This window comes from Poeciliopsis prolifica, unplaced genomic scaffold, assembly GCF_027474105.1.
Source record: "Poeciliopsis prolifica strain line A6 unplaced genomic scaffold, Auburn_PproV2 SCAFFOLD037, whole genome shotgun sequence".
NCBI classification, from domain to species: domain Eukaryota; kingdom Metazoa; phylum Chordata; class Actinopteri; order Cyprinodontiformes; family Poeciliidae; genus Poeciliopsis; species Poeciliopsis prolifica.
Window position 1 is genome coordinate 3,887,765 of NW_026562412.1, and position 144,179 is coordinate 4,031,943.

Below are 144,179 nucleotides of genomic sequence, written 5' to 3' on the forward strand. Positions count from 1 at the left end.
GATATTAATAGACATAATTGCTGGTTACATTACAGCCACATAATGATCAGAGTGTGTGGTATCTGACAGCTGAGTGATTACAAATGAGCAAAACATGCAGCAATTAGCAATCAGTGAGAAATGTGTCCTGCTGAGGAAACACGATGGATTGACCAGCAACAAAACAAACAAGACAAAAGAAAAGCAGCTGTTAAAAAATATAAAGTAGAAAGCAAATAAATTAATTACTATTTCAATACTTAAATTATATTTGCTTCTTAACTGTAAAGGCAAAAGAGAGAAACACAAATAATAAAACTCAAACAAAATCCCGACATTTTTTGTAACTTGACCATCATACAGCTCAAAATTACCAATCAAGTTTGTTTTATATTTTTTATTTTGATGAGTTTAAACTTGACTGACAACAGGAAAACAGAACAAGCACAGAGAGAAGATTAGATGATGTAATCACTATCATATTCTACTTTCTGACGCAGACTTTCACAGAAATAAAAAGGTTTGGAGCGTGTCATGTTAATATCTTCGAATCTCTTCAACACGAATCAGTCAAAACCGTGGTCACAACCTTTTTCGCATCCTTAAACCTTTCCTCTCCTCATGTGAAGAGATGCAGTTTCTTTTGCCAGGTTCTCTTGTTGAAGGAGAAATGAAATAAATTCCCCGGAGGAGTCAGCAGATCCAAACTCGTCTGTTTGTGTATTTACTGTCAAGAAAAAAAAAACATCCTAAAGTGACATTCAACACATCACAAACTGACAACAAGAAGGTCGGAGACAGGAGGCAGAGAGGGAATTTATATGTTTTTATCTCTGAATACTACAGGTGCAGGAGGCGGAGAGGCTAAAGAACCAGTTTGAGCCAGTTCTTTAATTCAGAGTAAAGAGATGTAAACGGAGCAGAAACGCGGTGACCTCGGCTCCAGTTTAGACACGACTGCAAACCCCAGATGCTTCGACACCCACAATTTGATTTGGTGTTTGTTGGGGTTTTGTGTCTGGTTGCTTATTATTGTTAGAAAGACCTTAACAGATTCAGTTAATTTGACATATTTAGTGTTTTTTTTTATTATTCCTTTGTTTTTTAGTTAGACTATTTTCCTTTGGTTTGCAGATGCTTTCTATTTAGTCTAGCTCTCTCTGTGTTAACTAGTTGCTGCAAGTTATCAAGTTATCAGTAATGAGTTGATCGAACATTGATTGATCTCATTGATCGACTACGTATTAATTGATAAGCAGCCATTTTCTCTTGTATCAAGAGGGACGACTGTCTTTCCATAACACTGAAATACTGTCTGAATAAATAGAAAATTGTGGTTTTTCTGACATTATTAAATTTAGACATATTTATAAAATGTAAAGCAGTCCTGTGATTTTTCTTTGTCATGCTATTCGCTTCTCTGTCATATTATTCTCGCTGCTCTGCGGCTGAATGAGTGCTGTTAAGTTGAAACGGAAGAGGCTTGTTGAGTATTTCTATTTCATAATGAAACTGCATAAAGTGCATCTTGCACCCTAAATCGGACCCTGTTTGGAGTCCATCTCTATGTCCCGTTTTGAGATGATCTGACCGTCTTTGTTCTCTATCAACTGGCTCCGCTTAAGGATGACCTCTGCTGGATGGAGGCCAAACTGCAACACGAAAAGAAGGTCTAAGCGGACGTTAATCAACTGAAACTAATTTTCATCTCTTCTGCAGTTGGTTCCTCCAACACATACAGCGAGTTTCCTCCCTGCACTGACTCAGCTGTATGCTTACATAGATTCCCCTGTTCTCACTAAGGGTATGCCTCTTCAGAGCTGTGTGTAAGTACAGCAGCATGGTGCTATATCACAGCAGACTGTGGAGCTGATGTGGCTGTCAGTTTGAATTAGACACAATCCTCTTTGATCAGAGGTGAGCGGCCTGCCTGGAGAAGGTTCAGAAGAGGAGGAGGGGGTTAGAGCGAGGAAATGTTGGGGCTCGCAGTGAAGGGCAGCGATGGAAGACAGGTGGAGGGGTCAGAGGGCAATGGCCGGTGTGGTGGAGGTCAGGAGAAGAGATGTGGGTGACTGGACATTTACAGAACTGATTGGTTGATAGAAGCTGAGGTTAAGGGTCAGAGAACCGTAACATGTAACGCTGATGTTTGGACACCAAACTCAAAATATCGGTTCTGTGTCTGGATTGCTGGTGCAGCATTTCCAAATTCAGGTTTTTATAAGTCCAATTAATCTGCATCCAATCTCAACAACTACAAATAATTTATAACTTTACACTTCACCCATTCAACACCAGATACACGACCTTCTAGGCAAATATCATTATTTTATCATTTGAGATGCCAGGCCTCGTTTCCAAAAGTAAACTTCTTAGTTGAATGAAAATAATTTTAAATCTGATTCTGCAAGCGAAATGAAGAATATTATCAGTTAGTTACCAGTTTTGTCAGGTATCATTATGACTAAATGTTTAAAGTTCTCCAGAGTGTGAGAGGACGTTGCCTCATTTCTGAAGCCTTGAACTTGTAAACAGAATTAATGCTTTTCTCAGAAATGTTGCTAATAATTAAGCCATTGAACATATTTTTTACAATTTCTTTATCAAAACAGTCAAAAGGAAAAAGTTTGTTTTGCTGACAGAACCGGACGTGTCAGTTGTGCATTTTTGTGTTTATTCTTTACGGCGATGTTTGAAAAAGCTGTTTTGTTTGTTTCTTTAAAAGCTTAAATACTTGAGATAAAAGAAGCATTTTGACTACTTTCATATCAGGCTTTAATGGTTCTGACTCCTGAATCATTTTCTCTTTTTATATGTAAACATCTCCTCAATATTTAATTAACTGTCGTCAGCGTGTCTGTACCGGTTTACCCCATCCTTTCCCCTTACAGACACAGAGACAGCTGCTCTTAATAAAAGTCAAGCTTGGTTTTTAAAACCTCTAAGCCCCGCGGCTTTTCCTGCCGTCGGCCCCAAGGCTTCGCCTTCTCTGAGGCCGGGCATTAAAATGCTGCTGGCTGCTCTTCTCGGCCGCCAGAGCTGCAGAAGTCAGACGTTGTTAGTAAAGCCAGAAAAAAATTTGCTGGGAAGCATATTGTCCAGCTAACATCACTTCAAACAAAACGTATACTGTTTATGAAGGAGATATTGTGATACAAAGTAGCTTTGAAGGTAGAAAGTGTAAGACAATTGTTACCAAAGTGAGGCTCAGAGGCCTGTTGCGAACCATGTACTGGTTTTGTGCAGCACATGATTTCTGCAAAAGTGATAACAATTTAACTTTATATTTTTAATCAGGGGAAAATTATTACACACAAGAGTTGATTGACCAGGCTTTTTGGACCACGTCCATCCATCAGGCACTGAGCCACCCAGATGTGCTTTTAAGGAATTTATTAAGCTTTGCTCCTAAACAACCTAAATTATGCTTTTATTACCAAGATTTCACAGAAGCGATTACATTATTGAATTGTAAAAAAAAATAATTTTTACCTTTTGGATCTGGAAAAATTTACAGATCCCTTTACAAGAAATAAACGATTACTTATTTAATTAAATGATTACAGCTTAGTTTACTATTGAGCAGGTAAAATAAAAATACATGTTTTTGGCCTGCAAGTCCTTCTGATTTGACCACAAAAGGTTGTGGTGTAGGATGTTGGTGTTGAAGTCTGATGCATTCTGGTCTGATGATGTGAAAAATAAACGTGCATTCGGAGTTTGCACAGTCAGAGCAGCTCATGCCACGTTTATTGATTTTAAAACAGCTTCATTCGGTTCAAAATCAATAAAAAGTTCAGCTGAATTCAACCTGAGTCACAACAAAGAGCTCAGCTGTGATGCAAACAGTATTAAAGTACAATATGAAAACTTTATTGAGGCAAATATCATCACAAAGCTGAGAATATGTAAAAAAAAATGTTTTTTACATAAAGTCACATTGAGTATAGATCAAAAGGACGAGAGTTGCTTAATCTATGCATGATGCAACGTCTTTACACAGAGGATGCAATACGACCTGATGGAGTCTGTGCCCCAAAGTTTTTTACTTTAGTTTCTTAAATTATGGATATAAAAAGTGATTTATCAGTGAAAAGCGAAGAGAAAAGCACAAGAACTAAAGGCAGCAGTCAGAATGAAGAGCTCTGTTCCTTCAGTCCATCTCTGATTATTATAACGCTCTGATATTATTTTGACTCATAAGTGCAGCTGCAGCAGAGCAGAAAGAGTCAGAACGGACTGGAAACACTCTGTCTTTATTTTGTGAGTTAATGGCCTGTATTCATGAATACCTGCCGGGTCGGCGCTTTGCGATTTAGTGCCAGTCCAGAACTTACGAGAAGAGAAGAGAGAGAAAAGCCTTTTTAATGTTAACAGCAGATGCAGGCAGAATTAATTGCATCCACATGTCGGAAGCACAAATCCAGATACAAAGTCTTCATTTGTCTTATTGAAAACACACAAAAGGAAACAGTTTTCAGAGCTACTGTCTTCTGTAGGTAATTAGTCGCATTTGATTTTATATTTATTTTACTTATTAATTGGGGTTTGCTTTTTCTGAATGAAGTTTCTCCTCACACTTTCTTCAAATTAAACAAAATTGGTATCAAAATTTTGTGCTTATTGTTTTAAGGATATCAATAAATATTTCCAGAGGTCATCAAAGGTCAACCAGTCACCACATTCACAAAATCAAATCTGATAATTGTGAGAAGATGTTAAATATTATTTAAGTTTAAGAAGAATTGAACAACGTCTTAACAGTTTTTTTTTTTAACAGAACATTCGTGGTCATTATGTGGCCCAAAATGAAAAACAGTTTGACACTTCTGGCTCAGCGCAAACCATCTTCATGTGTTCAAATGGCCTAGTCAAAGTCCAGAGCACTTTTATTGAAATATCACATTGAAAAGCCAATAACAACATTGAAATGTGTGGTTTGGATGTAACACAAGGTGAAAAAGGTGAAGGGGGAGTAAATACATTTGCAATGCTGTGTTTAGCTGTGGCGACACTGAAGGGAAGTGAGGTTCATTTCCCCTCAGCGTAGGTCACTGAGCCGCACACCGGAACCTGAACGGCATGCTGGGAAATCAATCTGAGCAGGAAAACAGTCAGTATGGATTCACTTACACATAAACATCCTGAAACAAACAAATCCCACCCGGTTTCTGCTCCTGAGCAGAAACAGCCTCAGCTCTGTCGCTAAATATCTTCACAGCTTCAACCTGCAGATGATTACATCCTCACAGCTTCTCTTTGCGCAATTATCAGGAGCGGCAATCTGACTCAAAGGCATGCAGCTTGACTCCGGCGTCCCCTCACACCTGCAATCATTCGCAGAAAGAACAGAAAGAAATCTGTGACCAGGATGAAGTATTATTATTCCTCGCTTTTTGTGGCGGAGAATAAACGATTGTGTGTTTGAGTCGTCAGAGTTTATCTGCAGAGCAGAGCAGCAGGATAACGTGGTTTCTGAGAGCTGTGCTCCACTGCAGCTGGGTTAACATGTGTGTGTGTGCGCGTGTGCATGTGTGTGTTAGATTGAGTGCAGCGAGACACAGGTGTATTAAATTGGGTCAGCGTTTTCATTTCCCAGGGTGAGCACACAAACACACATTAACACCATTCACTGTGAACCCCTGACGTAAACACGCCTCCACACCTACACACACATACAATCCACATCAGCTCACACTCCGCTGATAAGTCGGATTAGGAGTTATTTTTTGCATCGAGACAAAGATTCCTCCTGAATCAGAGAGCAGAAGAGGAAAGGCGGTTGTTCCTCGGCCCAACATGTGTGTCTCTGTTTGTGTTGAGTGTGTGTGAGGAAGCTGTGTTCACACACAGTTCAAACCTCCGGAGAGCCAAAGTCAGAGAAAGGTCGCTTCCCATCAAAGACGCTCCGGCTTCCATCAAAAAAAGCCAGCGAAGTTTTCAGCTGTGCGCCCATTTTTATGGTGACCGCCCTTCCTCATGTTTACCTCCGCATGACTGAACTCCATCATGAAAGCCGCTCCATGACAGCAGCAGCAACAATGGAGGAAAGCAGCGGGAATGTACAGTACAGCGAAGCTGAACAAATATCAAAGAAGACAAAGAAAAATAGCCGAGAGAGACTCAAAGCGGCACAAAGTTGGATGTTGCCAGACAGTGGAAACCTGGTCGATTCACGCTGGCGACACTTCATCAGCCTGCAGTTTGATTCTGCATGAAAAAAATACAGCTTTGGAGTCTGTTTTGAATAAAAGAAACGGCGCAGACATGAGCATAAGGATCTAAAAGGACGTGAAGCTGTAGCTGCTGACATGCACACAATGCAGGCATAATTAGACTATTAGAAACATATAAATGCAGCTAATTAGCTGAATATATAATCATAATCTCTGTTTTTTTGTAGTAGATGGTTGCACAAGTCTGATTTATGTTTATTCATGCAAAGCAGTTCTTATGCAAATGAAAAGATTAAAATTCAAACGACACGTTTGTCAGTGAAGGAATAAAATGATGACGTTCCCTTTTATTGCTGTTTTGGTTTGATGCACTGAGTCACAGGTTTTCAGAGTCAGTGTGAGAATTTTCGACACATCAATCACCTCTAATACAGAAACATTCATCTGAGGTTCAGGATCAATCGATAATGATCTGCTACAGCACAAAAATGCTGAATTGACTTAAAGTGTTTCTTTTTTTTTACATAGATGTACTGAATTACAAATCCATTTGATAAAGCACACTTATAGCTTGACAAAACATGTAAAATCAACTCAGCTTTAATTTGTTCAATCAATTCAGTTAGGAGTTTAACAGTCAATGTAAAATAAATAATAAGGAAACTGAGAAAATCAGTAGATTCCCTACATTGGTCAAACATGTAAAATTAAAGTACTAAAGAAATGCAATTAGGAATTGTAAATATAATGCAAAATAAATGAGCGTTGGATCATCTTATAGTCCAGAAAATCAGACTAAAAATGATCCCGAACTATCCAATTTAGTTGTAAGAAGGTAGCAGGGTTTTTTTTTTTTTTTTTTTTTGCAGAAAAGTCACCGAAAGAAAAAAAAAGAGCAAGAAGTGCGTGATGTAAGAGCAGGAGTTTAACTGAAATATGTCGGTACAGGAAATAGAGCGGAGAGCGAATGGAGGTGGAAGTTATCATTAAAGAAATACTGGAGAGTTTCAGAGCGATGAAGACCAGAAACAAAATAATAAAATGGTGTAAAGTTGCTCCAGAGCAAAGAAAGCAGCTAATTTGACTTTCCAAATTCTGCAGATGAGATCCAGTTGTTTTCCAAGGAATCTGATTTCTATGCAGTTTACAAGAAAAAATTGACATAATATTAAAGTGCAGGTGCTTGCATGCTCCTAAATCTTATCTTTAGGAGGATCAAATCCATCAGTCTTTTTCTTCATTTTTGGTTTTCCTACTTTGAGGTCGTCACAGCGAATCATCTGTCTCCATTTAGCCCCGCCCTCTGGTCCTCCACCCTCACACCAACGAACTGCATGACCTAAAACTAATAGGACATTGATTTTCATGATGGCTGGATGTAAACACACGACTGTAGCTGAAGCTTAGCAAACCAAACTTGATTGATGTCCAGCTGAAAAGCTTTGGTTTCAGAGCTGCTAAACCTCTGGAGGAGATAAGGAAAAGATATTTCTACTTACTTGCATAAGAAAGGAAATGTGAGCACAAAGGCAGGAGGAAAAAACTATCTAGCAGCTGCAGCAGTAGTAACTGAAGCATGGTCAGTGAAGCTCTACAATGAGGATTTTATGAGCCTTTGTTCATTTGAGTAATATGTGCCACTTTGTCTTGTCTCTGATCTCTTCTTCTCCCTAGAAATCGATCCTAGTCGATCATCCTGAAGGATGTTTTCTGAGAGGAGATCTACTGAAGGAGCTGGAGCTCCAGAGTTTGTATGTTAAACATTTGTTTGACATCCGTGTCATTTTATTTTCATTTCTCTTCTCTCTCTTCATGTCTGCATCTAGAGGAGGAAAGGAGATTCTGGTCCAGGTCTTGGCCTGCTAAATGACCTTTGACATAAAGGTCAGTTTGATAGAGGAGACTGTCAGGTCAACATGACAGCTGCTTAAAGTTTCCTCCAGAATGGCTCACTTGATTAGCAAATCAGCTAACAGTAATAATAATGATTGTAATCCAGTTTGTGACATACATCCACCTTAATACAGCTACAAAATCACTTCATGTAGCGCAAAAATGTTACATCGAAAGGATTTTTTTATTTATTATTTTTTTGGGTTTAGTTTAATAAACTGAAATGTAGAGGTGTGTTGGTTTTGTATTTGTTTTTTACTTATTTATTTTATGATACTAAAAACTGAAAACTTGTGCACTGTATTGTATTTTTTAAATACAATTGTTTGTCAGTATTGTGAAGTGTGTCAGTAGGTGCATAGGTTCTATTATCTATTCATTATAATCTGTTTGAATGGCTGTAATAAACAACATTTTGGCATCAAAATGATTTGAACCAAAATCTTCTTATTGCACAGAAACCAACTGCTCCTCCATGCAACAGCTGAGAAAAATTATTTATGGCCAAAAATCTGACACCCATACTTTGTGAGACGCATAATTACAACAGTGAAATGCCGTTCTGTTCTGTTCTGTTCGTTCCTCAAATGCGTCACACTTACCTTATTCATCCATTTCTCGCTGCAGCGGGGTCACCTCATCCTGTTTGCTTTTTCTAGTTTGGCATCAAATCTGCCAATTAGAGTGAATTTACCTCGACAGGGAAGCAAAACGCTGTGCTGTTGTTGGAGGGGGATATGAAGACTGTAACACACACACATACACACCTGTTAGACGATGTCTGTCAGCATTCAGTGACACAGCAGGCCCGCAGTATTCACACCTGTCTGGATCACTCAACACAGAAACAGAGCAGAAGCTGCACTGGTGAGGAGGATTCATCATTTTGTCTAAACAGAAGCGGCGTGACGAACAGTTCAGGTTTGGCTTCGGTGTGTCTGTATGGGAACCGTCAGCTGAGCTGTCTGGGGTTTTTCTCCTCCACATGAAGACATTTGAGCCTGGAGATCTTATGACACATCTGCCAACAACTCATGTGTTTTCCAAGAGCTTTTCTTGGAACTGTGGATTCCCTTTAAAGGAAACCGTCACCTGTGCTCTTTGGTAGTTTGGTGATGAATTTCACAAAGTGTCAAAAGCGACTCCTACTTATTCCTCCTGCCTCCAAATAAACTAAAGTTGCTTTTTTTAAAAAATTTGTTTTCTTGCTGCATATTCTGAAAAAACAAAATCCAATAGCTTTTACTGTCACTTTCCACAGGTGTCCGAAAGAAAAAATAGAGATCATTCATCAACATGTGAGCCTGAGTCCTGCAACAACTGTGGCCTCTGAAGGCCTTTAAGTCTCGTATGGAGTGAGAGACAGAGAGAAACAGCTGCACGCTGATGAATGCCCCGTATTCTTTCCACAGGAAGCAGGTTCATCTGTCACCACTGATGCAACCCTTCCAGTCTCGCCATTCAAAACACACGCAGGCGCTAACGCCGCTTCTCTTTCTGCCATTATACTCCCAGCTGGTCTCTGCAACAAATGCTCCTTTGATGCATCTTCCCGGGGGCCAACGCCAGCATCACCACCCTCCTCCTCCTCTGCTCTTCCTCACTACTCGCTTCCTGCATAACATTAAAGTCACTTCCAGCAGCCCCTTCATAAGCTGTTGCTCCCCATCGACCCATTCAGAGGCGGCTCCGTCCTCCAGCAATGAGAGAGGAAGACATCCTGTCGTTCCTGCAGAGGAGCCAGCATGAGCCGCAATCAGATATCCATTTCCAACCATTTAGATTATTTGTCTTTACTAAATACGGATAAAATAAGTGCAAATGCAAAAGATCTGGATTTCCATGTTGATAAATTGTGCAATTTGGCTTCATGCAAGGGCAGCAACACATAGTGGTGCCACTCAAAAGTCTGTGAAAAAAACATATTGTTGTCACCCACAGGGTTTGTGAAAAAAAGAACACATCTTTTTACAACATCCATATGTTGTTTTATATTTTTCTTTATTTTTTATTTTAAAATTTTCTTATTGCTATATTTTCAAAAATTAAATCAATTCTATTTTATTTCAAAAAATGTAATTATTTTTTATTTAAAGAAATTTAACGGTTGAGATTGTAAAAACTTTAATAATTTAGAAAAAAAACCCATACAAATAAAATATTTTGATGGTGTTTTTGACATTGTGTAAAAATGGTCTGGATTAATTAATATCCAGAAAATCAATGATTTTCTGCCACGGTGTCTGGAATCCAGACACTTATTAATCTGGATCTCCTTTACTTCCTCAGGTGGATGTTCGTTTCCCTCAACTTTCCAGTAAAATCATCATTTTCACAAAGTGAAATATAAAATTACCCCCTAAAGAATATTTAGATGCAGTAAATCTCATTAACCCACAGTGGAGATTATATGTGTTTATCAGGGAAAATGAGAAACAACACTTCACATCCAGCTGGCGGATCCACAGGAGGAAAATCCACAGCCCAGATTAGAGTGAACATACATACCTTTACTCATTTCCCGATGATAGGATTAAGCTTCTGTTTTGGGTCTTTCGTCCTCGCAGGTTGTTTGGACGGCAGCAGCATTAGAGATTTTCAGGTTTTACACGTCTGTTCTTACCTTTCTGGAAGATTAGAGGCTGTCTCCTGCACCAGGCAGGATGCTATTTGGGTAACAAACCATGAAATCCAGTCATGATTATGGATGTCAAACATGTGCTATTGATCGCTACCTTCCCTTTTTAGCATAGGGGCCTCAGACAGAAAGGATTATATCAATATATTTCCGTTTGTTTCTTTGACCTTTTGAGGCCTGACCATGTAAAGTGTATTCAGTGTTTGATGAATGGGGCGACACAGAATTCAGCTTCAAGTATCTTTATTATTGACAGAATCACAATTTATTAAAAAGACTTGGAGAATGAATGAAATGATAAATCATCAGATTATTCAGAGGAATCTGAGCTTCTGTTTAAAATTTGATCAGGTTACAGATACTCTGAGATTCTTTCTGTTTCTGATGTTTGCATGCGCAGAGCCTTGCAGGCTTGAATTTTTTCCACAATCTGTCACTTTATAACCACAAACTTCAATGGATTTTATGCAAAATTCCAACATAAAGTATAGTTTTGTTTTGTGTGGTAAACTGACCCACATTTTTGCTATTTTTTTTTCAAGAAAATCCAACAAAAATAGATTAATCAATACTTGATAGAAGCACCTTAGTCTGCAAACACAGCTTCAAGCCTCAGATCCTGAGTCGGTTGGTTCTGCAGGAGGTTTCTTCCTATTGAAAGGTGTTTCTCTTTCACTGATTGCATTATGGTTGATGATTGAATAACTTTAAGGTTACAGAGTTAAAAAGTGAATCTGGCATCAGTGATTACAGAGCAGAAGTTTGTCATTTAGCACTTTTTATGTTGTTGTAATTTTATGAGTTTGTACAGTAAATGCAGGTTAAATGGGGACTTTCAATGTAATTTTTATGATAAGAGTTTTATTAGCTCACCTGTTCAAGGACTACAGATGGAAACTAGCTTAAGCAAAATCTTGTACAAAGCATCTTTTATTAAAGTTTTTAGCACATTGTCGCCCGTTTTAAATAAATGAAACTAAGTAATACAAAGGTCCACCATCTAAAACTGCTCATTTTCACCCTAACTGCAACAAAACCAACTTCAACCACTTTTATAAAAATGCTTTATGCTACTTAATACACACTCTTGTAAAATATTAACAAACATAATTCATTTTAGTCAAATTTGTAGTTTTTAGACTGAACATAAAGGCAAATAGGAGCTAATTTAGAAAGTTTCTTGCATTTTAATGAAAATTACACTCAGACTCATTAGGCCACTTCTGAAGACAGTTAGTTGCACTTCTTGTTTAAGGAAGTTATCCTAAAAAAACACTGTGGTCCAACACATAAATTTCAATAAAATACACTCAGGTTTGAGGTTGCAATGTGACAAAATGTGGAAAAGTTGGGTGAACAAGAACATGATTGCAGGGCTCTGCATAAACAGCATCCAGCTCATTCAGGCTGTTAGCGAGTGGCTGACCTCTGCTATGACTTTGCTGCATGCAGCAAAGATGAGATGACACCTTTGTCTCTTCAGCCTCATTTGAGCTGATCTTGCAGAGTGGTAACACTGCTCTGTTAACTTTGAGCCTGATATATGACTGCTAAAGGTACAAAACCAGAAAAATAGGAAGGAGAAAATCTTTATCAAGGCAAAAAGAAAAAGGCTCCATTTAATCTGAACTCTTAAGGTCAGCTTTTTGTTTTCCCTTTAATTCCCTGTTGAAGTGTTTCACCTACCTGAAATCTTAGAGCAAATTCAAAGACAGGATGTCACGGATAAAGAAGCAATCATCAGTCCAGGTAGAGCAGTCAGAGTGAAGCTTGAAAATATGTTTTTTTTATTGCACACTTCAGGTTTTTTTTGTTTGTTTGTTTGGAGGGAAAGTGGGCAACAAAAAGTGGCAATACATGTTGAACAACCTCTGAATTTAATACCTTCAATAACAAAAGAAAACACACACAAATAAAGGCTACTTCACATACAAACTCAAACATAATTCCCAGGTATTAGTGCACCACTACATGAATAGGAAACTAGCAGTTTACAGTCATGCTAGCATAGGTTTCTGAAAGGCTTTTAATACTTTTAACTGCATATTCATCACAGTTATAAAAACGAGACAAAGTAAAATCCAGTGGGGATAAACTTGTTTCCATTTTGAATCTTGTTAGCTTTCACTGTTTAACCACCCAGGAGGGTTCGCCTGCAGTCTGACTGAACAGAGGAATGTTTGTTAAACAGAAGAAAAGGTCAACGATTGTTGGTAGGTGAACACATTTAAATGCCCCGAAAATAACTGAGATCTGCACCAGAGTCGGCAGCAGTGTGCAAACCGCCGTTTCCTGCACACTGTGGTCCAGTCAGACAAGAAGAAGAAGAAACCGGTTCTCAGCGGTGCAAACAGAAACTAGAAATTCAACGTTTAATGGTGGAATTCCCTTCCAGTTTAAAATATATTTACACATTACCCTGAAACATTTTTGTGAGATAAAGGGAAAGACCAAAATTAGCTCATTAATAATAAAAAAGTACAAAAATATATATTTTCCAAATCTGAGAGAAAGAGGCACTTCTACAATCTAACTGAAACACCTTAGGCAGTTTTTAATTCAAAGCGCAATTAAAATATGATTGAAAGAATTATTTATTTCAGCAATTCATTTGAAAAGGGGGAAATTCACAAACTTTATAGATTAAAAACAGACCGACTTATTTCAAACTTTTATTCGTTCTAATTTTGTTGATTATGGATTACAGCAAATTCACAATGAAAGAATTAACATTAAAAATTAGAAATGCATTGGCTGACGAGAATGACTTATTGGAAGGTTGAGTGGAAGGAAAACCTGTACTCGATCACAGGCAACTGCACGCTGCAAAAATATAAAATCTTACCAAGTATTTTGGTTTAGTTTCTAGTGCAAAAGTCTTAGTAGAAGATAAACCTAATTTATAATTAACTCATCAGCAAGAAATAGGTTTTAAGTTGATAATTCCTTAAAGGATAAAAGCAGATTGTTTCACTCAAAAAAAAAAGTATTTTTATAAGTTAAATAATCTGCCAGAGGAAGTAGTAATTTTTCAAAAATATTAAGAAAGTATTGACTTAAAACACACTCCTACATCTGGCTGAAAAGTTTAGTTTTGTCTTATTTCAAGCGTGATAAGATATTTGCTTTAAAAACTAGACCAAAATAGTTGATAAAATTTTGTGTATTTGCAGTGCAGCTGCAGAATGAGCCACAAAAAAGCAGCTTCCAAAGATGATGGCTGAATACAGAGTGTGCTATCCAAGTATATGAATGGAAAATTTAGTGGAAGGAAGAACAGAGTCAGGTAAATTTCCATTCAAGAGTTTGGAGGATAATCACAAGGACTTTTGCTGAATTAGATTCTGGTTTTAATTGAAAACGTAACGTCTCAGCGTCTGAATGAGGAATCCAGTCATATTGGAGTCCACTGGGTTTTATCAAGTCAACACAGGAGTTCACTTTTCTCCAGCTGTAATCATCAACAGCAACACACTTAACTGGTTGACATGTATCCCTCTGTGTCTAATCTATATAAATATGAATTTCCCTTTAATTTAATTACTGAAATAATATTTTTTTCTATAATATTCTAATTTACTGAGATGCATCTGTATGTGCTTCACAAAAATCAGAAATTCTCTCTGATCTGAACAAAATGGACGGATTTGAGCTGAAGTCGCTTGGTGTCGTACGGAAGAGGAAAAACACTAAGAACCAACCAGAGACGAGTAAGTCTGACAACCCTACATCCATAAAAAAAATATTTAAAAAAAACAATTTTGCTGCCTGTAATCACATCCCTGCCTCTGCTCACAAGTTTTAAAGCAGCTGATCCGTCTTCAGATCAAAGCAACAATCTGAATGTTAATTCCAGAGAGGAGAGATGTTAGCTCTGATGTTTTTGTTTTGTTCTTGCTGAGACATAAAAGGAATCACCGCGTTTAATGGCGAGGTTATTGTTGCAGTGAAATGGGGAGAAAAAAAAATGGAGAAAAGAGTGTAAAACAAAATAACTCCGGAAGTGCCATTTGTTGTGTTAAGGAATCAGGATTAATATCGTTAATCGTTTGGTTGAGTCAGTGTCAATACCCCGAATTAGTGGAAAGAGGAAAAAAGCTGCGTGAACCCAGGGAGGAGAAATGAACAAGCAGTACTGGCGGCGCTTCAAATGGAGAAAAAAAAAAGAAGAATAAAACTACCAGAAAAACAATAAGTGGCGGCCAGCTGAAAGCCAAACATTTTCCACTGAAAGTCTGCAACACTGAGCTTGTTTTGATCCCAGAGTGCTTCATATTGGCACGGTGCACTGGTGTGTGTCTAAGCAGCATAGATGCTCCCAAATGGCCCAGCGGTAGTTGTTCCGTCAATAAGCTGAACGGGGAGAAGTGCTCGTCGAACAGACAACAGCTGGAGATAACTGTAACGCCGCCCTTCCCACGGGAACAACAAAAATGGCCGGCTTTAGACCGTCTTCCATAAATCTGCTCAGAGTGTCAGCTGTAAATAACTTTTTTTTTTTTTTTTTAATAAATGTGTGCTGATGTGGCTTTCTGCCCAACACGTTCACAGTAACTTTAATCCCTCTGAGATGACTAATGTGAAGTATTTTTTTGAACAGATTGTGATGAGTGCTGCAGTAACTAATGGCAGGAGAAAAGCTTTATCTTCGGGGATTAGAGCGGCTCTTAAAAGTGGACACGTCCCAGTTAGAAAGAGGCCGCTTTTATGGCGGAAAATAACAAGAGCCAGGAAAAGTTTTACTGCATTTAATAATATAAATAACCTGAACAACTTAGCTGAAAACAAACTATTCAATTTAAAAGGCGCATTCCGTCCTCGTTGGTAGGTGGCACAAAATTTATTTCTGGATTTTGGCTTTTAAAGTTCCGATTTTTAAACTAAACTAAAAACATGTTTTTAGTTTGGAGTCAATGTCAACCTGAAATATAAATTTCTTCTTTATCTTCAACTTTGTAGCAAACACCTGAAGGTTTTGGGTCAAAAATGACTTATTTGGAGCTCTATCAGAAGAAAATAAGACAAAAAGGAACCCCTGATCCTGATGCCACCACCACCATGCTTCACTGTGTGAATAACATTCATTTTGTGATGTTTAAATATTAGAAATGTGACCCACAGATTTAATTTTAGATCAATCAGATCATAAAATCAGCTTTTATTATTAATTTTAGTCATGTTGCAATGTTTTTGTCGGGGGGGAAAAGCAGTTTTAACGAAGGAAACAATCAGTTGTGGTTCTGCAGCTTCCTGTGTTGCTGTTGGCTTTCTCAGAGGCAGATTAGCCTATTTTCAGCTAAACTGCACAGGATATCGGTCACAGTGGAAGTAGAATACCCTCTGCAATGATTGAGAAAAGTCACAAAAATCAAGCAACTTGACACTTTTGAGATCCACATTGTGCAGCTTTTTAAGACTCAAAACTGCAAACCCTGACACAAGCATGTCGCTTTCACTCGCCTTCATTTCCTGCAGGGTTCAGTGACACAGAGGGACAGGAGGACTAAGATTTGTCCATAAAGGAGACGGCCGGACGCAGCAGCAGTGCTGGAACTGAGCAGGCAGCGTGACAGCAGCAGTGACCACCATCCCACCCGAACCGTGCTCTCTCCTCTCAGGTCAGGGGTGTCCAAACTTTTTGTCACAAAATCACAGAGTCAAAAGTAAAAAGCTCAGAACTGAACATTTTTCATGTTTGCTGTATTAAAGGAAAGGAATCTAGTTTTCAACTTGTTTTGGCTTCACTTCAACAAGTTTATTCCCAGCTTGAAGAACACTTGTTGATAGATTTCGCCAACTTTCATAAATAAAATAAAAGCTGATTTGGGCAGTAAAGTCAAAACAAACACTTTCAGTAATAGTCGAATTTGTTTAGTTATAAAAAAGCTTTGTTTTGAAAAAACTCATGTTTTGTGCCACATTTAACATTCTGCATCGTGAGAAAATTATACTTGGTATGATTTTGTTTTTTGCAGCATCGACAGATCAAATTTGTATTATTCTTGAACAAAATCAATTAAGAGCCACAAATGGCCCTGGAGCCGCACTTTGGACACCCCTGAGTTAGGTTGTGTGTGTGTGTGCATATACGTGTGTGTGTCCCCATGTGTTGGTGAGTAAAGGTCGTGGCCATACGCTGGTTTTAATCGTGTTAGTCCGTGAACCAGACCAGGGTAATAACATTCATGAAACAGGTTAAAAACACAAGACAAAATATCAGCAAGTTAGTAAAATTCTTACTAAGAATGTTTTATTAAAATAAATGCCAAGAGGTTAATAAGAAAAATAACAGCATACACCATGAAAACTAAATGCAAGCATGTAAAAATACTTATGACAAGGAAACTAATAAAGTCGCTAATGAGTTAAACAAGCTGGGAGTTGGCAAGAAAAAACAAAAATCTAACAGAGAAGAAGGCAAAACTCCCCACAGGAGACAGCTTGAGATGGAGAAGAGGTGATGGGAGGGCAGGGGGAGCTGTGGGTTTCATAAAAATTAAGAAAAAAAAACACTCAGAAACATGATTAATATACATATAAAATGAGATTAGAAAAATACATTATAAACCTGTAACAATGGCTGTTAATTACATTATCATACATGTAGTAGGCAGGCCAGAGAGAATACGGTAGGTATAGAGTCAACCTTTCACCTGATGGACTTATCCAGCCTTTCACAATGACACAGCATGGTGGAACATTGCAGAGGGGATTTTCTTAATACTGTCAGATGCTGATTTGCCATCTCTTTCTCCACTTTAATATTGCATTTCAATTTAAAATAATAACACTGAAGTAGAAAACAAAAAAAAGAAAGTAATAATAATTCATTGACCTTTTGGTGTAACAGCGAGAGAGAAAACAGACTGCCGACGGCTCTGTTGGATCCAAGAATTTCTCAATTTCATTTTTTTTTTTTTTTCACCTTTCAGCAATAAGCTGTCAGTCGTTTCAATAACTGGAAACTGTCTGACTGTGAAGCAGGTGCTTGTTTCATTACCCAGCGCTTCCTTTGTCCATTAGAAATCTCATTACTGTACTGATAGTTTGTTGTCAAATTGACACGGAGATATGTGGACCGGATGACGCTGTTAAAACAAACACTTTCCCGTTCGTTTCCCTGAACGCTGCGTATTTTTCTCAGCTCATCATCCGAGCGTCTCATGGCAGACTACTTGGTTGCTAATGGCAGTTCAATTTGTTCAACATACAAAGTAAAATAAAAAACTTTAAAAACACAATAAGTCATATCATCAATAAAATCTAAATTAGAAGAAAAGATCTGCTCGTACAGCAGAGTAAAGGGCCATCAAGTGAAGGAAAAGAAAAACTTAAAATCATTTTCAGGAAGACAAAAACCATGGCACATATTTTAGCTGGTCAGAACGACTGCTATTCTTTTTGCATAGAGTAACTTGGGCGGCGCCACGGCGTAGCGACGGAGGCCCAGCTCGACTTTTTCCGAGTGTGTAACACTTGCCGTTCCTCTCTGCGCCATCTTGGTGGGTGCTGGATATCCTTTTTTTGTTTTTTTTTTAAATTGGTTTTATTTTAAAACACAACTGGAATACTAAAAAACAGAAACCACTGTTGATAAGGCACTTTGATTTGATCCTGTCTCGCTCTGATCTCCCATGGTTCTGACTGCTTTAGTCTTTCCTTTTCCCAATTAGATTCCAGGCTCCTCACCCACTCGCGTTCAGTTTTCCTCTGTCGGAAAAAGTTTTTGTTAATTTTTTATCATTATTTTATAACTGCAAGTAAAGTATCAAAAGCTAAAATTGCCAAAAATAGATAGATTTTTTCTCATCTCCAGCACCCTGTAAAATTATCTATTTTTTGTTCTCATCTGTATTTTTATATGCATTGACAGATATCTACATTTTTATATATTTATATATATTTATAGATATATATATATAAGACGTATGTATAAAGCAATTTGAACAGGCAGGCATGGCTTTCACATCCTATTTTTTCTTGAGATTTAAACGAAGGATCGTGGGCTCAGAAGCTGGACTACCATCAGAGGGAGGTGTGACACATTGTGGATGCACTTATGGATGGTTTGGCATATGTTAGGTTTCATTAGTAAAATAATTAAAAGAATAATATGCAGAAAGGTCAGGATTACGTCGACCTCATGCCCCAACTTACACACACAAAACACAGAGGACAAAAATTAAAACTAAACGGAACAAAAGGAGAAAAAAAATCCACTGTAGTAGGAATAAATCTGCAAAAATTGGCCAAAAAAAACAACAAACAGAAACAATAAACCTCTTGCTTGTCATGAGTGTCTTTTCCCTTGGCACTTCACTATAATCGAGTAGCATGTAATTTTAGTGTTAATTGCCTGTTTTGACCTCAGGAAAATAAAACTGAGCAGGAAGGGGTAAAACTCCTGTTCCAGCTGAAGGCAGACACCCAAACTAAAAATCACAAAGAGAGCCCTCTGCCAAACAGCTGCATAACTGCAGATATATTAGTCACTGAAAACCCTTTGGCTAAATATGCACACAATACTTTTTTTTTTTTTTGTCTTAATCTTTGTGATCACAGCTCAGCTAACTCATCGAGATATTCTTCTAAATACATCAGGCACTGGATAGTGGACGTAGTGTGGATGGGGCCCACGTCCCCGAAGCCTCACCCCACTTTCGTTGTAGTATTAATCAAAAACACACACTCACACACACGCACACAGACCCATCAACCCAAACTAACCCCTCCCATCACGCCTTTTGTTTTCCTGCCTCAAACGCTAAAACTCTGTTCTGACTTCCAGAGATAACCACCTGCTTTGTTTCAGAGACTGAAGCTAATTAGTTCAATCTGAACTGAAAAATTTAAAACAATAAAAGTGAAAAAAAAGAAAAAAAAAGCATTAAATCAAGACAGAAAAAAAAAAACATAAATCATAAAAAAAGCTCTTTTTGCAATCATTTTAGCCATGCTTTAAAAAAAAAACAGACAGAAAGCCATTTAGAGGGGCACACCCAGAATGTGTCAGCTCATAATTACAAGCTCAACAACTGAAATACATGTTTGGGGGGGGTCGGTAAAAAAAAAAAAATGACAGAAATTAAACACGTTAATGCAAGTGAACGTTCCCGTTCCTTCTGTTTCTTTCTCCGCTGTGGCAGACGGGGGTCTGAGGGGCGGGCGGGGCAGGTAGGGTGTTGCTAAAGGAAGGTTCTGGGGCAATTTGTGGGGGACCCCTCCGAAACCAAAACGGTCTGCTTCTCAGACTGGAGATGGAGAGCGAGTGAGGTCACCTAATCAGAGTAATTAAAGGCGGGTGGGTTCGGGGTTCTTTATTGCTTTATAATTCAGTGCAGATTCATGAGTAATACCACAAGCAGATCCGCCCGGTGCGTGATTCATGAGGAAAAAGAAAGAGAAAGAATGGGAACTGAACTAATGAACAGAGGAAAAAAAAATAAAATGAATAATCCACAGCTGTGTGTTTTTTTTTTTTTTTGTTGCGTTTCAGTGAAGAGTCTGCGTTGGTTTCTATCTTTTTGTCAGAACGTGTTAGGGTAACTGTATGGGCAGGCGCCTCTCTCTCTGCCACTTGCGTCCGAGAGGCTAGCAAAAGGCAATTACCAGTTAACTGATCAGCAGGCAGGCTTGGGGCGGCTCGTCATTGGGTGAAGAGTTCAGAGGTCAGAAGGTCATGTGTTAGTTGCCGGTGGCGGCTAGGTGGTTAGAAACAAAAACAAAAACAAACAGAAACAAAAAAAGATAGAAAGGATATTAGTGTCAGCAAGAAGAGACTGGAATGACATCATTTTAACAATAAAATGAATGCAATCTCACATGTGGCCCCTCCCCCACCCGCTGCTATGAGGTGAACCTAGCCTAAGCCACACCCCCTGAATCAGGTTGCTAGGCGGTTGGTTTAATTTAAGCGCACACTGCCCCCGAAACCACGAAACAGAAGCAAAGAAAAGCCGAACCAAAAAAAATTAAATTAATTAATTAATTAAAAAAAGAAAAAGAAATTAACAAAAATCTAGTGTTTTAGTGTATTTCACAAACAGTGTGATTAGTGGTAAGCTGATCAAAATAACTAGTTACGAGGTGCAATAAATAGATGAATCAATGCTTTCTGATTCTCTCTCTCTTTATTTCGCAGTATATTTTTATAGAATATAAATATACACAAAACCATAAATACATTTGATATAAAATGTTCCAAATATAAAATGACAGTACCTCGTGTACAACTGAAATATTAAAAAAAAGTATTTAGCTTTTTTTCTCAATATATTTGCAATACACTGCAGAGAACGCAAGCTACCTCAGCTAATGTCTGCGCGCGTCTATCTTTTCTAGAAAAATAATAAAGAAATTTATATCCTGTAGGTGAAATGGCGGCTGGCAGCAGTGCAGCTACTCGTCTCTCAGATACAGGATAGAAAAGCTCCCCCTTTGTCTTTGCTCCTTATGAGCAGAGGAGGTAAATGATGGATAGGAGCAAGCTTGCTCCGTTTTTTGGGGGGCTCTAATTTCACATCAGAGGAATGTCATTCTACACCTTAAACACTGCCTGCAAACTATTCATCTCTTTTAGCTTCACAGCTGCTTGAACCAAATCTCTTAAGATCGTTTTTGCCTGAGCTTTGACTTAAACACACACTGTCACTGTTCAGTACTACATGTAAACAAAATGTGCATACCACACTCAACCATTTAGCAGGTGTGTGGACGTACAGGTGCATCTCAATAAATTAGGATACCATTTATTTCAGTGATTCATTAAAAAAAAGAAACATATTGATTCATGACACACAAAGTGACATACTGTTCATTTATGTTCTTTTTGCTAAATAAATTAGCTGCATTTCTATTGACCATATAATTACGCAAGTTAACATTTTGAAATTAAACCCGACTGATGAAAACACAGCAATTTTGAAAACTTGTTTTTTGATAAGTTTGGCTCTAGGGTGAGATAGTTTTTTTTGTCCTTATGGAAATTGGATTATTTCACAAAACTGCAGTGGAAAATCTTCAAGGAGAAGATGACAGTAAGTAGTACAGTGTCATAGTGCGGCAGTTTTTAATGACCTATCGCATGGACAAACTTATTCACGTGTGATTTTAATTGTGTTTTTTGTTTAATGGGATTAGTATTTTTCTTTTTTTGTGAGAATATTGCCAAATTTTGTGCACATTTATAATGGAAACGCATCTGAAGACAGAAATCGACCACATTATCATAAAGTTCAGTGGAAGAAAAACGTTTGGTAGAATGAAAATATAATAAAATATATACACAGATTACGTGTGGCTTTAATATTTGCCTAGCAGATAGTCACTTCACTTATTTGAGTGTTAGCCATAATAGCTATTGCCAATAATAAGACAATTGAATGGAAGGGTAGCAGCACCTCCAAATCACACTTTATAGAAATCTTTATAATTTAACATGTCAGAATCAAACTTGGAAATTATTGCACAAACAACTGTCTGTTTTGCAGAAAAAATAATTCAGTTGGTCCTAATAACCAAGCTTTTTTTTCCTAATAAAATTGCTGATAATAGGACTAATTCTCATAAGTAAACAATAAACGGCCTAAATACTCTGTCATACAATTCACTGAAGGGATGATTGAAATAAGGGCGATTAAAATCATAAATCGGTATTAAAACATCTGAGATTTTATTTTTATGCCATATTTCCCACTACTACCAGAAATTAACACTGAAAATGCATCACTTTGTGTGTAATGGATCACAATAATAAAAGGCTTTAAATTTCTAATTTTCTTACTAAAATAAATGATTCTTTCAACAATATTCTAATTTATTGAGATTCTCTGCATAGGGCAGGTAAGGTGGGGGAGGAAAACAAAAAAAATATAGTACAATACAGACAATGTACAAGTTTCTGACTAAGGCAGTGAGGCATAATAGGCATAATATTCATATAAATGCATCAGTCAATAGCAAAATGTAGCTAGGAGACTAAACTGACCTCTGTCAGCGGTCACAATCCTTTGGTAAGGATGGACCCGCGTGTCATGCCGTCTCACTTTAGTAGCCATTGCACCTAGATTGTAACAGGTCCACAAGGTTAGAAACCGTTCACTTTGAGGAAGGAAAAAAAAACAGTCATCTTTTACAGTAACAACATTCACATTTCAACCATTAGGACTTATAATGCTTGGATTACACAATACAATTAACATAATACAGATTATGGTACATATACACAACACATATATCTTTTTTTTTTCTTTTTACAAGTAGAAAAACTTGGTAGAAAAAAAATAATACATCTTTTTGGAGATTTGCTTTAAAAACTGTATAACTTAAGTACTAAACTTCCACAGTGCTCAAAGATATATGGGTGGTAAAGAGTAGGGGGTGCTGGGCTGTCTACAGGAATAATGTGAATCTCCCTGTGGGATCCAGAAGGGAACCGAGAGAAATTTGTCTCTTTATTTTTGAAAGGTGGGGAAATCCAATCCAGCTCTGATGGTAATTGAATCGTGGCAGACACCACCTGCCTCTCCACCTCTCCTTCATTTTCTCCTTCCAGCTTTTCACCATTTCTCTTCTGGTCAATCTGCTCACTGACGGCACAGCCAGTCATTTTCCACCTATATCTGTCACAACTGATTTTCCCCCTGCTGCAGAGGTTGACACGGCTTCATATGCATGACACAAACAAACTGTTTGCGTGTTGCAAGACGTGCAAGAGTTATTAAAAAAGTGATGTGTGCAGGGATTAAAAGCAAAAACAGAAAGTCTCCCAGAGAAAACATCGTCATATTGAGGTCCAAATTCAACAAGACTGTTGTTCTGAAACTGTTGTGACAAGGTTTACAAAGAATCTAAAAAGTCTACACACCCCTGAAAACAGGTTATGCTTTCTTTTTTAAAGTAATGACACCAAAACAAATAATTTCACAACATTTTCTTGAATGTGGCTTTATGTCTTTCTAACACCTACAGTGTTGCCTTTACTCAGCTTCCTAAGTAGTTACACAAAAACTCACACCTTAAGACATGCAAACAAAACAATGCACATGTTGGTATTGTTGGGGACTCATTTGGATCATCAGCCATTTGCTCTGTTTGCAATCAGTGAGATTCTTTCTGATAACTTGCGATGCTGATACTTCCAAAGTTTCAAGCCTCTTTGATCAAACAATCTCAAGATAACCAGAGATATCCAGCTGCAGTCATTCATAACTCTTAGAATCTTTACTAAATGTTCATCTACAAACTCCACTATATCCAAACTCCACCAACTGTGCTCAATGCCAAACCCTACAGTTCACATCATCAAAAGAACATCATGTTCACAGTGAAGCACGGTGATGGCTGCGTGATACTTTGGGCCTGTTCTTCTTAATCTCGTGCTGAAAATTAGTCAAGATGGAAAGAATTATAAAAAATCCCAAATTCAAGTCAATGTTGGCACAAATTCAGTAACAGGAAGAGGAATTTCCACTTGCACCAGGGTGTCCAAGATGAAAGCACAAACAATTATTTCCACAAATAAACTTCTCCTGCCTTTTTTATTGTGTCTGCTCAATAATAAGCGAAATATGCAAGACTTTACTGAAACACACCAAACAATTAGTGTACAAGAGCCAAAGCACACGACTTACAGCAGCCCGACGTACAGCACGGATCCAAAGGAACAAAAGAAAAGTTTCAACACAGGAGGACTGAAGTCTGGAATGGCCCAGTCCAAACACAGACCTGAAGAAGGTTGTGCAAAGGAAATGTTCTCTCAATCTGACAGATTTGCAAAGACGAGTGAACAAATGTTGCCATGTCGATACGTCAATGCAAAAACACAGAGCATAGAACTAATAATAAAGTTATTTCCATACTATATTTTATTATAGTATGGAATAAATTATAGTATTATTCCAAACAATTTATGGCCTGTTTTCCACTGAAATAATTGACCCGTTTCTCATTTTCCCAGGGGTGTCTAAACTTTTCACATTCACTGAGCACAACTCTAAAGAAGCCGACGACCTGCCAGTGCCTGGATACAGAACTGCATAAAGCAGAGCCACATCCGTGAGAGTGTGTGAATGCGAGAGGTGTGTGTTGCTGAAGGCACCGATCGATAGTGTGAGTAAATAAAATGCACTAAGCTGGTGTAACCCTGAAAGTTAAAGAGAGAAAAGCCAGTCAGCTGTCCCTGCCTGTTCTACACATGTTTCCCAGCGGCACCTATGACGCTCGGGTCAACTAAAAAAAATTACAAAAAAAAAACACAAAAAAAGCTCCCGGCATGAGATCTTAAGAGACATTAGAGGAGTTTGTGTCAAACAGAGATCCGCACAAACTGACAGAGGCTCTTTTGTCTCAACCTGGGAGCAACATTCCAACAGTCCTTAGCACAACATATGCTGCACATGTCAGAATATTCAACAGATGTCTCTTTGGTAGCAGATGTGTTGAGCTTTAAGCACCATTGAGAATAAGAATAATATGTGGAGCTAAATATTTAACTGTCCCTCCTGACAGAAACTAAGGAGGATGTCAGGTAAAAAGCAGAGAAAGCTCAAGTTTAACAGGGGTGAGGCTAAGACGATGTGAGGAAGGGAGAGGGGAGAAAAAAGGGCATACTGGAGGAATTTAATGAACATCCCCAATGGGAGCGAGAGAGGGACGGTCTCTAGGCATCAAGGCCTGCCCGCGGAGAACAGCGTGCAGAAATGATTTCAAAAGCTGCAGAAATCCGATGGGATCTGCCGCCAGACTGAATATGCCTCCAGGCCAGTGCATGAAAAGGTTAGAGAGCAGGCTGCATGTAAGAAAGTGTGTTTCTGTCAGTGTGCCTCACTTCATACTGAGGCAGATTCTGCTATAAACCTTGCAGAGAAGAGGCAATGTAAACCTGAGAGCGGATTTGTTTGGCCAGAGTGAAACTAAAAACAGTGAAATAAGCTCACTTTTGGAGTAAAAAGAGACTTCAACAGCCCAGCGTTCACACTGTAACGTCTGTCCCCCTTTCAGTATATTGCAGTGTCCGTATGAGCAATCACCAAGAGCTCCACCAGCACATCCACCCTGTGAGTGTATCTGTTTTTTTTTTATCTTCAGGTGGACACAACATATTTACCTTTCAACAAGTCCTGACTGTGGCTCATGGTAGCTGCGTCCAGCACCCCGATTCCGGGGAAAAACAAGCTGCCCTCCTGTCCAGGCTGGCTAAAGTTGGCCGCTGTACCCAAGCTCCCCCAGGCTCTCTTACCTAGAACCCCACTGTGCTCGATGGGGTACTCCAGCAACGAGGTGGGTGCCAAGGCGTAGGGGTACTCATAAGGGGTGGTGTAGATTAGTCCGCCGTCTGGTGTGGGAGGCACCAAGGTGGGGGTGCCGTTGGGCAGCATAGCGGCCATCTGAGTGGGCCGGATGAGGTTCATGATGGGGGCCCCGGCCGGCGTTGGGGGCCGGAGTGCCGGCGGAGGCAACACCTGACCCGCGGGGGCCGCTATGAGGCGGGGGCCCTGAGCGGCCGCCGCCGCTGCTGCAAGAGAGAACGCAAGGGGGGCTGCCATAAGCAAGAGAGCAAAGGACAGGCGCAGAAAGAAAGAAGGAAGACAAAGTGCAGCGTGGTCGATCAATATCACAGATGGACAGAAGAAGGGCGGAAACACAAAGGAGGAAAAGAAAGGTGAATGGGAAGGAAGGGGGGAGGAGGGGAGAGGACAAAAAGAGGAGAGGAGCAAAAAGGAAAATTAGTTCATGCAATGATCATGGTGGTGAACCACAAAAGCGACAGTCTGTTGCAAAAAAATGTAATCAATACAACAAATCAACACAGCCAAAGATAAAAAATGAATGAAACCCTCCCCACACCAAAACAGAAAAAGCACAAAATACAGCTGTGACCCACTGGACGCGCTCCCATCACCACAGCAGCTACAACCTTAATGGGAACAGTGAGGTACAGACACAACAGAAATGACTGCAGACAACACCGATAAAAACAGCCACAGCAGAAACACTGTGGGGTTTTCACACAAAGGTTGATATTGCGACATATTGCAGATCAATTTAAATGGATTGTTAGCAGTCAGCTTCTGTTGGATGTGAAAAACATTTTTTAGCCGTTTTCTAAATAAATCAAGTGCTTCTGTGACTGCAGTTAGATGCTTAGCTTAATGCAACACCACAAAAGAAAGAAATAAATGCTTAAATTGGTCAATTAAAATGCAAATTTCACAGATTGAAGCGCAAATGTGCAAAATAATTAATTCTAGCACCATCTGAAATGAAAGCAGAGATCACAAAGAATAAAACATGCACAGGTTCTGGACTGGCTGGCGTAAAAGCTCAATGTTAATGAAACCATGTGACTGACATGCAGAATCAAGCGGATGGAAACAGGTGAGGAGGAGGATGTACAGAGGCCTGTCAAAAAATTCTAAATATCATTCAAATGTTTGTTTATTTCAGTAATTCAATTCAAAAAGTGAACCCACTACAAGAGGGACACATTTTGAGAGCTAATTCAGATGATTGCAGCTTAGAGCTTATGAAAACCCATAATTAGATTTCAGAAAATTAGAAAAAAAAACAAGGCTTTTAATACAGTAATGTTGCTCTATTAAACACAGAGCCCATCTACTGCAATGTAAAAGATCTCAATACTTGGTCTGGGCTCATTTTGCATTAATTCACACCTTGAGAATCACTGCAAAACACTTGCTCAAGTTTCAAGAACTTGCATAAGAAAAATAGACTCACTTTTAATATTTAGCAACACACCATACAATCACGCATGGGGTGTGGACCTCATCATGTGCTTTTTTTCTACCACAGTTTGTCCTTCCACTCAATTTTATATTAATCTTGTTGGTTACCTTAATCCATCTTATTTAGAGGTGAAATATCCCTGACTATTAATTTGGGGGGTTTTATATGCCATCTCAACATTATACATTTTGGTATAATAAATTGATTAATGCATCATTTTCACTTTTAAAAACTGAATTACTAAAATAAATTATGTTTTTGATGACATCCAATGTACGGAGATGTATTTATGGATAACAAAGGGAAGGATGAATGGATAATTGTTGAGAAGGAAAGAAACATAAAAACAGAAGTGGTCCTGGATGTAATACAGAAAACAATCTGATTGTTTAGAAAGCTTGTTAATCATTTGCTGTGGTTTAAGTTAATGTGAAAACACTAAATCTTGTTACAAATTAATCTGTTGTTAGTTCACAAGTAAGACAAACTTCTGGCCTGGTTATATATGGTGTGTGTTATGAAGGTATTAGCCATGTGTGCTGCCTAATAGACCGATCAGTTGACTTACGTGTTTTGACATTGTTGTCTCTGTATGTCCCGTTGAGAATAGCCAGCTCCATCAGCTGCATCTTCTTCAAATTGTCTTCACCCTCAGCCTGAAAAAGAGAACCAGACAAATATTTATACATTCATATATATATTTCGACAACTAATCCAAACTAGACCTGAAACTAACAATTATTTAGCAATGGGTTACTCAAAAATTAATCTGATTAATCAATGAATCACATAAAAAATGGCACATTCTGCATATTTTTTATTTAACTATGCAAGTCTTTTAGAAATATACTAATAGATTCAAATAAATTCAACTTTTTTTTTTTCAAAAAAGGAGAATTTTATTGCCTTTAGTGAACGTTGCAAATGCACAGGATGCATCTGCAGCTAAAAAAATACTTCCAAAACTTCCTGTGGCTGGTTTGTTAATAATTTTTGGGATTAATTGATTAGCAAAAGGTTCTTAGTAGGAAATTTGGAAAACATATAGTTTTTATACAGTTTTGGCTTAATTACTGCTCTTACGCAAGTTGTTCTTTGAGCAAAGGGCCCTTTTTTGAGTCTGTATACCCCAATTAACAACAAATTGATTACTAAATTAGCTGGTGATTATTTCAGTAATCGATTAATTACGATTAATCGTTTCAGTCTTAAGCCCAACACAGTGAAGGAACCTACATGCCAGGCGTTTATGTGCTCCCATGGAGCCGCTGAATCGTTTCAACACGACATGTTAATGTTCTCTACAAGAACTGCCTGGACAGGGCTTAGTCAAACATGGATGGGGATAAGCTAAAGTGCCATTGTCATTCCAGAGTGGCTTGTTGTTGCTAAAATGCTGACAGATACATTAAGTGTGAGAATGCATATTCATAATCCATATCAGAATGATAATTACTGTAATTTTCTTTGCTCCCCTGTGCGCAATCAAACTCGCAATAACCGCCCTACCTAATGTCAGTCCTGTCAATTAATGTTTGGATAAATAAATACAAAAGCAGCAGCCACTGTCATTATTGCCAAATTAGGGAACTGAAATTATTCACGGAAAGCAATTAAGATAGCAACCTCCCGCCCTCCTCCTAACACCCATCTCTCCCTCCGTCGCCTCAATCCCTCCCCCAGCACCTTGAAACTCCATTTCCCCTGGAGCTACCAGACACTCAATAACCATGACAACACAAAAGCCCCTGTAATTTCCCAGGTAGTGCATCATATTTAAGCTTGGCTGGTATGTGAATCATTTTCCAAAGTGAGGAGAACAAAAGTGTTCGCGGCAAGTTTCACTGACCTCACTCCAACCAAAAGTAACTATCGATTTTGTGGCTTTGTTGTATCTTTTTGGAAAACGTTTCAGTTCAAAAAGACGGACTGGTTGCGCCGCCGTGCGCAAACCGCATCTTCATGTGGACGACGAAATAAAAGGCAGCTGACTCCGTTCCTCTATTCAGTCTCGGAGCGGAGGGCCTCTTCGACAAATTGGTAGTTCAGCAACAGCGTGTCGCATTCAGAGGATGATGAGGAAAGAATGGATGTGGAGGGGGGAAGAAAAGGAGGACTCGGAGTTAAGCCCTCCCTCGAGACCCCTCGTCAACACAGCCACAGTGAGAGAGAGAGTGACAGAGGCTGGTCTCCCCTGACTAAATATAAGGCTGGAGAGCTGTATACTGTTTAGTCTGTGAAACAACTTCCTCTTAATTAAAGAATTCAGCCTTCATTTCTTCTGCAAACATCGGCCTGTTTTTTTTTTTTTTTATAGGAGCATTTTATCAGGGTATCCAGAGAATTTGGAAAGTCAACTTTTTAAGGCCTTTTTAACGCCAGCTTGAATAAACTTTAAGACTGAAAAAAATGTCAAAAGTAGGGGATAATTTGGGGATCCCACAGGCTCATTAGGGCAGGCAACAGAAGTGAGCCAGTGGCAAAAACAAACACTTTTCTCCCAGTTGGTGAGACATCTACACTTACCTGTCATAGACATAAAAAAAAGCTAGCTAGCTAGAAAAGGGGTATATTAGCAACTGGCTACCAACCACCCTGAGTCACAAAACACACTGAACATGCCTTTGCAAGACAAAAATATCCCACAAGAAAAAAACAAAGCTACATATGAAATTAAATAGGGCAGTCACGCCAAAATGTATGACTTTTGTTTAGGCTGAGCAACATTTTTTAAATGATTTTGAGGCCTTAATTTTAGTTAAATTAAGTTAGGGATTTTTATAGCTGTTTAAAATTATATCCCACACAGATATAGGACAAATTTATACATCAAAAGAGATAACTGACTACAATGATTCTAGTTATATTGCATCTTTATAATATTTATTTATGAAAAAGTCCAGCGCACCTTGACCACACCATTCTGTGTTTTCTCTGAAAAGAGTCAGCAGTTGTTTGAAAGTAGGCCAGGCCAATGGAGAATAAGAAGTTTCCATAAAAATTCTCAACAATACATTCGTTGCTTTCTCAAGTTGATTTTTTTTGGGACTACATTTATCTTTGCCATGGTGATGTATAAAAAGCTGCATGAGAAGGATTATGGCAGGGAATCTCTGGGTATCAACGAACGTGAACCTGCTGCCCAATGGAAACGCAGAAAGAAACAGCAAACATCACAGCAATGTTTTCATATTTAAAGGGTTGTTGGGAGAAAAAAACTGAAAAATAAAGAAGCTCAGCAGCAGAAATGTTAGAGAAGCTTATGTGCATCTATGTGCATTTTATTATGACAGACGTGCAGGTCTGCAGGGGTTTAAGAGGCACACACAAAACGATCCCAATCCAACCTACTCTGTATAGGTGGCAACCTGCCTGTTGAGAGCAGAGAGAGACAAAATAAAGAGCAGAAAGACGGGGGAGAGCAGATCCTCCAGCTAGGATGAGGTGAGCGCTGCTCTGTGGAGAGGCTCAGTGGAGGGCAGATGATACAGCTTCATGCTCAGTAACTGTGCCAGCAAAGCCAGCCAATACTATTGGATTGAGTTTTTAGACCTGAAATGAGATCATTTATGATGTGAAATTATTAAACCAACAGTTCCTCTCTTATTTAAGGCCATGCTGCTCCAACTAGTCTCTTGTTGGGAAAGAGGAAAGACAGTTGCATAAAGAAGTAGATTTAGACAATGGAACATGTAAAGAATACAGATTTTTTTTCTGTCAAACAAATTAAATTAAACTGCTTTTACGGATTGCGCGAGAGTCCTGTGAAACTCCCCTCCCACTCCCATCCAGGAGTATTGTGACTCCTGGAAAGGTTCTCAGGAAAAGAAGACAAACTCAAAGTGACTCCATACAGGATCATAAAGCAAACAATGATCCTGGCGACTATGCTGTGCAGAAGCTGGGCTGACTTTCATCATGTTGCCTCATGTACGCTGGGCGGAAGCACAGCTTTTACACCACCATGAAGAGCAGTTAACCGTTTAATGTCAACTTGCCCAGGATGTCGTCACAATTAACATACTTCTCAGTCAGCATGCAGATGCCATAATATGTCAGTCACTCAGAGGATGGCAGAGTTGCAATCCCGCAAGAGTTTGTAATGCTGCGGCTGCTGAATACCTGGGAGAGGGACGAATGCTGGATTAGAGGAAGAGGGGGATTCAGGGGAGGAAGTCTTAGCTTTTCCCTGCCGTTCACACATGCGTGCATGTGACAAACATACACGTCCTCCTGTTGCTGTCCATCAGTGAAAAAGCCACTCAATAAAGCCGCTCTATCCACAAGAATCTGATTCAATCAATGAGGCCTATTTGTGAAATCAGCAGAGCGGTAAAAGCTATCTGAGACAAGCAAGAGGGGAGGGGAACGAGGGAGAAGTAGGAAGGGAAGCGGACGGAGATGGGCTTTAGTAGGTGAGCCATGTCCTACCAGACAAGCCTGCGATGAGATCAGTTGACATAAACTACATCATTGCCATGTTTCTGTGTTTAGCATACAAGTCCCATGGCCTGAATTTGGACGCAAATTAGGTCCATCTTGGTTGGGTGATTTTGTGTTAAACGTGTTTTAAAATGTATGGTTCTAGAATATATTAGAGTTTTAAACCTGTTTAAGAAATATGTTGAGAGACGTTCATCAGAACATATTTGATTAATCACACCAATATATAAGTATAAAAATGATCAAAGACAGATCTAACAGCGTACAAGCAGTCATTAAAATCCAGTATGCTGATGAATTGTTGAGTCACCTGCGTCAGCAGGTAGTGAAGAGCACATTACGGACCAATATCTATCTTTTTTTCAATTTAATTTTTTTTTTTTTCAATTTAAAAATAAAGAGAAAAGCAGGCACAGCAATATATTTAGAGATATTTATCGTCTTCTATGTTCAACATGTCACTTGCATTTATGCTTATTTTAAAACAAGACTATGATAGTAAAGTTTTACTTGTTTCCATTAACCAGATCTTTTATTATTTTTGGTAGAAATTATATGGGACAAATGTGGGAAGTGTAATAGAAAGTCCACACACTCAAAACCCGTGACATGTGTCCATATTCTGATTAGAGTGAGACCCTTATATTTGCCGGGACAACCGCAAGTACTTGAAACTTCCTCTAAAAGTGCTTAAAACTGCCAATTTCAATAGCTCAAACAACAAATGTACATTAATATATTTTAATACACAAAGTGAAAAACATCTGTGAACCGCCGCAGAAGCTTGGGCATTCAGTCAATCAGCGCTAAGAAAATGTAATGGTGATCTTGGGCTGGCTAAATTACAAATACCAGCCAAAAGTGTGTAGAATTAAACCTTCTTATTTCAGCTTCCTAAACAGAATTTTCTTCAAAATATTTTAGATATACTTTATGTCAAATCAAGCAAATTTTTGGCAAACAATTTGGCGTTGTGTTTCACAAGAAATCTGGAAATACTAAACCGCAAACAGGCGGGGTCCACTTTGCTAAAACTGATAGTAGCATGGTCATTAATGTGAAACAGATAAAAATCTCTCCAAGAAATCTTTGTTGAGGTTCCTAACTTTGATGCCTGTTCTGACCCAAGCTTGTTACAATACGAATACATACACAAACTGCAGCTAAAGCGAGATTTTTGTTTATTGCTTTGTTCTGTAGGCGCGTTTGAAATACAACAAGAAACAGATGACTGAATGTCTGTCTGCACCCAAACGCCCCTTTTGACGCTCCACTTTCAGGCCCTCTCTTTGCCAAACCAACTGATGTAAACAGCCACTTGGGTTGGGTCGGCTGAATTCGCTCATGTTTATAGACACAGCCGAGGGGTGGGGTTTTTTTTCTTGCTCATATCTGGCAGGAGTGACTAAATGCAGCTGAGCTCAGAAAACGGAATGAAAAGGAAGGGAACAAATAAGTCTAAGAGGAGAAAAGGCCCACACAGCACGCATAAGAGGCAGAATGAAAGATCATCTTTGAGTTAGTGGGGAGATGGAGAGATATGGAGAGAAAAGAAAAGGGACTGCTGGAGAACAGGAGACAAGAAAAGACAGAAAGAATAGTGAAAGCCAATTTGTCTGCTCCCCAGTGGCCTGACACTGGCTAAGGCCTGCTTTCCTTCCCTGGCCTTGCTGCCCGTCATCACAAACAGACGCCCAACCTCACACACACACACACGCACACACACATTTCTGAGGCCTCAGCAGGGCCAGGGTCAGACTCTCTCCAAACTACTCCAATTACCTGAGCAGTAAACACAGCCTGCCCTGGCTGCCACCTGGGAAACAGAGGCTGTGTGTGCAGAGCCGAGAATGGGAAGAGAGAGGGGGAACGGAGGAGCGGCTGACTACATGTACAGGGCTGGAACTGGTGGTACCGGCACAACTTTACCCCTCCTCCCTGTCACCGCTCCCCTTTTGGTTCCTTCCCAGGCTCCAACATCTGGAGGGAAATGATTATTCCCGCCAAGCTGCCAAGACGACTTATCAACAATTCCACACTCTCCAGAAGCAGAGGGTGAGAGAAGAGGAAGGAATGAGTACTTGTAGCAGGCTTCAAAGCATTTCCACACAAAATAAATTACTGACAAGAAGTTTAATCGATTCAAGTCGACTAAAGCAAACTTGGAGCATGGATCGCAAACAGAAATAAAAACATATGCAGCTAACTTTCTCCTGGCGTTTTCATGGGAGACTGTAAATCCGAAAACTGCGCAGTAAATAAAGTCAGAACATGTTGCTAAACACATTATTTTTCTTTAGGAATTACAGAGGAATCAAAACAAACCCATCCAAAAAAAATATTTTCTATGATGAAAATACATCAATTCAATTCAAAAGAGACAAATGAGTTAAAAAAAAATAATAATTAATAGACAGAACATTTAATGTCTGTGCTGGAGCACATTATATTCATGCTTTTAAAAAGAAAAAAAAATCTGTGCTGTACTTTCAAAGGCAATTTTCTTTCTTCTGCCTTGCTCCTTAGCTTTTGTGATCATATCTAACGGGGGAATTAGGCCTCAACTGAATTTTCTTTTTCCACCAATGACTAACAATGCAATCTCCTGGAACTCTCCTCTCTGGCTTTCCTATACCTTCAGAGTCCTCATGCAAAGCCTCTTTTTCTCCTTTGCACACAGCTCTTAGTAGTGTGTGCCATTAGCCATGCAAAACCAACAACACACCGGCTCATTAGCATAGAAGGGAACCTGACTGCAGTCAGATTATTACAAACGTATCAGGGCTGCTCCGCCCCATTACTGTCAATCCTGCAGCTTAGCAAAGTACAGAACAGAGTGGCAGATTACAAAGTGAGGAATGAACTGTTCCAATAAAGCCTTTATTTCTGCCTCATAACCAGCCTCACTACAGCAGGCGCCTTAAACTGAAAAAGTTAGCTCTCTGCTGTCATTGTTTTCTTCTTCCTGCTTCACTGCTGCGCTGTTACTCCACCTGCTATTTCACATTTCTAGGCTTTTTCTGACTTACTTTTTGTCAGATAACTGACAGTTAAACCTACAATTACCTTATGAATGAAAGATCACATGGGGGTTGCACAAGGCTCTGTTCTCAGGCCACTTCCAATCAACACCTGTATGTTCCTTTAAAAAGAATGATTAAGTCTGACAGCATGTGTATGCTGAGGGCCCATTTATGATTCAGTATTTGTGCATTTTTCAGTAGATTGTTACCCAAAATTACTCAGAAAAATCCAGCCAATCTACAAATTACGTATCCATGACATTTGAACAAAAATGTAGCTGTGGAACTTGAAGCTACTTGACACGCTACTGACTGGCTTTTGCAAAGCAGTTGCTCTTGTTGCTTGAGCCAACAAGAGCAGAGAAGAGGAAGACTTCTGCAGTACTGCTAAAACGGTTTCAATTAATCGTGTTACATTTCAAAGCCTGCATGGAGTCCATTACTAAATCAGACTATTGTTGATGAATTATCAGAATAAAATAATTCAGGCAGGTGCAGCTAATCCAAAGTGGCCCTCTTGGATCCTGAGCAACATCAAGAAAATTTATCATATCACATCAATCTTTAAATGAAAACATGGAGTTTATGTTGGGCTGGAAAAAGTGTGCATCAGTAATACCAACAACATCCTGAAAATGTTGGTCTTGGTTATTTATTGGTTGTAAATATATTTATGTTTAAGTGATACTTACACTTTTCTGATATACTTTAATAATTCTTCTCTTAAATATAGATTTTTTCATAAATGGTCCTTTATTTTTCCATAAAGCATGTCTACAGCTACTCTGGGGTCAGGAGAAAAGGGCAATGTATGGGTGGCAAGCACAGTCTGTGCCCCAGACCTGGCAAATGTTCCTAGATCTATGGGGCTTATTACAGCCTTTTATTGGACTGCAGGAGAGTGAAGTGGGCTGCCCTGGTGCTGTGTGCTAACCCCATCAATATCTGCTGACAGACTTATACATAGACTCAGTGCCACCAAAACTAGAAAAGAGAAAAACAATGGGGCAAAAGAGAATTTGTCCTTCAACCCGTAACCCGCACATATAAAGACTCCGAAAGAAGAAAAAGTTGAATTTCTCTAAGAAAAACGTTGGCTTGTGGAAAACATTGATTTGTTGACCCGTATAGAATAGGGATTCCATATAAGTCATTACCAGCAGATTAGAGTTCAGTAATAACCTAGAAAATTAAACCTAGATTTTACAACTCAAGTTAGATAAATGACTCAAGCTTATCCATCTGCATCCGTTTTAAAGAACATCTGATGCCAAGTTGTGTCTCATGATATCCCCGTGTTGTACAGCCCAACAAACAGCTGCTCGTTTATCCTCTCCTCTCTTTTAATCATCAGCATTTCTCTGCATGGAAATAAAAAAATCTCCACCCTCTCACTCAATCTGCTCCTGCAACCTTTAGAGTAACCGTCCGTTTTTGTTCCATTTCTCTTTCCCCTCACTCCCCACCCCAGCTTTTATACCTCATTCTGCCACACTGGCAGACAATGTATTGTTCTGTCGCCACGATCCTTTAATGCCATCCAATCGAGCGGGGAATATCTTGAAGGGATTTGGGTAGGGATGATTTGGGAGGTTTAAATGCTGCAAAAGGATTTGCATCAGATTCAGAGATCCTGACTCAAAGCAGATCACTGAAGCCTTCTCTTATAACAGAGATTTGAGAATCTCATGTGAGATGTTAATGCAAACATTTTGAAGGTTTGTGTGTGTATGTTAGCAACTGGGGATACATTTTGAAGACACCTTCCTTAGGTGGAACCTGACAATGCCAAGCATTTGAGGTTATTCATTAAGTCGAAGGCTGGCATCAACAACAACCTTTTTTTTTTTTTTTTTTTTTTTTTTACTTTTCTGAATTTCTCCAAATAACTAAGCATACTTCAATCAGAAGTAAAGTTTGGTCTGTTAGAGGGACCATATTTTGCAACATTTGGGCATTTCTTAATTAATTTTTTGTTTTAGGTCAGTTTGGATCACTAAAATTATAACCATGTGGTGAATGCCGAAAGATTTGCCAAGTATAGATATTAATGAGGTCTGTAGAGTTCCAGAATTCTCTGAAATTTTTCCATATTTTATTAGATTTTTTCATGAATCCCAAATGACACAAACCACACCTGTCTTTTATCGGGTGTGTAAATATCTGGATTACGCTGTGAAAATAAAATCCATTAATTTTATTAATGTTTTTGTTTATGTCAAACATGCTAAAAGTGAAATAGAAACAAGCAAAAACAGCACAAATTTCAACCAGAAAGATCACCGAACCAGAACACTGTATGTTCAATGACAAAGTAAGAATTTTTATTGTAATTTCCTAAGGAATCTGCAAAATGTCTGTTTGAGAAGCAAAGTTCTTTCAAGGTTTTGCAGGGGAGGAGTGAATACTTGAACATTGTAGTCTTGTTACAATCCAAAGTAACAACCAAATTTCTCAGTAAGCGGTGCATTAAATGAAACAATTTAATGCCACAGTGTGGAGGATTATACAGTCCCACACGTTTAAGATGTGCTTAAAGGAATTTAGGAGCCATTACAATTTGTCCGTTTTTGAGACATTTTATTGTCTAAAGTTGACTTTTAAATCTAAGAGATTAAAAGCACATTAAGAGACCTTGTGAGTTGGTTTTATGTTCTCTGATGGCTCATTATTTTCAGCAGGCAGTATAGCTGAGGTTCTGTGTTAAACCTTTAAAACATCCAAATTCTTCAATTTTAGACCTAATCAATCTTTCAACTTTTTTTTAAAAACATGCACATCTGTCAGAAAAAAAATACTTATTTTTGGACACTGTAAGAAAAAAAAAAAGATACACTGACAAAAAATGATAACTAAAAATACTGAAGAGTGAATTATATCTAACGTAAAAGATGACAACTGGTTTACCACTATCGATATCATAAATTATCCTATATTTGCAGTTGTGAAAAAGGTTTTTGCTCCATTGGTAGAACTTAACCTTCCTGCACCTTTGGCGCAGAAAGCCAAAGGTGGGACAACTATTTGAGCCATAGCCACTCGAATGATGCATCACAGACTGAGGAAAGCTGAATTTGACGAGCAGCCTTTAGGCGCTCTAAATGCTAGAGCTCTACAATCCTATTTCCCTGCCTCCAATACTGAGGCGCATGGTCGCTGGAGGAGGAGACATGAAAGCCATGCGTGTGCGCACGCGTGGGTGTTTATTCTGACTTCAAATGTTGAACCTTGGCCGCAGAACGGTTCCACCACAAGTTCAGAAACTACTGTGGGAGGATTTGCATGTGTAAGACAAAAAGACAAAGTGGCAGAGAGACGCCAAGGGTTCTGTCAGCAGTCGGCCTTTAGAGTCCTGACTGCGACTCTCTTGAAATCAACCCACAGGAGTGTGCATACTTCTGCATTTCTCTGCGTCTCTGTAAAGGGATTAGGGGAACCTTCAAAGAGAGGCAAAGATTGGCCAGGGGCCTGCTTGGTCCCTCTCCACGCCACAGGAGGACAAGGGCAGATTAAAACTGTCCGGGCCTTTTAGCCAGCCTTGTTAGTAGACTTCTTTTGGTGTGTAGTGCATTAGGACTCTCCAATCTCCCGCACCCCCTGAAGGAGCCAAACACAACCTGGTAGATTAAGTAGGTGGTAATTTCACAATGATGTGAGAGATTTGGGCGGTTGGGGATCGAAATGCGTGTGTGTATGACCGTGAACTGAAATTAACAGGACAAGTTGTCAAGGCAATTTTAGACATGCTGCAAGGGGCCTGCTTACACAGAATGCACCTGCACTGGGGACTGAGGCCAATTTAAAAACCTAAATATGAAACCACGTAACTAACCAAACCTTCTGACCTCAGATGAACAGAATGTATAAAATTATTAGGAACAGGTTAACCCCAGGACAAAATGTTTAAGGCAAGATGAAGCTGGACCCATTTATGTTTTTTGCCTGCAAGTTGGTGAGGACGGAGTGAGACAAAAGGTGGTTTTATCCACACCACTCCAATGGGAAAAGAGTTCAAACATGCTGTTAGGGACTAATGTTACAGAGTGGAATCACCACTCTGCCCTGGATTTTCACCACTTCCTGTGGTTGAATGCGTGAGGAGAGTGGTGATGAGAAGGGAAACAGGAACAGGAGCAGTGGAATCAACAGAAATCACACCCCGATGTTTCCTGTTCTTGTTTTTCTGAAGCCTTCTGCAGGCGCACCCCCGGGTGGATGAACACAAACATTTCATCTGGACAGATCAAACTTTCTTTCAGATTGGAGCATTGATTTATTTATTTTTTCCAATCACAGAGGGGAAAAAAAATATGCAGCTAGTTCTATTATAGCGTTAGCAGCTTTTAATCCAACAAAAAATTATCGGATTGAAAGATTATCCCCATTTAGGCATTTAAACATATGAGCCATGTTCAGTGTAATCCACCTCTCGCCCCTTTGACTGCCCTTCTCTGTATGTTTTCTCAAGAAATTGGGAACTAGAAGTAACAAACTGCCTTTCTCACCTGGTGCTACACACTCAAGGGCCGCTGGTGTGTAGCAAGTGTATAGCATCATTTAAAATTCAAAAATACTCCATACGGCAAGAAGGAAATTAACTGCTGTAACTCATATCATCAAAGTAATGTGGACAGGAAGGATGTCTGGTAGCAGTCAGTCTTGCAATAAATCTGAAGAAGACTGACTGTTTATATATATATAATGGTGATGACAATAGTAAATATCTGCAACAATAGCAATAATATCGGATGTTGGTATTGGTACTAATTTTCATATTGGTGCATTCCTAACAATCAATATACTTTCTTTTTAGCAGCAATGCCGATCATCAGGATCTTTTTCTGTTAGAAATGAGTAATTAGAGTAAGCTATCATTTTGAAAAAATACTTGTTATTGCAGGAGTGCCATTTTTTCCCAAGGTTATCACACAAAGAGAATTTCAAAGCAGAACAACCTAAAATTAGTATTTCCGAACCAACTATGTTGTTTCTAATTAAGGTGGCAAAGACTCTGAAACTGTTTAATTGGAATCAAATTTAGTTCAGCATTTAAATCACGACTTTTGTTATTTATTTTTTTAAAAGACATCTGACAGCTGTGTGACACACACACACACACACACACACACACACACACACACACACACCCACACACACACACACACACACACACACTCACAAACCAAACCACCCCCCCATGGACATGGTCAATACATGCACTTTAGTTTAGTTTTGTTCACAACACTGAACCTGTGTATTCTATGGCACTTGTATTGTATTTATTTATTTATTGTGTAGTATAAGGTTTTAGCTCTGTTACACTGGTAGCCAAGTAACGACATTTCATTGTCAAGATTCACCTTGTGGTTTTTTTTGTACAATGACAATAAAGGAAGTCTAAGTCTAAAAGTCTTTTTACTTTTTAAGCCAGTAATTTGGGAGCAGAGGCACAAGCACAAGGAAGGTGGAGATCAGGTAGGTTGTTCTCTATGAGGTTACAGTTTTTTAAGGCCAGTAACACCTGTCTGCCCCTCAGGAGAGCCACAAAGCTGAAGACGAGAAGGGATGGCCAGATGGAGGTGTAGAGGAAGGATAGCAGGGAACGAGAGCAGAGCAGGCCAGGTCTCCAGACACATGAGAAAAACGCTTGCTAGTAACTGAATGCAATAATAGAATAAAAACTAGAGTGAAGAGGGCTTTAGGTTGGTTTCTGCTATGCAAGTCACTCAGATATACTTTTGTGTCCTTCTTTTGTGTGTGACTAGAGCAGCAGAAGAAGACATCTCAAGTCTCTTCAGTGGTTTTTAAGATGTGTGTTATTAATGGGATGAGGTCGCCTTAAGGCCACCGCAGATGGAGTAATACAACAGAGTGGTGAATGCCTTGTCCCTGCAGTTACCCGCAGAGTGAAAGAACAGCGAACAGCAGGAGAGCGAGAAAAAAATAGAGCAATAACAAAAATGTAGAGAAAAAAAACACAAAGATGGAAGATGAAGAAAGATGGCAAGAAAGCGACAGAGCAAAAAAGAAAGTGTTAAATTTCTCAGAGAATGTCAAGTCTTAGTTGAAAATGGAATAAAAATTAAAATAAAAAAAGACCATTAATAATGAGATGATTTGTTAGTTTGAAAACAAATCAACAGATCAAAGGAGGTGAAAAGGTGTTATAAGTGTAATAATCAATTGAGTTATGGCAGATATTTATATTTCAATAAATAAAATAAGGAACTCTAAGCAGAATTCCCTTTGATGCAATTACTTCATAGCACCTTTAGGGGGCACTGAATACAGGAATGAAGGCCAGCTTAAACAGAAGAAGACAAGACTTGCAATCGGCTAAAAGAAGATGGCCTCATTTTGTGATCATACATAAAAATGTCCAAAAATGAACTTATAATACAATATTATATAATATGAACAGACTATAAAGAAATGCTTTATTTGTGAATTCACCAAAAAGATGCATCTTCAGTCTCTGGCTCCTTCTGAAAACTCAGAATTAATGTCCACGAAGAAATTAGGTGAAATAAATGTTGATGTGCTTGTAGAAATAATCAGCTTCACACTTGAGAAGACTAATTTTGATCACTCCTCACAAAGTAACTCTATAAATGGCATGCAGAAGTGATTATTATTGGCACCAATGCAACCAGGAATACCTTGGGTTGTAATTCACTTCCTGCTTTTGGAGCAGATTCAGTTCTGCTTAGCATTCACATATCAATTCGAAGAGCGGTAGAGTTCACTTCAACAGACCGAGGCCTCGGTTTTTAGACTACGCTAGAGTTAATTTTTTGGTCCTCATCAGAGTTTGATTGCACATTCACACCTTCTCAAACAAACTGAACTTTCTCGACAAACCATAGTTCCATTAAAGCGAATTAAACAGGGCTGGTGTGAATGCACACTAAATTACACCCAGCTGAACTCCATTGGTTCTGTCTATCAATTCGTTAACAAAACAAATTTGCTTTATAAAAGATTAAAGGGAGTAATGAGAAATACTGAGTAATATGGAAGACAAGAACAACAGCAGCTTGAAGACAAATATTATAAAGTCTTCAGGTTTGACGGTGTGTAGTTTTGAAAATAGACTGTATGCACATAAAGTAGACTAAGAGCAGTGCAGGAGGAGCACAGCGATGGAGTCTGGCTGTATCAAGCAGAGGTCACCGAGTCGAGGAAGTCAATTAAAAAGATGATTAACATCCATGTGGGAGGTGTGGTGTGTTCGTGCAGGTGGGATGGACAAAACACTCTCCTCTTTACACACACGCTCATACATATATTTAGATACATAATGGGAGCAGTGAATAGTGCAGTCCAGACTGTTGTAAGTGGTGTCCAGGGAGGTGGAGATCAGAAGGTTAATATGATCCAGCCCAGCTCCTTCATTAGCCTGATGAAGGCAATAACAGCCTACAGGGAGAGGAAGGCTGTGAGGTTGACAAAAACTAGCAACCTACAACCAGACTGCAAGGTTGTACTTTGTTAGCAGAGCACGCCTGTTTTTATTATCTGTTTATTCACTAAATGCAGCAAAATTAGATATTTTGCGAGCTGTCACAATAAAAAGTCCTGCAAAACCTAATCCCCTTTAAAGGTATCAGCAAGTCAGATTTGAGACTTTTTAATACATTTTTAATGCAACCTTGAACAAAATATAAGATAGAAAAATATTATTACAATCAAGGATCGGAACAAAGAAAATTTCTGGGGTCTGTTTTTAGGTTGACTGGGAAGTGAGCCAGTTGCGAAAACGAAAGTCGTCCGGTTACCTGGCAATATAAATGCACTTACCCATAATGGAGGCACAAAAGACAACCAGCTAGCTGTCAAAACCTGCTTTTGCCAGACAGAAGAGTCCCATGGGGGAAAAATAAAACTACATACATGAGATTACATAACTGGGGTATTAAAGGCCAAATTATTATTTTTTTTAAATTAATGAAACATATTAAGACTTCTTAAGGTTGCATGGACAAAAAGCATGAGTAATTGAGCTAATCAGGGAGGCCTAATGATAAATGTGAGCTTCTGATCATAAATACAGGTGGATCTCATGGATGGATGAAAAGACAAGGCGGCAAAGTAGATTAAGAGCAAATAAGAAGAGAATGGTAGTGATAGGTAAGCCTAATAGACAATAAACATCATTAATTGGCAAAGCACACATGGATGGGTGCAGCCAGATGGTGTTTTGTACTCATTTGTCATACACTGCTGACGGAAAGGGAAAGGCAGCGAGAGCGAGAGCTCAAAGAGGAGGAACAAAAGGAACGTTTATGGATTGTGGAGTCAGAACACGGTGGCCTAGAACACACTTCCACTGCTTAAATCAAGTTCTGCATCATCCTCCCTGCCTGCCTCTCCAGACGGAGCGGTTCTGATGGCGCTGCCATGCCGCACTCTGCCAAGCCGGATGCATACTGGTGAGTACAGACACAACACCCCACAGATAGCCAAGCTTGGCATCTATTAAGGTCCATCTGTCTGCTTTAGACAAAAAAAAACACCATCAACTTTATCTTTCCTCATGAAGGTGGAGGATGGCAGCGAGAAGAAACAAGAAAGGGACTGATGGAGGGCAAGAGCGGTGGGGAACTTAAGGATCCGAAGCTCTGTTAAGAAATATACCGTCTTAGTGTATAATACCTGCACTACAACCCCTTTAGAAAGGGTTAAAAATAGATCTTAAGAAAATTGTGACAGGAAAATGGAGTGCAATGTGTGTGGAGAAGGAGGGGGGGAATGAGAGCAGCGTGTTGGGCTCAGGAGGCAGGACTGGGTTTCCACAAATGGAGATTAGTGCTCCAGGCCACTGTCTGGCCAGGCTGCTAGCATGCTCACTTTGTTCTCGACAATGACAGCTTCAGTCGGAGTGGGGATGGGGGCTGTACACGGTCCACCATGTTCACAGTGGCTATTCACTTTCTATGGGCCGTTTCCCTTCCAGATCTTTCTAAAGTTTGGTTCGTCTATTTGGGGTTGAGCTCAGAGATTGAAATTGACTAAGTTCTTATTTGGTTTAAGACGTCAGCTTGAGACAACAAACTGACACTGAACATGAGTATAAACCCTTTAAGCAGCCGACTTCTCGCTCTACAGCAACAACTTGATCTCTCAGAAAACATGGGGAGCGGTACTGAGGGCTTGTTTTTAACACTAACTCTACATTTACAGACAAGATTTAGGATTAACTCTTCTTAGGGTTTACAGGATCAATCAAAATGGGAAGCAGAGAAGTTCTATACATTATTTTGAAGATTAGCAGCTTTACTCCAGAGAAATTGAGAAAGTGGTCAAATCCCTTTTGGGAATTCAAATGACTGGCATATTGATGTTTGCTTCAGGAAGACAACAGAAAAACAAAATTACAGCCTTTATTTTTTTTTCGTCCAACACTTTGTCCAAGTAGAAGCCATAAGATTATGTACACTTTGTGTAAAAACTGTGCAGTGGAATCATTTGTGTGGCTTTTTATGAAAACTTTCACTTTGTTAAATTGAGCAATGTCACAACAGTGATTTTTCTGTCAGTGAAACTGAAGGGAGAATCCTGGCTGCTTTGTGGCCAACAGTAAACCATTCCTACTTGGTTCAGGCCAAACAGAGGCCAGCCAGGTCCTTCATTGAGCCAAATGCGAGCTTTATATCTCATAAGTCATCGTGTTGTGGCAGTTTTCACTGTTGACAAGCAAATATTTATCATTCAGCAGAAGAATTTCAGTGTTTTGCCATCTGGGCATTGTTTGGATTGTGTCACACAGCTCAGCAGAAGATCACTGACAGCATATGGAGGTAATTCAGTTGGAGTTGGACTTAAGCGATGAAATGTTTACCCCAGACTTCTACATAATTTTAGACATTTCTGCATCTTTCATAGTTGGCAAATGTTTCCCTGTCGCTCGTGGGGCTCAGACTACCCACAGGCCAAATATTATTGACTCTGCTGCACTTGAAGGGGCAGGGAGGCAAAGTGGAACAGGCTGTTCAGGATTCATGCAGACGCCGCTGCTCTCTGAGTGGAGGTTACCTAAAGTGCAGAGAGGCTCCGCTGTAAGGCTCGGTTTGAGGGCCTTAACGAGAGACTCAGGCAATGAGCAGAGCATTTTAGTAGTGTGTAGACACACATGTAAATCCTCTTCTCTTTTCTTTTTGAGAATGTGTATTTGTATGCGTGTGCATGTGTGTGTGTGTGTGTTCAGTAGGCCTGGATCAGTTGAATAAATCCACACTTGAAAGAGGAGCTCAATCAAGCTCTCCCACCCATCTCCCCTCTGCCTCCACTTCTCTCACCTCAACGATGCTTCAGTGCTCACAGTTCATTTTGAGTTGAAGAGTTCAGGGATCTAAAGGGCAAAGGGGCAAAAGGAGGGGCAACAGAGAGCAAGTGTGTGTATTTATGGGTTCGCAATGATACTTTTATTCTGGATTCCACAGATATAATGAAACTAAAACGTGTACATCGTCAAGAGAAAACAACAGATCTAGAGAGTAAAAATTGACACCAAGGATAAATGACTTTAAAACTTTCCCCTAAAAGTAAGCAAGGAAATTGTTGTTCAATTGCTAAATTCAGGATTCTTTGACGGAAACCTACCAACACATCTCATGCTCGATTTAGCAATATTTGCAGAACGTCTTGCAAACGTTGCCCAAATCTCGCTGTATGGAAATCACATGGTTTTTGTTTCCAGCCACAGCTTTTCTCTAAGATTTAGTTCCTGTTCCTGGCAAGAACTTCCTTTGTTTTAGATAAATGCCTAATCATGTGAAACAAACTAACGACTATCTTCATTTTTCCAGCATAGCAGACAATCTAATGCTTTGGGTCAAAACTGACAAAAACGAGTGCGGAATATGGGTAACACAAAATATGGGAAAAAATTTGTAGTTTTAGTCACGACCAACTGGTGTTTGGGGAGAACAGTATACAATTCTGAAATTTGAGAGAATATTTTTACTGAGTTATTTTGCTGTCATGGTGATTTTTGTCATGTTTCTAACAGTGAAGGAGTGATTCATTCGGCTTTCAACAGTTTCTTTTCCCAATGAAAATAACTGTTATTAGTCCCTAACACTAAGCTGCACAAAGCAACAGAGCTGCTTTCTGCAAAGAGTTTCATGGAGAAGCAGAATTCAGTTTTGATGTACCACAAATCTGGAACAATCTTGCAGAAAACTGCAAAGCAGCTGAAGCTCTGAGTTCCTTTAAATTCAGACTGAAAACCCACCAGTTTAGAGTTGCTTTTTGAACCATAATAAATGAAACTCTGACCAACATTTTGGTGTGTAATGATGACATTTGTCAAAATGTAATATTTACTGGTTTTCTCAATTGTGTGGTGTCTTCTACTACTTTGTATTTGTGTTTTTATAATGTAAAGCACCTTGACCTGCATTGTTGCTAAAATGTGCCATACAAATAAACTTCACTTAAAGCAGCAGTTTTCATATGTGACAAAATTGTTCACTTTATACTTGAAACTGAATTGTTAATGCTATTTAAATGGAAAATATCTGCATTTTAGCTATTCTTTTTGACTTTGAATCCAAACTGGAAATGAGCAAACTGATGCGAGAAAAAAATACCCAGAACAATTTCTTTAAAAGGTAGCAGAAAAATTAGAGAAAAGGATTTCATTGGCATCTGGTTTCTCACAAAAGGCCTTGAAGCTGCTCCCCCACGTCGGAGGAATAAAAAGAGCTTCTTTTTAACCCACCCAGTGGTTCAGGTAATGACTCACAGCCATCTTTGATGTACTCGTTAGGACGCAAAATGCATACACAGTAGATTTCTCAAAGAGTGAAGATGCTATTTTTATGGCCCTTTTTTCATGAATTTTATATTCAGAGAGCTGTCAGTGATGTAAAAGCATTGCTGTGAATGTGGCAACGGATCTGCATGAATAGTGATTCATTCTCCAAGTTATAGTGCACACAGATGTTGAACATATGTCTACATGTGCATGCAAATATCAAGAGATTTATTCAAGAACAAAAACGCTGGAAACATCAAATGTTCAAGGTTGAAAACCTTAACAGCATGAAATGGATTTGCTACACAGAGACGTAATCCCAAGGGCTCATTGTGGTTAATTTCTAAATGGCTTATTGTTAATAAAAACTAGATAACTTCATTATTGAGCAATACAAAAGATTTTTAAAATCTTTTAGAAGAGAAATATATTTAAAAGAGAAGAAGAGAAATATTACATGTTGCTATTGTTTATGACCAACACAATTACTGCAAAGAATGCTTAGGTATAGCATATTAATGGAAAGTTGAGTGGAAGAAAAATATGCATTAAGCAAAGTTGCTCAAGCAAATAAAAAAGCATGTCCATGTCATTATTATGAAGGGAAAGCCTCGTTGCAACTTTGGGGGAGATGTATTAACTGCAGGCCATAATCATCAAAATAAAAAGAAAAGGAAAAATGAAGCAATTTTAAAAGGAAAAACTAAATCTGAGTCACCAACATACCATTTCAGTGACAAACACAACAAGAACTGGGCAGCATGGGCAAATAAGATAAAATAAAAATAAAAATCGTGAACATTTTGTCCTGACTGAAAACCTCTTTGTGGTTTTGAAATGACAACAGCATGTGCAGAATTTATTTTTACCTAAAAATCAAAGCATAATTCAAGGTTAATGTAATGAAACAATGCTCCAAATGAAAAACTGCAGTACATTTCCTTGAAGCTCTCACATTTGGCCAGGTCCCACCCAGCTCTGTTCGTTGCCACCTTGTGGCAAACCGCAACCCTCAGCTGCTCTGTCCACCTGTTCCCCACAGTCAAATCACAAAACACAAACTCCATGCCAGCAAAGCTACTAGCAGCCGCCACCGGGAGCACAGCATTAAGGAAGTCTGGCCTGAGGGGGAGCGGAGATGAAATGTGGCCGGCACCGGAGGTGTGTGCAGCTCACTCTGATTTTCCACTCAACTGGAGGTACTGCCAACCTGTTCCCCTCGTCCATATATGGAAGTAAACAGGATACAAACAGTGGGGTGGAGTTATTGTGCCATATGCAGTGGTATTATTATGTTATGAAACTATGGGAAACCTTCCCAGCACTTATTAAAGCTCTTCATCTCCCCGTGACACCCAAATGATGGAGAACAGCAAGGCGATGGCAGCTGGGAAAGCGTCAACAGTGTAACGCATGTTGGCGCTTCTGCAGGAAATATACTCACAGCAGGTACGAGGAGCTTCTTGACTTCCTCTACCGCTCTCCTCATCTTGATCTCTGCTCTGTTTTGTGTGTCTTCAACTGTGATTAGGACGTGAAGGTCTTCATTTAGGTGTTCCCAGTTTGGCTTCCCTCTGTTCTGCTCCTCCTGGACAGAAACACAGAGAGAGAGAGAGACGGTGAGTGGATGTGACAGCGCGGGCGTGCTGGAGCAGCAGCGGTACCGGCGCGTTATAAGACAGAGGAGAAAAGAGACAGGCCGCTGCGAGAAGAAGCAGGATGACAGGACCGGCCCGTTAGTCAGCTATTTAACTGGAACTTTGAAAGGACACCCTTCTTTAATAGATCCCATGCTTCACAGAGACAAAGATGACAGCGAGCCCTGCAGCAATTAATATCAGAGAGAGATGAATGGATTGAGGGATCAGAGAGAGATGGATCTGGATTTTAACCTACATTATTGCATTTGTGGGTTCTAATTAGAATACACAGCTTCTCTTAGGGGTGGGCATTCATTCTATTATTTCTCATTTATCATGTAAAAGTGTATCACAATAGGGATTTTGGTTTATTGTTGTCATGGCAAATTTCAGTGATTGTAAATTTTATTTTTGCCGTTTACTCAAGTTTCTTTCAAAAGTGCATCAATAAATATCAGTAAATTAAAAAATAAGATTAAAACAGTTACCCTATGCAGCTTAGGGATATAAATCAATCTTTTTTTGATTAAGTGATTTATAGAAGCCTATTCAAAATGGGAATGTTTTTCAAAAACAATATGAATGCTGCACCATGCAGTTACAGAAATACATTCACCTAAAACATAATAAATACTTTTTAGCATAATTTTTGTCATTGCCACAACGGTATCACAAACTATTGTGATAAAATTATCAATACCTAAACACTTGTTTCCCTTGTTTATATCACATATAGAGTAGAATAGTACTCTCTCTTTATAAAACTGAACCAAAGTAGAAAAATAAATATACTGAAAAAGCAGCAATGTAAGCAAACACCAAATCTTCGGAAATGAATTCATAATTTTATTTAGCAGCTCATATTTCCTGTCAGTCAGATAGCACAAGCCTATGCTGCAGGCTATGGTTTCCCTTCACACCACATGTGTAGCTCAATCTGTCTGCTGCTCTTGTCCTGCCAATTCCATCATGCACCCTTACAGTTTGTTTCCCCCTGAAATGAAATGGTTTTGTTTTTACCTCAACAAGTCTACGTTTTCTTTGTGCTTTCTCTCCTCTGTTAAAAAAAACAAACCCACCCAAAAAACACATGCTAAAGCAGCTAAAGGTTAACTTCCTGTGCCAGCAATCCCCAGATCCACTCTGAGCAGACCTGAACCCCAACCAAACTCTGAAGTTAAACATGGAATTTATAGTGTTTAATGCTCATACGGCAAAAGCAAATGTGGTGGATTAGCAGTACTTGTCAACAATTGACATTGCTGTAGAATGTCCTCTCTGCTTCCTGGATATTGAGCCATCATGAATCTGTCACAAAGCAGCAATCTTCAGTCAGAAGCCTCTTTACATTTATTGAAACACTGACTGCTCCAGGATATCCTTCCTCCCAACAGAACAGCCATCCACAGAAACTCTGAAGATACTTTGATAATGTGATTAATGACAACCTCTAATTTCACTGTGGGATAAATAAAGTATTTTCAAATTGAATTGATTAAGAATTATTTTTATTTTATTTTGGATTGCATACCAAAAAAACAAACAAAAAAACTAAATATTTCAAATGACGTTTTCAAAGTTTAATAATCCTAGTGTTGACTTAATTTCATAGTGGTAGGAATAATTTAAAATTTTCAATTTAAAATTGATTATGTCAATCAATCAAAGCAGTTAAATCATGTCATACATGATTTAAATTTTTCAGCTTTTGTATAATTATCTCTTAATCCAGATGAGCATCAGTCAGACAGTCTGATAGCATCCCATAGCTAGTGGGAACAAATGTTTCATATTTGATGCATTTAATATGTTAAATAATAGCTACTTAATCCAGAAAGTTAGCAGTGAAGTGCTGTATGGCAAAAAGTTGCACAACTTCTTTTGAAACTAACTATTAACCTCAAGGGGTGGAGCAGAGGTCTAGATTAATTTGATCAACATCGACCAATAAGGAGAAAAGTAGATTAAATATCCGCTTAAAAGGAGAAAAAAAAGTTTTCAAAACCTCATGATGACAAGCGCTTACCCCCTGCTGGCGGCGCCGATTTGCAGACTAGTGATAAAAGCGGAGTTGTTTACTTCAACTCCTATAAACCAGCCTCAACTTCAGATGAGACTTTGAGTGGTGAGCTACTGTGAGTGCGTCTAATTACTAACAATACACTGCGTTGCTCTGCAGGAATCCCGTCGACTTCGCTTCTATACGGTCAACAAGACCTGCAAAGTAAAGGAGAGCAGGCACGCATGCACGCACGCACGCACACACAGCTTTAGAGTCTGAGCCGAGTACCACCCACCTGCTTTATACTCCACAGAGAGCAGTTGCCATGGCACTGCTCTTTACAACACACACACACAAGTGCGTTCAATATTCTGCTCTCGTTTTCCCCTTTTCTGCATGTGGGTGGGGCGATGGCGGGAGTGATGGGGGCTAGTTTAGGCAGCGTAACCACTATTTTATCACGGCGCCTGGCTTACGGCCTGCTGGGGCGCGGGGAGGTCGACCGGGTGGTGGATCAGGCAATTCGCTCTGTACCTGTTCAAAAGTATGACACTAACAAAGCACACATCTGTAATTTCAGCTGCAGGCTGTTGAGTTCAGTCAAGCTGGAGTTGAGTTCAGACTGCAGTCGATTAGAGTTGCAGAGGATCCACGAACCTGCACGCCAAGCTTCACAAAACGCAAATGCACCCAACACACACCATGACAAGGTCACTGCACGCCCTCTGAGAGAAAGTGACAGCATGACAAACAGGATGAAGGCCAGAGGGGGGAGACAGGTTAGAAAGGCGAGAACAGAGACAAGAGGCAGGAGGAAAACTCTGAAGTGTCCAGACAAACCGCTCCGCTGGAACCGTACAAAGGGGAGCTGGTTCCAGTCAAATATGATGAGAGTTCTTCGTTTTTTGAGACTAAATCTCAGCACAAAATCAAAGAGTGCACGTTGCTTACAGGAGCACCTCAAATCAGAAAATAGTTTGTTTACTTCAGGAATTCAATTCAAAAAGTAAACGCTCTGTATTGAAATTTCAAGCCGTTATTTCTTTTAAACTAGAAATTTAAGAGGTTTTTTTGTCAGAAATTTCCTCCTCTATGGACTTTTTCTCTTAACAATGCCACTTAATGCTCCTTTGTACCTTTACCATAAAGACTTTTCCAACTTGACGTAATTAAGGCCAACTGAAGTAATAAAGATTATTTAAAACACCCGTAGGAACAAAAAAACAGAGGTTAAATGTTTATAAGTATACATATAGGGGTGGATTTCTTTTTAATAATACGAGTATAATAACATACCACATGATCGCTAAAATCTGAAAGGTCAGAGAGGGCAAGAAGCTGAATTGAACAGTTCACTTAAATGCCACGACTTTTAGCTCTTCCAGGAAAGATAATACATCAGCACATCTGAGCCCAGGTTATTAAAAAATAAGGTGAACATTGAGCAGTAGTCTAACCTTCAGCCATATGTCGCCACCGTGCCCTGAATGATCACATTAGTTTCTTGTCATTTGCAGACAATGAGGGGAAATGTGACAACAGCAATACCGGTGCTGGAACAAAGGTTTCAGTGAAAATGAGAAATAGAAAAAAAAAACTAAAATTGATTTACTTTAGTGCCAAGAGGCTAATAAAATGTAGCATACAGGCTGCAAATGTCGTGGTAGTTGGAAGGGAACGAAATGTACGATGCGCGCTGTAACAACATCTACTGGCTGGCAGCAGCTGAAGACCAATTCTGTTCTGTCAGAGATCGTGCTGATACAACAGTTTTAGTTGTTACGTGTTGGCACAATCAGCAAAGAAAAAAAAAAAAAAAAAAAAAAAGAAAAAAAATAAAAATTCATTTGATGGAGAGCGTTTCTTAAACTGCAAGCCTGGAAGGATTTTCAGAGTGGCTCTAAATAAAACAGATGTCTGCACCACTGACTGTAATCGCACTGTGAAGGAGACTAAATAGAATTAGGGAATTGCTTTGGCGAACGGGAAGGGGAATCCCCTCTGTGCGTGTGCAGTGGTCGATAGAACAAATCTGTAATTTAATTGATGTTGTTCTTGCCGTTGTTCGGCATTATTCGTGGGTGAAATGAATAAAAAGAGACCAAAGCTTAACAACAGATGGTGCTTAGATAGGAAGATGGCTTCTGAGAGTCCTTCTGGATGTTAGTAATGATTACAGAAATGAAAAATGATTTAAAAAAAAGAGAGAAAATGAAAATCCTTTAACCAGAGAAACTATGAAAGCAAGAACTAAAAAGCATACAAGGAATTAAATCTTTTCTCTAATAATTCAGCAGAGGTGAACTACTACAAACTTTCTACAGGTTTCCACAACTCAAATTTAAGACCTTTTTAAGAACATTATGAATGAAATTTGAGGCCTGCACCATGGCAGCAATGGACAAAAAAAGAGCAAACCCACAATAAATGTTTACTTAACCCATGATAAACGGCAAAAAAGAAAGCTAAATAACTGGCAAGGCTATATTAGCAGCTAGTTACCTGGAGTTGCAGAAAGCAATGTCACTGTTTCAATACAACTCAAACTTTTGCCTGACAAAGAAAAAGAAAAAAAAAACACAAAAAAGCAAAATCATAGACTATCCAGTATTAAATATTCTTACTATGGCAACATTTAAGACCTGAGAGTAACATATTTAAGGCCATCTTAAGACTTTTTAAGGATGTGCAGGTATCTTGTATTAGTGTTTAGTAAATACAGGCTTGAGCAGTACCTGTTGTAAATCATTAATCTTTAAACAGGAAATGTTCAACCATCCCTTCCATAGGATAAAGGTTGTAGAGACAGTGCAATATCGTGTAATACACACAAATTATTATGCAATTATTTCTGCAAGTTCTCTGAAGGGATAAAAGTGTTTCAAACGCTTCAAATTATTTACCATATTTTTCTCATTTTCCGTACCGACTTTGCATCCTCTTCTTCACTATTGTGCTTTATGTAACATTGCTGCTTCATCCCCTCTGCCTGCCTGACTCTCTCCCACTGTGGAGCTCCAGTGAGCCGGTTCCCTGTCAGGCAGCGCGGCCCAAGGGGGAGTAACCAGCTGAATTATTGAGAGCATAAAAATGCTGCCGCTAATGGATCCTGAATAAACACACTGGCTTAGCTGCTGCTGTGGCATCCTCCGCTGCCACAGGGCATCAGGCTGAATATACTGAGGTTGAGGAAACGGTGACTGGAAGCTACTTCTGCGGCTTTGTTCGTGGCTGAGCCACAGCTTTGACACACACACGTGGTCTGATCCAGATGCTGCTGGGGCCCTGCAAGCAAATCTTTCAGCCTATTATTCTGATTATGGATGTAAATGCTGGGAGACAACAAGATCCTTTCCACATGATGTTTTTAACAGCTTATCAGCACTTTAATGGAATATTCAGAGGACTGACTGAGGAAGGAAGGTCATGATTTATTGAGGATTAAAAAGCAGATGTACCAATCAGCCCGAGGTCAGAATTCAACACTGATTGGCTCTAAATGGTCATTTGTGAGCCAAAAAAGTTTTTTTTTCTTTACTTTATTGAATAAATCAAAATTTAGAACTCTTTCTTCTTTAAACTCACCCTCCAGCTGCATGTACTTTAATGTACTTAAGCCAAAAAAAAGGTAGAAAAAAACTAGAGGCATATGATTTGATACACAAATGTAGATAAGTTTATAATTCTTTATTTTCTGTAAAAGCCTGTACTTCTACAAAAGAAGCAGGAAAACACTTTTGTTGTATTACACTCCGTAGGATAAAAATTGTAATCAAAGTCAAGATCAACATGAAGAAAATTGGAAATGAAGTTTTGGTAAAGAAGATAAATGCCGATTAAAGTTGTAAAATTATAAGAGGATAGAATATTTTATAATTCAGGTGATGCTCTGATTTGATAAGAAAAACCATGCCTCCTGACTGCGTCTCAGTCTTCAACATTACAGCAGATTCTCCTTTTTGTCAGCAGAGTACATGAAAAAGCCTGCAGCAGAACCAGCTGCAGCACCAGACAGAAAAGAAATGCATTAACTGGCATGCATCATTAAGTTTCAGAAGAGATGGAGATTAGGAACAGAATCCTAGATTTTAGCAATGAACTAAGACTAATGTCTAAAGAATGTGTCTGCTTAATGATTCTCAATCTCTTTTAACCATTTCTGGATCAAATTCAAAAGAAAAAAAATAAATAAATAAAAAATATTGCAGAGGTTCTTCATCTCATTCTGCTAGAAAACATACATACCAAAGGGAATGGAAGGAGAGAGGAGAAGGGAAGGGATGGAAAAGCTGTCCCTACAGCACAATGGCATTTCTAAGATTATGACTCAACTGAAAATCTGTGTCGCTCTGTGTTTTCATCAGCTCGGGCATTGTCAGGTTTTCATGATGCATCATATGCTCAGTGGGGGTGTGGAGCAGCCCGAAAAGGTGCCTGTCACTCCAAAGAGTGCTCTGACTTTTTAGAATGAACTGCAATATAGCACCCCTGTCTGGCAAAGCAGAGCAACTAAAGCCTCTGCAGGTGCATCTCAATAAATCAACAGGTCAGCAGAAAGGTGATTTAATTTAGTAATTGAGTTCAAAAAGTTACATTTATCTATAATTAATGTGGAGTAATACATTTCAAGTTTTATTTCAGTTAATTTCAATGCTTAGCGATTGGAGCTAGTAGTACAGCAATGTTATGCGCCGGTCAACACTATTATGTGTTGAAAGAGGGAAAGCCACAAAATATAAGGGTGATGTACCCAGGCATATCAATGAAAGGTTTAGTGGAAGAAAAAAGTGTGTACACCCAATTTGTGGTTCAGCGTTCTCAGATTTTTCAAAATGTAGGTGTTCATAGTTTAAAAATTGTAAAAGGTTACAAGGTTTTATTTAGTAGATAGAGTAAAAAAACATAGGTCTTTTTTCAATTTTGTTTTCAATTATTTGAATTTCTTTCTTAGACCAGAACCCAGTTCCTCCATTATTATTATTATTATTATTATTATTATTATTATTATTATTATTATTATTATTATCATCATCATCGCCACAGTTCTGATTACAGACTACAGACACTCTCAGGAAGGTTTTTTGCGGAGCTGTACACATTTCTATGTGTTTACACTGTGTACAGTTATTTGTATGTTTCCAATCTCAGCACAGAAGCTCCAGATATAGATACGGCCCCCGGCATGAGCCGTTACGACTGCCTCCTGCATTTTCTGCTGCGCAGCGCTTTGCAAACAGCGCTATCAGATGTCGGCAGCAGTCATCAACTGAGCGTGTGCCCGCCTCGTGTTTCTGGAGGCCCACTGGGAAGTTCTTGTGTGACCAGCATACCACCAAATTTCATAATGTCGTGTAACATTCCCAAAGAGATAATAAATCCTTGCCGACAGAGAGGAGAAAAAAAATAAGACAGTAGAAGCAAAACACATTTGGCATTAATCGTGTGAAAGAAGAATTGGAGAAAGGCTGATGAGTTTACCTTCTTCTTGTCTCTCATGGAGCTCTTTCCTCGCACCATGATTTTGCATCCCGTCTCTGCTTCCAACTGTTTGGCAGTGAGTCCCCGGGGACCGAGGATTCTTCCCACAAAGTTATACTGTGAATATAGACAAGAAAATAAAACCGGTGAATCTCCTGGAAACACACAGAGTGTTAAAAAAAAGGCCTGACCTGTGAGGAAGTATGACTGGCAGCAGCTTCTTACCCAAGTACTGCTAAAATCATAAAAAGACTCACATAAAGAAGTTATATTTTCTTAATTGAGTTAAAAATTGCTTAAAAGGAAAACAAAAAAAAAGTAAACTCTTGCATTATCTTCTAAAAAAAGAACTACAAGTTAAGTTTGGTCAAATATTCAGAACTTTTGTTTCCAGAAGTTTATATAGATGTTCATTTTAAATTATGCAAGAGGAGCAAATACTACTTTTGTTTTCAAACAGTCAAACTCACACATTCATAATGGATTTATGGTGCTTGAATTCAAATGTATTAAAAATCACCAAACCTTAGCAGAGAATCAAATAAAGAATGAAATCTTAGAATCTGTGGCAGTGGAGAAGCTGTTTACAAAGTTTTTTTTAGGAGTGTGAGGTTAAACAAGTGATCTTAAATAGCATCAATCTCAAATATTAAAACTCTGTAGATATAACAAACCTTCTGTGTTAGAAGTGACTTCAATTCAAACTAGGAGTGTAAAAACTTTGAAATTTTAAGTTATGTCTTTAAAAGAACAGGCTGTGATTCCAACTCCTGCTTAAGATTATGTTCTTTATACCATTTTAAAATACATATATCTCTGAATATAAAAGAAAAGCAAGAGAGTGGAAATGTGAATCAGTGAAATGTGGTTCATTTTATCCAGTTACACCTTTTCATAAAGATTTGAGTTAGGATACATAAGTCATAAAATATAACCACTAAAAATCACAGCTTGGGGAACAAGAACTACTCCCAGCAACTAAATCAGACCCTCAAAAGCAGAGAAAGATGTCTGTCTATTCTCCAGCATTAGGAGGCATAACCCTTTTTAGCTTTGGCATATATAATTTAAACATACTTCTCATTTTTAGATCCCACAGTGGAAACAGACAAGAAACCACCAAGATGAGTTGTAAGATCCTGAGATATTAAGCTCCACGGGAAAATCGTCAAAATGTGTCTTTAATACCATCAGAGAAATTACCTTTGGTTACAAAAGGATTTGAGATTTTATAGCTTTCCGACGCAGTTTGAACAAAAACAAGTGATGGGAATCTAAAACTCCAGGCTGTTGTTTTTGTCCTTGTCAGACGGACTTGCCTGCAACACTGGCCAGTCTCCACCAGGAAGGACACACCCCTTAGCCAGAAAGATGCCGGCACCCTACGGATAATCAGAGCATGTGGGCACACATGCTTTAAGCCCGTTTCTTTGTCACAAGGCAACTGTCTGTTTGATTAACTCTAATCAGAGAACTAGTGCAGAGGGTACGTTCTGCGGTGCGTGCCAGCGGAGGGATGTGAGGACACACGTCCTCGGTGGTCAGCGCGTGGCTCTGCTTCTGGCTTGTAGGTAAATAAAAGCCCAGAACACAGCTGTCTGTCTGCATCACACAACCAGAGCAAACAAGGGCTCTGAGCTTTACAGTGGTGCTCCAACACCACACACAGCTTCTAACCTGGAAACTGCAGTGACAGAAACTCCTTCACTACTGGCAGGGTTTCTTGTTTGCTTGTTGTAGGAATGATTTTAAAAATAATTCGTTTTGTTTTTTGCTTTTATTGTTTTGGGGGGTGGAGGGAATTGAGAAACTATGACATGTCACACTATTCTAATGGCTGCAAAAATCTTCCATCATTTTAAATCCCATAAGATTTACAACCATGAATACATTAAAATACAGTGAACTACAAATTAAGCTTCAGACATCAAACAGACTGGAAAAAAGCAGCAAATAATGTCTGAGGTACTGCAGAGCACATTCAATGTCCTGCTCTTTGCACAGCTCAGAGTCACTAATATCTCTGTACAAGTGATGGCAGAAAGTGTTCACAGGGACATAAATGTTGATGAGAATCGCCTCTGACAGACGGCAGCGGCCTGATGGAGGGAAGAAGAGAGACGTGGAGAGAGGCCACGCCGGGTGAGCTGACCCTCTTCTGCCGAGGACGGCAGCTAAATATTTGAGGACCGACACTGCCGGCACGTTCCCAGTCTACAGGGTCTTCAGCTCCATCTGTGTGGATCACACCGACGGTGTGTGTGGAGTGCAGTGAGCAGGTGTTGTGTCTGGCAAAGCTATCAATTAGCAACATAAGATTTAAATGGGCACATTTTAGGACAATGATTCCGAAAACAATATGGAGATGTAAAGTCCCCCAATCAGGATTAAAATAATGGCCACTGATGGGTGAAATAAATAACAATGATTATATTCTTCATAGGACTCGTTGCAGGGTGGGATAAATTTTGTCCTCAACGTTGATGATGTGCAAAAAAGAGATTTAAGAAAATAAATTGTATAATGTGTAATTGCTACACAAATGAATGGAACATTTCTGAAACTTGTAACTCTTGTAACAGGTTCTTTTGGAAAGGTCCAAGTAAAGCAGAGAGGTGAACCGGCAACAGGGTTTTGACTTCGGGCATTGTGAAAACCAACGGCATCAGCTGAAAATGTAACTGTTGCAACTGAGTACTTGACTGTCAGGTATGAAAACACCTGTCTAATTCTCTTGTCATGCGGTCGGTCGGTCGGTCGGTCGGTCGGTAGGTAGGTTCTTTTTCAGAAATATCAGCATCCTATGTAAAAAATAAATAAATAAAATGTATCCATTCTCTTTTTGAAAATGTTTTATGTTTTTGTTTTCAAAGCCTAAAAATAGAAATAAATTGGTGGTTCTTTAAAAGTGACTACAGCAGATATTGTGGCTCTAAATGAGTTTTAACGGGGAAAAACATTAGATTTCCCCAGATAAATCTGAGTCTCCATTCCTTTTCCAGTTTTATATTAACGGCCTGCCATGCTAAGGGTAAAATATACATTTATTTTGAAGGCCTTGGATGGTGGAAATAATTATTTTACAAAATATCTCAAATCTCACACATTCACACAGCTCTGTACATCCAAAGCACCCTTCAAAACAAAGGCTCAGTCTGACATTAAAGGTCTTTTGTTTGGCCATAGTTATCACTGATCCACAGGCGGGTTATTTTGTGAGCATCTCCCATGTGTGTGTGTGTGTGTGTGTGTGTGTGTGTGTGTGTGTGTGTGTGTGTGTGTGTGTGGGGGTGTGTGTGTGAGTGTGTGTGTGTGTGTGTGTGTGTGTGTGTGTGTGTGTGTGTGTGTGTGTGTGTGTGTGTGTGTGTGTGTGTGTGTGTGTGTGTGTGTGTGAGAAACACAAAGTGCAGAGTGAACTCTTGTAGACCTCCTCGACACCCACAGCTGATGGTCATAGAAGTTTCTGTCCACAGATTTCTACTTTTGGCATTTTTCTTCCACAGATGCGGGTGAACAACAGCGAGACGACAGCAGCTCCATGAACAATGGTCACCGGAGCACAACAATTGTGTCTTTGACTGTGTTTGTTTGTGGTGGTGGGGAGACAGGAAATGAGATCATGCTGAGGGCTCTGGCTGTGTACGCGGAAGGCTTATCGAAGAGCGGGGCGAGGCCGGCACCAGAATACCAATCGTGTATTAGCCAGTCGGGCTTATGGAAATAGGACGAAGTTCATTCAGTGCATCGCATCAAAGCAAGGTGGAACGGCGGTGCACCAGGTTCCATCATCCTGCTCAATCTCTCAATTTCTCTACATCTTCTCACTTACCCTGAACTTATCATAACACTGCACTGCTCTGCAGTTCCTCAGGCTTCCGTTTCAAGTAAGTTTTTTGTAATTTACAGTGGAATAACTTGCACAACATCCTCCAACATCTTCCTTTCTGCATCCATTCATAGCTGCTGGTGACTACACTGGCTTCCCTTTCCTCTTTTGCTTAAAGAACAGGATCTTGCATTTCCTGATGTGCTTATCTCTCATCCTCTTGTGTTTCTAAATGCACAAATTAATCATTTTTTCCTTTTTCTTTTTTTTAAACCACACACAACCCCAGTTGGTTCATCCCTTTAAATCACTGGTTTATCGTTAGGCTAGAATATTTACTTCCAGTTTGTTGACAACTTCCCACAACCGCAATCACATTTAAGAGAAATGTAGAGAACCTGGCTGGAGTTGATTTTCAGTTTTCTCGACGCAGATCATTCATCAGCTGGTTGAAAACTACGAATGCACCATACCTTAGACTAAGCTACGACCTTTGGTCAACAACACTGCTGTGAAGAAGATGCTAACTGCTGGGAAAAACACTCAAAGTTTGTCATTTTCAGCAGCAGTGGTGTTAAAAAATGAGTTCACAAGAAGCACAAAGAGCGAAAATAGCCATTCGGAAGAAAACGGTGTTGTTAGCTGTTCAGAGAGTTAAGCAGACAACAGGAAGCATAAGGACATTCAATGTAACTGTTAACCAGTTCAAAGGGAGATCAGGGGTGATACAAATCAAGCTGATCATGCAAAATACTAATAAGATGTTAAAGACAGATGAAAGTGTTGCCTTTGTAATCATGCCGACTTAGTTTTGAAATGCCAGTGAAACCCTGAAGAACTGTAGAACCCCTCTCATGCAGTGGGACGTTACCATCAATGTAAATAACTGATATTTAATTGACAGACTCCTGTATAGTTACCATGAATGAAGAAGTGATTTTGGAATCAATCACAACTAACAGTCAATTAACAACAAGTTAGATAAAACTGTGATGTGACTAAATTGATTTTGGTGCTCTGGAGGTGACTTTAATTTGCAATGTTTGTGCACACAAGCATGGAATTTAACTTGAACTTCACCTTGCTCTCAGTACGGAAGCTTGAAATATAAATATATAAAAAAGCAAAATTAGATAAGGTTGAATTAGAGAAACATGCATGGTATTGATCAAGCTGTCTCTCTGTCCCTGGGGGAAGAAACCGTCTTTGGTGGATGGTTTTAGCAAATAGCACAAATCTGTGGGTAAAAATTCAAACCATTTGTGTCCAGTATGTGTGGGGTCAGCAGAAATGTTGGAAATTATTTTCAAAACTCTAGGTCGTGTATAAAATTTAAGACAAAATTTGTCATAACTGTGTTCCAAAAAATGGAGGATTTCCCTGTTTTCATAGTTTTTAATTGCCAATAGAGACAAAGACAGTCTTGTATCTTTTGGTTGTTTTTGAGAAATCATAGTTTTATATTAGGCTTTATTGTTAAAAGTTAAACGTTCAATTATATTTACTGTCCATCCAGTCAAAACTACATGGAGATGCGAGGCAGCAGCCATTTTATTTAGGATGTCTCACAAGAAACTAGAGTGGTGAAGAAGTGAAAATTAAGGATGCAAGTGGAGACATGTTCACCTCAAAGCCCTGCAGGAGTTAAATCTCTCTCTACTCAGCATACCTGGTGTGCTGCTCCTAATCTATAGCTCCATTTGTGGATTCCGTAGAAGTTTATTTTAGGGTTACAATCCGGATGGAAATGTAAAAGATGGAGAATAAAAGGAGTGATGCTCATTTGAATTATCCATCCATCCATCTTAGTGCATCAGTTTGAGTAATACATTTTATTCGTACCCCAGTGGTCACATTATTATCATCAAACCACAGGGAATAAATACTTGCCAATCATTTCCCTTCTTTAATTATTCAGAGGTGCCACTGTTGTATTGGTCTCAGGAATCCTCTATCAGTGGGATCTGGCATGTGAACACTGTATCCGATACTGCAGATAAAAGGTGACACCATGTCCCTAGTGACACTTGTGATCCGTGTGTGGTCAACCTGTTTCCTTCGTCCTTCCTCCTCGTTTTTCCACATCTCTGCCTCTCAGCTTAATGATGCACAGACAGACGGGGCAAGGAAGCACAGAGGACTGTTCGCTTACAGTATCAAAGCACCAGTACGCAAGCTGCTGTTGGAGGTGTTCCCATTACTGCCCTGAAAGCTTATACTGTTGTCATTTATCAAGTTAACTGGCTTTAAAAGAAAAAAAAACTAAATTCTCCTTTTTAAGTTATTATTATAATTACTTATCAAATAGGTAAGCAGAAAGCTATCAGTTCATTAAATATTGTCCCCATCCATAATTGCTGGATAGCTGCAGTTATTAAAATCCTCTATCCTTCCACTCTGAAGTGAGTTGAGGTGAGTGTTTCGGCACGTTGCCAGCGCTGGTAATGACTTAAGGGGGTCAGGAAGATATCAGAAGCTGGCATGATAAGTGATGACACCCTCATGGGAACAACTTTAATGACTTTTCTTGTCCAGGGAAAATGGACCAAGAAAGTCCGCACAATTTTACTGCAGAGAAACAGAGTTGAGATTTTCTCTTTGCAAACTATTAAAGTGTGGAAGTCTCAAAACGTGAAACACTACAGCACCGCATGGCGATTCAAAGGCATAATTTTCATCACCAGAAATTGTTCCTGCCCACAACATCACCATCTGCAACAACTATTTTAAGATACTCAGATGACACAAGTTACGGCGACATTTAATTTCCCTTCAGGTTAAATGAAAGTGTGATTGTAAGGTTCATGTTCAAAAGCTGTTCAATCAAATCTTTGTTCAAGTTGTACGACTAACCAAAGTTACCGATATTTTGTCTAAAACAACGAAGCAGACAGATATTGGGTCTGTTGTTTAATGTACAAAACTGATTTAAAATCCAACATTGATGATTGTCCCCAAGTAATACAAGCCAATTATAAAAATATGCAGATGTCCTCGAGGCTATTTAGTTCAGAGACGAGGGTTGGACCACATGAGGGGAGACTGGGGCTTAAGGGGGTTTTCTTAGAAAGGTAAACAAGCTCAAGTGACATAATGTGGGAAAACATCAGAAGCTGATGTTTTAACACTCCTCACTGTGAGAACCAGCTGCTTCTGCGCTCACAAGCTTGAAGGCATTCTAGAGTTCAGACGGTGCTGTTGACCAGTTAACTCAGAGTCCAGTTTCACACAGTCAGCACAGCAGAGGTGACTTCCAAAATCATGTGTGTTTGCAGCCAGCAGCTGACCAGTCCTCCTGCTCACCACAGCGTTCTGCTTCAACAAACATAAATACCAAGCAGGGGACTAGAGCAGAAACAGACATGCGTTCAAAAGACCCGCGACACATGCGATCAGACGCCTGAAGGTCAGCAGAAATGACACGCGGAGCTGCCAGTCAGCTGCCTAGCGATGTGCATGTGCTTGCTCGGAGAGCAGCCCAGCCATAGATACGGTTTAATTGAAGGTTGAAGTTATCTGATAGCATGCGACTCGGCTGTCAGTCAAGATGCAGTCACCGCGGTGGCGCTTGACAGTGTTCTGCACCGCTGACGACATCAGGAAATGGCTGACTTTCAAGAATGGTGAGGGGGCGGTTAGACAGACAGAATGATGGCGATAAGTCATACTCACAAACACATTAGCAGACTGATGTGGAGGGAGGTGGAGTGGGGCACACAAAATCAGAGGAGGGACACACTTAAGGGAATTAGAGCAGAGGTGGGCTGGCAAGGAGAGTTATTCTGGTAGAGTCAACACAGGAACCAGGCACCAGGACAATCTAATTATCGAGAGAAACCTGGTCCTGGCACATGCAGCCGGGTAGCAGGAGGCCTTGTGAGTGGGTGAGACCTTAGCCTAAAGAGATGACAAATCTTTGGAAGAGTTTTGTTTTTAAATCTGAGAAAAAAGTGTGCAGAAGTGCTTCAAAAAAAAAAAAAAAAACAACGCTGCCAAATCTTTCACAGCAGATGACGTGATGCCAAATCAGAGAACATCATTATCTGCTTTCATTGGAGAACCTGGAAGTCAGGAAGATGCAAACCTCTGGATATTTTTAAGAATTGTGCAATTTGGGAAATGAGCTTGAAAGTTTTGAGTCCTCAGCAGGGTCTCTTCTCCTTTAGCAGCAGACACAAAGTGACAGATTTCCCTTCCTTTGTTATTCATTTATTTTCTCTCTCCCTCTTTGCATCATCCATTCCCTTACCTTGCATCTAATTAGATTCGCTCTTTATCCTTCCTAAAAATACAAATGGGATAAAAAGACATTGTGACTCACTTTGTTCAGACTTCTTTAATCTCAGAACATGACAAGCTCAGTTCTTGAGGAAGTCTGCTGAACATTTTTCCACTGGTTGTCTGTAATACCCAGTTTTTTCACTCCAGCTGCAGTATTGTATAGAAACGTATATATTTGGGGTGCAAACCATGAATGTTGCACAATATTAGGAAGTGATGTGTTGGTTGGATGTAGAAGAGGGAATACATTTTTCAACGCACTGAGATGCAGATATGGAGAAGTCAGATTAAATTAAACCTTATATTGAAGTTAAACTATGACCTCATTTGAAAAAAAGCAGAGGGTGTGAGAGCGGTGAATGAGAGTCACATGGCTCTAAATATAAATTAGCTGTAAGAATGTAGCATAGTAGCAGCAAGTCGCTGAGAAGGATTTTGTTTTTAGTCACAGATGAGGAGATAATTTTACACTCACTATGTATAAGTTCAGATTTAGTCTGGAATGTGCAGATACCGCTGGTGGTACAGATGTTTCTGATGCTTATTTTGTGTTTTTTTTTTTTTTTTCTAAAATATTTAATCTCAGAGTATGTTTATTTGTGTACGGTCTGCAGCCTTCACAAGCTAAAGAGCCATGTTTGTCCTCAGTCCAGTTAAATAAGCCTTGTTTAGAGGAACAAAAGTTCCCTGACCTTTTGGAAAAGATAAAATAGAAATCTAATACAGAAAGAAAAAAACAAACAAAAAAAACACAGTTTGTGTATTATTTTTGGATTTTAAAATGAAAAAAAAAAAAACAAAACCTTATAAAAACCAGATGAATTTGCTTCTATAGAATGTTAAAATTTTTTGGAAAATGTAAAAAAAACAAAAACAAAAACATGATGTAGATATTAGACCTAGAAAATATTACTGGTTATTTTGTGTAATTATTTTGTGAGAATTCAATGCAATTAAGACATAAAAGACGGCTAAAATAAATATTACAATATGTACATTTAAGAGTAATTGTCAGTTTTTTGTCAAGCGAGGTAGGTGGCTGATCTGGTGGTGTGGTGACATCAAAAATGGATTTGTTAGAACATCAAAGCATATTAAATCATAATTGAATCCTGACTCCCAGACATGATTATGGTGATGTAGTTAAATGTTATGATATAAATGCAGTTTTTGTCCACTCCTCTGTTTCTCATCCGTCATCAACACTTCATACTTTCTCTGTGACCTTTAGTATCTAGAGCGCCGTCGTCTGTGTCAAGTGAGGGAAACTAACCGAGAACAAGCTAAACCTTCCTGACACTTAGAAAATATGAGACAAATAAAGCATCCAAGCAGCCCTTTGGGATAATCACACTGATGCTGTGGTGACTTTAAGTCTGCTAAATATCTAGGAGCTCTTATTGCATTACAGTGTTTGCAATTGTTGTTGGTTTTTTTTCCACCATGCAAACCTAGTTTCACAGAAAGTAGGATTTACTTCATTCAGCTCAGCGGCTGGCAGCTCCTGTCTGGCATTTACAGTTTTCCGTCTCTATTTAGAAATCTCACAAGGTTGGGGGGTTATATGTAGACGCAGGAGAGCTAAAACAGGAATGAGAAATGTGTGTGTTCCTTTGCCATTTTTAGGCTGTGAATCTCCAGAAGTCATCATGACCAAAATGGGGAAACCTAATTAATTTAGTGGCTTACTTGACAGCTTGTTGTAAGCACAACGCAGAGTCACCGCCCCAATTCTGCACGAAGCTCAGCATCCAGAGTGAGTACGAAGGCCACATAAGGATGCTGCACTTCACACTCTGTAGTGGGAATGATTCAGTTGACGTTGCAGGTGGCAATTATCATGAGCTTTAACAACAACAAATGTAGTGAAAATCTTTACCAATGGGGTCAGCAAGTTCAATTTGAGACTTTTTAAGACTTTTTAAATCCTGCCTGGAGTGAGATTTCAGATATAACAAAAATATAAATATAGAAGATGGTCAAGGTATTTGTTATATTGCAATAAAGAATAACAAAAACTGAAATGTCGAAGTCTATTTGTGGGTCTTGGCTTTGTGCTTCTCACTGAACCAATAGTGCCAGAATTAAAAAAGGTTTTTTTTTTTGTTTTCCTGTTATTTTTTGCGCACAGAGCACCTATGAATAAAGGTGTATCCATTCATGATAGATGCTAATGAAGCTAGCTAGCCTCAATAGCCTGGAGTCACAGAATGCAATGAAAATGTGCTCAGCGTTTTATCAAGTCAGGAGGAAAAAACTCATTCCATGTCCTGCTGGGTTCTGACCTGCTCCATCTACACCATCTCTTCTCATCAACGACAATATCTAAATACATCATACTCTAAAAAAACATCAAGGGGTTAAAGGAGAAACATGGCTCCACAGAAAAAAATATTATTTGTTTTCATCTTCGATATTCAAATGAAGAATAAAGCCGAATGAAAAAAGATATTATGTAGTTGTGACACTTGAGCAAGACTGCAATGATGGTGTAACTCATCAGCTTCAGTATTTCAGGTTTTAGTTTTAAAGAACAAACAAGCAAACTGCATCAAACTACGGGCTCTACCAGCTATTAGAACCAACTAATATCAATTTCTTGCTTTGTGTTTACCAACAGTTTTGTACACACAACAAAGTAACTATAAATATAAATGCAATATTCTGTTATGAAACAAATTGGATAATTTGTTTCAAAGCTTTAACATTGAGAAGAACAAAAAGAGGCTCAGAATTGCTGAACTTACATCTGGGTACTCTTTGACAGGCACAAACAGTTTTTCCTGCAGGTGAACGATGGGTCCGATGGGTTCGGGCAGCTCCAGCGGGTGTCTGTCCACAAGGCCGTTCACTGTGTCACTGTACATATCTTTACGCACTCTGTTGATCTCTGAAACATAATTAAAAAGGAACAAAGATTACTAAAAGGGCAATTATACGGTTTTGGTTTTATTTACAAAAAGTAAAAATCCTGCCATATTCACTTGATTGGTGTGCAAAAACCTAAAGTCATATGTAAACTCATGACCAACAGAAATCTGACGTAAATACACTGAAGCACAGAAGAGGATTGCATTTTTTTTTTACAGATGTTACAGATAAGGATGGCACCATTAGTAAAACATGCACACCTTCACATTCACTACTTGGCAGCGAGTCACTGACATTTTGCCTAATCTTCCCTTTTCTTTCCATCAGCGATACACCAATCAGATTTGTCATGACTAATTATAATTTCCTGCTTTCTAAGAGGTCAGGCCTGCTGATTTTTTTACATTTATTTATAAGGACTGAAACTTATTTGACCGAGATGATTGTTTTGAATCCGACACAGAATGAGGGAATTACAAGATTACCTCAGAGTGCATCAAAAGTACGAATTTGTGGTTCTGAAGCTTTTAAATAACTGAGACTAATCAATGTTCCTGCTTGAAGCGAGTCAAGCAGGAACATAGAAAAAGAGAATGTCAACATGGCAATAAACATAATAGTAGGCCGGTCACAATGTAACAGCAAATGTTGCTGGACGATAAATTGTCCCAGAAGTTATTGTAATAAACAATAGCATTTTCAAGAAGGATAATGGTAAAGGTGGTATAATAATCTAAGAACATGTTCACAAATTTCAATAAACTTTACAGTCAAATGAACATTTAACACAGCTGGATGATATTTTAAATATCCAAAATAAACTAAATTTAAACTATAAATAAAATGAATTATGAATTCTCTGTAAACAAAATGTCATTCAAAAAAGGGGCCTGTTGTGACCAAAGCACCAGACTGAAGACTTCTGCCATTCAGATTTTGGTAGAAAGACAAAAAGAAAAGAGAAAAACAATTAATAGAAAGTATTTAGCTTATTGTATTGCACCCAAGCACTTCCTTTGCGATTGCAATGCAGTTTTATATACTGTGCATCTGTACCACAGCAACTGTGAGGGTTAAGACCACTGCTGTTCTCCTCAGGAATCTGAGTGAGATGGAAAATAATAAGACCAGGCAGCTCTGATCCAACTAATATATCTCTTCTTACTAAAACATTCTGTTGCACTCACGCATGAAAAACCATTTCCTGTTGATTGGAAAACCAACAAGCTTCCACAACAGAAGAAAAGAGTCAAGACAAAGAAATGCTGCTTTTCATTTAATGTCCACATGTGTGGAAATGTCACTGAAGACTGACAGCTGCAGTTCTGACATACATAAAAAGACAAAAGACTCGGGTTACACAGCAACTTGCCAAGACGCTTTTTCCACACAATCACACTGTCACCGAGCAAAAAGAGAGAGAAAAATCGGATCAATAGGCAGAGATCGGAGGCGACAGGTTTGAGAGAGAAAAGGCTCGGTGTCTCAGAAGGATTTAAGGAGGATGTTAGGTGTTGTACACAGCAGGTATCATCCAGAAACTTTTCCCCTTTAGGAGCTTCTAAATTAACCTAAAGCTAACTATAGTCGCACTAAGCCGAGAATCCCTGACCGCCAAAGAAATGATGGAAAACCTGAAGCCGGGCCAGACTTGCATTAGATTTTACTGTCATATGACATATGTGGTGACACCACATATGTCACCACATATGTGGTGTTTAAAGTTACACAGGGGTCATTTCAGGTCAAGGAGCTACACTTTTCCAGTGCACAATTTCCAACGAATGGATTCAAGCAATAGACAGGAAATTAAATCTGATGGAATTTCTGTTAGAAAGAGAAACTATCCTGAAACTGTAAAAAATAAAAAAACACCTGCCAAAGTCATCTGCAGTCTACTTGCATAGCTTCAGAGTGAAGCTTTTACGAGTCACATGACCTTAGCACTGCAGATTTCAAAGATAGTCTCAGTCTTTCCATATGATGACTTCCTTCTCCTGGTATCTAACCCAGAAATAAGATTATATCATTTCTCCGCAGGAGGCAAGCCATATTATGCCCTACTTTCATCTCTGTAATGGCTAATCAGCTTACAGTTTTGAGAATTACATGTTTTGTCTCTTTAAGTGAACATTGACAGACCCTACACATGTTGTATTGTTGCAAACAGTTAAGAGACAAGATGAGCTAATATTGTGCAGCTTAGATCATTACCTTGTTTAAAAAGTTAAATTATTTAGAAGAAAAACACTACAGATCTGAAGTGTCTAAAGAGTATTTGTCCTCTGATAAAAGGTGAGAAAAAACCCTTATTCATATTTGACAATGCAACCCAACAAGCACCAGTAGCAATCCCGCCTCTTCCAAACTGTTATTTCCTCTTGCCGAAATGCCACATTAACATAAGGGGGCCGAACCGAGCCATCAACGAAGACGTGCGACATTTGACAACCTCTAATTTTAGTGCTGCAACTCTTTTCTGAAGCAATGCATTCACCCAAAAATTACCCCTTGCTTTACAAGGCCGACAAAAATCATTTATCTATCTGTCCACCCCAGCAGAAAGCCTCATGAGTGTGGAGAAGTGGGTTTTAAGTGTGCATCACCAACTTGAGTGAGAGGGGCGGTGTTAAAGGAGGAATGAATTAACAAAAGCAGGAGAAAATAAACTGGGTTGTCAGAAAAGGACTTTCATTGAACTCTGTCACGAGCAGATTTTGTGTCGTCTCCAGTGTCAAGCAGAGCTCACTTTTCCTCAGAACTGTGAAGACATCTGCCACTCTGGACCGGCAAGTTTCAGCAAGTTATAACACATCCACATCATGTGCTGCATACTTCATCGTCATTAACACACATTGGGCACATTGTGCTGCAGTTTGCCAAAACAGAACGAATTAATGGATTTTAACTGGCAGCTGAAGTCCATGCAGGAATTGGTGGTCAGTACCATAAACCTTTGCTGTTGCTTCTTATAATTTACAGGTTCTCGCAACAGAAAACTACATTTAAAAAATGATGACCAATGGTTAAAGGATTAGTCACCCACCAAAATAACCATCCCTGGTAGTCTTAGTAAATACATACTTGGAAGGAAGTTAAAGGAACTTTCTAGTGTCTTCAGAGGTTAGTGTTTTAAAGTGACTCCATATTGGTTTTTGAAACCAAATGGAACAATTTGTGTTATTTCTGTTTCATTTCCATCTTCCTGGATGAAATTTGTGAATTTTATGCTAACATTTTCTACTAGGCGAAGATATTTTGATGTACCACAAATCAATTTACATCAATAGTACGTTTGGAGCGTCTGTTAGGTTCCACTTTATTGCTAAGATGGTGTCCACTGCACGTATTAATGCATATTTAGTATTTCAACTATTAAACTAAGCATTTGAGAAGGAGTCTCAAGTATTAACTTTTTCACGTATTTGTGGTGTAGTTGTGGTCCCCAAATCAACTTTCAACTTTGTGAATTTTTTTTGTCTAAAACAAAGAAATACTTTAATCGCTAAAACTGGCATTTAAAGCAGAAAACCATCAACTGGCATAAATTTTTTGTTCCAGTATTTTTTTTTCCCTACTTCTCACCATATACAACAGATATTTTCTTGACAATTTTGAACCAAAGGGAAACAGGTGGAGCACAAACTGAAAGGATCCCGAGAGCTAAATATAAAATAAAATTAAACTAAGGACAGAACATCAACCTTTATCATTATTATAGGGTGTGTGGAAGGTCGATCAGATCAAAAAAGTAAAACTTAAAGCCAGAGTGGAGAGATTCAGGCTTAGATGTGCCTCTACACTCTTAACAGCTCCTTTCTGCCTTGATAAAAGTTAAAACATGTCTCACTTTATCCATCCCTTTTTGCTTCGCTCAGTTTCTGAGGTTGTCAAACTCTGAAGAGAAAAGGAAAATGTTACAGACAGTGCCTGCATATCTATCTGCCCTTTGTCAGGAAAATAAATGATTTCTCCTCATCTTCCGTTATCCTGTGACAGGTGGAGGGGTCCGAGGTCTGACAGCAGGATACTTCAAGGGAGAAACTTTATTCACAACCTCAAAAAAACCAAGCGCTATATTAAAAAACAATGGACAAGTCCCGGAGGAGCTGCTGTAATCAGGTTAAAGACAGGTGAACATCAGACAATGAGAGCTGCTCCATAGGAGAATGGGAACAGGTCCGTTAAGAGGTCAAAAATAGACGTGCTCTGTAACTGCTTTGTCCTCGGCGTGTGGGCTCAGAGCCAACCATCCTCTGACCAAGCTGCGTACCTCTGTCTGCATGCAAAGCATAGAAAAGGAGCGTAATGGCCAAATAATCAATGCTGTCCGCTTTACAAGAGAAAAGCTGCTTTGGTTGTCTTGTGATGCCTGGTATTAGGTTGATAAAATCTGCCATCTGAAACAGATCCGACCCTAACACCAATTAATCTGTAAACCAAAAATTATCAAATGTTCACATCCTGCAGATAGTTTGAAAGTCTTCTTGCGTGGGGTGATTTAAGATCAAAAATTGTTCAGACGCCTGCCATTTTTATCCACCTGCACACGTCGCTTTGCTCCAGCCATCGTTTCCACCAGGGAGGAGAACTTCTACAAAGCTGAGGTAGCGTAATGAGATTCCCTCCGAAAAAAAAGGAAGCTACTGCAATCATAAATGCACCTAAATGTGGCGGTGGTGAGTAAAACAAGACTCTCTGGAGAAACACGCTTTTTCACTTTAAAGATGAGCACTTTAGCCATCACAAAGCCTGGTTACCCTTTGCAAACTGAAAGGATTTGGGTGTTTAATGCATTCCTGGCCTTTATTCACGGCACAGACAACTTTATCCAAGATGACACTCCGCCTCAGCCGTTTAGAGGTCTGACAGGACATGCATATAGGAGAGGGGCTGAGCTTTTAAAGCGGAAGTCTACTCTGCTTTTGGGGGGAGACTGAAACTTTAAAAGTGTCTTTATTTCTAGGTTTTATCAACAACTCACAGCCCATCTTTCCTCGCTCTCTGTCTGCAGCTGCACAATCCTTTGATATTGAAACTTAAAACTATTCCTGTTTCTTCAATGACTTTGCTGTGCTCACAACATAGTTAAGCACAGTTTGTCCTTCATTCTTAAAATTAAAAATAAGTATAAGTATCTCTTTTCAAAAGTGCCCAAAAATGGTAGCCGTATTGAGTGAGTTTTATTGTGTCATGGAGATATGCTATTGTTTTCAGCAGAGGTTTATTAGTACAGATATGTCTATCCAATAACTGGCAGTATATGGCTCCATGCAGAAAAACCTCTGTTTTAAGAGAAACCTTTACTAAGACGGTTTATCATTTCATCCAGATACAGTGGACCCCAGCCTTTATGCCGTTCAGTATTCACAATTTTTTCTGTGAAATTTGACTCCAAGGAAAAGTCACCCATTAGCGGATTGTTTCATAGGGCATTTCTAAAATATCTGAAAGAACATCTAGCCTGGGAACCAGAAATACCTAGACACAGTGCTGTTTATTGGCTGGCATTTCCAAAGCACTCAATCCAGGACCAGCATTTATTTTCCTTTGAAGAAAAAAGAAAGACTGAGGATGTTAGCTTCTGTGGTACAGAACTGCCAAGATAATTTCCACTCTATTAATGGATATTAATGTATATTTGGTGTTTGGACTACTAAAACATGTTATAAGCATTTTTAAAAGGGGTCTCAACTATTTGTAGATTTTAGCAACCAATGGCCAGCTGTGGTTCCTAACCACTGAAGGTCCACTCGATATTGCTGTCATATTTAGTTGTCGAAGTAAAAGAAAAATGGCAATTATCTATCTGGGCAGGACATGGCTTTACAAAACTATATTAATCATCTGGATTTTCCTTCCCACTGTTAACCACAGACTAAACTAATGATCCTAACTGCCAATCTGTGACTTTGTACATAATACTTAACTAAACCACAATAAATAACATCTAATAATGACTGTTTCACAACCAATCCAGCCTAACAAAGGCTGTGAAATAGCCTTAGTCAAGATGTGAAGATTGCTAAATCAAACATCAAAACTTATTTTGAAATGCATAAATCCAAATAGGCGCTGCTTTCATTCATCACAGCCTACCAGTTTCTAAACGGTGAATCCGTCTTGTCTATCCGCCGTATGCATGAGAAAGTAACCTGGAGCACAACTCTAACTGTTATAAAATAGTGACTGGAAAATATAAAGAATGTAATACAGCAAGGCTGAACTTTGGACACAGGAAAAAGACTAGGGATTTCATCACAAATTCTTTTGGGACTCTGAAACTGCTGCTTCAGGCATTTTGCTTTCGCAAAGCAACAGAAGAAATTTTCCACAACGGGAACGAAACTCTTCAAAACCTGTGAGTCCAGTCATACAAAACTGGAAGTAGGCACGTCCTGAGAACTAAAAGCAGATAGCAACCAAGCTGGAATTCATTGGAGTTTTGACTCTTACAAATAAATATTGATTTTATTTTTTCTGTTCCTAGAGCTACAGTACACACAGTACATAGTGTACTGCTGCCACTGGGCTCTTAAAGTGTTTGGGTCCAGATTGGTCATATTGTGCTTGAATTGGATTTTTTTTGTCTTTTTTTAATTAATCTGTATAATCAGCAGAAATATAATTCAACCTTAAATACAAACACAACTTGAAATTAAACCACTCAAAATTGGTTATAATAATAAAAATGCATGATGCTTAGTATCGACCGATCCCAGTCCAATGCAGAAATTACTGAATGAACTTAAAATGTTTCTATTTCAAACCACAGACATAAATGTACTTAATAAAAAACTTATTTGATAACTGCACCAGTACAGAACTTATAAAGCATGGAATTAGACAGAATAGATTTGATTTTGTCAACGAAGTAGAATCTAGAAGTTTTTTTTTTTTAAATAATACTATTATATCAGATATAACAGTATTCTTAGCTAGAGAGGAATATGTATCAAACAACATATGTGGTAATTTAGACACAGTTTGGCTGTATTCACAACAAAACTAATTAGCATAACTAAGAGGTCAAACTTTTAATGACAGCCTTTATAAAGGTATTGCTAAAAGCATCATCTTTAAAGCCAGACATTATTCTAATATATTTACAGACCGTCTAGGAAAGCCAGTAAAGTGAAAGTGTTCAGGATGAGGATAGGCCACGAAGTATGGAACTGACCCAAGAAGGCTTCTGGACTCCTCTGTCTGAGTCAGGTAAAAAATAAACACACCAGCACATGGGTAAACAGAAAATCAGCATAGGAGTTATTCATCCATACAAATTGAGGACAGGTTTTGCCTTCTAGAAAACTGCTTACACACTATAACAGAAAAACAACCTTTCTGTTACAGAAAGGCATTCTTAGCCAAACCGTGTGGCTAGAAATGCTGCCTTTAACTGTGCACATGAACATATGTACATAACTCAGCCAACTCCATCCTTGAAAGCAGCACGTTCTGCTTTCTGATCCTCAATAATGAGCTGCAGCTGCTGAAAATAACAACACAGGCGAGAAAACAACTACAGCGAACTCCGTCCTGGACAGTGTCCCTGCAAAACCTTCAAGTATACACACAAGACTAAAAAACAAACACCTAACTCCTAAATAAACGTTAAAACACCCACACATGAGCTAATGAGCCTGTGTGCGTTTGTAAGCAAGGCTCCCCCGAGAGCATGAACCCACAGAAATAACGGAGGGAGGAGGAAGACTGCCTGGGAGAAAAAGCTGCTAAACAAATACTGCAGGAAGTTCCACTAGCTTGCGTTACTAGCCACCGGTTCATGTTCAAGTTACAGATTGAGAGATTTAAAGCAGAACGCCATAGCTGCTCAGAGACAAAAGAGCTCAGATAATCCAGATTATTGTAAACAAAACAAATATCTAAACTGCATCCCTAGTTCCACATAAACAATACTAAAGTTTGAAGGCAGGATAACGACTAGTCCGGTTTACATTACATATCCATTATCTTACTTCAATACTTAAATCCCTAATTTTCTTTCAAAATCTTCTATTAACTCTGGCAATATTAACTTTAAACCGCTTTAAACTTTAGATTCATATTCATCTTAAACTTCCACAGAACCAAGGTAGTGAACAGCAGTAACGCCTCTTGATGCATAATCTATGCATACCAAGCAGTTAACTGGAAATACTTTGCTGCCATCTAGTGTTCAGTTATGTCCAGCTCTGCTTAAATCCAGTAATTTGCCTATTTAATAATTTACACAAACCCTAATTTGTTGGGTTTCTGTAATATTGAAAATAATTTATATTTAAAAACATTAATAATTAAGAATTTTATATAATGAAAATAAATTCAGACAATGAGGGGTTAAATAAAAAACAGATCAAAATCCACAAATCTTGGTAATGACTGGAGAATCCTATCAGAAATGAAGGTTCTGAACATCACTGTTGATATTAGGAAAAACCTGAGTAAACTTAGAAAATTAAGATTTTTTTTGGTATTTTAGTCAGATGTTTATTCACCACAGATCCGGCTCAGCCTTATTTTTTTTAGTAACCAACAAAAACACAGGTAACTCTTTCTATCTCTATCGAAAAGCTGGCATTACTTAAGTTGTAAGATCTTTAAGAAACCAGAAATTGGTACTACACAATTGTCTGATTGAGCACCTCTAAATGTTACTTTCTTGTAAGTCGGAGATAACAAGAAGTCTGGTGCATCTTCTATTCTGCCTGAAGCCTTGAGAATATGTATTCTAAAATGGGAACATGTAGGTGTGGTGATGGCCAAGAACAGCAATCAGCAAAGCCATTTATCATAATCGGTGGCAAACGTAATGTTTTCTGGGGCTGTCAGCTTGACTGGATGCAGGAAGAGAAAAAAGGTTCCTGGCTGAAGGGAGCTTTCTGTGACTGCTGGCAGTAATGGGGACAGCGAGCTAGAAAAAAAGTGTCAGAGCGTGTTAGTTTGGTGATTAAACAAAGCAAACAGATGATGCAGACAAGGAGAGAAGGAAAGGCAGAGCTAAACAGAGACGGGTGAGAGGCAGAAACGGAGACAAGAGAAACTATCAAATCTCTGGAGATGTTCAGATTCTTATCCACGTAATACAATCATGTAGACGTCTGATTAGACTCAAATTAATTCTGCAGGATGGCCGCAGTCTTAATCATACAATTGGAGCCAAGCTATCGCCCATGACAGGAAACCGAGAATCGCTCTTGGAGCCATTAGCAGGTTAGCGAACCTGAAAAAAAGCTCTCAAGGGGGCTTTAAAAATGTAACACTGTAAAGAAAAAACTGTTATTGCATCTAATACTGACTTTATTAAAAACTTTATTAAAGCATGCAGATATACTAATCAATTGGTCAGTGATTAGAATCATCCAATTTCCTTTAATGTTTTAAAACTAAGAGCAAATACAGTTTAGGAACTGATGGCTTTAAGCTTAAATGAGCATATTTAATTTTTCTTGTCCATCAAGTTCCTTTATTCAGAATATCAAATAACTACCTTCACCTCAGAAACTAGAATATAAAATTCCACACCATGACCCCCAAAAATGGCAGGTTGGACCTCAAACGGAAATCTGTACTGACCAGAAAAGCCTGGTGGGTGTATTTTAAAACACCAATCAATCAGTTGGTCAGAATCAGACATTTTGTCTTTGAACAGCTCTGATCTGGGATCAGCAGGTCAACAACAACAACTCAACATCTTCGGTCGAGGAATGCATCAAAAACATGAAAATCCTAATCAGTGCATCTTGTTGGAATGTATTAGTAGCAACAGAAGAAACAATATAACTACAAAAAGGGTGTTGCTTTCTGTGTCATTTGTCAATTTTTTAAATCGAATTAAATGTGCTAATAGATCCAGATGGTCATATAAACGTAATCAGGGCTGTGAGATAAAACTTCTCTCTCCCAGATACATCCACGCCATCAAAGCCCCCAGCTTTAAAGTAAAAGAGCTTCCGATAGTATCTAGAAAGCCATTAGGACCCCAATCTAAAATTAGAAAAACGGGATCATCTCCATCTTTGATGATGTGGAACTGCTTTATGGGGCTGTCTGTTAGTGGGGTGGCAAGCTGGCGGCTCAATGAGCCGTGGGAGTGGCAGTTTTCTGCACTTATTGGGATCTGCCACAGAGCTTGCTGGTACTGAAAGGGAGGGTTAACTTGATACAGGACCATAATGGTTCGCTTCTAATGGCCGCTGCAAGTGGCTAAGCTTTAATACTCCCAGCAGGAGGCTGGGGACAGTGGGGGTGTGCTTCTATATGTACAAGTTTGAGGGAGTCACCCCAAGATGGGAGATAGATGATGGACATTCAAGAAGTAGTGTGGTGAAAACAAGAAGCCAGCAGTTTTTCTCACAACTTTAACCTTTTTAGTATTTTTTAAGAAGTTCTCTGCAGCTCCCTTTCTTCTTACTTCACTTTGTAAAGCAAACCAATTTGCTACCTCAGCCAAATCAGCCAACCTAATGCACACAATTGCAGACTCAGACTCCTTCAAAAATATCAAGCGAATCCAGACGACTTGAGCGCAGTTTCCTTCACCTAAAGGAGAGGCGGATGTAGCGTTAAATTGGAATCCAAAGCGATTGTCATTTAACAGCCTGGCTTTCACAGAGAAGCCTCATGAGCTTAAAATGGTTTCACAAATTTCACAGAGTACATACTATCAAAACAGAAGAAAAGAAACCGCCTCAATTAGGCATCAGAGAGTAAAGGTTTTATGAAATAAAAACGTACAAATGTAGGGAGAGGAGCAGCTAGAATGAGATGTTTAAGCAGCACAAAGAGCAGGAAGGATGCAGAAAAAAAGTACTTAATTCTGATTTAAGTGTTTAACCCAATAACCTGACAGCTCCAGTCATTTTCTCCTCATCTCTACCCACGTTACACAACCTGAATGGGCTGACCTTCCCTCCTTTCAGGACTTGTATGGGTCAGGAAGAAGGCAGATACCACACATCCTGGACACAAACTGTTTAGACTTTCACATTGAGGCTTTCACAACAGAGACAGTTTTGTCACCTTTTACATATTTATACTTTAAAAGTTCTTCATTGAGACTTAACCAAAGTTTGTGTGCAAACCTGGCAAATAAACATGACTCTGATTCACAATATTCAGTAAGTACTTGATTTCTGGGTTTACTTCAACTTTTACAAGGGTAGATTGGATTTATTTTCTTTAAGTGAAAGTACACACTAATGGAGAAGGAAGGAAAAACAAAGTTTGTTTATGTTTACTTTTGCTTATTAAACCAAAAGTGGGACTGATTGGCAAATAGTGCATGAAAATACGCAGAAATCCTGCTAAAATCAGTAGCATTTTTATTAAAGGGTAAAAGCAGAATATGATGAGATTGACAGGTGTATTTTTTATGCTTTGTAAAATATTTGCCTTTTTACAAAGCATAAAACATCATTCAATAAGCTGATATTGCAGTGATACAATAAATATTCAATAAAAATTGGATTTGATCATTTTTGGACAACATTATGCTAAATATGTTAATGTAGGTAAAAGAAAACAATAATTATCAGGTCATAGTTGTTAAGAAAAAGGAGGTGTCTGGATGTCAGAAGTGTCTCTACCTGACCAAGCAGGCACCTGGACTCACAGCCATACAAACAAGTATTCATGTTTTCCATACACACGCGCACATACACCACAGGAATGTGTTTGAGGGGAGGGGTTCTGAGTGAAATGAAGTACAGGATGTCTGCAACAAGATGTGAGAATAGAAGATAAGGAATGTTAAGAATAACAGGATGCAAAGTCAGGAAGCATGCCCATGGGGTGTTATGTCTGAGTATGAACTGTGGATCTGAGCAGTCCTTGGTCCCATTTCAGTCTGGAGTTCTCCAGGAATCTTACTGCTACGCAGGGAAACATGCAGCAGTTCTTCTCCAAAACGTCTCAGAATTAAAACAACGGGTCTGAATAAATCATGAAGTAAGAGTTACACAGAATAAATAGGAGTTTAAATAAGGAGGACCAAAAATAGTTCTAAAAATGATGGTCATTGTTCTCTGTAAGTGTGTTTACACATGGCCGCCTCTTTGGTCCCACAACAATAACAGGAAAGGTCCAGCTGTCAAGAGAGGAAACAGCAGAGGAAAAGGATGGGGACATGAGAGGACATGATAAGATGCATAGCACTTCCTGTTCCAACCCCGGTCACCCAGGCGACCACAGTCCACACAACATCCAGCAGGAAAGGACAATAGAAAAATCTGTCATGCTTGATTTTGACCATCTGTGTAATATACACTTCAAGTGATCCAGCTTTTTTATTTTAAATGCCCTGATCTGAGGTTTCCTGCCCGTTTTCTTTGAGGTCAGACTCAAACTGGAACACAAAAAACTAAATTGTAGGAGCTTTGAATCAAACAGAACATGAAAGAATTGTAAGATCATTCCCATTTCTGCATCAAAGCTTCAGTCCTCACCCATTATCTGACTTTTTAAAAAAAGTTCAAAGTGCATGCTGTGGGCTGCTGTGTTTCTATACTGAAAACAGTGAGAGTTTTGGATATGATGGATCTTATAAAAACAGGGAAAATCTGTATTTGGACTTTAATTATGAATATAAGCAGGACAGAGCAGAAAAAAACACAACACGACTATTTATGTGTGGAAAACAACAGTCACAGACAACCTTACTGTAAATGTTGGAGGATTTTTTGCATGATTGGAGCTCATGTTTTTTTTTTTTTTTTAGTAACAGATGGAAGCAGCAGCCAGAGTCACACAGACAAAAAACATGAGCTTTATTGGGTGTGCGTTTGGTAGGCTGGTGACAGACAGAATGAGGTAAAATCACGACTTTAAATTCATTTGTTCACCCAACCCTAAAGGAATTTGAAAACTAAATGCCTTTTTTTTTTTTTCAAACACAGCAAACATGCAAAATCATTTTTACATTTGAATAATAAATAATACTATAAAATAAAAAAGGAGAACTTGATTTACTTGGAAACCTCTGCATTAAAGAATGAACTAAAACTTTCACTGACAACAAAGTGAAACTAAAATCTAGATATATTTCAAATGATTGTTAACAGCAAACAAGAGGAAAAGTGTTATATTTTAAGTATACTAAGCACATTGTAGACTATTGTGAAGTAGAAAGGAAGGGATATATAGTTTAAATATAAAAATCTGAAAAGTGTGTCATGGACTTGTATTCTCAGTTACCAGCAAATAAAATCTAGTCCAACCGATTGTTTTCTAGTGACTTCTGAAAGCAAACAGCATCATGACGCTCTGGAACCTCAGAAATAAGGTCAGAAAGATGCCAAACCTCAGATATCGGTACAGAAAAAAAATAGATTGGTGCATCTCTACACAGATCACAACAAAATGGAAGCAGTGAGGCACAACCGAGCAGCCAAAAGGCTCATGGTCTGTAGAGATCCACACTTCAGGTAGGAGGATTTGTACTCCACAGCATAAAAGCCATTGTTGAAAGAAAGACAAGAGTCCTGCTTGCAGTTCGCCGGAAACTGTGCAAGAAAGACAGCAAACATGAGGAAGAACCTGCTCTGGTCAGATAGAGCCTAAACTGAACTTTTCAACAGCATAACCTGTTAGAGGCTGCAGACCTGAGAATGGGACGGAGGAGACGACATTCAGAAAACAGTGAAATGTGAAAAAGTTCAAGGGGAGTAAACGATTTTTGAAGGCACTTTATACGCCTCCATAATTGAATTACGTTTGTTGGCAATAAAGTCAAGAGTGTGCGCTTTAAGACTCCACCTCCTTCACAGAAAAAGACTAGGAAGAACAGGAGTCAGGAAGAAAGACAAAACAGGTTACACAACAAAGAGCCTGTCTGCGTTGATCTTAAGAGCCAGCAGAGGCGGGTTGGGACCTGCTGCCTTATCTGAAGCTCCCATCGGACTGCCAATCCCAGTCCCAGGCATTCAGTAACAATCAAATCACAGCTATTGTTGTATCTTAATACTAGATTTAATTTTTTTTCCTGAATTTCTCCAGAAGTCTAAACAAAAAAAATAAATAGTGACAAGATGAACTGCATGCACATTTTGCTGTCAATAAGCCTGCAGATTAGCAACGGTGAGAAACCGAAGCAGTAAAAAAAGGAAACGAGGTCTGCCCCGATCTACTCGCATCTATTTACAGATCATGACAGAAGCCGCTCGTTGTGCATCTGCTGAAGATTACCTTCATCATCTGTTTAGTCTGCCAAGAAAGGATGATCTCGTTTTTAGAGCTAAAAAGAAAGAAGGAAGCGTCATACCTCCTGGGTCAGAATGCTAGACTGGGAGGGAAGGAGTGGGATAAAAGAAAAGACAAGAACCCTTCTCGCTGACTCAACTGTCATTAACCATGCTTTCACTAAGCTTAAGCTTTTAAACATTGATCTGCCTCAAAGCACTTGGGTGTGAGGGCTTAACAAATCTGCAAGCGCATATATGCATGTACACAATTACAGCCAGCGGGTGCAGACGCGTCGTCTCCGCTAACTGAGGTCTGAGGCCGGCCATGAGTGAGTAGCAGAGGCGAGCAGATGCTGCGATCCCTGAACGCAGTTACTGAGAGCCGGGCTGATACAAACCGACAGAGCACGATGCACGCCTTTAATGTCACCACTGGTCCTCACATGAAAGAGGCAATGTAGCCCCAAGGCTGGATTTTTACCACACAGTCGCACATACATAGAAGGAAGCTGCAAAGGGAAAAAAAATAAAAAAACAATTGGAAAAATAAGAAAACGGCAAGACGGAAAGAGCATGAAGGTGGTGGGAGCGGCGGAGGGACTGCTAAAATAAATAGAGAAGAAAAAGACAAAGCTGGGAAAAATGAGTCATCCCCTTGGGAGAAACCACGCTGAAAACGCTGCTACAATTAAATAGTTCTTGTATTGACTGCTGCATTATAAATAAGGAAGGACGAGCAGAAGGGTTTCTGCACGTTTAAGGCTTAAAGATAAAGAAGAAAGCAAAGTGAACGTGTCTGTCGGAGGTGAACAGCCCAGGGTTTTACATGGAGCATCGATAAAAGCGGGCCCCGGTTCATCGACAGTGTCAGTTACTCAATAAAAATAAGGTTGCGAGAAGAACACCCACAACAACAGGCTAAACTTGAACGGCGGGAGAGGAGGAAAGGAACAGAAGGAGGAAGATTAAAGGGGACAGAATGAGACAAGTCCATCTCCTACCAGACTATTCTTCACCTTGAGGTGTCAACAGCAGCTGGCACCTTCATCATGCCCACACCTGCCCCACCTGCTGCTGTCCATCCTCAGCTGCAGTCAATCTTCCCTTCCCCAAAGGGTCATTCATATTTAAAGAAAATTGATCTATTTATAAACTTCGCACAAGCATCAAGAGGATCAAATTTAAATTTTAAACATTTGTCAGTCGATTCCCAAAGTCACCACCATCACAAAAACGAAAACTCAGAGGCAAAGAGGAGGATGTTGGGGATGGGGATGGAACGATTCATCACAGGTCCAGTAAATTTAAAATATTTGCACTAAACGGTGCTTAAAGTTTTAGCTGAAAACCTTTCAGTGAAGTGTAGCTGATTATATCAGTCACTTCAATATCAGTGTGTACAATATTATCACATTCAGATGATATAATCGGACTGCAACTGAGCCTCTGACAATAAGCAATACATCAATTAATCACACAGTAAACGAAGATCAGTGTGATGATTTCCAATTCCATGATAGTTTTTGTAGTTCATGCAAGTGACGCTGCCCTTTCTGATTGAAAAACTATGTCAAATGCTGCCAACATTTGACATAGTTTATCATGTTATTTAGCTTTGTGGTTGTTTTGATTATTTATTTTAGATGCATTTAAAAAGTATTCTACAAATGTTCTCAGGAAATTAAAGCTTACTGATGTATTGAGGTGATTGTATTTGCATTACTATGTCTTTATCATTATATTACTTGAAAATGACAATATTGTCGTTTATCGCAACAGTTTCAATCCATCATCCAGCAAAACTTGTTCTCTTTACTGTAATGAACAGACTGTTTCTGCAGACCTTTAAAAAATAAAAGGTCTGCAGAAACGATCATCAAGGCTGTTTCCATCCTGGACTCCTGTAGGATTGGGTCAGGAAAAAGTCAGTTGCCATCTCTGCAGACCCCACACATCCTGAACACAAACTGTTTGGACTTTGACCTTCAGTTTAGTGCTACAGAGTGGTTTTTGCAAAAACCCGGCTCCACAGAGACAGTTCCCCCTGTCTGAACACAATAAACACCTGAGCAGTCAACTACTCTACGGTGAAAAACAACCATATATTCACTGCCACAATCCTTCTTTTGTTCCTTCTATATAAAAGTATGGCTGCAAATGCATCTACACATTGTTCCCCTATTCTTATTTTAATGCAACTGATGGTTATACATTTATATTTGCTGTCTGCATGCAGTGAGATCCTGAAACTAAAGTCAAATTTCTTGTTTGTGCAAAAAACTGATTATAATTGTCAGAATGAACTTCTTGCACCGTAAAATATTACCTCATAATATAAATACCATGTTGCTTCCTCTCAGGGGTCTGTGGCTGCAATAAGCCCAAAATAATATAGCACACTCACAGAAGACATAAGTATTTGTTTGTTTATTGCAAATCCTATCATTGTCATGACATTCACCCAAATTGGATGTTTTTCTGACATTGTGTATCCCTGCTAGGTTAGGTATGCAGTTTTAGAATATTCTCCATATTGAGGGTTGGGTGACATGAATTTGTGCTTTTTGCTGCCAGCAACTGTGCATATTTACAAATTTTTGAACAGACATATTTTTGGGCAACACAGTGTTCCTGCTGTTGTCTTTAAGTGAACATTATCTTTTCTACTGCACAGCAAATAAACCATTTAGATGAGCAGTCTGCAGGTTTTGTGCCAGTTTCTGGAAAAACAACTGCAAAGCAAAAGTGGATGATTTGTAATCTTATTTTTCTGACCAATTTCTTAGTATATTAATATCAAATGGAACTTTTGGAGAAAAGCATGCCTAATGTTTAGAAGTTTCCTAATTTGCTGATATTTAAGATGTTGAGCTGGTGAGACTTAATGCTAAAAGTATGATTGTAGACTTGAACAAAAAGGAAAGGACTATGAATGAATAGCTTTTTTTTTTTGCAAAATAAGAGCTCTTTCTTTTTTACGCAATCAGATGTGTGTGAATGCTAATCAGCATCATCTGCTGTGTGATGTTCTGCACGTCGCGACTTTCAGATGAGCGTAGTGCTGTTTAACAGCACCAATGATGCAGAAAGGAAATCTATATGTAAATATCCTCTTACTGAAAAAGAAGAACATTCTTTGCTTTTTTACTGTATCTTTTTAAAATGAAAGCAGGGAAGAAACAATGTTGAGCAAAGTGAAATATTTCCACTTCCACAATAGCAGAAGGGAAAGTGAGTCGATCCACTTATACTACATGTGTTTAATGTGAAAGAATGCAGAAAAAAATTTGATCCCAGGTTGAAGAAAACAACCTAAAGTTTGGCAAACTGAACTTTGACCAATGTAGGGCATTAACAAACCCTACACTGATCAAGCTAAACTCTATACTTTCAGTATTGTCACAAAGTAGGAAGTCACCAGTTTCACTGTTTGACACATAATACCCAGTTTGGGTATACTGTGACAAATATGATCACAGTATTATCATATTTACTTTTACACATAGCAACTATCCTCACAGTGCTATGTTAACTCCTGCACTCCAAGGGCCTGTTCTGACCACAGAAAACTACCCCGTAAGCTGTGAAGCTAAAAGCAAGCTAAAACAATGTGTTAGTCACTGCTATGACCCAAAGCTCAAATCCCAAATACAAGCCCCAGGATTTAAGAGCATGCCAGGGTCAGAGGGGAAAAGCATCAATGAAGTGAAGCTCTAAAACACCAAAATGGGCTAGCAGCTACTCTATTACATCGCCTTGCATTGCCAGCATCTGGACAGACTGCAACACCCAGGAAGAATGTACAACATGTGCCTGTGAGAGGACATGGACATGCAACACAGAGCAGAATCACACGTTATACATAACTCACAAAATTACAAACATGAACTTTGCAGATAAAGCAATACTGGATGAGTTTTGAAGCAGCCAATGTAGCTGATAATATAATTAGGCTGAGAACCTGTTACACTTTAAACCAACACATCATATGGATTGTTATGTGATTATTAAGCTTCACGCATCGAAAAGCAGTAGAGTTAATTGCGCATTAAGTTGCAACACAGTTCATTCACAGCACTAAACAAGCAAACAGGGATCGCACTTACAGGGATCGCACTTACAGGCCGACCCGATACTAATTCAATATGTTGATTTGGCTGAAAAATAAAAGCATTAATGGGGTCAGCTGGAGCCAACGGTGCATTACACACTGAAAACACTAGAGACACAGATGCACACATTGATTCAGACATTTCTGTTGGACAGCTTTTGTGTGGCGTATGAAGTCTGTAAAGCAATGTTGCAATAAGGGATGAAGTAATCGAGCTCTTCCTGGCCGACAGAATTCAGGTTCTCAGCGAGGTCTGACCCGCAGGGTCAGATTTTAAACGACGCATTTCATGTGAACAGACTTTTTTTAATACTTAGCCTGCTGATTAACAGTCAGAAATTTGTCCCATTAAGATATCTGGCCATTTGATTTGTTGCATGATTAAAGTTTTTTTTTTTTTTTTTTTTTCCCTCATTTGTTTTATTTTCTTACATTCTCAATTATTTTTTTTCAATTATCATCCTTCCATTATTCCTACAATTTTTTTCTTACTATTCTTATTTATTTAAATTTTCTTACTTCTTATTTTATCTCCCACATACACAAAGAATGGTGCCAACATTACCTAAAAATAAAAAGGCAACAAAAGGAGATGGACGACATAAATACACAGATTTCACATATTACTGCTTTAAAACAAAAACAAAATGTGAAAGAATTACAATCGTGTTATAATATAATGTTATTGATGGATGTAGTCCCAGTTGCATTGTTTCTGAATCTTGACAAATTATTATTTTTTTGTCAACTGACAATCCAAAAGCACAAACAAAACAAAAAAAATACTATTTGTTATTTCCACAACTGCAACATCTTCAAAACCAAAACAATGGCCTGAACGTATGGCAGTGTGAGCGCAGTAGCTACGGTTTCATTTTCATTGCAGATACCAGTCAAGTAAAATATTTTCACCCAATTTATCACATTTAATATTGGAGTTCAATTTGTCTTCAAATACCATTTACTGTATTTGGTTTGGGAGCGACAATGCTGCAGATTGGAAGGCAAATGACTAAATCCACACAATGTGTTTAAAATGTATAGAAGGTTTCAAGTTGGATGAATGTTGCAGCGAAGACAAATAAATGCAGAAAATAACAAAAGCGATGCATTGTTGTGGGATACTCTGACACAGAACAAAGCTTGTGTGCATTCTTCTATGTGAACTTGCTAGAATGCTACAGTGTCAGTGTGTCTGGCCCATTAAAGCACAAAAAGCAATTGTGTAACGTTTGCAGAGGACACAGAGGGCCGGCCTGTGGAGCTGAGGAGGGGTCAGCAGCCCTGTTCATATCCAACCAGATGACCTCATTCACAGAGCATAGAAACGCCGTCTCCCCCCATGAGCAACCTTGGTTGCCATTTTTTGCTCACGGTCGACATAATCGATCGACAAAGCAGCACTGAGGGTCACACACACACTAACCCTGTAGTCAACACATTCTTTCCTGCTAGTTATCTGTAAAATTCTGATGTCAGTCCTTCCTGTTGCACTGTGGGTTTCAGAGGCTCTTTGTCTAACTAATCAAAGCCAAATCACACAACACCAACTGTTGTCCAATCTCCAAACCAGTCAGGTGATCAGGTTAGACACACTAAGTGCTACTACAACAATGACAGTCTTCAGCAAATAACTAACAAGATGCAAAACTGGTTTGCTAGATGTTGCACAACCCTGACTTCATTCATGTGCTGCAACTGCTACTGGGTGTGCTGCATGTGGGCATAAATTATGCTAAAAAAACCGTGTTTTACATTAGAGCACAAGAGTGTGAGGCAGAAAGCCAGAGAAAAAAAAATACAACTGCGCAACAGATGTAACTTGAGTTGGATCAGACAGCCTGCAACACCACAGAATACACGAGGAACATGAATGATGACATTTTAGCTAAGAAGTTTAATCTTTAGATATAAAATCAACAAAAAATGTCAAAGTCCTCTAATCATAGAAAAAGTGTTTCTAGTAACAGGAACCATTACAGATTAAATTGTTGACAATCTTCCAGCTCTGCATTTACATTTAAACATACCTGTAGAGCTTTGTGTGTTATGGAAAAGATACAAATAGTACCTAAGAGTTGGTTCACTGATGCACATACCTTGAGGCCTGAGTTTTTTCACAACTCAGTCAAAACATTGATCAACTTCCAGCCCCATAAAGAGGTCTGTCTATTTTGACACAAGTTACTAAAAGAACATTTCTTTTTCATAAAACATTAACAGACTGACCTCTGGATTTGGCCTCAAGTCAAAATGAGTTTGCCAACCTTTAGTCGAAAACATAGAATTATGTTATTCACAGAAAACTAAAGCAGCTCTTTTTATTTTTACCTTGCCGTGAACTGGTGATTCACGTTTTCAGTCAAGACGCGAGCTAACTTAAGAAATTATTTTCAGTCGCTGAACCCAAAGCAGAAGTTGAAATACTTCACTGTGGCACTCGTGTTAAACTGAGCTAAGATGCACTATGTGAGTGTTTGTGGGGTAAACACACATCAGGCTGGAGGTTAAGTGCTCTGACTGTGCTCCTGGTAAAATTCCTGAGCCGGCTGCCAACGCTCGCCTGCCATTCCTCCTCTGAACCCAGAGAGAAAATGAAGGCAGACTGGTGGGCGAGGAGGAGCGAAACAGAGGCAGCATTCAACTATTTTTTGTATTTTTTTAGCTCTTATAAAAAATAAAAAAAAACAAGAAAAAAATTCAGGAAATGCTGGAAAACTGCAGATATTATTCCTGAGAAAACACTATTGTCAGAAGCTGTACCTGTTGTGACAGCGCAGAAACCTGCAAACTACAGTGAGAGAAAGAAAAGGGAGGGCGTTCTGGGGTATGGGGGTACAATGTGAATATGAGTAGGAGAGCTATCTGAAGCACTCCAAGAATGCAACAGGGCGGGTGAGCACTTCGAACAGAGAAATACTGTTCAACTTCTTTATGCAGGCAAATGAGTTAATGGAGGTATGCGATGAGAGAAGATCTGTGATGCAACCTAAACAATTCAAAGGAAATCTCAGACAGACCATCTCTGTGGAGCAGAATTAGAGAAGAGGAGCTTCTGTTGTCATTTCAGTGAGAAAAAGAGACCCCTTTCTTCCTCTTCCTCCATGTCTGTCAGTCAGAAAAACAAACCACTGGCTTGTCCTCCCGGCCTGAAAAGCCTGTAACTTCCCGTACATGCTGTTTTTATTGCCGAAAACACGCACAAGTTTCATGCAGGGTGGAGCACCATGTTCAAAAAAACAAGAAAAGTACATCAATTTAAGAAAAAAAGTCTGAGTCAGTGGACTGTTGTAATAGAATGATTGCAACATCCTCTTCCACATCTTCCTCTTTAACCCCGTTTGTCATTATGTAGTAAACACTCTGAGCTCTGACTCGAGCTTCAGCGCGCGGTTGAACATTGTCAGGAATAATCCCTGTGCAGCCAGGTTACCATCTCCTCATCCTCTGTTGGTTTTGATGCAACCGTTCAACTTTAAATGCTTCAGGGGAGAAAGATAAACATGCTCTTGCAAAAACGACATATAGGGGACGACTCTTAAGTGTTGGTGACAGTCAGATAGGCAGCCAGGCAGGCGGTTGGGGCAGGGCAGAAGACAGAAGGCCAGGCGGAGGCAGCGGCGATAAGGAGGCCCGGCACTCATGGGATGGAGGCCTGATAAGAGCGCTGAGCCGTCGCTGGATGACTTTATCATACTGCATCCCAGATAGGAGTGGCCAACGCAGGGCAGAGGGACAGACGAGGTTCCAAAACTGAAGTCTAAACAGAGGATGGTTCCATCTGAAGCATTAAACACTGAAGGACCATAATCACAAAGTTATTTCAGAGCACTGAAGTAGCAATGGTTCAATAAGATGCAAACTCTCAAAAGTTTTAATAGTTAACACCCACAATTGTTACTAAGCAGATAATAGTTCAATAATAGCTGAACCTTCACTGAAAAACCACAGGGCTTAAAAATATATTACTGGTGAGTTACAATGCAAGGCGTCTGATTTGTAAAATTTTATTCAAACAGGACTTTATGATTGCAACATGACGAACACTGACATTTCAATTATTGCTCTGCTATACAGTTTAACTCCAGAGGTTTGCAGATGCAGGTTTAAATTTACAGGCAGTGGATTAAATAAAAAATGCCATAGTACAAAACTGTAGAGTTTCTGGATGTGTGTTTGAATAGGAATCTGGCAAGATAAAATAATTCATTTATCACAAAATGTTTGTTACTGATGATCACAATCTTTAATCCTCCTATCTTCCTCATTGGATACTGAACTTGGTCTCTTGATGTCATTTTCAACTTGATACTTAGAAAAGCTAAATTTTTAGCACAAACAGAGCGCAGCGTTAATTTATCCCCGCAGAGGGGAAGCGAAGAGGGGTCACATGAGGAGAAGCTAATGGCAGACAACACAAAGCTTCCACTTCTGTCTTCACACTGGTGGCTGCAGCTCTCTAAACCATCGAATAGGATGGCTCTTAGTTAATTAAATTCCAGCTTCTAAGTGGAGTTCAGGGAGAGGAGAAAGGATTGGAGTTTAACAGGTTCCTTCCTGCAACAACAATCCTGGCCTAACATTCCCAGATCTCCCAGCCTGTCTGTCTTTATCCCGCATTCCCTCAGCTTTAAGCAGCATCTCACTCACAGATGTGCTAAATTGACTACAGGTCAAAAGGTTACTGGAGGGCCTCAATGGAAGGAGGATCACATTGGGTCAGCTTAGCCTGTGTAGAGCTTGTACAAAACAATACAAAGATGTTCAGAAAAAAAGCAGATCAAAACACAGACTTTTAGGATTTTCCCATTCATCACAATCTGCTTCCTAAAGTTTTTCCCAGGGGAGCGGTTCTCTGCAGACAGTTTGTCCTCCAAACGCTGACAACTCTCCCAGGAATGTCCCGGTAAAATCCTGATGCAGAGAGTAGATTCAAAACTGTGTGGCAGTGCACATAAAAACACGGAAAACATTTTCCACAGCGGCCATGTTCAGACACACAATGCTTCATTCTGGGTAATTGCACACCAGATAGTTCTGCAGACTTGGTTGGATTGGGGACCAAAAATTGCAACATTTGTTACGTTTTCAGTTAGTTGCTTTCATGCTCCACTGTTTCAAATAAAACAAACCTTTTCAAAATTCTATTCCATGCCTTGCATGTGGTGGTGCTGCACCAAGAACCACTGAAGGAAATGACACAAAAACCTCTGAAAAAATGTAATTCTTCATGAAATGAAAACCAAAATGGAGTGGCATCAGATTTTAGCGATTGTATTTTTTCTCTTTTGTTTTTGGTAAAAATAAAACAAAAAAAACAAACGTGCTGGCACTAGATCAGCACGTTTGTTTAGGTTGTATTTACCCAGAATACTATGCACTATGGTTCACTTCCTGTTTTAGGAGCGATCTGCAGTCCACTTGGCATTCACATATGCTTTTAAACCAGGACAGAGTTTGCTTCAACCAAACCAAGACTGAGGTTTTAGGCAGACCAGAGTTTGCTTTTGCGCATTCACACCTCCCTAAACAAGTCAGACTTTCTGGGCAAACAAACTGGAGTTCAATTAAACTGGATTGAACAGGACTGGTGTGAATGCATCCTCAGTGTCCTGGGCTAAACTCAGAGGCAGGCCTCTCTCTGTGAACCTTCAGAAAATAATTGTGATTGTGGTTGTTTGTGTACTGTAACTATAAACAAAAACATTAAAAACTTTGCTTTTGTGTGCCTTGGTGACAGTGACCCAGACATTTTTATCTGACCCGTGTTGCTTCCGTTTACAACGTCTCAGGTGCCAAACAGGTGGGCTGATCAGCCAACAAGCAAAAGATTCCCTAATTCTGTGCAGATTGTCATTTCTCCACTGGGACTCTTCCTAAAACTGAAACAGCTACAGATGTCCAGATTAATATGATTATATTTCTCCGAGTCAACAGAGACGCCCCCAACTCACAGGATCATGTCCAAATAAACCACAATGTCTTAAACTGGTAAATTAAGCTAATCCAATCGGCCTCTTTAAGTGCCCTGCTGCTTCAAAACAGCACTCCTCGCTGGCAGGCTGCACCGCTAGATGGTATATGGTCCACCTACATCTGCCAAGAAAAAAATATATAGCAATTTGAAACAGCTTGTTGGCAGGCGCCTCATAAAGAAAAATAAAATATATAAAATACAAAAAACCCTCCACAGCAGGTGTCACTTCAAGGAGATGAACAACTGCAGCGCAATGGGATTTCTAAAGAGGCCTGTCAATCGGGCGGCGTGACCTTCGGGGGCCACAAACGTATCGGGAAAGTAAGGACGGCCACGCACGCACACACACCACCGGAGCAGGGTGGGAGCAGCCGCAGCGCACAAGGGAGGTGTCGGCTTTCTTCCGCCATGGAAACAGCTGTGCAGACATGCATGAAATGCTGGGTGGGTGAAGGAGACGTGCAGCTGTCGTGAGACGGACACAAAGTTAGAAGTGCTACAAGACGCTGGAGATCTTATTCAGTGCTCTGAGGCTGGATGGTCACATTCCAACAACAAATCTGAGCTCACATGTTGATCTTACTGGGCGCGCTTTGAGCATGGCCAGAAGGGTAAACGCTTGTTGCAAGAATGTTTTACGTCCTCCTTGGATTGCTGACCTAATTTCAACAGCTTTTCAAATTGCTGCTGCATTATTAGTTATCTTGACAAAGCTGCTGATTTTACTGAGATAAGACACACTGAGAAGCAAACAAGTAATATTACTAAAAAGTAATAATCAACAAGACTATTGTGGCAAAATGATTCTAGCTGATATTCTTTGCTGCTTTTGAAGTACAATAATCTGGACTGGGCTAGACATGGCGTCATCCGTTTACTTGTGAAGGAGAACAACGGGGTTAAAAGCCTGACCCCAAAAATTCCCCATCCACAAAGTAAACAAACCTGCACAAAAACTCCACCAGTCCAACAAGCTGCACTGGGTAGGGCTTCAGCTCACATGCAATTTTTGGCAGCAGGGTAAAGTTTGGACCGGCGCTGTGGAGACGCTTGTAAACCTCAGGAGGCGTCCGTTTAGACCAGAGAAACTGAGGCCGAAAGTTGCAAGTGTGCCGCCAAATTATTTCCCTTTCCTGCAGCCTCTTAACCTGCTAAAACTCATTTTTCCTCATGTTTTTACATGAGCTGTCTTTCTAAAAGTGCCACCATGAGCTCATTGAGGGAACTTTTTGACTGCAGAACCCTTCTAATAACCAACCGCTTTGAGGGAAAACCAAATGGAAGTGAAATTTTATTTTTGAGCAATAAAGAGCCTTCTTGTTTTCAGTTAGAGCAAGAAGAGATGTCTACTGAAAACCTCCTAAATCAAACCACAAACACACTTCAACAGAAAAAAGTAGAAAAGTTTGAGTTAAGCTTGGGTGTGCGGATAGAACTATAAATGTTAAATTTCCAGAAGATTTGATTGATCCTCAGCTTTACATTGAACATGTGCCGCCTACATATGCAAACATTAAAAGACTTCTATATTAATCAATCTAAAATGGGTATGAAGAAACATAATTGTTTTCTAATCCAGTCTCTTTCTCCCAGACTTAAATATTCCTGTCCTAACACATACTTGTGTTGCATACTTGCATGACCTCTGAGAGCTTAAATATGAATATGAAGCACCATTTCTTCCAGTATTCACAAATTCAGAAATGAAATGAATTTGATTTCTATATTGTCTTTTTTTCTTCTTGGCTCTAAGACGTGTTGTCTATTTCTGTCCTAAGTGTCTTGTTTATCAGCAATCAGAACAGGCAAAAAAAATCCTTCCAGACCGGTTTAGCAACTACATACTACAGAGCCAACTCATCCAGACATGCAACCGACACCACAAAGTATGCACTGCTCTGCGCCTCCTCCGCTGCTTGGAGTAATCCCTGCTCATCCTGCAGTTTCCTAAATACTATATCATCACACATTATGCTTATTTACTGTGCTGTACAGGTCAAACGTTTCCCACTATACGGGGACAGTGGCGCTCTCTAGTGTCCCCTACTTCCTAACATAAACCATGAGTCCAACATGCCGCTCCGACCAGCTTATGTTTCTGATGCAACCAAAGGAAAAGCATGAAACCAGATGAAAAACCACCAGGGGAAGGGGAAACCCACCGAGCAAAGGGTAATCTGGACTGCCAACAAGAAAATGAACATTAAAAATAAATAAATACGAGTAGCACACGAGAAAGAAAAGGGGGTGTATTTGAAGCACATTGTGGCTGGTGGGACAAACGTTCAAGCAGAGGAGAAACTACGCGGCGCCACGTTTGGAGAAAAAGTTGGAGGGCTGAGTAATCCCGGTGAAGCCCCCCTGCTTCTCCTCCTCCCAGCGGCGGCACCTCGCTGCCCATTGTTCGGGCAACAAGCGGCACATTCCACCGCGCTGCGAGCCTCCACAGCTGGGGGACAGCGAAACCAAGCCTGGGCTAAATAAAAGGCACGACTGGAGGCGGAATTCAGAAGAAAATACATCATCCAGTGACAGAAATAAAGCCAAAGCCCTGGCCGAGTTTTCAAGACGTACGTAGCTGGATTGACGGCGCTGAAGTTGGTGTCCGATTCGAATAGTGACCAAACTGCATGAGAATCTGGTCAAACTTTAATTGGAAATGGGGCCATTTTAAGGTTTGTTGGCCTTTTCACCAAGATGAACCTTCATTTGCACCAATAAGGAGGCAAAAGAATAAAGATAAACTGTGTTTTCGCTTAATTTCCAGGCTTTACCAGCCTTTGTATTTCTAGTTTTCAAGTTAAACCTCATCCAAGTTAGTGAAGAAGTCACACACCTTCCAAAAATCACCTTTGATGTTTCACAAATTGTATTTCATAGTTGAATAATTCTGTCCAGGTTTGATCTGCCTATTTACCGTAGTTCTGGACCCATCTAAAAAGGGTAGAGAAGCAAAATAAATCGAATCCAAATAGTCTTTAATGAGTTTTCACAATCAGAATAGAAGTTATACAAAACTGAATGACATTTTGCATAAGATGTGATTTTTCTCTGGGTTTGACCTTTTTAAGGATGCTGTTTTTTTGTCTGAGAAGCTAAACCAAAAAGTGAAAGTCTTAAAAGAATCGTTTTTAAGTGTATTTTATAGAATAATTTGAATACAAATATTCTGTTCTGGTGTGACCTTTTTATGCATTTTAGATTTTAATCTGAAGGACAAAACATTTTCAGTTTTTAAGTTTTAACAGATCACAAGTTGTACTGGCAAGAATTTATATAATTTTAAGCAGTATTCTAATACAATTTGACCACTCGAAATGGTTTACGTATCAAACTAGTGCAGATCAAATGAAGTCTTCGTTAAATAAAATGAAGTCTTGAGCCTAAGGAGAAGTACGAATACAATACCAACTTCAGCGACGTGCCGAGAGTTCAGCGGAACGCAGGAGCTAGCTTTAAATGTGGCTAACTCAAGCTAAACTGCTGTGAAACATGTAAGAAGCACTGTCGATAAGAAACCACGACTTCCTAACCCCAACTAACCCTTTACCCACTCTTCTCAGAATACTTTTGAAGGGTATTGTGTGGTTTTGCTTTCTCTAAGTGAGTCTAGCAAAGTTTTCCGATCGCCAAACTCCGTTTGCTCCAAAACAAAACTCCGTCGCTGTGATCTAAAACTGGGCAGAACTGGATTTTTTTTTTATTCGGGTGGGGTTATTTTTTTTAAAGTTTAGTGTCCCTGCTACTCCAGACAGTATGGGAGCGCCCGATCCGCAGCGGGGACACCCGGAGAAGTGTTACCGACATCGGACTGCGCCGTGGTCACGCTCCCTCTTCCACGGCGCCACCCCGCCACCCGCATGATCCAAACGCCGCTTACCTTCATCCAGAAGCCGCTCCAGGTGCGTGAAGATCCCGCAGAGATTTGGCAAACTGGTCATAAGCTTCTTTTCGTTTAATAATTGCATCAAATAGTCCGGACTCGGCCTCGGTCGCTCCTTCACTTCGACCTCTCCGACCATCATCTTTGCGGCGAGAGCGAAGAGCGAACCACCGTGAAAACACAAAATCCTCTTTTAAGAAAAAGAGAAAAAAAAATGAAAAAGAAAAAAAAGAACTTGCTGCTTCAATCCCTCGCTTCCCTCCTCCTTTAGAGCAGAAGAAGGTTGTGTAAGCCCCTCTAAAATTCAGGTTTTTGTTGGTTCTTGTTGTCTGAGTGGAGAGGGGGGCCGAAAAGAAAACCGTTATGTCCCTTCCACAGACTCTCCTTTACGCCGTGTGCGCTCGGGGACGTTCGATTCCACCACTGTAGAAAGGAACCCGCCCCCTGAACGCTTATTGGTCAGCTTGTGTTTCGGGGACTAATTTTAAAACCAATCAAATTGAGCGTTGATGCCAAGAGGGCGGAGAGACATTGTTCCATCCAATGATGGACAGCGTTTGCAACCAAAAGCGAGCTGTATGCAGGAATGCACATACTGCCACCGAAGTGTTGTCAACACAGAATGAAGAAAATTATTTATTTCTTCTTCACGTCGTTTACGGCTGCTGGCATATTTCTGAACGTGCTTATTCCGCCGAAGTTGAGTCACAAAGAGGGAGAACCGCTTAGCTTGAACTGTAAGCATAAGTCGAAGATAAAGACACAAAGACTCCATGCGGGGTAAAAACAAGGGGGAATGTGAAGGAACGTTCTCCCAAAAGGGGCGAAATGGCTGGAAAGTCATGAAAGGAAAAATGAGCATCTAACACAAAATTAACACTTCACCCAAACAAGGTGATGACAGCAATTTGCTGAAGATATCCTTTCTTTCAGCAGGGACAGACATTAGGTAGTCCAGGAAGAGAACCTAAAGTTGTTCAGAAGATTAGAAAATGGGGCAGATGTTCATCTTCCAGCAGGACAACAACACGTGTCTTCAGCATCAACCTCCTCATCGACTCTTTTAAGACCTTAGAGTAAAATATGTTATGTTAACATATAATTTCAGTTTGGGATAAATTAAGTATTTTTGAAATGAATTGACCTGCACTGAGTCAAATATGCAGTTGGAGAAGAAATGGAATCAAAGTACATTCATGCTCCAGAAAAAGGAAAATGTGAAGAATGACTTGAAAACTGATGTTTTATATCTGGATGTGGAAAGCTGGGGAAACATGCAACTAAACATTGAACTAGAAGAGTTTTCCTCTTGAACCACCGCAAATGTTATTAGTTTGTGGATATAAGATAAAACCCGCAACAGTTCAAGATGTGTTATTGCTTCTACAAGATATTCTAAGAACGGGATAAAAAGCAATAATGATTTGCAAAGCAAGTAAAATGTAATTAAGTTACATAGCTTCTACTAATTATTTGGCTCCTCATCAAAAGTTATATGATTCCATATATCATAAAAGCTCATATAGTAACTTTAGTTTTGAAGATTTTAGTTAATAAAGTTATTGACATCATTCTTTTTTGTTTTACATGAAAGAAAAGTAGATTAGGTTTTATTTTATTATATGTTGCACAAATGACTCATCCATGCGCAAGTTGTGACACAGCAATCCAGAGGATTCCTTTCCCATAATCTGTAGGTTTGGTGAAGATGTAAGGTTTTTGGAATGACTCGTACAGGTCTCCTAATCTGGTGTAGTGAGCTGGTATGAATACTCATATGTGGGTTGAGCGTGTGTTCAGTCTTTTGCTTCATACACAGGATTTGTGTGTGACAGACATACTGTAGTTCCTCACTTGCCAAGACCAGCCCACAAATAGGAACATAAAATCATTTATGTGTAATTTTCAGTTAGGTTGTTAAAATGAGAAAAGAAAAAACATTAAGTCTGTTTCCTGACAAGAAGCCTATACTTCAAGATATCTTGTTACCTACTGATTGATCAGTCTAACACTGATCAATGTTGCCTTTCATTGGCCTGTCCTTGGAAGCACCTTTCCACAAATGCTCCAGAGATGAGCATACTTGATCAATGCAACACAATGACGTTTAGATATTCATGTCCTGCTATGACAAACCACAAGTGGTACATTCTGATTGTAACACCTGTTGGTTGAGAAGCGCCCAGCTAAATCTGAGCCCTGACCTTGGCCGCCATTCAATTTGTCCACTGACCCAGTGAAGTGCTTGGAAGTGCTGTGGGTGCACGAGTGCTTAAACAGCTGCACCAGAATCCTTTAGCTGCAGTTTGTCTCCATGCGTTTGTGAAAACTCTTAAGTTCTTACAGTCAAATACTATTTCCGGTATTGACTATAATCCTTCTGCTAGCTGTCTATTCTTATGGTCGACTGGATAAAGGTCTAGTGTTTGTAAGCAGGACCTGTTTTATTACCCCAACAAATTCTGCATATTGTTCTGTGCTTGTGTAATATGGAGAAACAAAAGATTTAAAAGGCATTATTGTGCAATTTCTTGGCAGAGTGCCATTTGATAGCACAATTAAATAACAATGTTACTCTCAGTTGTAACAGAAATACTACACATTTATTAAACATGATTTAAAAGAAGTTTGACTTTGAAATTGGGCCTCTTTCCCTTTAAAAACCCTTGCTCTTTCTGAAACTCCACCTTCAGGAAGTTATCACAACATCACAACATATCTCCTCTTTAACCTTTCAACAACATTTTTACTAGAGTTTTGAATTATGAGCTCAGCAGATGCACAGGTCCACCAATTGTTTGCTAATTGCTGCTGGCTAGTTTGAAGGAGCTGAGATGGGAGAGTTCCAGGGCCAAGGTGCTTAAAAATGCATGAAAGAATGAAGATAGAGTTCCAGGAATAACTTTATAACTTGATGTAAAGCTCAAAAAAGTAAATTTTACATAATACTGCCCCTTTGAAGACAGAATTACATAGCACAAAAATGTAATTTGGTTATGCAATGACAAAACAATATGTACAAAAGAGGTTTAAGATGGTCAGAACGTTTGGATTGTTCTGACATCTAACTTTCAATTCAATTCAAGAATATGTCACCTATCCCAAAGAGAAAGCATATTATTCAAGCACATGCCTTGCAAAGAATCTGAAGAGGTATCTCACTAATCTCCTGACTATCATGGCATGCTCACAGCTCAATAGTGGTGCTTGCTTGGGTTGGCAAGCACCACTAATCACTAAGCCAAATCATTTGCTTTTGACACTATTTAAATTTCTATCTGGCTGAATGGTTTGAGAGATGTTGGAGTAGGGGATATGATCTTTGTCCATTGTGTTTGACAGCAGTGGTGGTGTGAACTCCCTCCATCTCTCTCTGCTCTTTGGTCCTTCTCTGCACCCACAAAACCTAATTTTCAACTATTCTGGGATTTGGGTCAGATATTATTTGAGCTTTTGAGTTGCTAAGCAGTTGCTCTCAGTTGTAACTGCTTATCCTTTCCGGATTGCAGATTAGCTTGGGGTTTGGAGGCACACCATACACATAAATACTTATTTACAATGGGAACCTGGAGAGACTAATTAACTTCATGTGCATATTTATGGAAAAAGGAGGGATCTGGAGAACCCAGAGAGAGCCCACTTTGAGAACCCCAGCTGAGATTCAAACCCAACAACTTGTTGCATTTCAACAGTATAAACAACTGCCTTGTGGTTTAGTAGAGAGCAACATATTATCCTGAACTTAATGAAATAATCTCTTGTTGTTTTCACATAAAAAGAACAATATAGGGTATAAAGAACATGATATACATCATTGCAGATGATAATCGGTGATTTTTTCTTTTTTTCTGATGTTTTTTTAATGTATTTGTCCCATTTGTTGATTTACTTTTTTTCAAAATAACTTTATTTTTATTTTTTCATCCTTAGTCATCATTGAGTTTACTGATTGGTGGAGGATTTTTGTTTTGTTTTGTTTTTAACCAGCAATCAATGACCCTGATAAATAACAATGATTTCATTTGAATTATCATGTAAAATAAAATATTCCTAACCAAGATGCCTTTGATTATTTTTATGGCCACAATTTTTTTGCATTTCCTATCACAAAAACCACAAGTTATCCTTCATGGTAAAATTCCATGACTAAAAAGTCATTTTAGATATAATTTGACACCTGAAGAAGGACATGCTGTGATGATATTATGACCATCAGGTTTTAATGCTGCAGTGAAAGTATAAGTTGCATTTTTCCAAACTAACAGTTTAATAAAAGGGAATTGTGTGCTTTTTATCTTCACAGAAATGTGGCATCCTCTCAGTCTCTGGCAGAGCATCAAAGGAGTCTCAGTGGCAGTGTGTGTGTGTGTGTGGGTGTGTGTGTGTGTAGGGTGTGTGTGTGTTTTCATCAGTTACACAGTGATGACCTCTAACACTGGTCACAAGTACAGTTTTGATCAAGTGGCAGCAGTTTTTGTCTGCAGAATAAATGTGTTGCCACGCTTGTATGGGGGCATGTCTTTGTAATTGTAACAGAAACACAGTGAGCCAGGCTAACGTGACATTTGATCCTTCTTCTTTTCTTTTACAGTCAACACCTTATAGTGAAATATTAATATCCTTTGAACATTTCCACATTTTGTCACTTTAAACTTCAAAGTATTTTATTCGGGTTTTATGTGATAGATCAACATATGCATTTGTATTCAGTCCTTTGAGTCAACATTTGTGGAATCACATTTTACTGCAATTACACTCACAAGTCTTGCGAGGTGCAACTAGTTTTGCATATTGAGATTTCGACTCATTCTTTTTTAGTCAGTTTGGAGAGACATCATCTTTTCATATTTTGTTGCAAATTCTGAAGTTTAGTTTTGATTCTGGACTTTGACTAGGTCATTCTAAGTAATACATATGCTCTTATCTAGCATATGTCTTTAGTAACACTGAATGTTCAGCGTTGTTGTCCATAGGGCCAACCTCCATCTCAGTCTTAAGTCTTTGCCAGTTTTCATCTCCCTATAAACTAAAAAGTAAAAAGCTTCATCTCTGTGCTAAAGAAAAACAGATGTTATTACTACTTTTTAAAATAGATGTCTTTTGAAAGTGATTGGCTCCTCAGGAAACTAACAAACTTTTGAGCTTTATTTCTAAAAAAAAAAAAAAAAAAGAAAAAAAAAAGGTTTCATAATGCTAGAAGATTTCCCTCCTACTTCACTATGATGCTTTGTTTTTGTCTATATTATGAAATTCCAATTCAACACAATCAAATTTGAAAAAATGTGACAAATTGTGGAGCAGTTCAATGGATGTTGATAGTTTTGTAGGAAACAGAATAAAAGGTCACTAAAGGACAACATCCAGTCACCTTCATGGCTCCTCCAGGGCATTTGGATGCTGACTGTTTTGACACAAACCAAAAAAAGGCAAAAATTACTACTGAACGCGATTAAAATTAAGCATCACTGAGTGAGTTCAGTGAAACTGTCTGCTGGGTGTCAGACCTTTTCAGCCCAAAGTTATTTCTTCTACATTTTATTAGTTATAATTGAAAACCAAGTAGTCAAAGTGTCAATAATTTACTATCTGGCTCAATTTCAACAGTGCCAGGAAATGACAGTCTACTGAATTTATCATATTGTCATTTCCACCAACACCAATTATGAAATGGGTCCCATCATCCAGACGGTCTGCAGTATCAGTGCGCCATCTTAAAGCAGGGATGATGAAACATCCCTTGAAGTCAAACGCTGATAAGTGATTTTAGCGGATAAGACTTTGCAGATAGACCACAGGAATAAGAAACCAAGTTTAACATGTGGCTTGGAGATAGCTAAATTGTTCACGGTTTTGACTTCACGTTTCCCTTTCTTCCATCCTTCCTGTTTGACTGTAAGCGTTGGAAAAGTCACAGTCCTCCAGCATCAAAAAGAATCTGGCATTTATTTTGAGCTTTGAAAATGGGTTTAGTTCTTATCGCTGACGGTGTGTATGGTAATTTGCACCTTGCCTCTTGCTCATTCTTTTGAGGTGGGTCACATGCAGCTGTGTGTAAACGTTAAGATTTGTGTGAAATAATGATAGACAGTTAGAGTGCTGTGGCAGTGCACTCCTAAACGTGTGTGTGTGTGTGTGCGTGTGTGTGTGCGTGCGTGTGTGTGTGTATGTGCCATCTCCTTCTGTTCTGACAGCCTCAGAGTAAACAGAAACAATATTAATCCCCCCTTTTGCTCCCCCTGCCCTTGTGTTTTCGTCATTTTTAATAACACGGTTTCTATTCAACAATTAATCCAATTAACAAGGATTCAGATAATTAATGAACATGCGTTCAACCTCTTTTGAGGAGAGGCTGTTAGCACAGTCACAATGAGCTCCGAGAGAGCGCTCTGGGTTTTCGACTCAAACTATGCTGATGGAGACAATCGGGCTCCTCAGCAGGGGCCCCGAAGCTTGTAGCGGCTCGCCTCGGGGGCCGCAGGCACAGGGACGTGAGCGGGAGCCGGTGATGGTGAGGTATGGTTCAGTTGTGATAATGCCTGTGGCTGTGAAGGAGGCGAACAGCCTCTGATATACAAACAAGAACAACATCGCTCATTCTTTCTTCTGACTTGTGAGTTTGGGGATTGTGGGGAAAACGTACAGGCAGAATCTAGGTCATTTACGTCTTGAGGAAGGTGGGAGTGGAGCAGAAATTAAATAAATGCCTCCCTAGAAACTAAAACATACACAGAGAGTAAAGAAAGAGTACACGCCTATCATTCATTGCAACATCCACTTTATTAGATACACCTTACTAGAAACAGGTTGGAGCCCGTTTTACCTCCAGAACTGTTTTAATTCTTGGTGGCACAGATTCAATAGTTCTTTGTCTAAATTAAATGATAGTTTCATGCAGCTGCAGCAGATTTGCTTGCAGCACATCTGTAGTTGCATTTCCGTTATAAATGAGTGCAAGTCCTCATTGAAAAAGCATAATTTTGCAATTCTGGTTCTTCCATTAAATAACAAATTAAATTAAAAACATGCAAAAGAAATCAACAATTGAAAAATAAAATTTTCCAAGTGCTGTCACTTAAATAGGAGAAACAAATTCAAATTGTGCTATCTTCATGAAATGCCTCATTTGAACTATTTGTCTCATTTGACTTGAGTAATGGGTGAGTATAAAAATCCCAGGAGATCAGCAGTTACTGAAATACTCACAGCAGCCTGTCTGGCACTAACAACACCGACTTTAAAGTCAATTTAATCACCTTTCCTGTTCAGTCCGATGCTTACTTTGAAGCCAACTTCATCGCATCTTGTGACTGGCTGATTCAGTATTTGTGTACCTAATAAAGAGGCCAGCGAGGGTGTTGCTTGTTTCACCAGCATGAGAGAGACCCAAATCGCTCAAAACATTTTATTACATTTGTTAGCAACTGAAGATTGTTTATCTGCAGATCACTGAAAGCAACATGAAGATATGAAGGATGAGAGCAAAACTAATGGGAAAAAAAAAATAAAAGCAAAGGTTGCTCATGCTGGGCAAAATTGGCTAACCCCACAGGGTTTACTTTGTAGTCTGTAAAGAAAAATTCAATAAGAAGCTTTAACTTGCTCTGTGCACGCCTTGTTTTTGATGCCATTATTGAAGAAACAATACAAATGTTTCAGCCATTAATACAGGATGCAACATATGTGCCTGACTGTGTCGAGATGCAGCCTGAGGCCTCTCACTGAGAGAAATTAACCACATGGAAGAGATGTAGAAGGACTATTCTTAGTCTGAGATGATTTTCCTACACATTCAATGCAAGACAAGGCTGACAGTTAAATAGCCCACTCATAATTCTCTATTTGTTTATATAAAAACAGTGATAATAACCTTTAAGAAATCGTTTTACTGCTTTCGTAAAGATTCAATCAGCAAGCACCAGATTTGGTGTTTCACACAACTCTGGGCGACAGAAATCTGTTGGCAGCACTGATGAACATCTCAGCCATCTGTCAGAGATTTTAATCAACCCAAATCGCTCTATTCCGACTTCCTTTTACCTCTCGTTTTATTAAGCTTACAGAAACACAAACTGTGGTAATAACTAATGCGTTCAGCTGCAGGGCTTTGAGCAATTAAACAGATGCAGGCTCACTGGAAAACCAAACGACTATCCTGCACACAGTGAGTACTAGTGTTAGAATACAAACACAAGTTTCAATTTATTTATTTTATTGGTATTTTTTTATTTTGTTGGTCTAAATAAAGTCTGTCACTGATAAACATAAAGATTAAGGAACATGAACAGTCAGATTACATAAAAAAAAGGAAAAACATCTATGAAATTCCAGTCTTGCCATAGATTCTATTGGATTTACATCTTGACTTTGACTAGGCCATTCCAATGCATGCATATGCTTTGATCAATACATTTTTAGGATCATTTTCCAGATGGAAGGTGCACCTCCCTTCCAATCTCAATTGTTTTTCCAGCTTCTGTTTCGTATTTAGCTCTATTCATCTTCGCATCAACTTTGACCCCACAGTATGATGCTGCTACCACCATGTTCCAGGGTAACCAGAGTAAAATGCTGAACACAAATATGTCACACTTTGAAGATCATAGAATATTTATTTCCTTTTATAGTTGTGCATTTTTTTGTTTGGGTCTATTGCCAAATCACAATAGAATATCCCAAAATGTAAAATGTTCAAGGGTGTGAATACTTTTGCTGATTATTTTCTTATATTTTCACACTGGTACAGACTTATTTTTCAACAATTTTATAAAGTGGGAAAATTGTTTTGCAGGTCTATACCTGAAGAGGTAGAAATGTTGCATCTGAGAACATAAATTAATTTATTCAGTTTCCAAAAATCGAAGTGAATCCTAGATTCTTCGAAAAAGAGAGAGAGAGAGAATGGTATGGATTTTTCTGTTGTTGTTTCAGTTCTTCACAAATAAGACTATGCTGCAGAAAAAGGTTATATTTCTGTTGGAATATTTCTGAACAATAAAAGGTGGCATGAGGAAAAAACATATCTATCACAATTCATTCAGCTGGTGCTACATTCCAGCTCTGCAGTGTTTCCAATAACCCTTTCCTCGCCACCGTACACCGTTCTGTATTTTGTTAAAGGTCACCTTGGGTGTTGTAGAGTAGACGGTCCAATGGTTTGGCAGTCTGGTGATGGAAATACCTGTTGGCGTGCCTGAGACATGGCAAGGAGGACAGCTGGAGCTACTTATGACAGACGGCTGTGATGGGAAAACCTACCTTTAACCTGCACAACACATAAAAATCACAGGAAGAGAAACTTAAAAGTGGCCGGAGATAAATAAGTTCCACAGCCTCCTCATCCTCCCCCTTGTGGAGCGCTCGCTGGTGTCATTACAGCTCAGAGAAGTCCAGCTGACGCCACGTCTGTCTCGAATTGTTAACAGCGAGGATCCGCTCCGCATTTGTTTACCTGCCTGTGTGAGCGTGCCCGCTAACCCATAGCGGGGAAAGAAATGAGTGTTTGCGAGAGATAAAACCTAAGACGAGGAGGAGAAAAACAGATCACAGAAAAAGGAAAGCACTGCGAAGGAAGAGTGACAAAAGGGAAGGAGGCAGAGGATTCTCATTGATTGAATCTGCCCAGAGAGGCATTGATACAGTGGAAGGGTCTGAAGTTTCACAGAAAGAATCAAAGCAACAATCAAAAACACTGAAGGATAAATCCACCATTACACATACATCCCGCTTTTAGCTTTTCTGCTATAAATGTTTCAGATGATCAAACATATTTCCATAACAGACATACTGAATTAACTGTGATTAACTTCAGTTTTTCTTTTATTTCCAGACCTTAATCAAGAAATAAGGTCTTGATTAAGGTTCTATGTCATGGACAGAACCTGTGTGACAACATGAAGTAGACCAAATGATCTAAATAAAACACAGATATATGTAAATACAAGAACTAAGGGAGCCCCTTAGGACACCTGGGGAAAATAATGTTATTTTGCGCTACCTCGCAAAAGTATTGCATTCCCTCATGATACGTTTTGAGCAAAATACACCCAGGTCTATTTTGTATACAGACACAAATGTCAGTTTAAAATTGCAAATATATACACATTTAAAGAGCCTGAGTGAAAGCATGCTTATACATTCTTAATTATTTGGAGCAAAAAAAAATGCACTACTTTCGTGAGGTAAAGCAAAAGAAAAAAAAAAAAAATCCCCCATGTCCCCAAGGGGACTCCGTAAAGAACAGATAAGAAACAAAGTCAATTATATCAGTCTGGAAAAGGTTGCAAAGTGATTTCTGAGGATTTTGAATTATTACAGCTAAGTAGGTAAATATCTAATGTGCCATTCTGTTGGACAAATCTGAGTTTCTCCCCAGATGAGGATGGCGTCTATAGGCATATGTGAAAAAGAGCAATCGTTCCCAGAGGAGCATTTATTTCGGCTCCACATCACAATCCCCTTGCTGCAGATTCTAACAACCTGCCTTCTGAGAGGAAACCACAACCACTGAAATAAGAGCAACAGGAGAAGAAGCAAGAGACAAAATAAAAAGAGGAAGTGAGTGATAAAGGGGAAGATGGATAAAGACTTCCTGAATGCTTAATAAATCCGTCACTGGTTGGAGCCGAAACGTGCAATGCACAATTCGGCTTTGATCAAGTTTGACCCTCATGGATGAATTATGGGATTTTCAATATGGGTAGAAATTACAAGTAAACTGGGGCATTCCCATTCAGCTTGTTTGTTCAGATAAGGGAGTGTGGTGATGTTGTTAGGTGACAGCTGTCGGCCTGATTGTCTTGTTTTTCACTCCGGAGGAAGAAAAAAAGCTAAGAATGTAGTTTCATCTCCAGTTTTCGCCTCCCTGTGTAGATAACAGATTCTAAATCTCAGCTCTTGGTTGATGCAATCTTCTTTGCAAAGTGACACAACACCCCATTTCCCTCCGTCCGTCCGTCTCGACACGAGCCGCACAGCCTCTCCTTCGCTTCCTTTCTCTCCATGCTGGATTCTGTCGTTTCTCTCAGGTGCAACTAATCACTGTGTCCTTCCCTTCATTCAGCATGTTCTCCTCCTCAAACACAACCCAAAATCAGTATCATGCTGCCTTTCCTCTGCTATAATTGTCTTTCCCTTCAGTTCTCAGACTTGGCCTTTTCTCTGCCGTCCACAGTCTCTCTACCCCCCCACCATCGTCAACAGAGAGCTATCGCCATGTTTGTGTAGCTTTTGTTGTGCAGCTCAGTGCAGCATAAAAGCCTTTGTTGGGCTGCCATAACAGTGATGTGGCGAGACGATGATGCACAAGGACAAACTTGAGCTCCATGAAGCCCACTTTAAGAAAATTGCGTCTGATTGTGATGCAGCGCCTCAACCTGAAGGCAGCAGAAAGGAGCCAGACGTCCTGTGCTTATCTGAGCCATTCTGATCTGTGTGGCCGTGTGAATTCTGCACATTGTGGCGATGCTTGTGGAGCTTTCCGTGGTGAGATGACTTGAATTTGTGCCTCAGTGGGAGCTATCGCCGGCTGTAGGGCAGCAGCAGCTGTTGTGAGAGGCGGTGCTAACTTAGCTAATAATAGTCATAGAGCTGAGTGAGTGCCAATGGGCCCCACATCATGTAGAGTTGACCATCGGGTTCCAGTTGCAATGAAGAGTAGCAATCAGGTCAGGTCCTGAATTGCAGATCATAGCTTCCCTGTTTGTAAGGATGAAGGCCAGTGGCGGTCTGTGGAAAACATAGAAAGTTATTGCATAAAGTCATGCCAAGACAAAATATTCATTGTCGAGATACAAGAGGTTATGATCACTTTTATGGAGTGCTGCAACAGATAAAACTCCAAACAGAATCATAAATAGCTCAGTTAAATATATTTGAGGTGATTGGTCTAATGAGCAAATTTCAACATCTTTTACAGAAAAAAACTTAAAATCTTAAATAATAATTATAAGCTTTAAATAAGTTGTCTTCAAACCTTTTGTAACTTACCTGACCAAAATCACCATAATGTTATTCTTTAAAAATGCTAAATAATGTCATTTTGAATTGGAACAAATTAAAAATGCAGTGTTTATGGCAGTGGTTCCCAAAGTGTAGGGCGCTCCCCTATGGGGGGTGCAGTGCCATTGCAATATGAATAAATGAAAAACAACCCACAAAAAAACAATTACACAAAAGTGTTTCACTGTAAATGTGGTTTGTAGTGTGTTTTGTTGCAACCTGAAGTGTGAAATAAACTTCAGTGGAGTCTGAAAACAAATATGCATATAGGTTTATGTCTGATTGAACGATGTGTGTGCCCAGTTGATTTTGTTTCTTTTTGGGGAGAATTTTATTGTAATTCATAGGGGGGGTCAGACAATCTTTGGTTACCACTGGTTTATGAAAATGAAGTAGAAAAAAAATATTTTGGTTGAATGTTTTTTATTTTGTTGGTCTAGAAAATGTTTTAGTCTCAGCAACAACAGAAACTTTATTCAAAATGCCTTCATGTACTGAATCATGAACATGTCTGTTTTTGAGTAAAAAGCTGTTGGATATTTGTACTTACCATAATAAAAAAGAAGAGATTAAAAGTTTGTTTATTTCAGAAACTCAGCTCACATTGCCTATATTAATTGCAGCTATATGCAACAGAATTATTGCTAATTTAAATGTATAATATTTACAGAGTAATAATGTGTTTGTTCCTCAATAGATATTACAATATTTCCTGAATGCTGCTAAGATAGTGGTTTTTAAATTACAGTTTTTATCATATGCTGCATTTACGACACTGCTGAATTACAGACACTTTTAATTTCTCAATAGGGTGCCGGTTTTGTAAGTATCCAAGCCCTCAGACAACATTTTTCTTTACTATGTATGTTGTAATTTTTGGGTCAGACAGTTTAAGTCTTCTATGTTTACTAATTCTCAAAATTTATAATTATATGCATTTCAATTGCTTAACTGAATGAGAATAAAAGTGCAGCGGGATAAGATCAAGTTGTTACAATAACATCATCTCAACGTTTTATCTTTAATATCTTTTAATAAAAATGAGCAAACAACATTTTAAAAAAAGAACAAAGGGCTTTGAAAATCCTCTTGGCTGAAAATAATAATGTGCCTTTATCTGTGACAGATAATATCTGCTGTTGGGAAGCAGAGCAGGATGTTATAGCCTGTTCTCTATGACCGCAGGAAATACACTGAATGTGCTGCAATTTATTTCCTGCTGTAATGTGGGGCACCTGCAGCCACAGAATGATCAATAGCTCATCATGAGGAAGGGGAAAAAGGTCAGAATATTATGATTAGAATCATTTTAACTCTACTGTAAACGTATTGTTGGTGTTTTTTTTCTCCTGCGAGAGAACATGGCGAGATAAGGAAGAAATTCAAGCAATGCCACGCTGTGTGTTTCTGGCCTGCCACTGAAGCAGCCATGCAGCCATGCTGTTGATAGACCAAATAAACTTGATGTTTGCATCCATTTCTGTTCATTTCCCAGCTCATTTTGTTAGGCGCATGAGAAATTACAGCTGGCTGCTGTTGTTTAGCATTGCTGACTATTATTGTGTGTATATCGAAATGTAATGTAATGTTTTGGGGCCGTAAATACAATAATTTGTAGTGACTCCATTCTTAAGGAGGCTGAAAGAAATTCTCTATAATGTTGGCATTAAATCTTGAAGAGTGGATGCATCACAAATCTCATTTATTAAAACAATTCTGTTCAGAAACCAAAACATGCCATATCAAAGTGACCTATTTCACATGTTTACTTCTGTTTGTTATGATACATTTTAGAGATAACATAAATTCACTTTCACTGAAAATCTGAATATAACATAAAAACAATAAAAAGGGTTTTTAATACAGAAATGTCATGCAACAGCCGAAACAATTATGGGGACCATTGGGAAGTTACCCAGCAGGCAGTCACCAGGCTTTTGCTAAAGGAGCTAGCTGTTCACAGGTGTCAATGGAAAGTTAAGTGGAAGGAAAATGTGTGTCAGAAAAAGGTGCACAAGTAACAGGCAGCGATGACAACCTCTAAAGTATTTTGAAGCAAAACTTGTTCAGTAACATAAAGGAGATTCACCAGATGTGGACTGCTGCTGGAGTCAGAGTTTAAACATACAGACGGTTCCAGGACTTGTGCTACAACTGTAACATTTCCCATAAACTGGAGATGTCTCAACATGTCTTACCTAAGCTGAAAAAAAATTATTGAATTGCTGCTCAATGGTCCACACTGTCCACAAAGTAAGACAAGACATTTTTCATTATTTAGAAACCAAAGGAGCAGAGTCAGGAGAATCGCTGCTGCTTGAGATTCATCTTGACATTTTCATGATCAATGAAGATTTAAACCATTTTATCTGCTGTCGTTGATATATAGCAGATCAAAATGGCAAAAAAATGCATTTAATCACATTTTCAAATCTACTAATATTTATCAATGCTCTCATGAAACTAATAGTGGGGCAAATAACAAAAATAAATGTCAGGGTTTTTTTGTCATCAATAACTAAAACTTCTGATAATGAAAAATCTAAATTCACGATAAATGATAAATGATATGATAAATGCCTACCACAGGCCAATATTTGCAATGGATCACTGAAGTCATCTACTTTTGTTAAAACTCTGATTTATTGTGATGCATCTGCATGAAGCAAAACCAAGAGTAGAACAAAAACGCAATTAAAGAAAGCTTGTAGTAAAACTTCAATATACCATCTAATAATCTTTTTTTTCTCTCGTCATCTTTCTGTTTCCAAGCTCTCCTTCTGCTGCCAGCCTGTGGCTCAGTAAAATTGGACAGGTGAAGCGGGACAGCGGGGCGTCATTGATACAGTTCGACGGAACTGCAGGCTATTCAGGGTTCGATCTGCTCATTAACTGAGAACAGAGGTGAAAATGCGCCCTCCCCGCTCCCCCATCAGGGTGCTTGCTCTGTATTTGCTTTGCTTTTCATGCTCAGTTATTGAGGTAAAGTATGAATTTTGTTGGGTGAGAAGAGAACCTCCTTTCACTCGTTTCTCATTTCTCGTTGCCAAGATCAAGCAGTAGGCAGAGAGCAGCTCATCTGTGTGGAAAGCCTATTCAGTAACATTCTTTTCAGGATGTACTGAGGTTGAAATATGGGCATTATGAACCTGTCTTCTGGTTGAGAATAGATTCCTCCGCAGGCCTGTAAAGTTGCTTTTGCAGGAGACATGACTTATACTAAGAGACAGTGCAAGTGTCCTTGTGAGTTTCAGAAATCAATTACACTATCTTTCCCCTGTGGACTGCAGGGCCGTATATGTATATGTGTCAGAGTGGGAGAAATACGGCTGCTGACTCGTCCACTGTGTCTGTGGGAAAGTTTGACTTAAATGCATTTAGTGATAAACCGGCTCCAACAGCAGAAGATGCTTACATAGTTACTGACTGGTCATGGTGAACAAACAACACGTCTCTGCTTCATGCGCGAACGCGAACAAATGAGCCCGCATGTGCTCACCAACGATCACTGTGGGATACGCCGAGTTCAAAGCATGTTCACCAAACGTGTGTGTTTGTCTGGAGGAATGCTGTCAGTCGTCATTGCTGAGCGTCGTCCCCTGCGTGTTTCGGCAGCCTCTGTCTCCAGCTGGGTTTGTGACAGAATGGGTACAGTAGTACAACACAAAACAATGCCACACTAGCTGCGTCAGCGCAGTGTTTATTGTATCTCTCTCTGAAACAGCATTTGGAGATTATCAAATGATATCTTTAGGTGTTTCATTAATGCATGCCTCACATCCACATGCAGGCTTTAATACAGTTTAAGCCTGCATGCAAAAAGAGAAGATAAATTACATGAATAAAAGTTTTTCTTTTTTCACTCCAGCTGCCATAAATCTGAGCTCACAGTGGCTTCATTTTCCTCTGACTGAAAGAAAAACAAACACTTCATTCTGGAGTCAAGCACCATGGGAGGTAAGTGTTTGACAGTCAAAGAGCATCTTTGGATTGGAAATGAATAAAACACTCCTAAAACTTTGAAGCAAAACTCAAAAAACATTTTTTACAGCTTGTCCACACAACAAAAAAATTAAATAAATACTAACTGTTACCAACTGAGATTTTATAAAAAGGACATTTGATGACAGATCAACACACTCTGAGCTGTTATCAAGCCAAAACTGTAGAAAAATCAGCTATTTTGCATTTTAGGTTTATTTTATTTGTGTCTTTGCAGCTTTTGATGTATTTGTAATATTGTATAAAATAAGCTTAAATGAAAAATCTGCAGAATGTGCCAATGTTTAAATCAGATTAATCGTCAGAATAATCATTGATTACTTGTTAATAATTGTTAGTTGCAGCCCTATCTGGCAACAAAGCAGGACTTCTGACTAATGGATTTTGTGCCATCTATTGCACAAAATCCATTAGACTTTGGATCGCGGCTGTTTTTGCTGAAAATGGCTGACCAATTACATCATTAGGCAGGTAGACATCATGGTAAGTACAATTGGTGTAGCTAGAACATTTAAGAAAATACAAAACAGCAATATAAGAGAACCAGCAGCCTCCAAAGATTTATTTATTTTTTTTAATCTGGTCAGTAACGCTCTCCGAGACAGAAGAAGAAAAACAAATCTAACTCAGCTCAGTCTGGGTCATGCTGGTGTGTGAGGTTAGCGTTGAGGTGCAGAAAGCGCCACCTGTGGCCACGCAGCGCTGCTTAGCTCAGATTTGGCAAATGTCATCCTTCCGTCTGGCTTCAAACCCAGTGGACAGGCTGAATATAATTTGGTCCTCTGCTGTGGACTGTAGGGATGGAGCGGCAGAAGAGTTTTTAACTGTTCGACTGGAAGTTTAATGAGGCGGCCCATGGAGAGCAGGACGCACAACTTAGTGACGGCTCTGCTGCTGCACGATGCTGCACCGCTGCACACGAGGCATGAGCAGTGACCTGCAGTGATGCTGCACGGGTAGGTGTGTCAGTTTGTGCTCCCCTAAAAACAACAAAGAACCACTAACTAATCAGCTTTGTGCTCACATTTTTCAGCGTGAGTTGGAGTTTTCAATCACAATTTGCATCTGAAATGCAACAATACACTCATGACCGATTGTAATTGTAACAAGAAAGCTGTAAATCCCTCCCTCTCCCTTCAGATGCACTCACACACACGCACGCACGCAAAGACAACACAGTAAAACAACAGAAGCCTAGTGTGCTCTGGGAACTTGTTATCGAAAACACATTCCTGAGGTTTTCAGCTTCCAACACTTTCCTTTCCATCAGCACACACACACATGCACACACACCAACACAGATGGTGACTTTATCAGCTCACTGCAAACTGCCAATCTCTTGCCATGGCACTCGGGGCTCAAAATACAATTCTTTTTTTTTCCTTGAACAACAAGACAGGAACAGACCTGCATGCCGACATCAAAACTTTGTTCAACAAATAAAGATTTGCTTGCAAAAATATCCTGGAAAGCAAAAAGATTGATTTTATTTCTGAATGCTGTAAAACTGAAGAAAAAGAAACAAACCAGTGTTTTGGTCAAAAAGGGAGCTGCAGTAAAACAGATATAGATTCAGAAGAGAAGAAGTGAAAAATTAAAGGGAGCAGTTACATGCAGTCTCGCCCCCCACAACCCACCTCTTCACCAGTAATTAGACCAGCAGCCCGTCCTTTATTCCTTCTCAATCTTTTCTAATCTCTCATCTTCCCTTGCAAAATCACCCTGTCTTACCACCCATCCATGGCCTCCTCATTAAAACACACAAAAAGCTGGTCTCATAAAGTGGGCAGAAATACTCCTCAGATCTGAGTCTATTGCACTTTCCTTCTGTTTGGAGCTCACTGGACATGAGAGCAATGCAGGAAACCATGTTCAGTCCAACTACGGCGACTTTTACAGCTTCGGCTTTATTTAGCTGCTATTTACTGTTTTCTTTTTAGAGAGGCCATTTACATGAAGGAATGCAGATTTTAGTGGCTGTTCTTTTCAGCCATTTTGGAAATCAGGCTGTTTTTTTATACACCAGCTGCCCACATCACAGACATCTGCACTCAACTAGTGAGCAAACACACAGCGCTCTGCATCGCACACCAGGAGCCTCCCTTCATGTAGCTGGGGGTTACATGACAGAGCAAAGGAAAATGGTGAAGAAGTGTGAAGTAAAAGGGAAACTATAGATAGTTTTCAAACATTTTTACACATTAAATCTGAAAAGTGTGGCTTATAATTTGTATTTCTCTTCCCTGAGTTGATAGTTTGTTGAATCACCTTTGAAGTGTCAACTGGAGTATGTCTACCAGCTTTAAACATGAAAACATGGAGAGTGCTCATCAGTTTTTAAGTTTTGTCACAGTTTCTTAGTTGGATTTATATCTGGACTTTGAGTAGGCCGTTCTAAGACATGAATTGCTTTGATCTAAATCATTCCACAGCAGCTCTGGCTGTGTGTTTATCCCATCGCTAGCAGGTTTTCCAGGACTGACCTGATGTAGTCAGGATTTCATCAACTGCATGATGCTGCCACCACCATGTGCCAAGGTGGGAATGGTGTTCAGGATGATTTGTATATTCTGTCAGTGTAAAACAATAAAATCACATCAAAATATCATCAAGTTTCAGGTCATTTTCTTTTGAAAAACTTCAAAGAACATAAAAACATTTGCTGGGCACTAGAGGTGTTTCCGTTAAAAATGTTGATAAGTTGATAAAACACAATTTTGCTAACACATTGTTTCCATTAGGAAAAGCAATTAAAATTATATGTGAATAAGTTTGTTCACCTGAGAAGTCACCAGCATCCTCCTTCCACTTCCTGTTGTCTTCTTCACCTGGTCTGCCAGTAGTAGCGTCCTGTTATTGATCACATGACTTGTGTGATGAGAAAAATGTTTCTGTAGCAGTTTTGCAAAATACTCTAATTATGATACAGCCGAAAAAACTCCTCATCACAGTGCAAAAACAAGTAAGGTTTTACTAAATAGGTGTGTTTTCACCAAGCAAATTAATTTGTGTAATTCCACTTTGTGCAACGTTGGCAACATAAAGTGAAAAAATGAGGTGGTGTGGTCAGAGTTTCTCTGCCATGTTGGTTTTCTGACATCTAAACCTCCCAGCAGCCAAAATCATACTGGTTTTACACAGAATTGGAAAACACATTTGCATTGAATTAGACTGCACTTAGAAAACAAACATTTACAAAAAGAAACAGGAATAAGATTATTAATTTAATTTATACACTCATTTTCACAACTTAATGGTTTACAAACAAAAACATTTAATACTGAAATTCTCAAAAAGAAAAGTTAAAAAAATAAACAATACAATAAAAAAAGAAAACCCTCCATTTGTTTGTACCCAGTGATGACATCAGTGACATCACACACCCATTAAAGCAGGAAATGCTGTGCCTGCTCAGGCTGCAGCAACTAAAAGAATAAACAATGGTGAGCGTAAAAGAAACAAAAAACCCCAATTTAACCAAGAAATGTACATTGAACCAGAAGAAACAGATTGATGTTTATCTAATGTTTTAGAAGTGTTAGCTTAAAAAAACATGCTTGATGAAAAAAGCCTAAATAAATCAGAAATATGTTTAAACTGGGGACTGAAAAAAATGTGCTTGTATTAGTAGAAGGTAAAGATTTGTGACTCAAGTCATTTGAGAATTCCTGTGTGTTTGTGTGTTGGCTGGAAACTCATCCCACCGTTGGAGGAGAAATGAGCAGCTAAATCCAGCCCAGAGGGAGAGTTTGGCCTGCAGACGGAGAACATGGAGATCTGGGGAAAAGGTGCAGCTTGGGAACTGACAAAGATCACACCAGTTTATGGAGGCCTAGGGGTGAAGGCTTGGTGGGGGCGAGAAGGTCTCGCATAGGGGGAATTTTTGCTGTTGCCATATACTGAGCCTTTCAGCTCCAAGTGCACTTCTCTGCTGAGCTGTTGAAGGGACAGCAGCTTCAAAAGGAGGAGGGCAGGGGAACTCACAGTGATTCTCAATATTTAAAGAGCAGAAAAGGGAGAAGTGTGTTTAAGGAGGGATGGAGGGCAAAGGAAGAGAAGGAGGGGAGGGTGTTAAAAGCTGCCTCTGTGAATGTCCTTCAGCAAAATATCTTCAATTTCAACTTCTCTTTCCTTTTCTTTCCCCACCACATCCTTTTATTTTCCTTCGCTGCTTTCCTGAAATGTGTGCTGCGTTGGGCAGAAACTGAGAAAAAAAAAATCTTTAAAAACAATCACAATAAAAACCCTTGCCCTGCGAGCTGAAGGGGGGCCGCTTGGCAGGAGCTGGATGTCAGCTTCTCCCGCTGCAGAGGAAGGGTCGATACAGGCCGGAAGACATTCAGCGAAGCAACATTTGCAGAACAAACCACAGAAGAACCTATGTATCAATCTATGCAGTGATCTGTCCATTCATCTATCATTTCAATCTGGCAACAGTGGCTGTGCCGCTCCGGCTCTGTTGTGATTTCTGGCAAACCGCAGCAGACCACTAAACTACACAAAACAACAGCTGCAGCCTTTTTCCTCCTCCTTCTCCATCCTTTTCCTCCATCCAGTAGTCCCCACGGTCCTAAACAATCTGTCTTTCCACATCAAGCTGAAGACAAGTCGCCACAGATGGAAGAAGTTCTCAGGGTTCCTCCAAATGTGTAGACCTCAGAGGCTTTATTGGCCATCTCACTACACCACAGCTGTCCTGTCTGTCACCCCAAGACTGATTTATGTCCATGTTTTGAGGGCGTAATCTCCCATTTTTCTGCAAAGAAGCGAGTGACACACACACACAGACCGCAGCAGCAGCAGCTTTAGGAAATAAAACTCTGGAAAGCAGAGCTGATTCAACATAGCATCAGCCCACCTGCCATTGTTTCTAATCATCTTACCCTGATTGTGGAGGCTCCTCATGAAAGCAGCTTATTGAGGAGGCCACCCAGCACAATAGCTCTTTCATCACGGCAGCAGGATGCGTGAAGAGGAGATTCACTGAGTCTGAGATTCTGTTGTTTTTTTTTTTGTCCAAGAGGTTTGTCCTTGCTGGAAAAGGGAAACGAAGGAAAGCAGAGTAAGCTGAAACAGCTTGAGTTCCAGGAATATTTTCTCCACAGCGGTACAGTGGAGTAAGCTTGTTGCCATTCTTACTTATCACCTCCCTGATAATGCTCCAGCTGCATATTTTCAGAGCTTGTTGTTATCTTAGCACATATTTCACATGCACATACTTCCTTTTCCCCAAAAGAAAATGTATATGTAAGCAAATAAAAGTAAAATAATCAACAAAATAGCTTAAAAGCATGCTTTTTTGTGCCTCTTCTTGCTCAATTAAATTTTTTGGATTCCATTTTTGTTCAATAAAACCATGCTTGATGGACAATAAGAGAACAGAGGGGCTCAGCGCTGGTGAGTGTGTGAGACAGAGTGTGTAGGCTGCAGGAAAGAGTTGAGGAGTAGATTGGACCTCTGGAGTTGGTCTGTGCTTAACAGCAGGGCTCTAATTAAAAGGGCCTCACAGTTGGGCGACAGGCAGGCTTCTCATAAAGAGACTCACACTCTGGCAGAAAGGTGGGAGAGACCAGGTGTATGTGTCTGAAAAGGAAAGGAAGAGAGAAAGTGGGGGAGAAGGAAGGAAATAGTGTGTGTGTGTGTGTGTGTGTGTGTGTGTGGGGGTGTGTGTGTGTGTGTGTGTGTGTGTGGGGGGGGTGGGTGTGTGTGTGTGTGTGTGTGGGTGTGTGTGTGTGTGTGTGTGTGTGTGTGTGTGTGTGTAACTACAGGTGTGTCTGTGAGGGAGGAAGACTAGTCGGAAAAGACGGGCCTAACAATGTTTATGAAGGGATCAGCAGAAAATCTTGTAGAGAGAGAATAAGTGGGCTTAAATGTTCCCTGTGACATGCACAGAAGGAACTGGGAACAGAAAACCTCAATTTAAGACAAAACACTGGTTCATATTTGTAAGGAAATTAAATTCTGCTAATTTATAAAGCACCAATTCACAACAAATCAGTCAAACAACTTGAAATTCAATGACATATATTCAAATTTGATCATATCATTATGAGACAGTTTAGCCAAACTCAGTTTATTAAACTAGTATGAATCCATTTGACTCAGCTGAGTTGGAAACTTAGCAATAATCTGAAAGTGAACAAGCATGTGGCCACAGTGGAAAGAAATGACTCCAGCAGAGCAGTTTGAGCCACCATAGAGTATAAGAAGTGAGAACAAACACACAAAAAGCAAAGACTGGTCCAGGAGTACTTTCTACGTTAAAGAAAAATTGAGCATTAGCTTCTGCTATGAGAAAAACACAGTGAAACAGAAGAGCTCTGAGCATAGTGCCGGTTTGTGCAGAAATGGAAAGTGCAGTCACACAAACCATCCAAGTCACATGTTATATATTTTTTTAATTTGGCGTATGCGCCCTTCTTACGAATGCCACCCTGGGCAGTTGCCCATGATTGCCAGAGAGGGAGAATGGGAATTCATTGGCTCTAGTAGCTACAGTAAATGGCAATAATTTCAAATAATGCCTGATTAGAGAGTAGTAGAAGAAACTTTGAACTAGAGTCATAACACAGGGTGACCTGAGCAGCTCCAGGTGTAAAACTTCTGATGCCGGAAACAGATGTTTTTGCACACAATGAATGAAAGAACAAATAATTTTCCCCTCATTCTTAGACATCAAACTTTGGCGCATTTTGGAACAACACAATGAAAGAATAAATGAAAATCAGATTGTTAATTAACTGCATTAAGTTAGAACAGAATGTATTTAATGCTTTAATTAATCCTTTAAAGAAGGCAGTCATTGTAGCTCTCAATGAAATAAACACAGGCCCAGCAACAAAGAGATTTGTTATCAACAGATAATATTTTTTACTGCTGGAAAATACAGTTGTGATTAAAATCCTTGTGCTCTGCTGGAAATTAACCAGTTAATGAGCTGACCTTCAAAATGCAAAACGACCCAGGGATCACTGCACAGATGAAGGGCTTCGGTTGAGCAGGATTCCTGCTGCAGCGTCTCCACGCTGCCATCAGGGCAGTGTGACTGCCTGAGAGAAAACGACATTAAAACTAGGGTTTTACAGCTTCATAGAACTATTGTCTGTGGCTTTTGATCAGTTGCAGAAGAACTGTTTGACTTTAAATTAATTTAAATTAGTTTTTCTCTTGTATTGTGAGGCAAAAGGAAACTTCCAGGGTGAAAATTCTAAGAAGATGATGAAGAGAGTGTTTGCAAAGTGTCCAACAACTGTTGAAATTTGAAAAATTTAAATCAATATCCTGCCTAATTTCTGTTTTTACAGGAATTAGATGCACAGGGAGTACAGGCAAACCTCCCATCGAAAGGCCCAAGGCAAGAATTCAAGGATTTTCTCACTGCAAGACATTAGTCCTTACATTTTAAATGAACTTAATAGGAGAGAAAAGTGTGCAAAATCAATTTTTTTTGACATCATGTTATAAAATTATTCTACCATCAAAAACATACCTGGAATGTTGCCTTGATTCTTTCATGCATGCTTGAGAAATCCTTTAATCTCCATGGCAACCAAGTCTAAATGCTTGCTCTTGCAAAGCAAAGCTCTGTGTGAGCTTTCACCACACAGAGCACCCTCACCCACTGCTTCCCCACTGAACTCCTACAGACTAGTGGCAGCAGCAAACTCATCAGAACGGCTGTAAACAGCACAAAGTGAAATGCTGCTGTGATGATGTGCACAGGGCGGAGTTTTGGAAAGAGTAAGAGCTTCTTAAAGAGACAGAGGCAAATTTCCTTCAGTTTACATTTGATATACGCTCCATGTTTATAACAACTGAAGCTAACAGTTACTTGATTGTACTCTAAAATGGTGCTATAAGCCTGGAAAATACATACCATGCTTTGAAATATTTATTTGAATTTTAGCGTGTGGGGTATTTTTGCCCATGGCTCTTACTGTGAGATTCAGCACCTTTCAGGCTCTGCAGAGAATAGAAGTACTAACAGAACGAATGTGATGTCTTTTGTGGATGGTTTTTCTGTTTGCTCCAAACATTTTCTCCTTAGGATGTCAGTAAAATCGAACTGCATTGTTTCAGGTGTAAAGTCTCATATTTTATTTTAGTCATACTCTGCATCAGTGTTGGTAGACCAAGACCTTCAGCTAGCTCTCCATGAGGATTAAGGAGGCAGAGTTGTCTTGTTGATTGCTCCAGCATTTAGTTCCAACATGCAAACTGCTGTTATATTGAACACTTGTTGGTTGAAATCCGCCAGCTGTACTTTCAGTCGCCTGCTGATTGGTTTGGATGATCAAGTTTCTGTTTGAAAGCAGAAACAAGAATTGCTAGAAATGTTCTTATCATGACCTTCATCCCAAATGAACACTAACGACGGCTTAAAATGTTCACCATGGTGAATGTGGGCCCACGACCTTCTATTTGAAAATAGAAGTTTAACACATCAAAACGTACAAAACGTTTTGTTTTGTCCTCTTACCCTGCATTCTTTTATTCCTCTAGTGGATTAGTAAGATGCAGACAGACAGCACAGCTGGGTCTCACATGCTCAAACACACACACACACATACCCACACCTGGCACAGGACCCATTCCCAGTTTGTTGCTTTTCCATCACAACCTTTGTGTGTAATCAATAACAACATTCCAGCCTGTCCCAGCTACCACCCAATGAGCCTCAGTAGCATCAAGCACACACATGCACAAACATCAACATGCCAGACTGCTAAGACAGAGCTAAAACAACAGGCTTACGTCCAGCAGCGGTTTATTAAACCCACAACGTCTCCACCAGCCATCGTCTAACTGCTCGGGCTTACTGAAGTCTAACCTTTGCTGTAGGTCACTGATCTCATTTTTCACGTGTTCATTCAGCGCAGCAGGTCTCTGTCTATAGGCTAGCTGCAACACAGGACCAGCAGAGGTTGAGCATTAGCAAAGCAGAAATACATCAAGGTCAGTGAGAGTCAGCAGCAGCAGAAAGAGAAGAAACTCTGGACATTGTGGAAATAAAAACAAGACCTGCTAGGGATGTCTCTGAGCTGCACAGGAGTTAAAGCCGTTAGATTCCTATCGATCTCGGTCCCACTGGCTTACTCGGCTACATCTGTATGTAGGTAGACTGCAATTGGATTCCAATTCCACACTTCCGACAAAAATCATACTATGTCTTCGGCTAATCTATCTTTAGAGATCCAGAGCTCTGGAGGGAGCCAAGGTGAGAGATTCACTCCTGTTCGCAGCACAAAACCCTCATTTCTGTAATTTATTTTTCAATTAGACAACAAGACCTCAGTATGACTCGGAGCAATATCCGCTTCATGATTGAGTCATGCTTTTATTGTACAAAGAGGAGCCATCTTAGATGATGGATCAATGCTATTTTCCAAGCTGTTGCCATGCCCATTATTGTTTCAATTACCAGCACTCAGATGAAGGTTATCCAAGCCTCATCTTATCAACTTGTGTGTTTAATGAATTTATTTCTGAACCAGCAGCATTATAAATGTCACTGACATGGCATTAACCTGTAAATCCATATTCAGAAAGCTGTCAACTATACAATTTTTTTATATGTATGGCGAAAATCTTTATGTTACAATTAAACTAAAAGGAAACAAATCAAAGCTTTCCACAGTGCTGTGTGCCGCAGAGGATCCAGCTTTTCCATCTCTGCCCATCTGTGTCACTCCCTCGCCACGAGCAGAGTGTCAGCGCTGTCAGGTGTGAGTCAATGCCGTCAGATGCGATCTCATTACGCCAGCTTACCTCAAGGTTAGTAGCGGGCTGCTGGCTAGGCACAAAATCGATCTGCACCGAGGACAGGCGTTAAAGGCCACCGCAGTGAGCTGTGCGCAGTGCGCACACGCCCAACGAGCGCTGCGCCTCAAAATGCAAAGTCGCTTCTGACAAGAGACAGTAAGAGTGTGTAAACAAAGCCCTGGAAGCATAATGAGTGCAGGTTAATATGGGGACTTTTCTTAAGGCTGTTAAATGTAAATAAACAATTCGGGGCCTGCCTGTCAGTGACTCCACAGCCCTGCAGGGTCTGGTTTCATTAAGTGTATTTTCCAAAAACATTTTATTGTCTTACAATGACATACTATAAGTTCAGGTTTATTTGGATAGGACATTTCAGCAGCAAGGCAGTTCAAAGTGCCTTACATGATAAAATGAATCATGCAGTCACCACTTGTCACTATTCTAATCAATCAAAGGCACTCAGTGTTTCGGCTGCTTTGTAGTTTTCTGGGTGTTTATTCCAGATTTGAGGTGCATAGAAGCTGAATGCAGCTTCTCCATGTTTGGTTGTGGTTCTGGTTCTGGGGATGCAGAGAAGACCAGAACCAGAATGTTGACACAACAGCAGCAGATTTTTAATGTAAATTGTTCAGTATTTTATGCACCAATAAATGCATTGATGAGTTTTTCCAGTTCTTTTACAAAGAGATTAAATTTTCACAAATTTATACAACGTTTAATTTCTCAATGAGCAAAACCTTTGGAGATTTAATGTCCAAAAAAACTGGCAACTCTAACCGAAGAGGAAAGTGAATGTAAGAGCATTGATTCCAGGGAACTGAACATTTTTTAGGAATCAAATGTTGAAAAGTTTATTTTTAGTCAAGCCCCATGCATCAATACTTTCTAATATTCTTTCCACGTCACAATATTTTATGATTTTCTGTTAGTCTGCTACCTAAAATCCTACTAACATACAATGGAGCTTGTGGTGGTAACAAGGCAAAAATGTGAAAAAGTTGAAAGGATGTGAATACTTTTGTAATTCACCATCTACTGAAGTTTTCTGAAACCATAAAGATAAAATTGTGACAATCATTTCTTTTCAAATCCCAGCCTGTCACTTGTAGTCCAAAGGAAACATCAAAACAATAAAATCCCTGACAGCAACAACCTTTAATGATGTTGTTTCTTATTGCATAAAAGACAAATCTGTTGCAGGAGACAGGAGAGCAATCTCTTTTATGTGTCACGTATCACATCTACCTACAAAGAACTGAAGCAACATTTTTACAGCATAACAGGAATGCACAATCCTAAATGAGATACTTAGTAGCTGGTTAATATTAGCAACAGAAACTTACTCCAATAATTTGCGATAATAATCCACTTTTCAATAATGTGTTCTTGTTGCAGATATCCATATGTGGTAGACAGCAGAGCCCTGCAAAGGATAACAACATTTTCCCTCATTTACATCTCTCTGTGGGAGAACTCTGCATATGCTTAACCTAGTTATTGTTATTTAAAATGTACTTTCCTAGAGAAACACATGTTTCTAACTAAAAAGTACAGTGTATCTTCGGTTTTCTCTTCCTCTGTAGTATGGAATTTGATCCATAAATAGCACAAGTTAAAACTAGAACAGGGAATTAGGAGTAAACTGAGCTTAGCTAGATTATACAAGTACCACAACATAAAACAAAGAAAACTGTTGATCAGTTTCTGCATTGATGATGCACTCTGCCTCAGTTTCTGCATCCTCACTTTACAGAAAAACTAACTGTTGTGCACATTTTTTACTTGGAGTTTAACATTATTTTAATCTGTTATTTTCCCTCAGTGTTCAAAGGTGTGAATGTAATGAGAATTTTGGATTCTGAATTGGTTTTCTAGGTCCATGTTTGTGGACAATCATGGGATGTCAACGCTTTGAAAATTAAAACATGCAGGCATATTTTTTCCTCTTCAAATGTTATGTGCCATGGGGAACAATTTTAATAAAATTTAAAAAGAGGCACTATTTAATTTGTGCTGCAACATTTAGAAATTTGTCATTGAGGGGAAAAAAAATAACAGAATAAGAAATTAATCCAGTTTTTTCTCTCCCACTTTTCTTTGAATAGAACAAAATCAAGTTTTAGGATGTACTTTTGTTTTAAATTAAAAAAGCAGACACTATAAAACTGACCAAAGACTTGGTTTGAGTTTTTCGAAATTAACATGCATTTGGGTTAGGATGATGGATGGACAGATGGAAAAACCTCATATTCACACAGCAGGTTTTGATTTTGATTCAGTTTTTCCGCTGAAATTAGATTTATATTTTTTTGTTCTACTAATTAAATGAGACAGTCACACAGCAGTGAACTGTTTACCAGAGTAGCAGAGTCTTAATAAGAGGAGTTAATGTCAATTTCAATTTGACCTTTGGATATATACATTTGTGGATAAAACTGACTGGAAAATGTGAGGAGCAGTAAAATCAGGGGACTCCTCATAAAACCAGAACATGTTCAGAGTGACATTTGTCTGAGTTTGAGGTGAAAAAACTGACAGAAAAAGAGATAAAAATGAGATTGAAAGAGAAAAAGAAAGCGGTCAGACAGGGCTGTAAATTCAAACAGTGATTCCATTTGTCCGCTTCGCATGTCAGAAGAAAAAATATCATTTGAAGTGACGTCTTTTTTTTAACTCTGAGATAAATCAAAGTCTTCACCTGACATTAAGGGAGAACTCGGTGAAGATCCTCAGCTTCACATCTCTGCAAGTCAATGGAGGAGCTAAACTGCAGTTTAACCATCAAAGGAACAAAGTGTGGTACTGTACTGCCTCCCATCATGGAGAACAGGGTCATTACTGCACTTTGAAAAACCATCACACTCACACACACGCTTTACGTTCCCGCAGACACGCAGTCACACATTCATGCCAGTACTCAGTGATTCGCTACGTGCCTGGCTAATAAAATTACTTTTGTCTTCATAACCACTTTAGCCTTGGAAGCTGCCATAAGTGGAAGGACATGCACACACACACCCACACACACACACACACACACCCACACACACACACACACACCCACACACACACGCACACACACGCACACACACACACATGCACACACACTCAGGTAGAGCAACGAGTCGGGAGCGGTCCAGCTCTTCCATTAGCCAAATGAAGTGGCTCCCGAAGATGGATGACATGGCATCACCTCCATCACCAATCACAATATCACCCCTAAAAAACCTTTCACTAAAAGCCTCCTAAACCCCCCTAACCCCCCTCCCAACCCAAGCTTACTGCACCAAATGGACGATGAGCATTCCCGGGTCCATTCGACCCACAAGCAGCACTTTTATTGCCCTGGTTATTTATCTCTTTAATGCAATTGAATTGGCTGAAGTGGATGCCTGTGGATGAGGAGAGATACTAAATCATGGTGGGTTGGGGCAACGCTGTGATTAAAAGAACTTTGGCTCCACAATGACAGCGGCAATGAGAGGACAGCATGATGTCTGTCTGCATTCAAAACAGGTCCAAGCAGGGGGCGGCAACAGGAAGCCTGAGGACAGTACTTCCTGCTGGGAGATGACGCATTAAAATGTACTGTTACATTGACATTCAAAGGCAGGATTTTGGTTTGAATGGTGGATATTATGTAAAATTCCCGTTTGGAGCTCTAAATCATGTTAATTCATTCACACCAGCCATGTTTAGTCCATTTTAATCACACTCTAGTGCACTTGCCGAGAAATTTTCATTTGTTTGGCAAGATGTGGATATGCAATCAAACTCTGATCTAGGCCAGAAAAGCGAACTCTGGCCCGCCTACAGATCTAGGTCTTGATTTTGACTACAGCGCAAGGCATTCTGGGTAAAAACAACCACAGCAAACACAAGTCTGGTGTTAGCGCGAGAAATGGCTCATGGTTCTTTATTTTTAGAGAATCCTATGACCACTAAACTCTGACACCACTCCATTTTTATTTAAATGAATGAAATAGAAAAAGGAAGTTGAGCTCATGTCTTCTTCAGAGGTTTTTGTGTTGTTTCCATCAATGGTTCTTGGTGCAGCGCCACCGCAGGCCAGGATCGTAACAGGTTAACTCAATGCAGTGTGAAAGAGAACCGCTTCAGCTGAAAATGTAATAAATGTTGCAGTTTTGGTCCCCAATCGAACCGAGTCCACCAAACCATCTGGTGTTTATTTTATTTTGTGTTTTCAGACATTTTAACTTACAGGTATAGCTACAATCAGGCCTGGGTGTAAGAAGTGAAAGAGATTCAAAATAGGTCATTTCCAATTTAACAAAACAGTCAATCATTTTTATTTGTAAAGCTTTAAGAAATTAATTAATTACTTAAGATCTATTGTTTGTGTTTATTCAGGCTATCTTGGGCCTACATTGAAAATTGTGTGATTAATTTAAGTATTTAGGTTTGAGAAAACAGCAAAAAAAGAAAAAAATAATCTGTAAGAGGGCAAACTGACCTTATCAGAGGGCAGCAATTATCTGAAGCTCCACACACCTCATAATGGTTAATGGCTGTTTGCAGGATATTAAGGTGGTCCAATGATGTCTGACATGTTATATTAGATTGTGTTTTAGGTTGTATTTATTTAAGGCCTTCAGGCTTTGACCTGGTGTTGTCCTCTGGATGTTGACTTGTGAACATGGCCTTACATGCAACACAGTTATGGATTAGTTTGATTCAACATTTTACACGCCTCTTTGCCTAAGAACGTGGCTGCATGAAAACAATGATTTTCTCCTTTTGTGTCTGTATAATCTGGTCCTTCTGTGCTCTTTGTTCTCTCCCAGAAGGTCAGAGAAAAACGTTTACTGGTGGAGGTATGCATCCATAAAACAGCCAGTGTTTTATTGGCGGCGGCGAGGCCCGGGGGTCTGTCAAGGTTTACGAGAGCGGAGGCCCTTTAAAGCAGCAGTGTTTAAGTGAGGTATTTACATAAAACACACCAAGGTGTCTGTGTTAAGTGGATGTACAACTACAGCAGAAATCTTAGATCGGAGAAAATTATTTCTTTTTTTTTTGTTTCTACCGAAAACAGGCACCATTCATAATGACTCATTTGGTGCAAACTTAATGGTTTGGAAAAAAAAAAATTCTTTTACTTTAGCATCTGTGTGGAATAAATTCCAAAAACTTATAGAGGAATATTTAAGCTGTGATGCTTTATGCTTTTATTGATTTAGCCAAACAACTAAACACACATTCGCACTCCCATGTTGTGACCGTTTCTTCATTATTTGACTTTTCTCAGACCAACATTGGTGCTTTTTGTCCTTTATGTGTGCTTTGTTCTCACAACTTTTTAATTTGATTTCTTTTTTACTTCCTTTAATCTGCAGAGCAAAATAAAACCCCCAATGTTCATCCTCGCTGTTTGTTCTTACATACTTCCACAGTTAAATAACATTCGCTGCGGATGTTCAACGCCTTTGGAAAGGTGGAGGAGCGATGGGAGGATTCGGAGAGGCTGGATGGATGGGGAACGCTGAGATGTGCTGGGACAGCAGTACCACCCCAATGTGAGTCATAGGACACACTGTCAACAGCCATCCAGCATCACACACTGACTCATTATGCTGAGGGAGAGGAGACGACAACAGAAGCCATGATAAGGGAAAATGGAAAGGCATGACAGAGAGAAAGAAAGAAAGAAATAATGCTGCCAGCAGTCATTGTAGTGGCACGTTAAAATCCTACTGGGATGATGAGTCAAAAATCTTCAAATCTTGAGGAGAACATTAAAATTAAGGAGTGTTTTTTTTTTCCTTTTGTTTTTCACGACACTGCATCAAATTCAACAGGAGAAACAGTAAAATCTAAAAGTGACCTGATCCATACTCTTCAGATCTCAAACAGCCGACACACATAGCTGAACATTTTATGTTATTTATTATTAAAAAGATGCATTTTTGATCAAGATGTTACAACAAACAAAAGGAAACTATCTGAATATTAACTGAAGCTCACCTAATTGAAAGCAAATAAACCAAATGACAAAAACTTGAAAAAACATAAAAAAACTAAGCAAACAGAAATGGCAGCTCCCTCCTACAAACTCACGGTGGCCGGTTGAGATGAACTGAGGATGGATGGCAGGAAGTCCGTCACCAGCTTTTATATCCGTCACCTCCGGGAGGCCGCCAATCGGATGTCTCTATCTCTTTCTGGGAACCAATCAGAGACAGGCACCTGCACGCCAGTCGTAACACTTCCTCACAGCATGAAGGGTGAATGGGGAAATGTGATGGGAAAATCTTGATAAGAATTGTGTATTTTCAGGAAAGACAATAAGGAAGCTCCTAACTAGTTTTTATTACAAAACTTTTTTGGATCATCTGAAACATGACAGAAAATAAATCTTTGTACTTTTTCCAGCTCTGTACATGTTAGGTGAAGACTACGGACTCTGCTGTTTGTGTCGGTGGAGACCCAGAGCTAAAGTCTGTCCTCTGGCCAAATAGGATGCAGGACCATTAGGCCGGCAGAGCGGGAACCATTTATTTGCCATCTTTCTTGCTCTGGCTGTATTATCTTCTGTGATGCTATTTGTCTGAGAGCAGCCAAGTCGCTGGTGTGACAGGATGGGGTAGAGATGAATGATGGGATCCGAGACATACTCGGTTTTGCTTCACTGACAAACTGGGGCAGGAGCTGGCGGGATGAGTCAAGGAGAAGGGAAAGAGCAGGGATGGAGGGAGGGCAAGGAATAAAGGCACACGGGACTGATTGCGGTAGCCAGCTAGCCAGAGGACACTATTTACAGCACCTGTTGGCTGTGAGTGATCAGAGCAGGAGGAAAAAGGTTAATGGTTTGTGTAACAGGATGAAGTGATTGGAAGTTAAAGCCGGACATAAGGAGAAAAATTACATTCGCACAAGAATGAGAAGGATATAGATGGTTGAGGATAATAAAGACAGTCAAAAGAAGAATGGGAAAAACACAAGAAGCGCAAGGGACCCAGATAAAGACAGTGTAAGGGTGTGTGAGACGAATAAGAAGAAAAGGTCGCTGGTGAAGGGATGTGTGAGAAAAGAGACAGAGGAAATATATATTTGTCCCCTGATGGGAGTGTGTTAAGAGTCCATCTGAGGAAAAATGAGATCAGTAGCTGACTTGGTGATAGAGAAAGACTTTGCTGCCCTGCAGCTCACATACTGACTCAATATCATCTCCCTCTGCGCTGCTGTGCTCACGCAACCTGCGCACACGTATTCTGCAGAACAATACTCTGTGTTTGTGTCTGCAATGTGTTATTTCTCAGACTCCTGCACAAGTTGAAATCTCCACCAAATGTTCAAGGCAGTTTGTCCAACGTCTCCTCCTCTGCACCATGAACAAGAAGCTCCTAATTGGATCCATAACTGACCTACTGAACACACATCTACAATCAGCTTACATTCTCTAAAGGACTGGACAGCAGTGCTACTAGTTTGGGCGTCTTGTACGCATAAATAATTCATTAAACATTTTTAATGGTGTTAATGTTCTAGAAGCAGGAGAAATGGCAGGCTTGAAAAGGACCAAACTTAGCTCTTCTTGGGAGTTTCCGATCTATTGAAGTAGTTCAAGACAGTAAGCATGATGATGGGCAGAGGGTCATGAACAGCAAGGAGTAGCTTGCTAGTCCTAGCAGCTTGTTACTGGTGACTTTCACCACCACCAGTAAAGGAAAAAATAATCTAAATCATGGACCACTCATTTTGCAACTACCAGGACCCAAAATATTGTGGTCATATTTGGTGTCAAATGAATCAGATTTTACAGCATTTTTTCCAGTTCAGTTTCCTCCGTAGCAAAGACATTCAGCCAGTAATTTAGCGATACTGGAGGAAGAACACATCTATAACAGGAAACCAGCTCTTGAGAACAGCAATTGGGTTTAGAGACTTGCAATAGCCCTAAATAGGTTACCATCTACTCACACCTAACACAGATCAACTTAAACATGTTTCTACATGATAACAGGAAGTATGCACTGGGAAAACATGCAAATATTACACAGAAAGAATGCAGTTGGTGCTTGATCCCAAAGCCATTTTAGCCAGCCAGACTCCCTGACCGACGCAGACCTGGTTGAGAATTATTGTATGTTCTTGAATGTAAGCGATGAAAGCTGTTTCTATATCCACTGTTTTACCTGCCAAATGTATGCAAGCAGTCCTTAAAAATGTATTAGCAGCTTAGCAGGACTGCACCCTCTAAACCTACTAAACAAGTAAGTCCGCTTAACACACACTTCCATTACAGCATAACACAACAATGCTCCTCCCTGGCCGGTGCCGAGTGTGCCAGAGGGGAACGAGGCGAGGGAGGAGAGGATGGAGAGCCATAAGGGAAGCAGATTAAAGAGCCTACAGGCCTCTGGGGAGGAGACAGAAGAATAAAAGGAGGAAGATGAAACACGTAAGGAGTGCAGAGGAGGAGGTAGCTGTTGGTTAATAGCATCTGACTGAGATTACACCGCCGCTGGGTTTACCTGATTACAGCTCAGAGCTGGAGGACGATTCAAAAAAGCAAAGAAAAACAAACTTGCACACTCACTGACAGCACAGGAATCCACGGGGAAGGCGCGGCGAAGCAGCAGCTGCAGCAGCCTGGACAGATGCAGACATCATAGGGGAGTGTTCTGGATTAAATAAGGCAGAGGTTCTGAAACAGCATGTTCAAAAATCCTAAGATCATTACTCACAGGTCCAAGGCTCAGAACAATAATGATAAACAAATCCTTTTTATTGAATTTGCTGACAACTTCCAAGTAAAATTAATATCAAAGCAGATGAGGTAAAACTTAAACATAACCACAGACGGTTACAGTATAACAACCAAGAGTGAAAAATGATGCTGTCTGTCACCAATAAGTGTGAATTTTGCTTTTTGTACTTTATGCTTGTTTCAAAGTTCAATGTTTCTGAAATGGTTTTATGGGACAAACATTACAAATGATCTTTGGTCATGAGATGGAGTTTTATTTTAAACCTTCCTAAATGCAAGGTAACATCACGGGTTGTGTATATGGTAAGGCAACGGCTGTCCAACCAGGTATTGTAAGGAAGAGTGTGTTTAATAAATGGACGAGAACTGTGTAATATCCCAGTGTTGGTGAAGTTATGAGCATTTGACTGTGCTGCTAATATCACAACACAACCCATATTCCAAACTCTGCTTGGTAATTATTTATGACTCGTGTTTAAGGCCTTTCTGTCATTCTGAGAGAGATGAGCTTCAGTGTACATTCATGGATTCACTCATTTTCTGTGCAAAATGAGTGAATGCATTATCTAATTTCAGCTTATTTGGTTAAAAAATTTTTTTAGAATATTTAAAATAAAATTAAAATACCTAGGCGTAATGCAATTTGACACGATTGGTTGATGTTTGTAAAGCAACCAAACCAGCATTATTTTCCTTAATGCTCATTGGCAGGAACCCCAATCTAAAATATTTTGGAACATTTTAGAATATTCAAAAATATTTTAGAATATATTACAGTGAAATATTGTAAAATAAAATATTTTAGAACATATTTGAAAATATTCTTTTAGAATATTTCTTTGTCTAAAAGAAGAAATAGGGATGAATATAGATGTTAAATTGCTAAGTGCTTAGACATTTCCCGCTGTGCGTATTAATGCATATTAAGGTTTATTTGTTGCTTGAGCTGTTAAAATAGGCAGATTTAAGTGTTTCTTACAGAAAATCTCAAGTATTTGTGAATTTTATTCAGACAGATTGAGAATAAATAACACATGACCAACTTCTACAATCACATTGTATTGGAAAGCAGGGCGTGGTCAGAGTAAAAATTAACTTAATGTTCAGCCGAGGTCTCAGAAATAAGGTGTTCCTCCTTTTCAGGCCTCTCTGGTTCCAGAGCAATCAGTGATTGTTTCATAGTGTCTCCTCGCTCAAGCTTTCCTCTTGATCTATGTTTAATGCGTTTGACTGGGGCACATGAGACTCAGCCAGCAGTCGAGTCGCAGAAATATCCAGGCCTTACAGGGCGACGAGGAGAAGTTAATTAATCACCAGAGTCTCAGTTTCCTGTCACCTCATAATCTTGACCATAAAAGTAATGAACTAGATCTGCTAATGGAAATAATAAACAAAAGCAGTTAGATTTTCAACAGGGTTTCAATAAATGACCAGCTCCGTCACATTTATGTAAGTATTTTCAGCTTTCTTGACTACCATTGATCTGTGGGCTTTCAGGATGTCTTCCAGACAAAGCACAGCCATCTGAGGATTTCGTCTTCTTCATTTTCAGAGAAACGGGGATAAATAGTTCTAAAGAGTTTCTCATATTTTATTAGTAAGCTCCAGCCCTACTTTCAGTTGTTCCATTTCCTCTAAATGCCTTACTGATGAACAAAAACACATCATCATGCATTGTGAATCAATTCCCCTGTTAGTAATCGTCTTGGGTTTGGTCCTTTATTAAGGTTATCGCTTTTTTTTTTCTTTTCCACCACATCTTGAGAGAAAAAAGGAATTTGAGCTCCTCGCCCAAGAGAGACAGTGCAGAGTCGATTAGTTATTTTCTGCGAACATCATTTGTATTAATAACAAGTGGGATTGCGCCTACAGCTGTGCCTCAGCTCATGTCCCTGTGATGAATGCTTTATTGGTTTGGGTCCGATATTTCTTGAATATTATTATTAGTGTACGTGTTTTATATTGATTTCCTGCAGTCGTGGGTTTCATTGCTTATGGCAGCTCTTTTTGATCCATACAGAAGTGAAGGGAAATAATTTAGTGCTGAAAGAAGTTAACACGGTTACGTTCACATGAGCACAATATGTTGCTGTAGGGCCTTTTAGTGGTGACACGCCGCAGTGAGAAACAGCAGCAGTCCAAAACATCAATACACAAACTTGTTTCCGTCTGCATCCACTTCAGTCTGTGAAATTGCTACACGGCCTACGGGAATCCTTCAGTGGGGTCCCCGCAGAGCCGCAGCTGGACGTGGACGGGAGTCTGAGAGGGAGGCAGATGCACTATGCAAAGAGAAAGTGGGAGGTGGAGGGGAGTCAGTGAAAAGTTGGGAAATGTGGCCTCTGAATAATCAACGCCCAAATCAATTTGTTCAACGTCCAAGAGAAGCGGGTGGACTACAGAGGAATGTGTTGAGTGGGCGGTCGCTCGGTGCGTCCAAGTCCATATCTCAGACAAACACGCAACAGCCAGCGAGGCTGTCGGAGTGTGGAGAGAGATGGCCAGGAGGGATGGGACCGAGCAGAGGGGCCCACTCACACAAACACAGCTTTACTTGGAGCTTCTCTCATTCCACAAATTTTAGATAGACTGCATGCACACAAATTTAAATTTTTTTAATCAAAGAGTTTTCTGTATCCTTTCAGACTTTCTAATTTTTTTTATCAGTAACTACTTATTTAACTTAGCAGTATGAAAAAAACTGCCATATGGTTTCCAAAAACAGACCATGCAATCTGGATTTTGCTAAAGGAAGCATAAACTTCTTCAATTGTTTAATGTGTAAAAGCCGTAACTTTTATTTAAAAATATGTTCCTTTCGTATTTGTTAAAACTATTCGTATGTCGTGACAGCCTGGTATGAGACAGGAAAACCATGAGAAACAGTCAAGTTCCTCCACCTACTTTCAGTGTAAACTGAAGAAATGCACAGCTCCCGGGCAAAAACAACCAATCAGAGCCATGTGGAGTGTCTCAACGCTGTCAATCAACCTTGTGTGCACACTGCCAAATGTGCAAATGGCAGAGAAATAGCTTACTGTCACTGCTTATTGCTGTCAGGCAGAAGATGCAGCATAGCAGAGAGAAGGGTGTAAGCAACATGTACACTAGCTTGATCGACAGCACTGAGATCCTCCTCCTGGCTGTGATTTTTTGTGTCTGTGTTTTTCTGCAGTTGCCATTGGCAGAAGACAGAGGAGCTATAATTTACTTTATTTTTTTTTATTGGTATTCTGTGCTTTAACTTTTCCAAAACAAATTATTCATTTAATCACCACAAAGCATTGCTATTAGTCCTATTCTGTCATTAAAAAAATGAAAACCTGCCAGGAACAATTGCCTGGATTTAGTGGAACATGTTTCCAGCGATCTGGCCTGCAGGCAGCACCTGGCCCGCTGCACCCTACTCGATAAAGGCAGTCATTTAATGACCCCACCCCTCGACATTTTGATTTTAATGCACCATTCTTTTCCACACCCTTTTCAATGTTTCTTTTAGCATCCAACAAATTTTTCTTCACATTCATTTAAATTCTTATGGTGTCCTATTTCCCAGAACACTACAGATTTCAATTTTCTCTTCTTTATTAATATTTTTTTGTTAGAGTTGGTCTAACATGGGAGGAAGATACAAGATAGGCAAACCATTTTTTCTGGCATTTCTACTAAATTAAATGAAGGGGCCTGGTTTTGTTGAATCCTCTCAAAATGAAAGATTTATGAGAATAAAACCACCAGTTAGCGATAGATGAAAAGTCTTATTACCATCAAAGAAAAATAATAGCTAACAAATCACAGAAAAACAAATAATATAAAACCATGAAGGAACACCTGAGGGGGATTTAGACCCAACAAAGATCCAGAAAAATTGTGGCTGAAAAACTAGCGTTGTTTATTATTACAGGATGTGTTATTTTTCTGCAGGCGATGGCAAGGCAAAGGTAAAAGACAGTAATGAAAATGTGGGAGAGGCTGGCAGAGAAGACTGGGGGGCGAAGAAAGAAAAGAGAAAACAAACTGAACCCAGACAGAGAGAAACGAGTGAGTAAAGAAGAGAAGAAGTGTGAGTGGCAGGTGACTGTGCAGGACTATCTGAGCTCAGACCGTTCAGATCCCCTGACATTTACAGAGTGGCCGATCGCTCTTTGCCATCCTCCTCTTGAAAAGTTCAAACGCACAAAGATCCACAGAGGAAAATGTTACGCTGTGTGGATTAACGCTCTCTCTCTCTCTCTCTCTCTCTCATTGCTCCCTCCATCCTATGCGTGCTGAAACTGTCACTCTGTACGTTTTCATGTTGGACTGGTTTAGTTTTGTCTCACAGCTTTGTTTGAATTTTAAACAACAAATCAATTCATGGAGTTGAAACTAAATGTGTCTAGTAACCTGGAGGGCTTCGGCAGGCTGACAAGTTAGGAGAACAAGGTTACAGTCTTTAAGCCTCTACTGCTCTAATTTCTTACTTTTTGAAAAATTTCTACTTTCTATGGTATTGTAATAGTAATATGCTCAATCAGAGGATGCGTCACCATCCTCCAACTTTTAGATGCATTCCTTCTCCAGCTCACCTGAGTCAAATGAATGGCTTGTTGTCAGGCCTTCATTCTGTTTCATCTTTGCTGTAACTGCTAACTCACATCTGACCAAAAACATCAAAATCAGGTTACAAAAAATTTATTTTTATGACTTTTGAGCCTACAGAATCATGGATGTTAGGTCCCACAAAGGCTGTGCAGAAATCCTGAACTCTTCCTGTGCAGACTCATACAGCAGTCATTATGTTTTCACCTTGGAGGGAAAATGTTCCAGAGACGAAAGTTTTGTCTCTGAAAAAGGCAGGACATATTGTTTGTTGTAAAATGGCACCAGATTGGGCTGGACTGAGTTGAATTTTAAGCTGCATATCTTAAAATCGGGGTGTGCCACTCATGCACATCACATTCTAAAAAAAGTAAAGAAGAAAGGTCAGTTCAGGCTTTACTAAAGACTGAACTGACTATTATTTCTTTGGAGCATGTTTGATAGATGCACCCCAGTGTTGAGCATACAGATAATTGTACATGATCTGCAGGAAACCCAGCTTGATCTTGTAGAGACTAATTAACATAAACTCAAAACTAGATTTAAGCTATGTATAAAGGTAAAATGTTATTGGTGAAAAATCACAGTACAATGTATTATAAAAACAAGAATAACAATATAAAATTTGAATGACAAATATTTTCAATTCACAAATAAACTGAAAGTTTATGTTAAGTATTAACCAGGAGAGAAACCTTTGATAGCACCTCATTGAAATAACAACTCAAGAATAAATTCTGCCTCCTTTCTCTGATTATCAGGCCAGCTTTGGTGCTTGAACTGCGACCACCTCAGATGCACCAAAGAGAATCTTTCTGCAGAGATGATGGTCGGCCTGCCCTGTTCGTCACCTCTTAATCAGACTGTTGGCACTGGCTGCCCAGAATTGGATCAACCTTTGCGACCCGTGCTTCTGCGCTGCTTCCAGAGGTCAGTCTCACATCTCTGCACCGTCTCTGAGGCAGCTGCAGGCTCTCCTGTATGAAATCTAATTTCTTCCTTTTCCTTTTGTTTTTATCTCTTGCTGGTTTCTTTTATTAACCCAGACGTGATCTTTCACAGCTCATACTTGAATTACTGGAGCTGCACCATTCTCCCCTCTTTCTGGGCTCTGCCAGAGTTTTGAATTTCACATTTTAGTCGCATTTAGACATAATTTACAGTCCGACAGTCAATATTACTGAGACCTATATTTTTGACGCCTGATTGAGAAACAAGCTGTTCTTTTGAGCATAGGTACAGAGCGCTTGCGAGCAGAGTTACCTTGATTAGATTCGATTGCAGGACAGCTGCAGTGTAAACAACACTGATTGCACATTGTCTGCAGGAACTCTTATTTAGTGTCCAAGATTAGGGTCTGTGTCTCTGTCCGAGAGCTGTAAACAATGATAATCAAGAAATGGAATAAATAAACCAAACAGCTGCAAAGTTTTTCTAAGATAATTATAGATCCTGACTTTAATAGTGTATCAGGCCACCTTTGATTACAGCACACATTCCAGTAGTTCACGAAAACAACATTTAAAATTTCTAAACGTGGATTTTTGAATTTGAACCGATGGTCCAAAGTCTGAGGCTCTTTCTAAGGTTTTATTCAGGTCAATCCTAATTCTATAATGATTCAGGCCTTAAACTCTGAGGTGTCCATTCTTTCTCTAAGATTGACGTTAAATGCAATTTCAACTAATTAGTTGTAGCATTTGCTTAAATTAGCTTTACATTTGTTTAAACCATACCATTCCAACTGTGGTGGTGTGTTTATGGGTTGCTGGAAGGCGACAGCTAAACTGAGCAAAGTCTCTCTTTCAAAGTGTCTCTTGCACATTTCTTCATACGTCCACAAAGTACAGAAACCAGTAACATGAGCGTCAGTCTGCACAGATTGACCTGCAGCCATCAACAATGAGTATTATTTGCCATCACGCACACATGCATACGCTTCCTTTCTTTCCAGCTTGGAGCCATATCCAATATCTGGCCTGACTGGGTTGTCCTGAATCATCCCCTCAGGTATGTAAGCTCTTCATTAAAGCCGTGGCAATCAGAGAGGTAGAAAGTACAGCTCCTCGTAAAGAGAATGGATCACTTCCCCATCTTCCGCAGTAAGCTGTTTGCAAGAGTAGACACCCTCCTCCATTTTCATTAGTGACCTGACTACTATATATTCTCCATATAATTGAGGTTGAAACCTTCTGCTCTGTAATGGGTCTTTCCATAACAATCTTTTAAAAGTGAAAGCCTGCCATCCTTGGGTGATGTGAGATATGAGTTTGGGTTGTCTGTGTGTGTGTTGTTATCAGGAAAATCACTTGTACTCATTTTCTTTTTAAGCCACTTTTCAAAGGCAGCTTGATGTAAACATTTTTCCCCCCACTGTCTGAGACACAATATGTGCAAAATAAAAGACAGAAATGAATAATCAAATCTCAGTACCTCTAACTTGCACACAAGTCCTGTTTTAAGTCCTGGACTTTAAATGGAGGTTTGATCTTTTTCGTGAATAGCTGATGAATTTTGATTAGTGCAATTTGACAAACTGAGCCTTTTCTTGTGAAATCTGTTTTCATGCACACAAGTTGAAACATTATCCAGACACTGCTTAATTTGCTTCTTTTATGTTGCTTTTAATGTTTCTCCCTTTAAAGATATTTTATGCCGGCTGTTGTTTTATGATAAGAAGTTTGTGCAAGAAGGAGATTACAATGTTTACGACTATTTTATGAACAACAAGCCGCTTTATAGACCTAAATGAAAGCAAAAATTGCAAGGTTTCTTCAGGTGGGCAGGTGTTGATTTATTAATGCATAATCTCACAAAAGTATTCATTCCCTTTTATTACATTTCAACCACAACATTCACTGAATTTCATTTAGTTTGAGAGACTAATAGCTACAAGGCAGGATGCAAAATGGATAGATGGAGGATGATAGACTGACAAAAAGTCATGCATATTAGTTAAGTGGATTCAAATTTCAATTCACCTCCATTTCTTTGGTTCAGGGGACATCTTGTGATTACTTGAATGAGTTAGGATAAGTCTATGGGCAACACAGAACAAGTTAATGATTTTTTGCATGTAATTTCAGTCTGGTCAGTTCTGCCTATTTTGAGCTCCTTTCAGAATAAACTGCTTTAGATTCTCTTGTCGCTTTAGATCCAAATAAGCTGCGGCTTGGAATTGCAAGTCTTTTTTCCAATATATATTTTTATGTATCGTGACATAGGGGAGCTGAAAAGAAATGCACACCACACTTTTCAGATTTTTCTTTGTCAAACATTTTCATAAATCAAAGCCGGGTTGTGAATTATTTCACATAAATGCATTGAAGTTTTCGGTTGCAGTTTCACACAAAGTGAAAAGGTTTAAAGGATATTAAAGTTATTTTTTATTTCACATTTAGCAGCAAGTTCAATCTGCAGATCTTAAATGCAACGCGTCACGTTTTCCCATCGACTCAGTCAGATCTCTCTTCTCAAACGACAACATCTGAGGAAAACTCTGATGAAAGGGATCTCGAGTTATAAAGAGAAGTCAAGACGGTCAATGTTGAAAGGAGCTCAAACAGTTAAGAAAATGAAGATGTCTGCATTGAAATAAATAAATAAAATTTGCACCTTCCTGCCTTTTTCGCCTATCAGCTCGCACCATCAAACCCACTTCCAGCCAGGAGAGTGGGACTACCCGTTAGTCTGGGTGATTTGTGGTCATGTATAAATTGGAAGCTGCAGTCTGAGTCAAAGCAGAGCCATAAATAGAGGAAAGGAGACGACGACAGCGCCCTGACAGATTCCAACAGAATTGATGGAAAGCAGTCTCATGCAGATGAGGAAGACTTTCTTGATAGCTGTGGTGAAAACACATCTCCCTGCCGGCTCTCGGAGCCAAAGAGGCCAACGCAATGCATCTGCATAAAGACTGACATGCCCAAGATTTTCACAGAAAGTGGTTTAGTTCATTTGCTGTTTCACAAGGTGTTGGATTTGTAAATAAGAAATTAAATGGTCATGACAACACAGAGACACACATGACAACAACCATTCACACACTCATATCTAAGGACAATTCAGAGCAACAAATTAACCAATTACAGTGAGAGCATTGACTTTGGACCATATGTGAAGAAGCGTGAGTACGTGTGGGTATTCACTGTAACATTAATCATCACGATTAACCATTATTATGATGAATTAGTAGTAAATAAAAAAACACAACTCAAAAAATATTTTAGTTCATATTGGCCACCAGTGTGCTCATGATTGACAGCTCTAAGACCCGCCTCCTGGCTCTGATTGGTCGAGAGAAAAGCTCAAGTTTTTCACAGATTACCCGTCTCATATCATATCGTCACGACATAGAGACATTTTCAACAAATACGCAAAGTTACAAACTGCAATTGTAAGAATCGGCACACATGGGTTATGCAGTTTGTTGAGTGGCCTAGTCAAAGTGTGGACCTAAATACAGCAAATTCTGCCCCAGCAATATAAAACTGTCATTGCCAGTTCTTTTGGTATTGCTCCTGGCACACAGACCTTTACTTTTCTTTGCAACTGTTGTTCTGTGTTTTTATATGATTGCTATAGCAGCTTTAATATCCCTTCTGGAATCAATAATGTTTTATTCTAATTGAATCATGTTGTTTACAGCAATTACTTTGGGGGCAATATATCTGAGAAAATATCTACCCAGAATTGTTATTTATGAGTTTTTGGTCAACTGCATCATTCATAGTCTCTGCAGCCGAAACGCAGATGGTTCGGATGTGAATCCTTAGAAAGCTGCTGGGAAACTCTGGAGATTTTAGTCAGCTCCGGTTAGAGCTGCATATTTAATGTGACTCAGGTTGTTGAGTCAGGGTTTGAAAGAAATACTGTTTGACAGAGCTGAAAATGAAAAGAAAATGTAATGAAATTTTGTTTAAGCTTGAGCAGCAACAAGTTGGGAGTCCAAAAAAAAAAACTTGTATTTTGAAGAAATCTTGACGTTCATTACCGCAGATGAAAATCTCAGTGTTTTTCTAAACAAATCTATGAATTAATTCATGAAAGTCCAGTTGGGTGTTGCTCTTTCTGGTATCTGGATGTTGGTCACACTGAGGCGAAAAAATGGAAAATAGATGTCACCCAGGAAAATAGATGTCACCCAGGAAAAAGTTGAACACATGAAATGCTGACTCAGTCCAGGGTTCATCAGGTCATTCTCACTCCTGTGCAACATACTATCTGTGCCTGCTTTAATTTAATGTGCACATGTGAATACATTACTCTCCCATGTGTGCATCTAAAATGCATGAATTCATAGCGTGCATGATATTGTGTGTATAAGGTCCCTGGATTGAGTGTGCATGTACTGTGATGTGATAATGCATCAACATCTGACATCTGTGTCAGCTTGGTGTGTGTGTGTGTGTGTGTGTACAAGAGGAGCTGCACAACCCAGCCCACCAGAGGACCATTACAGTGAGAGTGTTTGAGAGAATAATAAATTTGAGCTGGGCGGAGAGAAGAGAGGCTGCGACCACCAATCGATCCCTCTGCTGTTTCTCAAATGAAGAGGGAGGGATGAGCATGAGAGACGGAGAGAAAGACAGACGGAGACAGAGATTCTGGGGTTGCTGAAGCAGGCGGTGGAAAGTTTCAGTCATGAAAGAATGGAGAGTGGAGAACAAGGATGGCGTGATTTGCAGAGTGAGACAGGAGGAGACAGGAAGACGGTGCAGCAGGGTAGAGGGGAAGTGAGTGGAGTGAAAGATGGCCAAACGATCAGTCCAATTAAGAGCCGTCCCTGTGGAGGCAACTGTCCCTGTTCTCTGCTGCCAGCACTGCACAGCTTCGGGTTCCAAGGACATTGTTTTCGACATGCGTCTCAAATCGCACAAACCTCATTGCAAATTCATTAATTTCTTTCTTTCTTTTTTTTACATTAGTGCACATGAATTCATGAGGGCTCAGATGACACCTTAAGAGGCTCGCCCAGGAAACAGACGGTTTTTCATGTACACCTATGATGGTACATTTCTCATGAGGCGCGCAGCCTCGGGGGTGTGGGGTTTGGGGACGAAGTGGTGCCAAAGATGGCTGGCGCCACCAGCTACTGGTCCCTGGGTGCTGATGTGTGCCAGAGGCTAATACACTCATCTCTGCTCTGCCCACCCACCAGCTGCAGCTGAGGGGAGGCATGAACACTTGCCTGCAGTAAACGCACACGCAGGGACTGCACAGATGTTGCATACCCATGCTTATTTACCTGAGCTTCTGGTGATGCTAAGCCTCCACACACCACTCTAACATTTTTTAAATTTGTTTTCTCAATAAAACCAGATATTTATACACACTGTCTAAAAAAAGAAAAAGCCTTTTTTCCCCTTGCTATCTTATATTAATTAACTAAAACTTTTTCCTACGTACAATTTGATTGAATAAATCCAGAAGTTTGCATACATTTCCTGATTGAGTGAATTTTTAACGACCACAGGTTTGGTCAAAAGTAGAGCATCTTTCAACGAGCTTCTCACAACAGTTTGCTCCCATTTTGGCTCAAACCTGCAGGAACTGCATCAGATTTTCTCCTAAACACACTTTTAGTCATGAAACTTTCTAACTAATTTGGTGTCTATTTGGAAGACCCATTTGTACCCAAGTTTTAAAGTCAATTTTACATAACACTGTCTCCATAAAACTCTTCCTGATATTTTGAGAGGTTGCATTAATAGAGCCACAAAATACCCTCAAAACGCCTGTTTAAGTTCTTTGGCTCGGAATTTGTTTGCAAACTTTGATCGTTTTTTTTTTTTCCTGCTGATTTTCAGATGGTTTCTTTCTCTCTTGTCATTTCTGAACTGAACTGAACTGAACTGAGGTCTGTCTTACCTCTGCCACCAACTTTTGAGCTTTACTTCTGGGGTTGACTCTCACACTTTGCACCAAAATATATTAATCTACAACACAGAACTCCTTCCTGATGGCAAGATGGTGAGACATTTCTCATGATGTCACACATGGAGGCAATGTTTCTGAGGCGATGGATGAACAGTCATGAGTTTAGGGTAAGTTATCTAAAATGTTCTCTCATTTTTCTGGCATTTTGCAAACACTAATATTAATATTAATCCTAGCTGATCTAAAACAGAAGAATTCAATCTGATTTATTGTCAGACAGTAGAAAATAAAAAGTTTTGTGTTTATGCCATATTTATTCTTTCGACTTTAAATGGCAAACAAATCTAGCATGTTAGTGAAGTGAAAAAGGCATTACCTGGGCGGAATAAATTAGGCTTCAGAGTTGTTGGAAAACCGCAGAATAACAAACAAAGAGGAAATGAGGTTGCCAATTCTGAACACAATCACAAAGAAGCCATGAACAAAATGAGTCGACAAACTCAGAAACAAAACCACTGAAGGTGCATAATTGGATGGAGAAATATCTGTGAATTGTTTTTTTTTTGTTGTTGTTATTATTATTATTATTTAGCCGCAAAAACAATTCTGCCAGCATTTGCAGTTTTTTTTTTCCAGATGTGATGAAAGTCAGGCTTTCCCACTGCAAGTTGATAAAACAAGAGAGAAAAAAAAAACTTTTCTCCAAAGGCTCAGAACTTTTGAGCAAAACCATTTTTTAAAAACTGAGCCGGGATCAATTCTACACATTTTACAACAGTTGTATTTTTAATTATTTCATTTTATAATAAATTATTTGCAAAAAAAATCTAAAACCAAAGCAAATTATTGTCATCACAGCTTCTTCTAATCTTCATCTCTTCAAACAAATTAGTGTCAGTAATACATTGACTTATATAAAACTAACTTAAAATAAAAAAAATATTTATTTTAATATCAAAATTTTGCCAGCATAAGTTAAAGCGTTTATTTTATTTTATTTTATTTTATTTTTTGTAGCTTTCTTAGAGGTTGTGGGGGGTTGTGGGGTTATTTATATTTATGAATATAAATAACCAGGATTGCAGAGTCAAGAAATACTTTAATATAACCTCAAATTTTCAAAATCCACACAAACTGTACATTGCTGTACTTTTCTTAAAATAAAAAAAAGACAAAGCAAAATGTCAGAATGGGAAGAAGTCAATAATCAGCATAGAGAATAAACAGTACAAATAATTTATTATTTGTTTTAGTCTTTACTTTTTCATGTTGATTAAAATGAAAAACTGCTCAATCAGGAAGCCTGACCATCATTATCAAGCCATTTCCAAGCAATTTGAAATCCATCAATTAATAGAGACAAAAAATATTCACGTGCCGGAAACAATTTAGAGTCAAACAAATTAGTGGCAAACAAATTCCCTCCATGATCAGACGGTGCCTTGCTCGGAGAAATAATAGAAAAAACAAAGAGCCTGCAGGTTTAAATATCTAAAGTTAAACTATATATTTTCTTACAAGCAAGGCTGAACTGGCTCCTTTGTTTGGTATTTCTACTTTTTCTTGCTAGAAAAAGAAAAACTCTTTTTTAAATAAATCATGGCATTATGACTTCTGTTTACATATTTAAATGTAAATTAACTCAGTTTATTTCTATGTAACACCAATTCATAACAATTGTCATTTAAAGGTATTAAGGTTTCACAGTATCATTTCAGCTATTGTCTTTATGTGCTTGTGTGGAGGGAAAAAGTCAAACACAAACAATGATATCAATAAATACAAGCCAGAGGTACAGAGAGATGTTGCAGTTCTATCATAGTTGTAATAAAATGTAATCAAATTTAGTTTATGATACCAACTGGTAAAAGGTTTCTAAATAGGAAAACTTAACGAGTTGCATTAACTTTTCAGCAAGCCTGAGGCAATAATAATGGAAAATGACAGGAAGAAACCTCTAGAAAAACAACAATGAAACAAAACAAAAAACAAATAGAGCAGGACATTCCTACCAATTAGTGATAAGCCAAGTGATAATGAAACTCTTCTGCTTGTTAAATTACAGTCATGTGACACATCATGAATGGCACTAACAGGACTGTGACGCATTGTTGCTCAGAACACTTTAGGATTTTTGTTTAAATTTCTTTTCAGGTGTTGCTATCTTTCCTGGAACTTGTGGGCGCTGTCTGAGTTAATACATGTTAAATCCTCTGAGACAAATTTGCTTCACATTCCTCAATTAACACAAGTCTAAAAATTTTGTTTAATTTAAAGGATCTTAGTGGATAAAAGATAGCAAAACTGAAGGAACACAGAGAGGGGAAGACTGTAAGAAAGCAGGAGGCCTAATTACTGGGAGGCCTCCTGGTCCCAGTGTTCCCACTACTGCAATGGGAACAGTTAAGCGAGAGACTGAATGTAGAAAAGCTGTGCGGAAGTTTAAACCGAAGGAGCTGAGAGGCCAAAACAGGAACACAAAGAATAGACAAACAAGAACGAGGTTGAACATGACCTAAAACAAAAGCAATAAGAAATACAAAGGCATGATAATAAAAGCAAAAATAACTAAGAAACTGGTGCTACAGGAAAAAACAAGAAATAAACGGTACCGGAACCAGAACAACCAGATTCAGAAAACAAAAGCAAAAACAACTCAATCATAAAATTCCATGTTATAAAACCAAAAAGTACAGAATAAAACCACAAAATCACCACAAAGCTTCTCAACTCATGACAAACAATCTCGCTGCAAATCAGGCAACTGTTAACTCTCCTACATTTGTCACAGAAAGGCAAATCTTCTGTTTTCTTAAATTTGAATAATGAGAGAAAAGCAAAACTGAATATGAGTGTCAGGTGCACTGAGGGATGACATCAGTGTTTTACTTCAGTCAGTTGAGTTGCACACTGTCTGCAGGTTGTAGATATTCCTTTAACTGCTTCCTTTAACAGTCTTAACATAAATGTTTGGATAACTGGTCACTTAATGACTAAACATCTGCAATGCTGCATACTTTTGTATGCATCGGTTTTGGTATCGCTGATACTGACACTTATTATTTAAACTTGATATGTCATCAAACTCATGATCTTTAGGCAGTTTTGTGGTTTTTCCTATGGATTATTCTGTTAAAGCTTTGGATAAAATTCACATAAAGTTCATAGATGTTCACAGAATAATTTCAGAACATATTTGCATGATGAACAGAAACAGTAGAAAAACAATTTCTTTATAATCCTCACACTTCAACAATTCAAACAGTTTCTCCAGAGCAAGTAGGTTTCAGAGGTCTTTGAGCGTCTCTTAAAGAAGCTTTGT

The 144,179-nt window shown here is 39.2% G+C and overlaps 1 protein-coding gene across 6 annotated transcripts; it reads right to left on the reverse strand.

The window, feature by feature from the left end:
- Positions 1–12,450: 12,450 nt before the first annotated feature.
- On the reverse strand, positions 12,451–95,330 carry qkia (QKI, KH domain containing, RNA binding a). Of its 6 annotated transcripts, none has more exons than XM_055053492.1 (8): positions 94,906–95,330; positions 66,634–66,776; positions 55,780–55,896; positions 48,104–48,247; positions 28,001–28,088; positions 25,925–26,224; positions 22,673–22,747; positions 12,451–20,387 (listed from the first exon to the last, which is right to left on the reverse strand). In XM_055053492.1, exons 1-8 carry the CDS (start codon positions 95,048–95,050, stop codon positions 20,371–20,373), a joined length of 1,029 nt encoding a protein of 342 aa, XP_054909467.1. In that variant the 5' UTR covers positions 95,051–95,330; the 3' UTR covers positions 12,451–20,370. The 6 variants fall into 6 exon arrangements, with proteins under 6 accessions (XP_054909467.1, XP_054909463.1, XP_054909468.1 ...); XM_055053488.1 differs by having other exon boundaries at positions 25,793–26,224; XM_055053493.1 differs by lacking the exon at positions 12,451–20,387 and having other exon boundaries at positions 20,795–22,747; positions 25,925–26,200.
- Positions 95,331–144,179: the final 48,849 nt, after the last annotated feature.

Excerpts from the sequence above, each read along its gene's own strand:
- qkia (XM_055053487.1), bottom strand. The coding sequence starts at position 95,050 with ATGATGGTCGGAGAGGTCGAAGTGAAGGAGCGACCGAGGCCGAGTCCG. Across the intron at positions 48,248-55,779 it reads CCATGAGAGACAAGAAGAAG|GAGGAGCAGAACAGAGGGAA; the intron begins GTAAACTCATCA and ends GTTTCTGTCCAG. Across the intron at positions 28,089-48,103 it reads AGAAGCTCCTCGTACCTGCT|GCTGAGGGTGAAGACAATTT; the intron begins GTGAGTATATTT and ends TCTCTTTTTCAG.